This window comes from Numenius arquata, chromosome 8 (assembly GCF_964106895.1).
Source record: "Numenius arquata chromosome 8, bNumArq3.hap1.1, whole genome shotgun sequence".
In the NCBI taxonomy this organism is placed as follows: Eukaryota; Metazoa; Chordata; class Aves; order Charadriiformes; family Scolopacidae; genus Numenius; species Numenius arquata.
Genome location: NC_133583.1, coordinates 16538023 through 16678727, shown reverse-complemented (window position 1 = coordinate 16678727; position 140705 = coordinate 16538023). Strand labels below are relative to the sequence as shown.

Sequence of the window (140705 nt, the reverse complement as noted above, 5' to 3'; positions counted from 1 at the left end):
AGCACCCCGGGGGCTCACTTTGGTGGGTCCTCCGAGGCCAGGTCCCATGGCACAGGGGCTGTTCTCCGCCGTAGGACCCTGGCGTATTGCACGGCTTCAATCCCTATATGAAGTGGGATGTATAATCACATAGGAATAAAAAGCCATACAAGACGGCAGGCTGCGAGTTGCTCCATGCTGGCGGGGCGACAGGCCAGTCCCTCTGCAGCAGCTGCCACAGCCCCCGCAGGGATGGGGCTGGGCCCTGGAGAGCCCCCCCCAGCCCCTTTGTGGGGTCTGTGGGGAGCCCACACAGAGGAGCCTTGCATCAAACAGAAGAGAGGTGATGTTTCAGCCAGGAGAATTCAGCCAGGAGAAAGCGTGGGAGGTCCCAGAGCGCTGGAGAGGGAGCCCTGTGGAGCATCAGCACTTGCTTCCAGCTCTCCCAGCTAATGGGGGCCCCTCACCTCAGGTCTCCCCTTGGAGCTGACATAAGATTCACCCCATGGTACACCCAGACCTCCCCTCTGCCCATTCCCGTCCTGGAGCATCCAGGGGGGCTCCTCCAGCCTGGGGACACTCTGCTTGCACCACTGTCATCCCCAGGGCTTTATCAGCCCCATGAAGGCAACGGATACCACAGCCTCCAGCACCATCGCAAACAACTGGTGGGGGGAGAAAAAGGAGCCAGCCCCCTCCCTGCAGTGGTCAGAGCATCCTCTACCATCTGGCCGAGAAGAGGAAGCCCAGTGGGTGGAGCAAGTGGTTGTGGGGAGCTGCCAGCACCCAAATCCCCTGGCAGCCCGTTAGGAGCAGCTCCTGGCTGCCTGCAGCAGCTCTTGACGGGGGGCCAGGCACCAGCACGAACAAGTGTGGACCCTCCACTGAGAGGGTGGACGTGGGTGGAATGAAACCTGGGAGTCATTGCCCCAGTGAACGCTTACGGAGTGGTGCCAGCACGGCCACCGCAGGCAGCCCCGTTTGCCGGGGTGTGACCAGGGCAGGCTCCCACAGGAGCCCACCCAAGCGATGCTGGGGATAAAGCCAAGTGGTGGCCAGCAGAAAGGGGGTTTTGTGCTGTCTCCTCTCCTCCTGCCTTTCTCTGGAAGCTGCTCACATCCTAGCAGGGATTCTGGCATCCACGAGATGGGAGACCTGGAGCAGGGCCTGCAGCAGGAGGGGACAGGCTCATCCAACGCAGCCCAGACACGCACCGAGAAGGGAAGAGCCTCTTTTAGCTAAAAAAAGAGCAAAGCAGCAATGCACAGGCATGCTCGAGCTTGCTGAGGGCACCGAAAAACCTCTTTTTGCTGCCCAAGAGACCACAGCTGATCACCAGCCTCCAGCTGAGCACCACAACATTGCCTTGGGCAGCGCTGGAGGGGCTGAGTCACCCCAGAGTCATCACCCCAGGCTCCCCTTAACCCATGAGGAGGAACTTCAAGCTCCAGGCTGCCTTTCCAAGCCACGTGGCAGCACTGGGAAGCATCAACACCCTTCAAAACACTCCCACAAACTTTCCTCCATCCCCAGGGTTGGGGTTTCTCCAGGGGCTGGAGCAGCTCAGCAGGTTGGACTCTGCACATCATACCTCACGGGATGCTCCTGCCCAGCCAGGAGCACAATAGATGGGCAGGGGTCACCAGGCGAGGGTCCCCACATGTCCCCTCTCTGGAGCAGTGCAGGCAGGGGGCTGCCAGGCCCTGGGGCAGGGGGACATCCCTCACAGCCACCCTGCTGCAATTTGGAGCAAGGGGCCTTTTTTTGGTGCAAAACCTGGAGGGTTTGGCTTTCCACATAAGTATTTCATGAGCTCTCACCCACCTGCTCCAAGAGCTCTGGAGAGGCGAAGGTCGAGCCAGATTTCTGCCAAGTTTTGGGAGGATGGAGGGGTTGTCCCCACCCCAGAGAGGGGCAGCCCTAGGTCTCTCTCAGCCACGCTGTGCCACAGTGATTGCCAGATAACGCACGACAGCTCTTCAAAAAGCACAAATCCAGCAGCTCAAGGGGCTCAACCCAACCGAAATCCCCAGCAAAACCCACGCAGGAGGTGAGCGGTGACGGCCATCAGTGTGGCTGGGGGGAAACACACATGGGACCACACCACTGGGGGGAACCGGGCACGGTGATGGTGCCACTGGGTCCTCAATCACCCCTTAACCGCCTCCAAACCAAGTCAGCAATTAAGGGATCGTCATTTGATGAATTGTACAAAAAGATGCGTTTGTGAATCACTGTACCCAGGCTGGGTAAGAACACCGCCGGTGCTTTATTTGGGAGTAATTACTCTCCACGAGCATGTGAATCATTAGGTATAATTACCCTAATAAATAAAAGGAAGATAACTCCAGTCTCTAGCCCAATCTAGCACAAGCAATTTTCGGGGTGAGCTGCGTGAAAGAAAACCAGGAGTGCGAGGCAAAGGGAGAGCAGAGAGAGGAGAGCTTCAGAACATGGACATCCCATTAATCCCTCCCACAGCAGTCACAGCCAGTGGCGATGGAGTCTCTCCTGCAGGTCCCCACCAGAGCTTGGTGTCAGAGGATTTGCCGTAGAGGGCTCGGGTTTGGCTGCGATGGGGTTATCCCTTCCCAGGGCAGCATCCCACCGGAGCACCACTTCTCCTGGCTAAAGTCCCCCTGCTGCAAAAACGCCACAGAGTTAAAAAAAGGGATTTATTTTGGGGGTGACAGGATGGGGGGCAACGGTTACTCGAGTCTAATGAAACCATTCCGCTTTTCCCCTGAGGAAATGCTGAAATAAAAAAACCTGAACCCACCCCACTCGAAGTTGACATTTTGAAACGAAGCAGCAATTTTCTTCTCCACTTAAAATGTCATCACAGACTTGTGCTTTAAAAAAAAAAAAAAGCAGCCTTCTCTGAGTGACATTTTAAGGGGAAATGTTGACTTAAAAGCAGAAGGAAACCCCCCAACCCATGCAATGAAACATTTTGAGCTGCAGTTGAGACTTCTTGCAGGGAAATCGATATTTTTGCCGGAAAAAAAAAAATTGCAAGTAACTACAGATCTTTTGCAGATTGAATTTCCCACGGGACAAACACATCCTTAAGGAAGCAAGACATTGGGCTGCTCTTTGCCAGACCTACGTGGAAAAGGCTGGAGCAGCATCACTGCCCCGTCCTGGAGGAAACAGCATCCCAAATTCTGGCCAAATTTTCTCAAAAGCCTTGCAAAGCAAAGTAAAAAATTGGGAGTAGAGGCTGGTTTTGTCCTAGAGGGGTTGTGGGCGAGCAGTGCTGGCTCTGTGCTGTTCCCAGAAGATGCCAGCACAGGACCTGCCCCTGCCCAGCCCCAGGGAAGATGCCGAGGCCAGGGATGCTGGCAGCGGGGTGGGGAGCCCCGGTGAGCAATAACAGGGTTTATCCTGCCTCCTCCAGGGCTCCCTGCAGCTTCCATGGCAGAAACAGCATTTAGCCTGCAACCTGTGGGAATCCCCACTCACTCCCCAGGGAGCACGAGGATTGTGCCTCATCCCTTGTCTGCTTGCAATAGGGGCTGGGCTCCGCCTAGAGATGCTCCATGAGATCTGGCTGTGCCATGCCATGCTGTGCCACCTCCGCCTGCAGCCCTTCTGCTAGGGGCAGGGGGGGTTGACCAGGAGCGATCTGTGCCTGGGCTCTCCCAGGGCTGCAGTTATTGCTGCCTGGGTTTTGGTTTTTTAATAACCCATAATATGAGAAGCCTGCCCAGGGGAACAGAGGGATTATTGGCAAATATCACTTCCCATTTGCCAGGCTTCCAGGGGCTTGAGCCACGTGGATTAGCTGGGAGCGGAGAGAGGGACACAAACCACCAGGCTGGGAGAGCCCAGGAGCCAGATCCTTTTAAGCCAGGGCTGCAGCAAAATCCCACAGACAACAAGTATCCTCCAGCCTGCGAAGGAGCGGGCCGGGTGGGAAGGGCTGTAGAATCCTAATTAGCTCTTCGATATTAATGAACTAGCACTGAAGCAAACAAGCCAGCAACAGCAGCTGGCACAGCTCCTGCCACCACCTCCCAGCCCCAGGCTGCCTGCACAAGGGGGCTTAGTGGCACAGCCTCTGGGGTGGGAGACAGCCAGGGACATGGGGACCCATGGAAACAGGGGTGACACATGCCACTAGGGGAGAGCAGCTGCTTTGGAACGATGGGACAGGGAGGATGCAAAGCATCCAGGACACAAGGGCACATAGGCACCAGGACCACTGCATGCCCCACTATCTCCACAGCTGACACTGGGAGATGCCACCGCTTGCACAGGGACATCCACCTCACCAGGGGCTCTCTGCAAGACCAGGGCTGAGTCACTTCATCTGAGGATGAAGCCAGCAGCCCAGGGACAGGGCACCCTGTCACAGGCTACTCCAACAGATGCCCACTGGCTTGGAAACCTAAAAGCCAGCAGCTGGAGACACAAGGCACATGAATAAATCCTTACACTGGACATCCACACCTCAGTCCATATTTAAGGGCCCCAGAAGCCTATGGGGCACCCAGCTGGCAAGCCAAGAGGGAACCGTGGGGTACAGAGCCAGGGTCCACACTAGTGGTGCTGGGGACATTCTGCAATATTAATTAACAGTATTAGTTATTAAACGCCACTGGGCAGGGAGGAGAAGGAGCCTCCCTCTTGCCTAGGGAGAGCTGGTAACTGACAGCTCCTTTCTTGTCTCCAGGGCTAATGCCTGCTAAGGAGAGGGGGAGAAGGGCTTCCCCCACACCACCCTGGGTGCAAACCCAGGAGCCACCCACCAGCAGCTGCTAGATACACCACCCAGCTAAAGCCCCATCACTGGCAGAGAGCACTCAAAGAACATAAAAGTCCCAGCCCAGCACAGGCTAAAGGGGTAAGCCCTGCAAGAGCCACCCCCAAGTTCAGCATGATGCCAAAACCTAGTAACACGGGCAATTCTGTGCAGAGACACCACCTCAGGCACAGCCCTTGAGCCCAGCTCACCTCCCACCTGCCTTTACCAGCATCTCCAGCAACAAGCCCATCCTAGAAGAACACATGAGGCTCATCCCAGCACCCAGGTAACAGAGCTCTACTTACCAGCACAGCCCCACCAAGCCTGCAGAGTACATCTCACCCCTCCTCAGCTGCTTTAACCTCTTATAAACCCTCCTGGAAAGGCAGGAATCACTGTGTGCTGTGCTGAGCCACCAGAAGTTGATTAAGCCCTAATTAATTGCATTAAGGTCAGCCAATGTACTCTGTTAAGGAAGAAGGCCAATAATTAAACTCCACGTGGGGTGTGCTTCTGCCATTATCTCCCCAGGCTGCAGCAGGAGAGCTGGCCTCGACGGGGTCAGAGCCAGCGCAGCTCGCCAGCACATGGCAGTGGCAATTGGGGGAATAATTAAGTGCCAAGGATAAAACCATCAGCACTTTAGTGGTGGGTTGACAAAACTCATCCAGTGTTGCTGTCGGCAGTGGGGCTGCCTGGGAAGGCTCAGGGTGGAGGGGACAGCAGGGGGACATTGGCTGTGTGGAGAGCATCCTCGGAGGGGAGCCCTGGGGAGGATGCAGCCGAGTCCGGCCAGGCTCAGCCGTTTCCCTGGTGGTGCTGGGGTGAGGAGAGGGGCAGGGGCTGGCATGGGTCCCTGCCAGGGGAGGGGGACCCTGCGGGTGCCGACAATAGGGTTTTGTGTAGCCCAGACGAGAGCACCTGCCCCGGCGCTGGGAGCCGGCCAGGCCCACCATATGGAGGGGACCTGCCCCTCGCCACGGCGATGCTGTCTCGGCACAGGGCCAGCCTGGCTGGGGATGAGGCCCCCGCCATGGAGAGGAGCCTGGGTGCCGAGCCATGGAGGATGGGGCCACGTGAGCCCTGCCTCTGCCCATTGCCGGTCCAGCCTGGAAATACAACTGCCAGGCACGAAGGTGATGGGTACGAGCACTGGGCTGGTCCTGGCCACCCCATCCCTGGGTGCTACATGCCCAGTGAAGGTGCTGCAGGGTGTGCAGGGGAGCCCCAACCCTGAGCCAAAACCTCGCCTGGCCTTGGAGCTTTGTAGTGGAGCAGGAATGGGGTAGCACAAGCTGTTCCTGGGGTGAGGGGCAGGGTCCTGCAGCTTCTGGGGAGAGAAGGAGCCTGGGGTGCTCATCCGTCCCCGGCGGCAAGCTCATTTAAGGGTTTTCTTTGCTCCCAGCTGAAAAAATAACGGCCAAGGTAATCTGCCTGCCTGTCCCTCTTTGTCTCGGGGATAATAGCAGTGTGGAACCCCCCAGGGCTTTGCAGATTACAGCTTTCAGAGATGTCTACGGTGCCTGGACAAAAATGAGAGGTGGTGGAGCAGAGCAGGGCGGCAGGGACGTCACAAGGTCACCAGCTCCCTGCCTGCCTCCCTGCATCTCCCCCTCCTTCCCCCGCCACCGCCCGGGCAGGCGATGGGGCGGTGGGATGGCAGGTGATGGGATGGTGGCTGGGTGATGGGACCAGCTCTGAAGGCTGACCCTTCGCTGCAGGCAGAGTTATGAATATTTCACAGAGGGTTTTTGCTTTATAATTTACACTTCACGGATTCTGATAATTACTCATCTGATCCGAGGAGGGGGAGGAATGGAGACAAAACTGCATAACCCGCTGCAGTAGCCACAACGGTGCGAGCTGCTGCTCCTGTACTCACGCTGACTTGTTTGCAAACCACCTACAGACCCGAAATGACTGGCTGGAGATGCGTGGGAATCGCTGTATGGGGCTGAGCCGCAGCTGCCTTTCCAATAACTCAAAGGGTCGAAAACACTGGAGTAAAAAAATCCCAAACCAATTCCCCCATTTCCCATTAGTTTTGTCTGGTAGGAGGCGTCCCAGCCTCGGCAACGAATATCCGCTCAGGAATGTCTCATGTCTAAAAGCAAAAAAAAAAAAAAGGGAGGTGGGAGGAATCACTACGCCCAGCCTTCTTTCCTCGCGGCCGAGTTCAAACAGCTTCGAGAGGGCAGGCAGGGGCAGGCAGGAGCAGGCAGCACCTTGTGCTGGCGTTCAGCAGCACGGATGCAGGCAGAGGGGCAGAGCAGAAGAAGCCGCCATCCCTCGTGCATCCTTCTCCCCGGCTCCCTGTCCCCGCTGCGGTTGCCCACACCAGCCCCAGGTCGTGGCCGGGCTCTGGCTGCTCCTCGGCCCCTGCTCGCCCTCCCGCCCTCCCTCCCATCACCACACACGTCATTCCTCCAAACACAGCCCACGTAGCTGGCACGGCAGTGCAGACACCGGCGAGCCGGAGGGGACCCGTCCGGCGCACCCCACGGCGCAGGGCTCAGTGCCTTCGTGCTCCGCTCCCACCCAGCCTGGCTCTCGTTTATCAAAACCATCGGCTGACCCAAGCCACGACAGCATCCTCCAACAAAACTTCCCAGGGATGAAGCATCCGTGCAGGCGTTTTGTAGACCCCAGTGTGTACATACCCCCCAAAACACCCCACATGCCCTCCGTGTGCCACCCACCCTGAGCATCACCTCTTTCCTGCCTTTTAGAGCCAGCCCCGGGATGGAGAGGGAACCAGATGGAGCCATGGGGAGACAGAGGCACCAGACAATAAAACCACAGCTAAACCCACAGTTCTCAAGAGCCCTGCTCCGGGCTCAGCAGACCTCGTCACCCCTCTGTCCCACTTGGGGTGCCCACACCTTCCCCCAGTCACCCCATTCCCAGGGGGTAGCACCCACGCCAACTGCCACCCAGGGAGATCTGCAGCATCCTGTTGAAATTCTAGCTCCGGCCTCCGTAGCGGATGGAGATAAGGACAAAACTACTCCCCCGCTTATAAACAAGGGGCCAGATTCCGCCGCCGGCATCCGGCAGGCGATACCCGAGCCAGTGAGGCCAAACCCGGCCACAAAGCAGCTCCATGTGGTGATCACACCCGGGACCCGGCAGCCTGCCCACGGTACGGGGAGCGGGAAGCGCAGGTCGGTCCCGGCTTCTCCTTTTACCTGGGGCCAGCATGAATTCCAGCGGCGCAGGAGGAGCGACGCGAAGCAAAGGCAGCTTGGGGAAATGGGATCCCCTCCTGGGGACAGTATCAAAGACACATGCAAAAGGGAAAATAAAAGACCAACCCCCCCCCCGCCCCGTCCCCCATCTCCATCCCTGCTCCAGACAAAGGCAAACCTGGGCATAGCAGCGCACACATGAAACACAACCCCCCCGAGACCCCAGGCTGGCCGAAGTGTCCCCAGCCCCGCATGACCCCCAGGGACTAGCACCACACACAACCCCAGGGGATGGAGATGCCCAAACCGAGACACAGGGCCCATGATGAAAATCATGCTGGGAGAAAAACCCGTCCTGGGGAGAGCAACGCTGGGGAGGTACCTGTGCGATCCCCAGCCAAACCGCCAGTGCCCCCCGACCGCGGGGCATCCCAACGCCACCCTCCCTGAGAGGTGACAGGTATTTATTGGGGCGAGCAGCTGTCCCCCCATGCTGGGGACAGCGGCTGGAGGGCGGCAGGGACTGCCATTGGCTCCCACGCCACCCGGGCAGCATCGCTCTCCAGGGGCTCACTCTGCCAGGGCCAACTTTACAAGGGAAGCAATTATTTCTTTCTTTTTTTTTTTTTTTTTTTTTTCCGAGCTGAAACAAAGACGAGGGCTAGAGCGAGCGAGAGCACGGATGAGAAAACAGGCAGGGGGGCTGAAGGGGGTGGGGGGGGAGCTGGGGAAAAAACCACACAAGCCCACGGATCTTGAAACGAGAGGGAAGGATAAAAAAGAAACCGGAGGCTGCAGAGGTAGACGTGGAGATGGGAGGGTAAAAAATTGCAGAGGGAAGAGGTGGCAACCAGGAGCTGAGCAGGGAGCTTGGCTGTGTCACACATATCGTACCCCTGGGGAGCCACCGGCCACCCCAATAGCCCTCCGAGGCCACCCAGGGGGATGCTGTGGCCCCACAGGGAGTCAGTCCCTCGTGGGCCAGGGCTCCGTGGGGAGAAGAGGGTACAGAGGGAAGAAGGGGTCACCCCCCTTCCAGGTCACGGCCCCTGCATCCCAAGGGTGCTCTCCACTCGGTTGGGCTCCCATCCAGTCCCCCACGTCCCCACCACAGTGCCAGAGGAGTGACCGCTGAGGACATGGGGGGACACGGCAAGCGGCCAAGGGGTCCCACCAAGCTCTCCCTCGGATCCACCTGCCACCAGGCTGCCAGCACCCCGAGCCCACGCCCATGCCAGCCCCCAGCATCCACGACCCTGCTTTCCATGGGGCACCCGAGAAGCCCCCCATCACCCCGAGGTGTCCCGGGGACCACCAACCCTCCATCCCGGGAGCCTTTTCTCCTCGGCCGGCGAGGCAACCGCCTCCCTCCTCGGTGGCTCCCGGCACCCTCCGGCGGCAGGATCCGTCCCCAGCTCCAGCCCAGCGGCAGCCGGGGGGAGAAAAGAGGGAGCGGGATCGGGGCGATCCCCGCGCCGGGCTCCTCCGCTCCCCATCCCCGGGGATGCTCCCGCCAAGGGCCGGTACCGGCCGGGCAGGATCCGGCCCCGCTCCCCGCCCTCACCCCGCACCCGGCCAGCCGAACCGGGACACACACCCCCGCCGCCCCCTCCTGTCCCCGCAGCGAGCTCCCCATCGCCCGGTGCCGGTGCCGGTGCCGGTGTCGGTCCTACCTGCGCGGCGCCGCCGCCGTCCCCGTCTGCAGCCGCCGCCGAGCCGCGCTGCCGCGGGGGCGGGCAGCGGGAAAGGAGCGGAGGGTGGGCGAGCGCCCCCTCCCCGCCCCCGGCACCACCGGTCCGCCCTGCCCGGCCCCGGCCCCCCAGTCCCGGCTGCGTCCGCCGGGGCTCCCCGCCCCCTCTCCCCAGACTCCCCCCGCACTGCCCTACATCCCCCCGGGACCCCTCCCCACGGGCAAAGGGGGAGCCCAGCCCAGGATGGGGAGCCCAGCCCAGAATGAGGGGCACAGCCCGGGATGGGGGCACAGGGGGAGCACAGCTCAGGATGGAGGGTACAGCCCGGGATGGGGGCACGGCACAGGGGGAGCACAGCCCAGAATGAGGGGCACAGCCCGGGATGGGGGCACAGGGGGAGCACAGCTCAGGATGGAGGGTACAGCCCGGGATGGGGGCACGGCACAGGGGGAGCACAGCCCAGAATGAGGGGCACAGCCCGGGATGGGGGCACAGGGGGAACACAGCTCAGGATGGAGGGTACAGCCTGGGATCGGGGCACAGGGGGAGCACAGCCCAGAATGAGGGGCACAGCCCGGGATGGGGGCACAGGGGGAACACAGCCCAGATGGAGGGCACAGCCTGGGATCGGGGCACAGGGGGAGCACAGCCCAGAATGAGGGGCACAGCCCAGGATGGAGGGTACAGCCCGGGATGGGGGCACAGACCAGGATGAGGGTTACAGGGGGAGCACAGCCGAGGACACGGGGCACAGGGGGAACACAGCCCAGATGGAGGGCACAGCCTGGGATCGGGGCACAGGGGGAGCACAGCCCAGGATGGGGGATACGGGGGAGCACAGGGATGCCCATCCTGGGAGAAAGACCAAAATCATCTCAGCTAGGATGGAGCATCATCACCAGCCTCTTGGCCACTCTCTGCCCACCACTCACTGCTACTTCCCGTGGCAGCTCCAGGGAAGGGGCTGTGACTGTCCCCAGACACACGGCAGTGGGGTGCTGCAGGTGCATCCCACACCACAGCCCTGGGTGCTGGGGAGCACGCAGGTCCCCAAAATGACACACACACGAGCATCCCTCCGTGTCCTCAAGCTGGGTGCCACCATTTCTGCCTGATGTTCCCGGGCAAGGTGGCTGCCACCCCCACCCCCCCCCCGGGCAATGCCAACTCAGACGGGACACTGGGACTGGTGTTGTGTCCCATCCACATACACACCTCCCCCTTTGATGCCTCACAACCAATTTGCCTCCCCCTTCATCTCCGAGGGCTGGGGCCTAGCCGGCGGAAAAATCAAAGGGAAAGCGCAGATGGCACCCAGCCTCGGGGACACCAGCCCAGAGCGCTCCCCTTCATGCCAGGCAGAGAGGGCACGGCGAGAGGGAAATGCCAGGCTGCAGCACGCAGACCCTGGCCGCCCTTTTGCCCATGCCCGTCTAAGGGCAGCGACTTCATCCCAAAACCATGAGGGAAGGTGGGGCCCTTGGGGCTGACACCATGGATGCAGGCAGCTTGGACTGATGTCCCTCCTTGGCCACATCCCAAAAAGCCACTCTTTGCCCTTTTGTGGTGTCCTGCCTGCTCCCAGCACCATGGTACTGCCAGCTAGAGGGTGGCATAGCTGCCGGACTCTGAGCTGCAATGTCAGAGGTGGCCCTGGGGCTGTCCCTGGAGGAGGATGGGGACAGGGAGCGGGTGGGAGCTGTGTCCCCACCAGGGCAGAGCCCCTGGGACAGCCCCGGGCTTCACCTTCCCACCCTAGATTCACCCAAGCTCCCCTGTACCTCGTGCCCACAGCCCCTGGCCACAACCTGTGCCATTCCTCTAGCATTAATAAAGCCATTAATTAATTAATAGATTGGAGAGACAGCTCAGAAATGCCGCTTTGCAAGCGAGCGGGAAGCGCCTCAATTCGGATCACGGCGATAAGCGGGCTCAAGAAGGCAGAAGACATTTTAATGCCAGGGCGGCTGTTTAATACAGGCAAATCCTTCCCAGGTGGCTTCTGAAGCCCCTGCACACCCAGCACAGGCCCGCAAAGGGAAAAAAACAGGGTAGATGAGCTAGGTTTCCCAGGAGAAAAGCCGGAGAGGGGAGCGGAGGAGCCCCGGCCGCCACGCCGCACAGAGCCGCCTTTCATTACAAAGGGCCGGGAAGCGGCTCGGAGCTGCCAGCAACACCGACGCGATGCAAGAGGGGATTTTTCAGGCCGATGCAGCAACAAAGGCAGTTAAATCTAGCCAGGTAAGAGGCTTTCGAGGTTAGCTGGCCGTTCCCACAGCGCAGGCTTTTTTTTTTTTTCTTTTTTCTTTCTTTCTTTTTTTTTTTTTTTCTCTTTCTTTTTTCCCTCCCCTCCTTTTCTAGGGGGAATTATTTTTCGTAATCCGTGCGTTGCTGCTCGTTGGGCGCTGGAGCAGAAGTAAGCAGGTAAGCGGCGCTTTCATCCCCAGCCCGGCTTCCCACCGCGGCTGGGACTCCAGCAAGGGGCTTTGAGCCTCAAAGGGAAGCGGCGCGGCTGGGCCAGGGCAGCTGGAGCCGTGCTGAGCTCGTGGCGGCTGGGAATCACTTATTTATTATTTTTTTTTTAATGGCAGCGGAAAGCTACCTGGAGATGGGCAGCTTTCACACCAAAAGCCCTCTGCACCGGCGGAGGCTGGGTGCCGAAAAGCATCGCTGGGTGGGCACCCAGGGGCAGAGAGTAGGGTGCACCCACCACCTCCTCCTGCCTGGAAAGGTCAGGGGGATGGGGGCATCGCCAGTACTTGGTAGGGGGACAGAGAGGTGACCTTGCTGTGGGAAGCAGGACCTGGGCACTGCTTTGGGTGGCAGCCACTGCCCAGCCCCTCCTGTCAGGGCAGAGGGGTGCTGGGGGTGGGAAAGCCACTCATGACACCCATGTCCATCACCCCCAGGGAGCCCAGCACCCTCGGATGGGGAGAGGCAGGTGCTGTGGTCCTAGGGAAGGAGGATGCTCCCATTGCAGGCTCTGCAGGGAGCCAGCGTGGTTTAGGCATCTCAGTCAGATATTTTGGGGATGAACCAGGATGGAGCCTAGATCTTGATGCCTGCTGGAAGACAGGAGGGTGGTTCCCAAGGGATCTGTGTCCCCAGAGACCTGCATGCCAGACCTAGTCATCCCCAGGGAAACACCCTGGGCCAAGGTGGGCTTCGCCCTGGGCAGCCACCTTCTTGTGCTTCGGCTGGGTGGAGGATGTGCCAGTGGCCCGTGACTCAACACCTTCTCCTGGTGCTTCGCATCAGCAGGTGGATGTGAAATGAACCCGAAGGCTGTAATGAGCTGTGCCGGCAGAGGCGGTGCCAGCCCAGTGACCTGTGCTGCCGGGCAGGGACCCATGGCCCCTCGCCATCCTGGGGTTGTGGCCACAACTCATCTTCCTGATGGAGCTTGTCATCTCATCCTTCTTCTGGTGAAAGCTCCTCAGAATCACCCCACCGAGCCCAGAAGACCCTGTGTTGATCCAGCCCGTGCAATGATGCCATTGCATAGACCCCATCCCTCCTCTGGTGATGCCTTTTTTGTCACCCCAGGCCACGCGCCATGCCGGTGCCACACAGTGCTGGTTGCTTCCTACAGCCACGTGCCTGACCCTGCTCTGGTTAATGGTGCAATGAGAGCACCCCATCACGCCGAGCTGCCCAGTGCCCTGCCCGGGGACCTCACACGCTGCCTTAGCGTGGGGTGAAGGCATTGGAGGATCCCTCTTCCTCCCCATCCTCCTCCTCTCCCCCCGCCCGGCCGGCATCTGCCGCCTGCAACAAGATTAAACCAATTGCACCGTTATTTGTTTCATATTTAATAAGGGCTCGAGGAGCAGATCTCCCAGCAAGCCCCTGCTATCAATCAAACCTGCATAGAGTCCCCCTTCGCGCCTGCCTTTCCAAGAAGAAAGAAAACAAAATTGGACTAATTTATTATTCATTCGTTCATTAAGTCCGTATTAACCAGATATATTATAAAGGAAAACAGGATTGCGCCTTTTGATCAGCAAACTCTCTGCTCATGAATATCCATGAGGCTCCCCCCAGCCCCGGCACCTTTCCCGTGTGCTGAGTGAGCCGACAGCCGGCGCCGACAGCGGGTACCGGTGCTGGGCTGGGACCCGGCACACGGTGGGGCTGGGAAGCTGCTCCTGGGAATCGCACAGCACTGGGCAGCGGCTGTGCCGTCCCGTGGGGCTCCAGAGCTCCGGCCACCCATGGGTGCCCACAGCCAGAAGAGAGAGAGCCCACTGGGGGCAAGGGGCTGATGGAGACATCCTGGGGGGCAGTGGGGCGATGGGCTCCCCTCCCGCCTGCCTGGGGCTGAGCAGGGAGCTGAGCAGGTGTTGTTTCCACGGCGTGAAAAAGCAGCATATGTCCCTGCTTCCCTGGCGCGTGGCAGCGGGTGGCGATGCCTGTGATGCTGCAGGGAGGCAGAGCGGGACCCCAAGGTGCCAGCAATGTCCTGTGGGACCAGCACAGGGGCTGCGTGTCCCCCGGCTTCCTGGGGCACCTTCTGTGAGTTCCTTGGTCTCATGGAAGGGCTGGGGCAGAGTCGGGGCCCCAGGATGCTGTTGTGGGGACCGGCCGGCACCAGGTTGCCAGCTCACAGTGATACATGCCCAAGCGAGCCAGCAGCATCTCGGGCATCGGCAGAACATGGCAGTGCCACATCCCAGCCCAGGGGGGTAAGGCATCCCGGTCATGCCCAGGAGATGCTGTGCCCTCCAGCAGCACCAGGAGCACAGGGAGAGATGCCGGGTGGCACATCCGCATGGATGTCCGTGCACCCATGCAGCCAGACCCAAAAATAGGTGGGTTTAAAAAATGCATCACTTTGAAGTTATGTAAATGAAAGGCAGCAGCAAACAGAGCACACTGGCAAAAGGTTTCCTATTTTATTTTTTTTTTCCTCCTCGCCAGCTTCCTCCGGTTAAAATTGGGTTGCAATTCATTAATAAAGGAACAGTTGTACTGAATAAGCTCCCGTGCTTAAATCAGGACAGAGAAGCGTAATTAACCCAGCTCCAGTCTGATGTGATGGAAGAGGAAAATGCTCTTCTGTTTTGGTCCCTTCTCTTAAAAGCCCGCTGCGTTCCCCTGGCCTCTTGGGAACGGAGTCGAGCTTCTTATTTAAAAATGAAGCTTGCAGCCTGGCGGAGCGGGTTCATGTATATATATAAAAGCTGTCATGATGATATTTTATTCATACCCCTCTTCCCCTTTCCTTTGCTTGGAAAATCCAGGAGCAGCCAGCAGGCAGCTTGGAGAGAGAGAAAGCAAGAATCCCCTTTTAAAAATAAATTACAGATGCAAGTCACATTAGTTGAAGCCCCAGGAGGCAGCGGATTCCCGAGCACCGGGGCTGGCACCAGCGGCTTGGCCAGCCCGGACTGGGCACAGTGGCTTCCCACACCAAATGCCACCCCCAGGGAGCAGGAGGGGACAGGTGGGGTGGCTTTGACACCAGGGTTACAGCCCTGATTTATGCAAGCTGAGGACATGGCCTCGCTTCTCTAATTGGAGCTAGCACCTAAATTACAGCCTAATTACAGAAGGGGCTGTGAAGAGCTACCACCGTCAGGTCCCATGGGCAGGGTTCAGCCCACCATCCCCGGCCCGAGGTGAGGGGGCTCCTTCTTCACTGTTATTTTTGGGACTGAATTTGCCACCTTTCCCTGCAGTGGTTTGTCTGGGCGAGCTAGACGCCGTCCAGCCACCGTCGAGCTGGCACGCCGCTCTGCATGTTGATGCAGCATCCCTGTGGCTCGGCGCTTCTCTGCCCGGCCTCCTCCTCCTCCTCCCTTCCTCTGCCACCGCTTTCTCATCTGCTGTAAAAATAGCCGACTGGTTGTGTGGGAAGGTAAACTGTATTTTGGGTGGTCTCAGGGTGGGGAAGAACTGCCCACAACGAGGGAGTTGGATTTGCAGGGCGGGGGGGGGGTCCTGCAGGCAGAGCTGGACAACGTGGTCCATTGAAACAGGGAGTGCTGCGGGAGGGTCCTGGCATGCTGTGAGAGGTGGGAGCTGCTGCAGTCCCCATGGGACCAGCCATGGCCCCATCAGCATCTCCTCTGCTCCTGCTGGAGCCACGCTGGTCCCCATGTCATCTGGGGTGAGCTGGGGTGGGCGCCTGGAGGGATGCGGCCAGCCAGCACCAGTGCTGTGCAGGAGCATCCCCACGATGGGGATGTGCAGGAGCAGTCCTGAGATGGGGACATGCAGAAACATCTCTGTGACGGGGATGTGCAAGAGCACCCCTCTGACAGGGACGTGCAGGAGCATCCCTGTGACAGGGAGATGCAGGAGCATCCCTGTGACAAGGACATGCAGGAGCTGCCCTGCAATGGGGACATGCAGGAGCACCCCCATGACAGGGACGTGCAGCAGGATCCCTGTGCCATGGGGCTGCCCAGATTCCCACTGCAGCCCCCCTGGAGGGTTCTTCCCTGAGCATGAAGCCGGAGCAGGGGTGGCACTGCCCTGTGGCACTGCTCCATGCCACTGGTGCCCCCACCCCCATCAGGGACTTCCCTGAGGACCCTCTCCATATTTCTTCTGCTTCAGTCCTGGTGTCCTGTGCCCATTTATCCTCCCCTGTAGCCCTGCCCCAGGAGATTTCGAGGCTGCCGTAGTTCTATTATCTGGGTTGATTCCCAGTGCATGGGGGATGCTGGAGCCCACCGTGCCATGAGCCCATCATACACCCTGCAAGCAGCCGGGCTGGCACCGCTGGGTACCGGTATGGAGGAGCAGGAGCATCATTGGGGCTCATCCTCCCCTGCCACGTGCTGGTGAGCCTGGAAACCCTCGGTGGGGCAAGCTGGGACCCTCGGGCTGGAGGAAGCATGAGGCAAAGCTGGCCAGTCCTTTTGTAGCAGAGATGCTTCTGGTGATGAGGAAAAAAAAGAGAAATCAGTGTTTGTTTCTTTTGGAGAAGATTGCTCTGTGCGCGCTCCTTGTATTTAGTTATTATTAAAGGGTTGTTTTGCTGTCAGTGAAAGCCTGCAATTACGGGCTCTCTCTTTTTTTTCTGGCTGTCACTACTATTCCCCATGAATGCTTTGCCCACAATTTTAGCATTTCTGCATTTCAATGTAGAAAAAAAAATAATTTTGAGATTTGGGTTGACACTTTTCATGTGCACATGGCTGGTTTCAAACTCCTCCAGTTGTTTCCCCCCCCAAAAAATCACCATTTTTGGGGCTCAGACCAGAGCAGGACGTAGCTGTGCGCTAGCAGGGGTTCATTGCTCTTTTCCCCTCCGCTTGCTTGACCTGTATCCCTACAGGCAAAAACCTCACAGGAATCCCATCGATGCCAATGCCACAGCCGGGAAGCCAATGTCACTTCATGCCCTGCTCCCATGAGTGCTGCCAGGGAAAAAAATACGCTATTTTCATTGAAGATCCTTGGGATAAATTTCCCTTGGTCAAATAAATAACAGCTGATGGCTGAAAACACACTTCGTGCCCTGCATCTGTCTGTGGCAGCCCCGCATCTTGTCTCTCCTGCCCTACATCCCTTCCCTGGCCCCATGCACCATGGGACATCCCCAGACGGAGCTGGAATCCCCACGGGAAACAGGGATGCAGCAGACAGGGCAGACTCATCTCTGCTGGACCCCGAACCCCCACCAAGCCTGGAGGAATTCCCCCAAAGTTCATGGGGATACGATTCCTCTCTCCGAAACCCTCCTCCCCTGCTCTATCACCACTAATCTAATGTGGCTAATTTTAAACGGAGCTGCCCTCCCTTGACATGCATCTCCCCCTGGCATTGAAATTAAATGTAGGCTGTAATTTGGCATTTGAGAAGCGAAAGGGATGGTGGCCCTAAGGGAAAAGATAACAGCTTGGCTGTTTGTGTTAAATAGCTGTCTGCGAGCTTCAAACTGCAGCCGGAGATTCAGCTCGCCGGCGGGCAGGCTGCCAGCCGCCGGCCTGCTTTTTGGCTACAGCTCCTTTGCAGCAGGAAGCTCGGCGGGGGGGAATCTCAGCCCTGACCCCCCCACACCACATCTCACAGGGCATCTGCTTTCCCCCCCGCACCCTCCACAGCTTCTGCTAAAATCGTCTCACAGGCTCCTTGCTCCGGCAAGGGCGGGCATCCAGGGGGCACGGCCACCAGGCAAGCACCAGGGATGGATCCACAGCCCTGGAGAAGGAGGAGCGCACTCCTCCGGGGCACCCAGAAACCTGGCATGGTGCAACACTGCCTGGCAGGGACATCCCCGTTGGATGTCACACCCTGCATGTAGTACGTTGCATGGTGAGGGCAACCCATCAGGGATGTCCCCATCGCACCTTGCACGTTGCATGGTGGTGGCAGCCCATCGGGGATGTCCCTGTTGCACATTGCATGCTGCGCCTTGCATGGTGGTGGCAGCCCAGCAGGGACATCCCCACTGCATGTTGCACCTTGCACCTTGCATGGAGGCGGCAGCCCATCGGGGATGTCCCCACTGCCCATAGCACGTTGCATGGTGGGTCTCGTGCAGCCGGGGAGGAGGGACACACAGGGTGACAGAGGGTGGGAGCACTTTGGGTGGCACTGTCCCTTGTGCCAGTCCCAGGGACAGCACCAGGCGTAGGTAAAGGCTGATGCACTGAGCAGGGAGGAGCTGCCACCAAGCCAGGTGAGCTCGAACCCTGCTTTCAACAGGAAGCGCAAGCTTGGTCACCACCAAATGCCACACCAGCGTGGACTTGCAGCGGGTGACACCAGGGCTTGGCCTCTGCATGGCACAGAGGTCTCTAGAGTGGCTCCAGCCCCGGCGCTCCTTGCAGGGAAAAGCTGCCTGGCACCTGAGGACTTTGCTTTAAATAAAACTTTGCTTTGCTCAAATCAAATATTCCTCTTGGCCTGAAACAAAAATTAATTCTAATTTCAAGCTCGCTTTTTTTCTTTTATTTTAATGGGTGTTGTTAATAAAAGGGAGACTTTGAGATAGTCGTTTCCAGCAGCAGAACATGCCTGTTTGGGGGGCAGTTTGTTTCAAACGGGAGAAATTGGCCAAGCCGGTGGGAATTTGCCTGCGGTCTCTTTGCAGAAGGTTCCCCTCTGGCTGGGGGGTGCCTGCCTGGGGCAGTCACCTCCACCCCCAACACAGCTTTGCAGGGGACACCGCGGCAGGCAGGGGCTGGCAGTGGATGGGGATGAGGCAGATGTCCCTGCAGCCTGGGGACGAGGCTCCACGGGTGGCCTGACACACCCCCCAGCCCCTCGACTCCCACGGGAGACCCAGCCCACCCACCACCCACCTCCATCCCTCTGCCTTCCTCTTCCTCGCCCGCACCCAGTTGCCATTTCCCAGGAGCTGCTCGTCCCTCCCAGCCCTTTGTACCGCTCGCCTCCATCCTCCCCTTTGTTTAGCATTTTAATTATTTTAATTGCCTTGTTTGCCAGCTTATCGCGGCGCTCAAACCCATCTGCGTGCGCGCAGGCAGACACACAGACTTTTATCTCCAGCGTGCCGTCAGCCCGATTAGCATTTTTTGCTCTGGCGTTTGGTGGAGGAAAGGAGAAATTAGCATTTCTGCCTCAGCCAGTGGGGCAGGCATCGCCACCGTCCCTCGCCTCGCGGGGTCACTTCATTCTTCCCAGAAGAATGGGACTAATTTATCTCTCCCCTCCTTGTATCCATTTCAAATGAGAGATTAAAATAATAGCAAATATAAAGGCCAAAGTGGGGGACAATGTCTGCTCCCTGACGCGGGGGTTTCCCTCCCCAGGGAGGCAGCGGTACCCAGGTGAGATGAGTGCTGACCCCGGGGAGCTCCGTTGGGTCTCCAGGAGCAAGGTGTCTTTGGAAAAAAAGCTTTTAGATGATCTTTCAGGTCCCTTCCAACCCAAACCATTCTACGATTCTATGATTCTATGACTCTTTCTGATTAATTTAGTCACCAAAATGCTCCTTGGTGGGGGAGGTGGAGGTCAAAGGTGGGGATGCTGGACCTGACAGCAAATCAGAGAGGATGGGAATGCAGTCGTTAAAACATCCACGTTGTTACAGCAGCGGGTGCTTTTCAGGTGGGATGCCTGGCTGGAGCCCCTAGCTCTCCTTCAGGGACAAATGACAGATTTCACCCCTGGAAACGCTTTCCAGCATCCTCTTAGCACTACTTAAATGCTTCTCCCAAAGAGACCCGGCCACCAATAAATCTGTATCTCCTCACCTTCAAATGCACTTCAGTGCCCTATTTTCTCTCCACAACAACAAAATAACAGCCCTGGTTTTGGAAATGGCCACCAGACCCCGCCCCTGGGTGACCTGAGACCTCTTTTTCCTGCAGCAAAGCATCGGTATAAGTGCATTGTGAGCTGCCCCTGCAGGACCTGCCCATGGGGAGGAGGTGTAGTGAGGGTGTTGCGGGGGGCACGGCTGGGTGAGCGGCGGCCCCTTGGGTGCCCAGCTGTGCCATGGTGTGAGCACGGTGGAAAACGTTCTGTAGAAAGGGGCTGGGGAGCCAGGAGCCCCATCTCAGACAGGACATCCATGGGGACAGGGTACCTTGTGGGGAGAGGACACCCCATGGGGACAGGATGTTCTGTGGGGACAGAATACCCTTTGGAGAGGACACCCATCTGGGGAAGCATGACCCTTGGGGACATCATGCCCCAGGGTATAGGCCTTTGCTGCCAGAGACCCTCAGAGCCCTCCCTGCTCCCACCACCTGCTTCTAAACCCTCCTTTAAACACTTGACAAACTTTAATGTCAAACAAATGAGCTGGAGGAGCAAAAGCACCCATCAGCCTGGAAAGGCTTGAGGGAGGACAGTGGGGGGTCCCGTGGGACAGGGTGCAGGGACAGTGGCCCCAGCAGCCAGGGACCTGCCATGGCTCCGTACCACAGCCTGCACCGGGAAAGCAGCAGGCAAGTGTTTTGCTGAGGCTTGGGCAGTGATAACTTAACGAGGAAGAAATTAGAAACAGAAACTTTACTAAAATAGGGGAGCGAGGGAAGGTGTAGGGACACAACCAAGGGGAAGATAATATCTGACATGGCCCTGTTCATTGAGTCTGCTGGGGTGAGGAGGAAGGGCTGCCTTGGTGCAGTCTGATGTGACTCGCTGGCGGTGACGGTGGTGGCAGGGCAGGTGAGAGATGAGCACCAGCCCCAGGGTGTCCAGCCCTGCTGTACCATGCCGGGGGGGACAGCCATTCCATCGGCAAACACGTCACGAGCTCGGCTGATCCACTGCTGCTGGAAAGCGCAGCGAATTTGATCTATAATTTACAGAGACGTCCATCTGGGGAGCAGCTCGACGAGCCTGAGAGAGCGGTGCTGCCCTCTTGGCTCTCACTCTTTTAATTTAAAAAAAATCTTTACATCCAAGGATGGTATCAATAAGAGCCAGTGACAGGTGCCATCACCTCCCTACCCTGCCACCACCACCTGCCTTGGCTCACCGCAGCAGGTCCCTGCACCCCACTTAGCCTGCCTGGGGCATCGTTTGGAGGTGCTTGCTCCTGCATCTTTAACTCAGGCTGGTGGGACATGTTTTCTTAGGAAGTCCCCAGAGAGATGCCATGTCCACCAGGGCCAGCCGGATGATGCTTGTTGCTGTGGAAATGGCAGGGCCGGATCCAGGGACCGCAGCATCCTCCCTGCACCCAGGACCAGCTGCTCTCGCCCAGTTTGCAGCTGGAGAGCATAGAACGTGGGAGAGTGATTCTGGTGGCATTGGGCCATCCCTGTCCCCGGCCTGCTCTAGTCCCATCTTCCTCAGGGGCCAGTGAGGTCACCCTGTCCCACCCCGTCTGTGTCGTGAACAGTATGTCTCCTTGCACAGGGCTCCCCAGGATGGGAGACAATGCGCTGGACCTTGGCCACCACATCTCCTCCCAGCCACCTGGGGGAATGGATCCAGCTATTCTGGGGGAATGGCACCTCCAGGCCATCATACACCCAGGAAAGCCTTTGACACCGACACCAAGACTTCACCCAGCTGGTACACCACCACAGCCTCTCCTAAATGTCACCCAGACCTGGGGGAGGTGGGACATGGTGCCAAGCCACACAGGGTCCCCCATGAGTGTAGCCAAGCCCCACCACTTGCCAGGCAGGTGCCTGCCGGGCACCAGGCTTCCACCCATCCCAGGCTCATCCCTGCTCCGCTCACGGGCAGCTCAGCTCATTAGGGATGCCGGGATGATGGAGTATCCTGCCGGAGCAGAGGAAGCCAGGCAAAACCTCTCCATCCATCAGGGCCCCCACTCTCTGCCAAGCACATTAGGGGATAATTAAGTAAAAATAGGCCTTCCGACCAGTGTAGCTCATTAAGGGCTAATTAAGTTAATTAGTGCCAGGTGTGGATTGCAGCGCTTGCGCGTGTGGCTGTTGTTTGCTGTAATTGCATTTTCTCAGCAGCTTCCTCCGCCAGGCTGGAGTGTGGCCAACAAGGAAGGTATTCAGTGCCCGCTGTTGGTGCAACACGGAGCGACTGGTGGACACCCAGCAATGGCACCGCTCCGTGGGCAATTAACCCTTCTCTCCCCCTGACCCCCACCCTCCAGGGTGGGTCTCCCACCCCAAAGCGAAGCGTGCACAGCCCCTGCCCATCCCTCTTGGTGTGGTCCTCCTGACTGCCCGCAGGGGAGGGACGAGAGCGTTTGCCATAGCTGTCCCCAAAAGCAGCCAGGAAGGCGGGGACAGCAGCAGGCAACACATGCCCAGGACCCAGCAGGGCCACTAGGACTGGGATCTCTGAAGGCATCTGAAGGCAAATACAGTCAGGGATGAAGCAGCAGAGATGGCCGAGCACCCTGGATGTATCTGTGCTGGCAAATGAAAGAGGGATGGCAGAGAAAAGGGTGGAGAGGATGAGAGAAAAGTGAGAAGAAAGCATGAGAGGGTGAGGGGAGAGCTGCCAGGCTCTGATCTCCGCTCCCCATACCCGGGAGCAATTAGAGCTAATCCACCTGCGCCCCGTGGAGACACTGGAGGGATGAAGATGTGACAAAGACCAGGCTATTTTTTGCTGAGGTTACTGTCACTAATAAATGGAGACTGTCCCTTGCCATGTGTTCCTGCTCCTTCCACTGTCTGGGCATTTGGCATCCTCTGAGCTCAGCCCCGCTGGTAGCAGCCTTGCTCGGAGCTGACCCCCGCTCCCTCCGGAGAGGCAAGCCTCGGAAACAATCCCATGAAATACAGCTGGCGGCCGGACAGGGGACGGAGAGGCCATGCAGGCACAAGCAGCTCTCCCCCCATCCCTCTCCCCACACCATGAATCAGCCCCGGCCGAGGAAGGAGCCAGGCAGAAAGCCACATCCATAACCCGGGATGGATGGGAGCCCAGCCGGCATCCCAGGGGGCTGCTTGCCTGCGCCCTCCGGCCGATGGAAGGTTACTGGTGCCTGCGCCGCCATGGCACGTGTGATGGGGAAAAGGGGGCTGGAGGGGACACAGGAGGAGAGCTGGGTCCTTGCATCCCCGCCGCGATCTCTCAGCGCCGAGATAATTGCCTGCTCGTGACAGCTGAGGTCAGGCATGACGGATACCTCGGGAAGAGCTCCCGGCTCCGAGACCTCCCTGCAGCAACCCAGTTCAATACTAGGCTGAGAGGAAACTTTCCCGATCCTCCCCCAGCACAGGCTCTCTCAGGGTGGATCAGGGTCCAGGCAGTGATGCTTTGAGCATCCCTGCCTTCAAACCGTATGTAGCCCCATCAAACAGTCCCACACACGGGCCGTGACACCCAGGGAGGAATGGGGAGTAGCAGGGTACCAAGCTCGAAGACCTGGAGTTCCTGTGGGGTGTGGTGAGAGCACCCAGGGAGGAACAGTGCCCACCTGGGGGTCAGTGGGGCACAAATGGACCTTCTCCTGCTCTTTATCACTCCATGACCAAAGGAGGCTTTTCCACCTTCCTCTCCCCACTCCCTGCCACCACATCCTGACACACCAGGGATGTGCGGAGCACCAGGCAGTCCCACTTCACCTGCCATGGGGAAGGGGCTGGGCAGGGGATGTCCTGCAGCCCTCTCAGATGGCTGGAAGGTTGGTGGACATGTCCTGGGGCCGGCTCCGTCCCTCCTGCTGTGCTGGGCTTGCTGCAGCGGGGCTTGGCTCGCCTGTCCTCCTGCTCTGGAGGAGGGAGCGAGGCAGAGCACAGAGGATGGGACAAGACATGGAGAGTGATGCCACCGATGTGGTACTCGTGGGAGCAGGCGTCTGCCCAGGCAGGCAGGAGCAGGCAAGGAGGCAGGCAGGCACTCTGGCTGCCCTCTCCCCGGAGCCAGGCGTGGAGGCTGACAGGATCATTACAGCCGCTATCTGAGCTCGCCGGCTGGTCCCTCTCCCTTTTGCCTTTTGCATAATGGATAGGCTGTGAGTAATGGGAAATGGCAGCCCAGCCGTCCTCGCTGGCAGCCCCTTAATGAAGAATATGGAAATCTCATCAGTCCAATCAGGCCAGCAAATGAAACTGCTTTCCCCCGCCGATGTGAGCAGAAGGCTAACGACCCGCACTCCCCAGCTCCATCCCTCTCCCAGGAAGGCCCCCCCTTCCCCTTTCCATGTTGACAAGTGAGCTGTGAACTTCATTTTTTCTGGCAAGCAGAGCCCCAGCTCATCTTCCTTGCCCCCGCTTTCCCGGGCTTGGGCCAGCAGGTATTCCTGGCCTGAGCCTTCCTCTTGCTCCTGCAAGGGCTTCGCTCCCCACCCATGGTGGTGTCACTGGATGGGTAACACCATCTGCAGATGTCACCCATCCCCAGCTCCCGGTCCTCCTGTGTGTCCTCCTCCTGTGCCTGAGCCTTCCAGCACCAACTTTGCCACATCTGCAGGTGCAAGTCTGTGTCCCGCGGTGATGGGTGTGGGACATGTGTGGTCCCCCAGCTGCAGCCACGTGACACTGCTGTGTCTGTGCAGGCACTGGGGTCTCTGTTGGTCTCATGTCCAATGAGTTGCAGCACAACCAAGCTTCATGGACCTGTGCCTTCTCCTGCAGGGACACCTGCAAAGAGCTACAGCATGGAGAAACTGCTGTTTCCTCTCTCGTCTCCCTTGTCCATCATCCATAGCCTTGAGCCTGGTGTAGAGAGGACAGGTCCATCTCCACTTACCTCCTGCCACGTGCGCCATCTCCAAGCAAGATCTCCAGCCGTGACACCTGCACAGTGACCTCTCACCCTCCAGGCTGAGAAAGCCTGGCCTTGTCCATAGTGGGACACAAGACGTGGTCAGTGCTGGGATCTCAGTCCACCCTGGGATCTTAGAAGGATGGTCACCTTGGGTAAGGACCTGAGGGATGCAGGCTGAGCTCTGCCTTGGACTCCCTGCACAAGCTGTTTGCCCAAAATCTGCACCAAGACTTCTTAGCTGGACTACTGGGTCCAAAACAGGGCTGAAAATAGGTGTTTGCACAGCACCTTGCGGCAGCAGATCCTGACCTCCATGGCAGCATCCTCTGGCTTTTACAATGCTTCAGGCAGCGGAGAACAGTGGCATCCTCCCCTGCATCTGCTCTGTGGGCAAAGGCAGGAGGGTGGCAGGGTGTATTGGGTTTGTGTGGCAAGGCTTTGGTAGCAGGGGAGCTACAGGGGTGGCTTCTCTGAGAACCTGCTAGAAGCTTCCCCCATGTCTGATAAGCCAATGCCAACTGGCTCCAAGATGGACTCACTGCTGGCCAAGGCCGAGCCCATCAGCGATGGTGGTAGCTCCTCTGGGATGACATATTTAAGAAGGGGAAGAAGTTACTGCACAACAGCAGCAGCTGGAGAGAGTATGTGAGAGAAACAACTCTGCAGACACCAAGGTCAGTGAAGAAGGAGGGCGAGGACATGATCCAGGCACCAGAGCAGAGATTCACCTGCAGCCCATGGAGGACCCCACGTCGGAGCAGGTGGATGCCCGAAGGAGGCTGTGACTCTGTGGGAAGCCCATGCTGGAGCAGGATCCTGGCAGGACCCGTGGCCCCATGGAGGGAAGAGCTCACGTTGGAGCAGGTTTCCTGGCAGGACTTGTGACCTTGTGGGGGACTCACGTTGGAGCAGTCTGTTCCTGAAGTACTGTGCCCCGTGGGAAGGACTCACGTTGGAGAAGTTCATGGAGGGCTGTCTCCCATGAGAGGGACCTCACGTTGGAGCAGGGAGAGTGTGAGGAGTCCTCCCCCTGAGGAGGAGGAAGCGGCAGAGGCAAAGTGTGATGAACTGACCGTAACCCCTGTTCCCCATCACCCTGTGCTGCTGCGGGGAGGAGACAGAGAAATCTGGAGTGAAGTTGAGCCCGGGAAGAAAGGCGGGGTGGGGGAAGGTGTTTTAAGATTTAGTTTTTATTTCTCATTTTCCTCCCCTGGTTTCATTGGTAATAAATTAAATTAATTTTCCCCACGTTGAGTCTGTTTTGCCCATGATGGTGGATGCTGAATGACCTCCTCCCTGTCCTTATCTCAACCCATGAGCCCTTTGTTATATTTCCTCTCACCTCTCCAGCTGAGGAGGGGAGTGATGGAGAAGCTTTGGTGGGCACCTGGTCTCCAGCCAGGGTAAACCCACCACACAGGGAAATGGCTGCTTGCTGGTTTGGGGGAATGTTTAATTGCTGGCTTTCACAGCCAGCCTGGAGCTCCTAAACTGCTGGTGTGCTTCAGCTGTGAATTCACCCAGAGGCACCGAGGTGAGTATATGTTCTAATAAAATCCCAAGCTATGTATACATCCAGGGCATTCATCTGTACATAAATACGTCCATAGCATACGATCTTTGTGCGGCAGAGGATGCCGGCTCAAGGCTGGAGGAAACCATTCATTTCCATGAGTTATAAGATCATATCTGGAAACACCTCTAACAAGCCAAGATCAGTGCGGGTGCTGAGCTGGCGCCGGTCCCCAGCGCAAGCTGTTTGCACACACCAGTAATGATGCGAACAGGCTGCCGTTCAACACGCTGATCAACATCAAACCATTGAAATTAAAGGCTGAGGAGAGGCAGAGCCATAAACATTTATTGCAACACTCTGCGTATCATCAGCTGCTGATTTGGAGGCAGCAGAATTGTGCAGCTGAAATAATAGGATTTATCGGAGGCTGAGATGAACTGTCCTTGATGGATGGTTGTAGAAGGGAAACAATGTGCCATCTCCAGCGCAAGGCCATTCTTAAAATAAAGCAAGGGAGGGGTTGGTGGGGGGGGGGAGGAGTGGATTGTTGCCTTTATTAACACTAATTTTTCACGATTTTAAAACCCACACCAGCCGTCAGGACCCAGCCGCGGCTGAATGAGAAAGCCAGCTTGAAGATGATGCGCTGGAATATCCCGGAGGACTGGAAATCAAAGTTGTGGTCTCTAAACGCCGAGTGTGTAATTTGCTGGAAAGTTGACACTGTTTCTGCTTTGTCTTGATGCGTTTTCCATTTGTTTGATCTCCTTTATATTTTTATTGCCATTCTTCAGGCAGAAAATGCAAACATAGGAATTTCTTTAGCTGCTCTCTCTTTCCTTCCCTATTTTTTTTCTGTTGCTGCAGTGACACAACTCAAGTTCATTAATAACGATACCGACAAGTCGCCTTTTAAGCGACTTTAAGCAGACATTTCCTGCCACCCACTGAAGCAATGGATGCCCAGCTTTGCAGGGGGGGACACAGCTGCTGTGCTCCCCACAAACAGCAGCTTAAGTCTTGGAGCTCAGCGCTGCTGTAATCGAATTGTCCTCTGTCACCTCAGAGCACCCTGTGATGCTCCTCCAGCTAACAGGCTGGGAGGAGGAGAGTGCTGAGAAAAGCGGTGTCAGAAGAAAGGAGGAAGAAAATAATTTGATAGATTTTTTTTTTTTTGCATTGATCTGAAAATTGAACATATGGATTTTTTTTTTAAAAGGCAACATCAGATAAAATCTCCCTGTCTTGTCTAGAAGCGATCTCAAGGAAATATTTCCATGCAAAATTCTCTGACTTACAGATCATCCAAGGTATTTTATGCACATCAAAGTATCTAATATTTGAAATGGGAGACAAATCCCATTTGACTTCATCAGATTTACAAAAGGTTTTGCTATGGCTGCATTGAATGTCTGCCCCACACCCCATGGAGAAGGACTGTCCTGTACCTCTGCACCTAAACCTCTCCTGGGGACCCCTGGGCATGGCTGGATGCAGAAAGGCTGCTGCTGTGACAAACTGGCCCTAATTTTCCCTCTAAAGAGGGGGGGTCAGCATTACAGCTGACACCTTGTCAATCCTCTGTGGCGCTGACAGCACAAACCCACATGGACCGAAGCAAGAGGGAATGCAAGAACGTCCCTGTCCCATCGGAGACATTCCTGACAGCCAAAAATTTAGTGCAACGTTCATACCTCATTGATCTCTTTTCTATGCCCTGGACACCAGCATCTCCCCAGGAGCCTCTACTTTATCTCATTTTTCTTGCTCAAATCGGTTGCAGAAGGGACTTGCTTTTGTTTCCACCAACACAAAGCTGAAAAAAACCACCCAAGGCTACATCAGTATGGGACGTGGGTGGTTGGAGAAAAATGGGTTTCCTGCTGCTTTGTATGTCCTAAAGCCTATTAGCTGGTACTCCGTCTCAACCGCTTCTTGTTTTCTCTGACAGGTTAAGCCCTCGTTGGCTTGATGAGACATTAGTGGCAGAACTTCTCTGGTGCCAGCCTGCCACAATTCCCACTCCTACAATGCAGATGTCCAGCGATTCGCCGCTGCTGACGGCAGCGTTTGAAGCTGCTGCACCACATCCCCCTCACTGAGACCTCCAGCAGACCCAGTAGCCCACGTTTCCAAAGAGGAATCCCCTCTCTGGGTGTCTCTAGATGATTACTGGGCAGCCTTTCTGCCGGGGCGTGTGGCACGTGGAGGAAAAAGGGCAGCTGGAGGTCGACATCTTTCTCTCTGTCATTGTCCCGGCCCCTGTGCTATTACTGGGTGAACGGTCAGAGGGAAGCTCGCAGGGCTGCTTACCAGATTGCGTACTCTGACAGTTTTCCCTGTCTCAAAACCATCCCTAACAGAACTGCTCTTTCCCCTTCCTCCTGCGCCTCAAGGATCCCCGTCTCAGCCTTTGCTCTTCCTCCTGAGCTGATCCTGCCTTCTCCCAGTCTTCAAAGAGCCCTGTTCCCATCAGCGGTGAGAACTTCAGTCCTTGTTCCTTCTCCTCATCCAGAAGAGGGTATCTTCTGCTGCACTTTCTACTAGAGATCTGCTTGCGAGTGCACCCGAGCTGCTTCCTCCTGCCTGTCCTGAGCCCTACTCAAGTGCCAGGAGGAGGAAACCTAAGAAACATGCAAGACAAATGGAAGAAAAGGGACCTTTTTAGTGCAGCTTCACATTTCAGGGGTTGCTCAGAAGTAATTTTCAAGCACTTCAAATCACACAATGAAATTTGCAGCTCTGCACCTTTTGAAAAAGAAGCAATGCTCAGGCAATCTGCCCAAAAATGAGGGGTGGGCAGGCTGGTGTGAGGGAGGCGCAGGTGATGGGGGAGCAGGGGGAGAGTGCCTCCAGGTGCCTGATCCCTCGCCGCGGCTGAATCATTAACCCCTGAAACACAACCATCAAACCCAGCTTGGGGATTACGCCTGTGGTGATACTCTGTTTAATCCAGGAGGGCTCACCACCACAGCAGCTCTTGGAAAGACCTTGCCCAGACTGGGCGAAGGGACGGAAGGGCTGCTGTGTGTTTCTGTTTGCATTGACACGTTTGCCCCATTATTCACGGCTGGTGTGCATTTTGCTTCCACTTGGTTCCCAGCCTACTTTATAGCTGGGCTTTCATGCCTTCGAGGCAAGCAGCACTGAAGTGGTGCCAGAGAGATAGTCCTTTGCCAAGAGCCAAGTGGGCATACCCCGGGCTTTGGTTTTTGTTGGAGACAGTCCCAGGAGAAGGTGTCTGTAGTCCTCCATTGTGTTGCCTCTCCTCTCCCCCGCCCAGCTCACTTCTTGAATCTACTAGCCGATATTTTCCAAGTAGACGTGATGGAAGAGTAGGAGTCTTAAAGACAATTGTTATGAAAACAGGTGTCCAGGTATTTTTCCTCCATCTTCTTGCAGCGCCAACTGAAGGGAAAGGATACGATGTATGAGCTCACCTTTAATTAGACACCGGATAATCCAGCTGGGAGAGAGCAATACCATATAAACCCATTCAGGGCTAAAGAATAGCTTCCACCAGCACCTCTCGCTGTCCATAAGACACTCGGTGTCTCTGCCAAGAGTTGCAGGCTCTTCTCTGCCACCAGAGCAGCTGGGGCAGAGTTCGCCAGGATGGCTGAGCACTGGAGGAAAGAGGACAGCTGTGGGACGCTGCCCACAGCAGGAGCCACTCGCTTCTTGATGGGTCCTTGCCCAGTCAAACAACACTGACTTGGGTTTTATTTTCTGTTTATGCCCCCAGAAGAACTGAAGAAAACCCAGCACCCGTCCTGCCCGGCATCCCATCTCTGCCCATGCCTTTTGCTTTGCACAGTTGCCCTCAAAATAGAACAGCGTGGGGCAGGGTCCATCAGAAACAGCACTGCCTTGCCATTAACAGGTCCTCCAAGTCTTCTGCCCAAACCGTGGCCTTATTTGCTTTCTCCTAAGACACTATGAGGTCAGAAGGCCAGGAAGAGAGTAATGCTATGGGGTCCACCTCTGAAACGAGCTACCCAAACCCAGGCACAGGTCGGGTCAAGCCAGGTAAGAGTTTCTCCTGGGGGTTTTGGCTGCTGCTGGAGCTGCTGGGCAGCACGGGGACAAGGCGAAAGACTTCCCTGCCTTTCTTCCACAAAGGCACAACTCGGGCTGCGCCGGCATCACTTCTCCCCTGCAACGCAGTGCCGGGAAGGTGCTGCTGCTCTCCCAGCGACTGGCACGAGGAGAGCAAACTGGCTGTCCTGGCATTTGATATAAGGCTTTCCACAAACACCAGCTAATGGGAATTCCTCACTGGTGTCCCTGGGAGCTTCAATATTGGATGTCAAGGCAGCCTTTTGTCTTCTCAGCAGGCAGCTGGACCTGATGGGCTTAACCCTTTCCAGCCTGAACCAGAGGGTGAGGGATGGAGCGTGGCAGGGTCTCAGAGCAGGCTGGGGGTCCCGCTCCTCCTCTCTGCCCTGCTTGGCTGCTCTGTGTCTTGTCCTCCCCTGCACAGAACTCCTGCTCCTGCAAACTCAGTGCACCTACGGCTTTGTTTTATCGGCACGGTGCCTCAGCGGATAGGGATCCAGGAGGGTTGAACGTCTTGCAGCTTGGAGCTGGCAGACCCATGCTAAAGGGTTTTGTTTGTGCCCGGCGAGAGCAGCTGTAGGCAGGAGCGGGTGAGTGGGGAAGTTACAAAAAGAGAAATAAGGAAACAAAAGGCGCTTTGGGGCAGGGGGGGTATGTTTGCATGGGGGAGGGCAGGAATTTCTTTTCTTTGCCCAAAAGTCTAAAGTGCCTTTCTTTAGTGCCTCGGTCGCTGCATGGGGCCTCGGTCAATAACATTCCTCCCTCGCCCTGCGGAAGGAGACGGGCCAAGCAAGACGCGGCTGAATGAAATTCCTCTCACCTCACCCCGTAAACATCCCGAAAGTCTGGCCCCATTATGGCTGGGTACAAAAGTCTGGGTCCGAGGCCGAACAAAAGGATGGGGAAGAAAGTGCAGGTTGCCAGGGCAACGCTGTCCAGGCCGCCTGGTTTTATCAGCAAGGGGCCTGGGTTTTCTGCCTGAGTTACAGGAATCTGAGGCAATTTATTTCCACCGCAAGACAGAGGCTTTAGAGGGCAGGCGCGGCAAGGGTCCGGTCTCGCTTTTGGTGTTCGCAGCGGGGCAGGTGAGGTGGGAGCAACCGGCATGGTCTCCAGGGAAGCTGGGTACCCAGATCGCCAGCAGCATCCCGGGTGAGGCGGGGAGCAAAGCGATGCCCAGGGCATCTCCTGCAAAGGGTAACACAGAGTGGTGACCCTCCGGGGGCTCCGTCCCACCTGCCCACTACAGGACGTGGGCTCTTCACAACATGTGGGGTCTCTGTTCACTGAGTCCATTCATCTCTGCTCACTGAGGATGGATTTACCTCTGTCTCTCTGCTCGGGGATCCCAGTGCCCTGACAGGTTGGATTAAACTGGGAAAAGCTGTTTTTCAGTGCCTTGACAGAGAGGGTTTTACAATTTAATCAGGACACACTGTTATTTTCCTTCCAGATGAAGGCTGGTGACTCCCAGGTCTAGCGTTGTCCCCACTAGAGAGGATCTGGTCCATCCCCAGAGAGCATCAAAGTTGCCTCTGGCAGGCCTGGATTGCAGTGGGAACAACTGGGACCCAATGCCTGAGGGTCAGAAGAAGCGGCACGACCAAGTCCCCTGACATGGCATTTAGCAAAGCTAATGTAAGACCTTAAAGCTCCCTGAGCCCCAAACTGAGGACTGGATCTGGGATGTGTTGGCCTCACACTGACAAGGAAGAGTTTAACTATGGGAACGCCAGTTCCAGCTGGATCAATGTCCTGCCCAAGTTTTGGTGACAAGACAGACAGTACTCTAGAGACCTGGAAGCAGTAAGGATAACCTGGCAAGTTGAGCTGAAATAAATTTTACCAAAGGTGTCATGACACAGGGGAAAATACCATTCAGGCATCAGTTCAACACAGTAGGTCTAGTGGGTGGCAAAGTTGTTTGTGATGTGGCCTCCAACCAGTCTGAAGGGGATGATAGTGCTGGGTGTAGGATCAACATGCAAGATAGAGAAAGAAGGTATAAAGACTGAATGGTATAACAAAATAAGAGGCAAAATTCAGATACACTGATGCACTGCAGCCAGGGCAAGCGGGTAATTGTGGTTTTCAAACTAACTAATTGCCAAACTGCAGGTTTGGGGGCAAGGTTTCCAGAGGCAGAACCTCTCGCAGAAGAGAAAGCACCACACTGAAGATTGTGAACTAATATCCATTCTTTCTTTGTTTTATTTTTTTTTACTGTGGGGCTTGGGGAGTTTGTGGGACGGGTCAGTAGCACGCAAAGACCTGGAACAAAACTTGCAGACCAGCATGGTTAAACAGCTGGAGGAAAACCAGCTCGGCACACCACGGAAAGCATTCGGCCGAGACAGCCTGCTCGTCTCAATTTTTCTAGACAAATTTCTAGACAAATGCAGCAAGCTGTGCTCAATGGAGTAACAGGGAAATTACTAATTAAACTGAAGATGATGGGATTAGTGAAAGAAATAGAAATCGGGTACAGAGGCTGTACCTCTGGGCAGAGGCAGTAGCAGGCTAGACAGAGTTCACCACTGGAGTTTCTCTGGAATCGATCCTGGGATCGATTTTGTTTATTCCCTCCATGAATGATGTTGCCATAAGAAGTGGAAGCGCTTAGGTTAAGCCAGCTGATGACGCAGGAGAGGGAGGCATTGTGAATGCAGAGGAGACAGGAGATCAAACAGAAAGCAGCAGACAACCTTGAGCGTGGAGACACAGGAACGAGTTGAAATTCAACACCACGAAATGCAAGACTAATCACAGGGGTGGGCTTTTTTGCGCTAGACAGGGAGTGTGTCAGTTGGACATGACTGAGGAGGAGGTGAACTTAGTTGTAGCAGTCACGGGCGATTATGAACCACCAATGAGCTAAAGGCACAAAAAGGCGAACGAGACCCGAGGGGCTTGGGAGATTTCCAGTAGAAGCAGGAAATTATTAATAGCATTTGCAAAGTACTGACAAGACCTCGTCTAGCATCGGGTAGGAGTCCTGGGCAGGTAGGCTGAACTCACGCCAGAAGCAGTGCAGAAAAATTGTCTGAGTATGATCAAGAGACTGGAGATCCTATTTCACAAGTAAAACAAAGGCTGGAAGGAGTTATCTTCTCCCTTGGTTCACTAGCCGGGGTGGTGGAAAGCTCACATGGGAGGAAGAAAAGCTGTATAAAATAACGGGTAAAGTTGGTACAAGAATGGGTGAGATCCAAGCCCACCAGAAAAACTCATTAGTTAGAAAACAGGGATCTTGGCAACCCCAAAGGCCCTGTGTCCCTGTGCCTCCAGCCCACCTGGACCCACCTGTGGTCTCGCCTCCCACAGGATCTCTTTTGCAGAGTGATCACTTGCACCCTCCTCCTTCCCCCTCCCTGTCTTCGTGTCTGGAAACCAATCCCCACTTCAACTTTAAAGAGGGGAAAAAGAAAAGGAAAGCCAGTAGACTGGGCCTTTTGTACAGCAAAGCAGATTAGGGGCCTCCCAGGGACTTGCAGCTTGTGTTAAGAAGAGGGAAGGGCTGGGAGAGGAAGGGGGAGAGGGAGGGAGGGAGGGAGGGAGGGAGGGAGAGAGGGAGAGAGGGAGGGAAGGCTCCGCTCTCTTCCACAGCTGGCGAAATTCAGACCTGCCTTTGGTCTGCTCCTTGCAAACTCTTTTTTGTCCACCTTTCTTCCTTCCCCCTCCCCCCTCCACCCCTGGCTTTAGACTGTGGATCAGCATTTTGGGGACTAGGATCTTTTCAGTTCCTGCAACAGATTTAATTCCTGAAACGTGTCCTGTGTTCCCCCGCTCCCATGCTGAATCAGGAAAGCAGTTGCCCAAACAAAAGCCAAATCCCCCTCCTAGGGGCAATCAGGAAAAGGGGTCCCCGCAGTGGTCTCTGGTCTGATGACAAAAGGCTCCTTGGGCTATAGACAAGCAGGTTAGTGCCGCCATGGATTACAGAAACAGCTGTGGACATCAAGGATTAGCCGCCGCCTGTGTGATGAAGGCTACCTGGCTCCAGTCCCGGGGGCAGACACTTTGTGCTACCTGTCTGCCCAAGCTTGACCCTCGAGGTGTTTATTTTCAGCTCACCCCCCCAAATGCAAAGTGCCTGGGCTGGGATGAGTCAGACGTGTCTAGACCCAGGTCCGGACAGTCTCAGAATTTAATTTGAAATAAGCAATACTTGTTCTGGTTCTGGACTGTAGGAAATGATTTGGCGCCAGGGAGCACGGTTAGGCGGTGCGATGCCTGGGTACGGTGCTAGCACAGACCCCTCTGCTGCCAGCTGGGCACAGAGCTGCTCTTCCAGCAGCAGCTTGGTTAAGCAACTCCTTCCGCACCGGTGTGTGCTTCATTTTCCAGGTGCCTGCCATGGGGCAGCTGGCTTTCAGGAAGACTCCTGTCCTGATGGGAAGCTGTTGCATCTTTCTAAGTGCTCTGTAATGTCCCACCTGAGGTGTGTCCGTGCAGCATCCCAGAAATCCCATCCCTTTAGCCCTTCTGGGCTCAAGTTCTGTCCTCCGTAAAACAGCTGTAGCGCAGACCCATCCTCTGGCAGGGGAGCTGCAAAGCTAAAATCATTAACAGTTTCAAAACATTCAGCTATTTTAGTGAACTCGATTGAAAAGCTTTTTAAGAGACTAATAATCTTACCTCCCTAGAAGAGATTGAATAAATCCTGCCTAAGGCTTCATGCCCTGGACAACACGGTGGAAATTGTGAGAAGTATTGTGAGACTTTTTACTAACCATGCAATGTTTGTCCTGTGTGAGGGATGAACCGGAGTCCTCTGGAAAATAGCTCAGCTGTGTAATTAACGTTAAAATTAAAAAATCTGTGCAATAAAAAAAATATTAAGGTCTTTGTAAATGACTGATGTAGCATTTCTCATGCTGCAACCAGATTGGTCTTGGGCAATTCGCATGTACATATGCATGTATTTTTCGTTCTGTAATAGTCACCTGTACAGTCCTTTTTGCCAAAGGGTTCTTTATTTTGGCCAAAGTTGGATTTATTTCAAAGGGACGGCAAGAGTTGGGAAGAACAAGAACATCTCTTTAAACATTAAACAAAAAACTTTATCGTAAGGGTGATCAAACATTTGCACTGGCTGCCCAGAGAGGCTGTGGGGTCTCCGTCCTTGGAGATATTCAAAACTCGATGAGATGCAGTCAGTCACGATCAACCTGCTTGAGCCGACTCTGCTTTGAGCCAGGTGGTTGGACTACACGGTCTCCAGAGGCTCCTGCTGACCTCAACTATTCTATGACTTTTAAGCAGCTGTAGAAGGTGTCATAGTAAATATATACATATACTTCCCCAACACTTAAGTAGTTGCCATACAGAGAAAACTCAGTGAAAAAAATTGTTTGGCAAAATTCTAAGCAACTGAAAAATTGGTCTTATGGCAGGAAGTGTTGAACAGCCCTAACTGATACTTCTAACTGCTGACAATGGGGTTGTGTCTCCTGTTTTAATTATCTTCTGCAAATTCTAAGGCTACTTTAGGTGTTTGGAGCTGCCATCTGCTATAATAAGATAGGTACAGCAACAGAAGCTTGAATTTTGACAGGGGATGTGAAGAAACTATTTTTTCCAGCCCTTTTTCACAATATTTTAATTGAGTTTATTCATCATATCGGATCAGACTGAAGACTCACTTTCCCTAGCTCTGTTCCTACTGGCAGCCATAGGTGGGAGCTTGGAGGAGAGACAGTGTGTGACCCTTCCCTCAGGCTCCTGACAACCTGCAGTTTAGGATGTCAGCGAGCTGGGAGAAGATGGTTTGGCCTCTAACCTTTGGGACACAAGGTTTGCCATGGAAACTGACCATCCAGATGCGATGGCACTGAGCCTGCGATTCCTTGTGAGCTGAGGCAAGGTGACACCCTGCTACCCACAGAACATGAAAAGCCCCTTCCTTTTGCTTCTTCCATTCAGTCAAGAGAAAAAGACAGTGGTGGTGGCCTGAATTATGGCACTTGTGGCTTTTTCCTGTTGCTGACAATAACAAGGGGCATCATTTGTTTCCAGGCAACTGATTTTGTGGCTTTCCAAGGGCCTCTGGCAATGGGGTTTCTCACTGAGGACCCTATTTTCTTCCCTGCCCTTTGGAAGTGTTACACTTTCACCCAAGTCGCTCAGACTCCACTCTCCTGGTTTCAGATCCTCACATATCTTTATGAAATATTGGCCAACATGGACTCTTCTTACGGAAACCCCAAAGCGGGTAGATCTGCAGGGGCAGCAATACAAAGTGAGGATGGCAGAGATTAAAGAACTGAGTTGGTGAGGTTGGCAGAAGAAGACACAGCAGTAGGGTATAGCCTCACAGAAGGGCATGAAAGCTTGGTGCTTCTGATAGCCTGGAGTGATTAGACTAAAGATGAAAGACAATGAACTGGGATCAGCACACAGCTTTGACAGGCTTTCATACCTACAAACCCTACAAAGCCACTCAAAAGAGATTTGGCTGAACTCAACTGAGTCCTCATCTCAGGTCATGGTGCTACTGCAACAGAACCTATGGAAAGAGACACCCATGGTGCTGCTAACTGCCACAGCATATTCCTTGCTAAAATCAGGGCTATCTCACTGCTGAGACTCCAGCTTCTGAAGAGGAATAAAGCTAAATACCAGTCTTTACCAGATAAAGCTGAATAAAGCTGGGTATTTCCAGGAACAAGGGAAATTAAATTCTTCAGACCACATTGTAGAAGTGGTCCCCAATGTTGTCTGGTTCAAAACCACATAGAAATGTAGATACGCTTCTTTTAGCCATAGAGACTTGACTTTTTAAAATGAGAATGGACATTTTTTTCCTGTAACTATACCTTTTATCTTTAAAAAGTGAAATTCCAGAAAAGAAGGAGAGCTTAAAGGTTTCCAGGAACAGCAAGGATCAACTGTTTCCTAATGGAAGGCAAGCCAGGAGCCTAAGGTGATCCCAGTACAGGCATTGCCCTCGTCAGTCAGGGCACAGTCCCACAGCATCTGAATCTGGCAGGCAGAGCCAAGTGCTGGTAACAAGGTCCACAGACAGCCCCAGACAAGGTAAAATGATCAACAAGCTCCAGGGTCCATCCACGGAGTCCTGCGAAGAGGACAAGGGCCAGAGAGAGGACTGGAGACAAGGCTGGATGGATTTAAAGTCCATCCAGGAGGCAGGGCCAGAGACAGGACTGGAGATGGATACACCTATAACATAGCTCAGGCAAGAACCGCAGGTCCAGGTCTGAGTTTAAATGGTGCTCCTGGAGCAGAGTGGGGAGGGGGAACGCCCTAGGTGAGGCTGGTCAGGGCCACTAAAGCCCATTAGTGCCCTCAGGGCCCTGACAATATGAGCTTCACAGCCTCACTAGAAGCTATAGAAATACCTTAAACCCCTACAAAACCCAATAGGCAGATCCTGCTCCTGCCTCTGCTCATAACCACTTGAAATTTTCCTGGTGCCCTCCTGTGCATCACATGGATCTTGGGAAGGGGCATAACTGGAGCTGGGAATCAGAGCGCTCAGATCAACCCCAGGGACACAGCAAACATACCAGACATGCCCAACATGAAATGGGATCTAACAGGGAAGAGGAGAGGGAAGGTGCAGGGGATCCATTATTCATGAATGCAACAGTAGCACAACACAGCCTCAGCAGATCCACGCGGCATCGGATAAGGTTATGGCAGAAACAAGGGTTTGTAATGGCATGCCAAAGCTCTGCTTCTTGGGTGCAGAAGACAGAGGGGCGTTGGGCCCTTCCATTCCTTTCCCTTCCTCTTCCCTTCCCTTCCTCTTCCCTTCCCTTCCCTTCCCTCTCTCCTGGGGTATATGACAGCAGAAATATGCTTCCTTGGAAAGCTCTACTCTTGGTCCTTTGAGGAAGATTGGGGAAATTGGAAGCCCACACAGCACAGGAAGAGGGAGAAGCACCTCCCCAGAAAGGTGGCAGACAAGCAAGATCAGGGTAGCAGAGGAAATGTGAACGTGAATCAGATGGCCAGAGGCTCCTGGTCGGCCAGACTCAGAGAATGGTGTCCAAGAGCTTTGGTGCAGGCTCCTGGATGGATGTATCAGAGCATCCTCTCTCTCTCTGCCTGTTACCTGCTCTCCTTCTCTGCCTCTCACCAAGGCTGATCCCCACTTCCTCAGGAAACCTATCAGGGCTTGGCGCTTGTCTCAAATGACAGTGTGTGTTTGCTATAGCTCTGCCATTTCACACAAAAGTTTGCTGCTTTCTCCCTTTCTTCCCCTTGCAGCCAGAGGCACTGGCTCCTGGCTGCTCAACATCCCTGGCTGCTCAGGCAGGAGACTAGGCTCTGGCTTTGCACCGCTTGGTGTGGGAACATCCTCAGAGTACGATGGAGCATTTTTGACAAAGAGGGGAAGCCACCAGCTCCTGAGAAGATGGAGGTTAAACAGAGTTCAGATTGACTTGCAGAGAAAGGGCTGTAGCCTTTATAGCTCGTTTGCCCTGGAGTGGTGTCACCTGTGATGGTTTCTTTACCAGGCTACTTAAATGGTGCATGATGAGCTAGGTCTAGCTCCTCTTTCAGGTGGCAAGTGGTGACTCTTATCTGCATCACTGTGGCTGCTAGAGATGGATCAGGTCTGTGGGGTAAGGAGGGGGATTGCTTCCTGGACGCTTGGTGGTGTATATGCATAACACAGGTGTTGGGCAGAACAAGCATGGAGGCGTTTGGCTCAAACTGGTATGTTCCTGCTCATCTTTTGGGTCTGTTTGGTGTGTATGGGAGAGACAAAGGGGGAGAGGGTTATCTGTTAAAAATACAATTTGGATGTTGAATATGAATGTGGACTATCAGCCAGAGGGGGGGAAAAAAAATCCACCACTCACTACAGTGCTTTTGTTTTGCTTTGAACAGAATCAGATCTGAAATCCTGGAGCTGGTGGAAAATGAAGAATTTCCTACCCTGGGCAGCTTGTGCAAGGCAGGAATGTGCTCAGGCAAAGTGAAGGTGACCTCCCAACTTAGTAGGTGAGGAGGCAGCAGTAGATGTAAGCTCACGCTGGCAATGTGGTGGCCCTGGGACTGCAACACATTTGCCAGGAGCCACTGTGATGGAGTAGAGCGCAGGCTGAATTGGGCCCTTGTTTGGAGAGCTCTTACTCAGCCGGGGAAGGCTGAGCAGGATCAGACCCTGTTGGTGCTGCAGGAGGTGCTGATACCAACCCAGTGCATGTCACCGTCGGGCTGTGCCTGGAGGGACATACGGCTGGAGCATGCCAGCTTGGATCATGTCCCAGGGATAGCACTGAGGCTGCCAGGCACTGCAGCCGGGAGTGCTTACTGCTCACCTGGAATATGCTGTACAATGTATTTAGAACCCCCCACTTTTTTTTAAACGTTTTTAATTACATTCAGCTTTTGTGATATTCCTGGAGGTGGTCGGCCACATGGTTTTGCAAAAAAAAAAAAAAAAAACCAAACACAAAACCAAACCTCTGCCACCCAGCAGCATGTGGGCCCTGTGCCTGCCTGTGAGCCAGGTCCCATCTGGCTGTAATTACTAGCTTCACATCAGCAGAAGAGTGTAATATTTAAACACAAATGTTCGGTGTTTGCATAGCAAACCTTGGGATGGAAAACTCTTGATAATCAGCCTGCAGGAGAGGAGGTGGGTCTGCTGCAGGTAAGCACCGAGGTGTACGGGCTGCAGCAAGACTTTGTGGGTTTTCATGGGAATAGAGGGAAGAGTAATGCTGAGTCCAGGAGCCCTGGAGGCCTTCATGCCTTGATCCACGCAGAAGCTCCACACAGCGTTGCAATCCTCATTTCTTGCTTAGACAAAGAGGAGCCACAGGCAGAGGAGCTCCAACTGCAGGCTACAAGCCACGCAGAGGGGTGTAGTATGAGCTGATCCTGGCAGGGGTCTCCCGTCTCCTCCTGTTTAATACTTATGAGATGGTCATCAAGGCTTGCAGGGTGGTAGAAGAGCTACTGAAATCATCCCAGGCTTCTTGCCCAGAGCAGTAGCCATGAGGATGGATAACAATGTCTGGTGTATCTCAGCAGCTCAGTGACCAGCTATCCCCAGAGAGCAGCACAGGTTCTGGTGTGTTTCTGGAGTACCCAAGCTCACCGGAACACAGATGATGCATTGCATTGGCCCCAAAAACTAAGATTGAGGGCACAACAGATGCTAGAACCTTATTTCCCCCAGAGAAGGTGGCTGATGGTGAGCCCAGCCCTCCCAAGCGGCCTTCCCCCACCCGCAGGGGACCCAGTCTGATCTCTCCTGTGTATGAGACTTTGCCTGTCTGCACTTCACTGCTGATCCTTTGGGGAAGGAAAACAACAATCCTGTACTTCACCCTGCTTTGAGTGGGACAACGGGAAAGAAGAAAATCTGTTCCCAGGCGTGTCTGGAAGGTGACAGACACGTGTGCTGTCCGCAGCATCCTCCTTTAATGTTAAGGTCCAAGTACGACCTGGCACACCCAGCCAAAGTCACAGTCCTGGAGCTGCTGGTCTGCGTCCCACCTCCTGTAGGGTAAATGGCACCCTCATTTTGCTCTCCTGATTGAGAAGAAAAGGCCTGGATATGGCTTTCATTCATGATGCCATCGTGTGGCTAGTGGCTGTCTCTTCCTGAGCTTGTCCAGCCAGTGCTCAACCTGTTGCAATTTGTCATTTTATACCAGCAGGAGGCTAGAGCAGATGTAGGGTCACAAATGCCTCCACACTGTCTCAGGGGACTCGAGGGCCTCTTCTCTGCAGCTTGTGCACCCAAGGCGAGCCAGCCGTACTGTCGTCATTGCCTCCGAGAAGCATTGCTCATCTCGACAAGCTTTAAAGCCGCATCCTGACAGACCAAAATAAATCAATCAATAAATAAATTGTCCGTCTCGTCTACTGGATTTTGCAGTTTATTTCCTCGGTGCTGATGAAAAATAGTTGGATGCTTAGTAGCTTCATGAGACTAATTATGATAAACGGCCCCATCGCTGCTAATATCCGGCCATTAATTCCCAGATGGAGCTGCAGAAAATGTCAGGAATGGAAATGTCAGCTCTCTAAAAGGACCTGGCAGGTATTGAAGTGGGGACTGGAGCGTCAGCAGAGGAGGGAGCAGGAGGAGAGCTGGGAATTTGCAAGATAACGATATGCATTTGGAAGCTGTAATTCTTCTGACTTGATTGCACAGTTTCTCCCAGTTACGTCTCTCTCAAGCAATGCCACAGCCATCCCTTCCTTCTGATTTTGCCTACTCTGACCTCTGTTCCCAGCACCGAGGCAAAAGATTTGACACTCGCTAGGTGGGTGGCACTTCCTTTGGGCAGAAGAAGCTCAACCTTAGGCTTCAGGAATCTCTTCCCTGCTGAGATACCCGATAATGTCGCCACGTTCTGCAGGGTGGACACGCCAGTAATTCCCTTTACACCAAGTGCAGGGCAGGCAGGCTGACTTGCAACAAAAGGTCACACCCAAGCTCAGCTTCCATTCTCCTCTGGGTTTCATATTTGTATTCACATTCATATTTACCTTGCTACAATAATCACAGTTGCATACAAAAATCAGACAGAAAGCAGCAAAAAACACTTGTGTGTTTTTGCTTCCCACCAATAGTTTTTAATGGTTTCTCTGTGAGAGAGCTCTTTATGGGAATATTCACTGCGAAGTGAGAAGGTACTCCAAGAGTAGATGAACCAGCCAGACAAATTATATGGATGCCCAGGTATTGACAGTGCTGTGTTGCTGATGGTAGGAAGTCAGGCTGGCACCTGGTGCAATAGATCAGCTGATGAACAAGTGTCGGGAAGCGATATTTTGAAGCCGTTCTAAATCTAAAAGTGTTGGGATTTCCTCTTGTGTGGAGGGATGATGCTCTGACATTGGCATGCTTGAACCTCTGCTTCTGATGGTGTTAGTCTTCCTCTAAGGCCTGGTGCAAAGAAATGCATCGATTTTTGTTGCTTTGTTCAGCCCATCGGCTCAGGCCCTGCTCTGTACAGCTTCTGAAATGGTAATGTTCAGGTGAGGATCTATCCCAGCTTTTGGCACATGCTTTCAAGTGGAAAACATCTGAAGAGGTTGGGGATTCCTTGATCAAATGCCAGTTGGTTTGAAAGAAAGGCTTTTTGCAGGAATATTTTATTGTTTGTCAGTGAAGGATGGAATTTTTGTTCAAACCCACATGATTTCGACGCTTACCTGCTGAGAGTAGATATAACATTGAGCCTGATGGGCTTGGTCCAGACCACAGATTTGAAGCAGAGCTCCCCACACCCCCTAGCAAGTGCCCTTATGGTAGCGAGCCAAGATGTCTCCGTCTCTCTCATAAAAAGCTTTATGTTCCTCTGGGAGCTTCAGGGACAACTTCCAACCCTTCTAAAAGTAGACAAGTAATTTCTTCTGATCTTATTGAAACAAAAGTGTCCCCCTGAACTCCCCTGAGCACTCAAAACTGATCATCTGAGGACCTCGATCCCTGTATGTTGTCTGGGAATGCCTGAGTTGTAAGACTGCTAGTAGTTCTTCAGAAATGGCTTGCAGTTCTTTTAGGATCATTTTCACTGGAGGCGGGTGACAAATTCCCTAGAAGAGAGCAGGCTCTATCTATAGCCTCCTGGGCGCTGTGTTTTGCATGCTTGAAGAGTGTTTATATGTGACTCTGAAATTTCTGAAGAGTGCCAGGAAATGTTACCTCTCAGGCTACATCCTCCCCAGTACAGACTGAGCATGTTGGCTTCCTTGTGAGGCAGACCCTGGTGCTCTTACCTGGGATGACTCTTGTCCCAACTGTCAACGGACCTCTCTGCAAGAGCAAGGCCACAGCTACCTACCTTCATGCTCCTGGGTGCCAGTGGTTACCTTGACAGCTCCATTTTGATGCTTTCTCCTAGGAACATAGGGAGGTGCCTGCACCATATTTGCTGGGGGAGCTACAGAGCTCCAAGCCCCCCATGTCCTGACAAACAACCTGTCTGTACATCATCTTGGGTTGCATGAAATCTGGCTGAGACTTCTGAGGAATTTAAGTGTCTAACCCCAGGGAATTTGGAAGCCGGAGTGTGGGATCTTTGGGAGTATCTATGCCACTAACCCTCTCTGAAATCAAGGTCCTTATAAACTGCACATAGGCTCTTCTTGGAAAAATGTCCCAGCTCACTGGTGGCTGACAGGCTCTTTCTACCTGCAGCCCTACGGAGAAGACAGCAGCATTGTGTTTGAGACAATTGTGGCCAATTCAGCTGAACCAGTTGTGTAAAAAATGCCTTCTGCAAGCTTCTCTGCCCACTGCTGCTGAGATCTCATCATCTGAGGCTTGCTTAGCTTCTCCATCCACCACCACTCCCTGCCTACTCAGGCTTGGCCCTGGCAATCCTCGCTGTCATCTTCCTGCTTCTGGCCAGCCCCCCACTTTCTGCATGCCCTCGAAGCAACCTCTGCCTGCAAATTCCTTGGGAGAGCCTTCTGGCGGGGCTGATGGTGTGATCCTGAATGTGAAAGAACGCACCCTGGGGATGTGATTTACTGCAGCACAGTGGTGGAGACAAGGGAGAAAGCTAACCAACAAAATATGTCACTTTATTGGGGTCTAAATCTCGTTTGTGTTTTGAGGCTGCTGTGAAAACTGTGGTTGGAAAGCGCAGAATTCACAGCTGGCTACTACGAAGTGCTTCTCTGGTCCCAGCCTGCCTGAATTCAAGTTAACAGCTTTGTGCTGAGAGCGCTGTTGAAAGCAGGAGGAATATAAGGTGAATTTGGCTTGATACTGCCTTGCCAGGATCAAACTACCCCTTCAGGAGAAGGGCGCAGGCAACAGGGAGCCAGACCTTGTCCTGACTCCCCCTGTTTTATAAGTATCTCATGGGTTTGTGTTCTGGGGTTTGATCTAAGGAGCTTCTCGTCAAATGTACTGTCGGCATTGTCAACATGTGGTGTTTTACTCCAGATTAATGCTGTATCTTGTGTGTGGGAACGCGTGTAGGTGTGGAGACAGAGAAATCTGGGTCCTTATTCTCCGGTGGCCTTGTGCTGTGGGGATCATTTACACCTTCAGCAAAATGTGTTGGGGGGTGGGTATGGAAACACTGCTAAATCTGAAGGGGCCTGCCACCCACTCTGGGTAAGTGCAAGTGATGAAACAAAACAACATGTGCATCATCTCTGAGGTCCACAGAAGTTGGGGGTTTTGCTATTTTATTATTCATTCCATAACTAGGCTGTTCTCTGAAGAAGCGAGCTTTGGTGCCATACACTCTCCTAGCAATGGTGTTTTCTGAGGTATCGGTTTGGGACAGATGCATGAGAGCCAAGGGGGTGAAAGTGGAGGGGAGGAAAGGTGGCTCCAACAGCTTGCGGACAATACAAGAGAGAAGCTGGGGTCTTCAGCCAGAAAAGAGCCTCAGAGACAGAAGGAACCATTAGCACGTTTCATGTATTTCCCCTTCCCAGTGCCAGCTCATATCCAAACACCTACTGAATACTGTTTTGATTCTGATGTCTGGTAGCTGGGGGAGATGAGAGCTCTCTCCCTCACTGTGGTTCCCCTGCTCATGCTTTAACCATGCCGATGGTCTGGCTGGTTGGATGGGGAGAGTAGTGTTTTCCTTCTCCCAAAACAGCCTTGCACTAGGAAAAATCCTGGGTAAGTCATGGATCAGCCTGCTTCAGCAGGGCCTCAGGAACCTCTTCCTGGAGAACTGTTTTCTTAGGAACTCAGCTTTACCTATAAGTACAGGCAGACCCGTGGCCTTGAAAAGAGCCCATGTCAGAAAAGGAGCAGGAAGAAGAAAACAACGCTGAACCTTTTGTGCTGGCCCAGCTGGGGACAGCATCACAGCTTGGACTGATGCAAGAAGGAGAAAGCACAGATATGCTCAGCTGTGCCAACTGCCACTTTGAACCTGCCTTTTGCAACTGGTTAATTAGGTCTCACACTCCCCTGCCTGGCTATCCTGGGCTAAAGGAGCACCTGTGGAAGCAGGACACAGTGTTGGTGCATCCTGGGAGCAAGTCTCTGGGGAACCAGAAGGGCCTTTTGAAGGCAGTCAGGAAATGAGTCAGTCATGGATGGAGAGCAGGGTGGCTCACACACCTGTCTGCTTTCTGTTCTGGCCTGGTGGGTTTGTGAAGGCCCAGCCAGTCGAAACAGCACAGCTTTCATCTCCTGACTTGCTGGAGCATTTTCTGTTGGACTTTGAAAGCCTGGTCAAAAATGAAGCCCAGCTAACAGCAGGGACAACAAGACCTGCTGTGCATCTCAACCCGTGCGGGGCAGATAAAGCCAGTGTGGAAGGGATAGGTATTTTACCCATGCAAAGTGCAAAGAGGCTCCACCATCGCTTCCTCCTGGCCAGAGGAACCATCTGGGATATGACTCCTGGGAACTCCAGCAAGAGCTGTAATTATACCAAACCTAATCGAGGCAAGCCAGCACATACTCCCTTTTTAAATAAAGCAGTAAGGCTGGCAGTGTGATGGATAAGCTACACCTGGGAGTTTCTCCAGCAGCCTATGCTTTGAGCAGGGGCAGGTTGTTGTGGGGTGTGAATCCACACAGAGACTTTCCTGCTGCACCGGGCTGATCTGGAGAAGACACTGGTGGGAGCAGAGCATGGTTGGGAGAAAGCTTTTTTTTTTTATTGGGAGAAGCTTGTGTTTCTTCCCTGAGACTCTGCCTGCCACAGTCCCTGCCCAAACCTCACATCCTCTTGCTTTGCAAGTTTTCAGATGGCAGAAGTGACTCTTCTACCCTTGACTCCCCGGCCCTTTCCACCCCAGTGCCAACTTGGCTGCTGGAGCTGGTGCTCATCGCCTGGGCTCTGCTGCCTCCCCGTGGCATGCCCCCCCCACCCTGGTGCCACCGTGGCAGCCCCTCTGCACCCATGCAAGGCCAGGCAGGTGTCCCTCAGGCCAGACTGCTGGCTCTTTTGTCCTCAGGAAGCTCCGCAGATCTCTACTCCTCTGGTCGGTCTTTCACCCATACTTCTCAGAGGTGCAGAGCTGTGCAGCAGCAGGACTTGCTCTCAGCTCTCTGCCTGCCTGGCCAGGGCTGGAAGATGTTGGGGGGTGAAGGGGCTATGAAGCAGGCCATGCCCATGCCTCCCCTCCTGCAGGAGCCTCCACTCTGGTCTCCTGCTTCATCCTTTCCTCCTCTGCCCTTTGCTCTCCCTCACACTAGAGCTCTTATAGCTGTTTCTTCTCCTTAAAAGCATTCCTCTGCTTCTTCCACCTCCTCCCTCTCCCCCAAAATAATCCAAACCTGTTCTTCCTCACTCCCCTGTGGGGCTGGCACTGCTTGTCCGTTCCCCACCATCCTCCCTCTGAGGGACCGGCTTGATAGAGACCTTCCAGCAGGACCCAGTGTGACCTTCCCCTCTGATACATTCTCCAGGGTCATAGCACATGGTAGTAGTCACCCATCCCCACCTGACATGACCTCCCAGGTGTGATCACTCAAGACTTTCATGGGTACATAAGCTCGGCTGTAGACAAGCCACCGTGCAGCTTTACATCCCACAAACTGCCCACCTACAATGGTTTTGGAGATGGGATGAAGGAGGGATATGCTGGACCTTCCTGGACAGACACCAGTGGGGTTGGCAGCCAGCTGGCATGGAAGGTTGCACCAGAGCAGCAGGTACCAGCCCCTCACCTCCCTCACTCAGGGAATGGGGGCTGTCCCCAGAGGCACTCCGCAGTGGGGGCCAGTTCCTCAGTGGGGTGTCTGAGCACCCACATCCTGGTCCCAGCACCACTGGGAGGCAGGGGTTGCTGGTGACCCTGCAGTGGTGGTGGCTTGGTGGCAATGGCTTTACAGCAGTGGCCTCTGGTGGTGGTTATGTGGTGGCTCTATTGGCAGTGGTGCCAGGGCAAATGGTGGCCCTGGGATGATGGTGGTGGCTCTGAGGTGGCACTGGGGGCTTTGAGGAGGCTCAGTGGTGGTGTCTCTGAAGTGGCACTGGGGGCCTTGTGGTGTCCCTGTGGTGATGTCTCTGAGGTGGCAGTAGAAGCTCTGTGGTGGTGCCTCTAAGTTGGCAGTAGGGGCTCTGGAGGTTTGTGGCGTCCCTGCAGTGGTGTTTCTGAGGTGACAATAGGGATTCTGTGGTGGTGTCTCTGAGGTGGCAGTGAAGGCTCTGTGGTGGTGTCTTTGAGGTAGCAGTGGGGGGCTCTGTGGTGGCGTTTCTGAGGTGGCAGTGAGGGCTCTGTGGTGTCCCTGGGGTGGTACCACCGAGGTGACTGCACTGACCCCGTGCCGGCCCGGCGGCCCTAGCACCCCTGTCGTCGGGGCTTGGGGCTGCCCGGTGCCTCCCCCGGACCAGCCCAACCGCCCTCGGGGGAGAGGGGGGCGCCGCCCCCGCCATCCGGATGGTTGCGCCCGCCCCCTCCTCCCGTAGCAACGAGGCTGGCGTCGGTCGCCGGCAGCCGGGGCGCGGCGGGCCGGCCGGTGCGTACCGACACCGCGAAGGGCCGGGCACCCGCCGGCAGGCCGCCCCCCGGTGCGGGCAGCGCCGCCGGCAGTGGGCCTGGGGCAAGCCCGGGGCTTGGGGTTTAAGGAGGGGCTTGGGTGGGGGACGGGGCCCCCTTGGGCTGGGCCTAGCAGGGGTGGAAGTGGGGTGTGGAGGGCCGGGGGGGTGGACGGACACGCAGGTGTGGGTGATGAGGGTGCCCCCCTCCTGTGTTTCAAGGCACTGGAAATGTCGGGCAGGGTTTGGCTTCCTCAGACTGTCAGAAGCGGGGTGTCGCTGGTGCGAAGAGGGGGGCGCGGGGAGCCGCGCCGCCTGCCCTCGGGGTGCCTCACTCCCTCCCACCGCCGCAATTAGCACAATTAGGTACGGCCCAGGGGTCGCAGCGGAGGCTGTTGGCGCTTCGTAAGTGAAACAAACATGGTTGGGGTCACGGTCTAAATACTTGGTGTGGTGTCCTGTGGCAGCCACCACGGCTGTAACCTGTAAAGCGGGCGGTGTCACCTGGGCGTTAACGGCGCTCTCTGTGACATCCGTTCTTCGGTTCCCCCCTGCAAATCCTCGGGTTCTCCCGGTGGTTGCGCGGCCTTCGCCCGTGGAGAAAGGAATGCATTTAAAAAACCCGGAGGAAAATCAATTTTAAAACCACGCAAATCGGCAGAGGGAATGGGCTGATACAAAACTGGAAATTACTTTCAACTCCCTTTTTAAAGTAGAAGAGATTTGAAGTAGAGGATAATCTTTAAAGCAGTTCGTTGGGAGTGCATCACCTTGTCTGAGCCTGTATATATGGCTTAAATTATAGGAAGAAGGAATTTTCGCATGTTGGTGTCTGGGTGGTGTAGTAGTTGGGGTTCTGGCTGTCCACAGATTTCAGATAAATGACTACTAGATTTTCAATCTGCAGTTTTGCTTAGGGGTTAGATTATTTTTAAGGTACTTTTCTCTTTTCCTGCTGCAATTCTTAGCTGTTTAGAACCTTATTTGAAAGAAAAGAGGCTTTCTTAGTCCATTTTGTCAAAGCTTTGGATCAAAGAATCGAAGTAGAGGCAACAGATCAAAAAGCTCTTACCAGACATTGAGCAAGACACGTGGGAGTTTGGCTTCTTGGATATGTAAAGCCTGGATTTACTGAGGAAATTGTAATTACAGTTTTGCCACGATGACACACAGATGCTGTAGCTAATATTGTGTCAGCAGTGCCATTAAAATATGCTCTCATTTTGAATAGTTCAATTTAGCATAGTACAATGTACCTGGTATATCTAGGAAACATGCTTTTCAGGTGTGAGAGAGCATGACTGAATTGCTGGAGAGATGGGCGTTTCAGCAGTAGTCACAAGATTTTTTCAAGCTTATTATAGCTAAAGCTGGGACAGCTGGGTGCCAGGCAGCTGTTTGCCATTGACGAGCGGGGAGATGCTCCAGGAGGCAGAGGGGCAGCAGAGAGTGAAGGGTTATAGAGGTGGGCAGAGGATCTGCTTTCAGGAAGACATCTCATCTGCTTGCAATGAGCCAAACTCCTTTTTTCCCCTCACCTTGTCAAAGGGGAGCTCCAACCCTGCGGAAAGTGCTTTGAGTAGGAAAGGAATGAAGGCTGCGAACGTGGTGTGCAGACGGCTTCTTTGCCTGCAGCCGCAGCAGCCAGAGTCTGACACTAACGGGGCTCGGGGCAGTTTCACTGCTTTTCTTCAGGATTCCTCAGGCAACCGAGAAATCCTTGAGCGTGAGCTATTTCACACCATCGGCAGTTGCTCTGCCAGAGCTGCCTGAAACCTCGGGCTGTTGTTGTGTGCTTGCTGCAAGGTGGAAGGTGTTCCCTTCCCCAAGCAGTGACAGCCTCGGCAATCCACACCAAGCTCTGCTGCCCAGGGATTAGGGTCTGGGGTCACCCTCGGAGGGAGGGTGGGGAGGACATCCCTACAAGTCTGCATGGTGCTCATTGTTCTGGAGGGAGTGGGAGGGTGGAAGGTGCTCTTGGCAGAGTTGGAGGCTGGGGAAGAGTGAACTGCTCTGCAGTAAACCTCTTGGCTCAGCAGCTGGGCTGAATAAAAGAGAGACTGTCTCTCTTCTTGTCTTTTAAATCAACCTCAAGACTGTTCCTGAGAACTGGATGGGAGCACCAAACCCACCTGCAAGCTGGAGGCTGGCACCAGAGCGAGCTGCCCACCGTGCTCTGGGAAACCTCCTTGCTGGAAATGCTGGCCACATCCCACCAGCTGGGGTGGCAGGAGAGGAGGGTTCCCTTTGTGCTTAACAGATCTCCCATCTCGATATCAGCTTTAGTGTGCTCTGACCAGCTGTTCTACTTATCTCTCTGGGGAATTGCTGGGGAAGCTTTGGAAGCCTGGTTTTGTTCTTTATTTTGGGTGGTGCGTCAGGGGTTTTTTTCAGTTAAAAACACCAAACCCTCCCTCTGTGCAGCTGGGAGAGCATGACAGATGGATGTTTTTGAGCTGGACACCGAGTAGGGGTTTGTTTTGAGAACTGCTCAGGAAGGACTTTATGGAGGTGTGAGTGAGTACAGAGGGAGCAAAGCAGGGAAGAATTAGGCTTGCTGTGGGCAGGCTTGGTACACACTTCCCCCATCACGGGAACTCGGCTGTCAGCAGCAGCAACCACATTATTTTGGTTCTAGGCAGAGATTGCCAGCCCTACTAAATTGGGAGTGGGTTCAGTTGCTCAGCCTGCTAAAGGTTCAGATGAACCTTGCATCCTGGGGTTAGCTTTTTTTAATTGGGTGGGTTTAGGATTCTGGTCCTAAGAGGTAAAAGTACAGCAGGTCATGTCATCACCTCTGCACTTGCTACCAGGACGAGGGTGCTCAGGTGACACATCAGGAGAGCCACTGCAGGGCCGTTCTGCCTTGCTGCTGTTCTCTGTGCCGGTGCAGCAGACACAAAAGAGTCCAGCAGTGATTCATCAGGAATCCTTGGATCTTGGCTGATACCAATCAATCCTGCTGGGCTGCTAAAATAGATATGGCCAGAGCATAAAATAGCTAATAAAAACAAAATCCTCCATGGAAAATTCATTCTTCAGGGTATGAGGTTCCAGTTGCCGTGCCAAAGAGAAGCTGAGAAGGAAAAGATTTGAGATTTTCTAGCTTGAAGGAGGGGAGGGGGTATTATTGATCTTGTCTCCCAGGTCTCTCCAATCTGTTCGTTTACTCAGTTTCACTTAAAGGATTCGCATCATGGTAACCTTGATTTATTATCTGATTTCTTTTTGATTCAACCTCTCAAAATTGTGCACTGGCTTGAACCTGCAGTAATAAACCAGCACAGCTATTCCCTCTTATCTCCGGCGTGCATGTAATGCTTTCTCTGCTGTGTGTACCTGATTCATTCTTGCAGACAGGCAGCAAGGTGAAATTTAGAAAAAAAAATTGCCCTTTCTGTTCAAGAGTATAAGGATGGGCAGAGTTTTCACTCCGTTCAAGAGCAGAGCGGAGAGGGCATGGCAGGAAAGGATGCTGTATTGTCGTACCCCTGTCAGGATGAGACTCCAGACGGGTTCTGTGCCAGCTGTGGCCTGCAAGACCTGCCAAGGTCTTTCTAACGCTTAGAAAGACTCCCCTGTGGCAGCCTGTTGCAGAGGCTTGGCCTCCAGAAGTAAGCAAGGCAGACGTGTGGGTCCAAGCAGGGGTGGGGGACACAAACCGTTAGTCAGGTAGGGCTGGATGAGGAGTCTGGGTCTAGCCCTGAGTGGGAATTGATGAATAAGCCATATTGCACTCGGAGTAGCCTTGAGAGACACCGCGGAGAGCTTTGACTCATAATTTATAGGAATAAGCTGTGCGGGTATGTGTACATCATTACATCGGCGCATGTGTGTGCAGGCTGGAGGGGCTTGTGTCACTTTAGCTGTACTAATTAGTTACAGTAGTCATCTCTGTGTTTAGACAAGCCTAAAATCAAGGGTTGCATTATCATCGTGCCGGAAGTCCGAGGGCTGCTCTTAATTAGTATCTCAGCGCATGAAGGTTTTTATAAATTGAAGCCATACAGCTGTGATATTTGCCTGGACTCGCGTCTCCCAAGGTGGAAGAGTAGAAATTATTTGTGAGCTGAGATCACCAGCAAAAATATCGCCTGCAGGAGGAGAGAGAGGGGAGCTTCTGGCTATATTTTAATATTCGTTATGTGATGCTTAAACATCTCTCCTGAATTATTTAAATGAAAGAGTCAGACTACACCTGGGAGTAGCTGTGTTGGTATCTAGGCTGTACCCTACTCCCACCGGAGTCAAGTGTGACAGAGTTTTTGAGGGATCTGGGTAGAGCAAAAGTAGCACTTCTCTTGTAGTCCCAGTTTATTCAAATTCTCCTGGCAGCCTTTCAATTGCTGCCACAGATCCGGGAAGCCCCTGCTGCTTCAGGAAAGCAGCTTTTCATGTGCACGCTGCTGGTTTTTCCCCTCCAAAATCCATCTGGAGTAATAAAGCACTCTCTTTCCCCAGGGTTAGTGAGCCATCGAGTCACCCGTGTGAGACCAATGGCTCCCAGGTCATGAAGGCAGCACTTGGTATTGAAGCAGGGGATCGAACCTACCTTGTTACCCACTCATCTTAGCGAGTCAACGCTATCCAGCGCGGTGGGAGGGTGTGGAGGAGTGCCAAAGATAAAGTGTTTAACAGGCTCAATGTCTTTCCACTCCAGCAAACCCAGGGTTGGATCACAGCATTTGTTCTCCCGAGATGGATAAAGCAAAGAAGGATTTGATGAATTCTCTGGGCATGAGCCCCAACCCTCCTGATACCAGCAATGAGGCTTCAGGCTGGGACTGCACTCCAGGAACGAGTTTGTTGCTTCCTGATAGCTGCAACCAGGGGCCAAAAAAATACTCGTCCTTTAGACCAAAGACATCTTATGCTGATGTCCTCACTCCAGGAGCTTCCAGTGTCTCAATGGTGAGTGAAAAGAGCAATTCTTTTTCTTCCACTGTCCTTCTAAAATGGAAAGACCTGTAGTACACCTGGTATGGAGAAATATAGCCTTTCACCGAGGTCCTAACACTTCATTTTGATCAGAGGCCTTTGTGGAAGACCTTGACCCTTACAAAATGAAGCCATAAGGCTCTTCTTGATTGTAATTGTGCTGCCTTCCTCAGTGGCCAGGGCTATCACTGTTGGGATATCACCTGGGTTTAGGATGTCAGCATGGTAGGGCAGGCATGTGGTTTGACTGCAGATGGTATTTGGAAGTAAAATCCTCATGCCTGCCTGCCTAATCAGCCCCCAATCCACATCTTGAGCTGACAAATCCCCTGCCTCCCTGTGCATTGGACTGAAGTTTCCAGGTATTTGTGCCTCTTTGAGCTTTTTCTGACCATTACTCACAGTCTGAATTGTCCCTAAAGCTCTGGTAAAGTTGGTCTTACAGTCTCACTTTATCTCTGGACCTCTGTAACCCACTCTTCCACTGTGCTACAACTGTGCTTTGTTATCTCTGATACTTCCCTTGCTGCATTTCAGGATGTTTGTCCTGGCCCCCAAATGTACCACGCTTTGCTAAAGCAGGCGGACCTCGAGCAGCACACTCCTAAAGGTAATATACTGAGAGGAAACGTGACGTGGCAGGAAATGGGGCCATAACTTTTACGATTGCTTATAGTGAGCGTGCTGGGAACTAGGCTGATGACTCCAGGTTAGTGCTCTGCTTTCATTCTGCTGTCAGTGCCAGGAATGGTGCTGAGCTGCTTGAATGTCCCGTGAAAAGTGAGTTTAGAGTGGAGAAAAGTGATCTGATTGGGTGGTAAAACCATGTGCCCTTTTCTCCTGGGTTTCTACTGCCCCCAGGGTTCAGAATATACTGCATTGCTGCTTATGGGAGTTTGGGCCTACAGGCCATATGCCAGGAGAGCATCATTGCATATGGAGCCAGCAATGCCCCTTTCCTGTGAAAATGGGACCTGCCTGTGAGAGCTGTACTCAGGATCTAGGTACCTATAGCCAAAATTGTGGTTCTCTCTCATTTAACCATTCTGCATCCAGCTGTGCCCCAGAGCGGCTTGTTCTCCCTAGATGCAAGGGGCTCTGGGTATACAGAGCTGCTGGTCCCACCTGCTTACAAGAGCTTGTTGTATTATCATGGATGCTCAAATATAGGAACAGAGCATGGTTGAAAGGTTTGCCAGCCCTCTCCTGGCCCCAGTGCACTCTTGGGGATATGGATCACAGGCTGGCAGTGGGTGAAAGTGTGCATGTGAGAGGATTTTAGTCTTAGAGAAAGATGGTAACTATATATACCACCTTCCCGTGCTTAGAAGTGACATTTATTTTCATGAGCGAGGACAAATGACTGCATCCTCAAGTGAATCTTGACAAGCTAGACTCATCCCTAACAAGTGGAGACAGATCTCTATTTATGATCTGCTGCTTCTTCAAGGGGGAAGAAGCTATCAAGCTGGAAATGTAAATGCAAATGAAACGCTAAGTATTGACATAAATAGTTGATAGTGCACAAAGTGCCATAATGGATGGTGCCATGGATTTTGCAACAATGAAGTGACAAAATTGGAACAGCTGTGCTCCCTGACAACAAATATAAATCAAGGCCATTCTGTAAGGACCCCAAGTAAGAGATATGCATGAGGCTAAAGGAACTGTAGTAAACCTTCTGCATTTTAGGGATTCCTTGAAATTATTGTAATCGTGCATGTTGGTGTGGACAATGCAGATGTTTAGGATGGTATGTATTCCAGGCTAGGTGCCTTTCCTAAGAGAGAGGAGTAGAGAGAGGAGCTAATTCAGCAGCTATTTCCTTCAGTCCCTAAGCAGACAGTGTACAGCTACAAGGGTTGTGTCAGGGACCATTTAAGAAGAGCGAGGGAATGACCTCTGAGAGGACCCTTTTGGTACCTGATCATCCAGAAACGTGCCTGGCTTCAGTGTTATTGACTGCTCTACACAATTGCTTTGAAATCAAGGGGTCACGTCCATGGTGCAAGCACATGGAGCAGGGTGAAGGATTGGTCCAAAGCTTGACATCCAAAATACCCGCTTACGAGCCAGAACCTTAAGTTTCTCCTTGGTGAAGTGTGGAAGTTCATCAAATGAAAAGCTCTTGTTCCACCAAAATCTATTTTTATCTCAATGTTTAGCTCTGTCTAGGGAATAGTGCTTTTTAAAGCTTGCATGCAATTACTTAATTTAGGTTAAGCTTCAAATTCCCAGTTTGCTGCTGTTCTATTATTTGCAGCTTGTTTAGCAATATAAACAATTTGGTTTATTTATGGGCTAAATGACATGGTTTAATTTCAGCCAATTCTTGGAAATGTATACTTTTTGCTTAGTCCAAATTTCTGTTGAAAACATTTGGCCAAATTGTGAGATTGTTAGCTGTTTAACTCTTTTTATTTTTTTTTTTTTTTTTTTTTTTTCCTCACACCGTTGCTGATGTGAGTGGGAGGTTCGCTTGAGAAAAAACTGAGGAGAGGTTTGCCCCAAGTAAGGTGTGAATGGGGACTTCACCACTTAAAGATGACCTGAGCAGCTTGTTCTCTCCTGCAATATTCATAAGCTCTTTATCACCATCTTGACTGAGTTTCTCCCAGCTATGACTGACTCTTGGTCACAGGGCACCCCAGGAAGGCAGGGGAATCCCACCCCTCTCTGAGAGTGAGGGAAGCTGTGCACTAGAGACAGGAACTTGCCCGTGATCATCTAGAGAGTCTGTAGCAAAGCTACAACACAACAGAACTCCTTAGAGCCAGGTCAGTGCCCTACCTCTTAATAAGGTGCATGACAGTAGTTCTGGTGTTCCTTTCTGTTTCCCATTCAATGTCTGCTTGATTTCTTTCACAAATCTAGTGAAGTGACTTCTGCAGACAACCCAGGAGACAGCACAGTCCTCCTGTGTGTGTGAATGCAAAGCAGAGTGACGTCTGGTGGTTTCAGACCTGTGTTTCTCTTTGTCTCTTAGTCACAACCTTCAGGATACCTGAGGACTTTGGAAGCATCCTGGATAAGCAAGTGATTGGACCAACCACCGAGAACCTCATCAAGTCAGATTTCCCAGTACAATCATTTAAGCCCAAAGTGCAAATTGCCTTCCAACAGCTTCCAGGGCAATGCTCTCGGAACATGGAGGTAGAGAAGTAAGTAACCAGAAAGTGCCTAGACATCATTATGGAATGGACACAGCAGATTAGGGTGTTGATTTTTGCTTTCAAGACATAACATGTCAAAAATCTTTAGGAAAATACTATACTGTAGGGCAGTGGTCTCCAAAGTGGAGCGTGTGCATCACAGGGAGTGCACAAGACAATCCACTAGGATGCAGGAAGAATGTATTTTTGTAAAGAGTATTTATTTCATCTTTTTCTCATCTTTTTTTAATTTCTATTTTTGTTTATGCTTTATAATGTGCATAATATATTAGTACAATAGTACATGTATATAATTTATAAATTGTACTAGAATGATCATTGTAGGTCCCTTTCAACAGAACTATTCTACTCTATACATGAAGAAATATACATGTATGTGGTGTGTGCTCAAAAACTTTTTTACTGGTAGGGGTGCATGATCAAAAAGTGGAGTAGTAGGCATGGGAGCCCATGCATCTAGAAAGGTGCATTAAGTGGTTGTTTCCCCATCTGATTCCAAACAGGAGAAGACGGCTATATCTCACCTTCGATATTGCTCAGCTCTTAGCCAACATGGGGATAGACTCCAATCAGCTGATGCCAAGGCACCACAATCTTGACAATATGCCAACTATTGAGGAAAAGAAAGATCCTGTCTTTCCTATCTACCTCCCATTAAAGGTAGAGCGTGTTTGCCACTTGTGATCTATCTCATTGCTTATACCACAGGATGTTTCTGAGAATTGCAGGGCGCTTAGCCACCATTGATACAACAAGTGATAAAACAAGGAAGTGCTTCAGAGCAGGTTTGGGCCCTGAAGGATCTCTACAAGATGCTGAGCATCTTCTGCAGGGTGCCCACAACTTTCAACATAATTGATAGTCCTCAGTGTCATTTGTATGTCCATAGAAAAAGTGTTGTCTCGTGTTTCCTTCTGGATGCAGTAGTCAGCAGTATTATTGTGTGAGACCTCTCCAGGTGGTGATCTTAGCTCCCTAGGAGAGAGCTAGAGGTAGAAATATTGCTGTTTGGGAGAAGATTGTTGAGCAAAGTGTTTGCACCTGGAGTGTTTTCCCTTTTCACAGCCCACCTGGGAACTGCATATTAATTTTCCTCTCGTGAAATTTTGTATCAGGTATTTTCTTCTCTCTGAAACAAGACTTCATTTCACTCATCTCCTGGCTTTCTAGGTATTTGACAATGAAGACTATGACTGTCGAACTCCAGAAGAGTGGATCTCGCTAGGACTGGAGCCAGGATCTCATGATAGAAAGCCAGTGCCTGGAAAAGCACTTTTACCTACAGATGATGTACTAGGACATGGTAAAGCTTGAATGAATGAGGCAATGCTAACAATTACAGTCCCGTTCAGCAGAAGGGAAGATGTAGATTCTGATGAATGCAGTCCTGAATAGCAGAAAAGCAATAGCTCATTCTCCCCAGGCTCGGGCAGACAGAGCAAGAGACCAGGGATCTCAACAGCTGTCAGTGCTGCCCTTGCCTGACTGTTCCCACTTTTTTAGAAGTAGCCTCCGAACATTTAAGAGTTAGATACCCTGGGAATGACCCAAAGAAATAATAGATGGGGGGGAGAAGGCACAGGGTTTTACACCCACTCCCAGTTAGAGGAATGAGGACTCCTGTGGAGGGTGACACAGGGCTGGAGCTGCACAGGGGAAAGGAGAATGAGATCCCTACAGAACCCATGTGGGTAATGAGGGGCCCTGGATCCAGGGGTGAAGGAATTGGGAGGCAGAGGGGTCCCCAGGTACAGGCTGAAAGAGGATGTAGGGGCATACGGGACCCAAATATGAGACTATGGCTGAAAAAGTGAGGGGGAGTGCCTGAAGCAGTTCCAACAGGGAACTCACAGAGGTAAGAGGAGAAAAATGGAGTGCTCTGGTGTGTGCAAACAGTTGGAAATGCTAAACTGTAAGACCTGAGCTCATTATTTAGTTGGTCACAGCAGAAATTACGTGAGATTGACCTCAATTCAAACTAGTAAGTGGATTTAACTGTAGCATCACCAATCTGATCAGGAAAGTCCATTTGCTGTAGCCTCCGGAGAATGGACTAACCCTGTTCTAATCCTTGATTCTCTCAGAGGACCCCAAAAGCCAGAAGTTAATCTACAAGTGGATTGATGTTGGTGTTCTGGATTATGACAAGGAAACAGAGCTCTACTTGGTCCATAAAACAGATGAGAATGGGCTGGTGCGGGATGAAGAGGGGAGACCCATCCTCAATGGAGGAATAACTCCAGAAGGTGTGTTTTGAGTCAGGCCTTTTGGGACCTGTCATATACTCTGAGAGCCAGCACATTACCCATGCTGGTCCTAGGTAGAGATGGGAAGGACATCAAGAAGTCATTTAATTCCTCTCCCTGTTATGACTCTTGACACATGTCTGTTTAACCTGTCTGGAAAAAAACTCCAGCAGAGAGAACTCCACACCTTGATTTGACAACCTATTTGAGGCCTTCCATTTGGAGATGCCTTTCTTTTTTCTGTCTCCCATCTTTCTTGCCTTCAAGAAAAGTTAAATAATGGTCTTTCTGGGACAATGCCATTTTGAGGGGGAATGTGGATAGATTAAGATGAAGTACTCCCCTCTTGAAAGAGTTTGGAGATGCTGCTAATTCCATGCTCCTTGTCTCTTGCTGTCCTTGGCTTTTGTACCTCATTTTAATCTCCAGTAAGACAGCCCAATTATATTGTCCATCAAAAAGCTGCTGTCAGCATTGCAAGCTATTCTGAATTTTGGTTTCGCTGTAGACTCTTGTAAGCTTTACTTTCATTTCCCAGGAAGAGCCCCATTGTTGTCATGCCAGTACTGGGTACCACGAGTTTTCCTGCTGTTTCTGGCTGAAGATCCCCGGGTGTTTGCACAGCGGGTAGTTTCTGCCAACAGCTTACGTAAGAAGACGCAGGCGCTGCTACTGTATCACCTGTACGTGGACTGCATGCCCACAGATGGACTAAATAGCATCAATGAGAAGAGCCTGCAGAAAATGAAGCTGTTGGCTATGCATGCTCCCAAACTGCACACAGAGGAGAGGTAAAGTGTCAAGTACATGTCTGGAGTCTCAGCCTTCATTCAGTCCATTAACATTGTAGGACTTCATAGAGCTACAAAACAAGTGGCAATGGAGGCAGATGTTGAGCATCCAACTCGTAGACTGTGGATCTCATCTTCCTTCCAGCCTTTGGGCATGCACACCACCCTCTTGCCCAGAGTGTCATCAGAAGTAGGTAGGACAAGAGCCCCAGGGACACATATACAGGATGGGTGACCTGTCAGTGTTCCCAGACGAAGGAGATGTACTTTGTATGCAGATCCTCTGAGCCATGCTTACACCTGCAGTTAAGTGGCCTTCAACAGCAGGAAGGTTAGGCAGAAATCATAGAATCATAGAATGGTTAGAGTTGGAAGGGACCTTAAAGATCATCGAGTTCCAACCCCCCTGCCATGGGCAGGGACACCTCCACTAGAGCAGGTTGCTCAAAGCCCCATCCAGCCTGGCCTTAAACGGTTCCAGGGATGGGGCATCCACAACTTCCCTGAGCAACCTGTTCTGGTGTCTCACCACCCTCACAGTAAAGAATTTCTTTCTGGTATCTAATCTAAATCTCCCCTCTTCCAATTTAAAACCGTTACCCCTTGTCCTGTCACTACACTTCCTGACAGAGTCCCTCTCCGGCTCCCCTGTAGGCTCCCTTCAGATATTGGAAGGCTGCTATAAGGTCTCCCCGGAGCCTTCTCTTCTCCAGGCTGAACAACCCCAGCTCTCTCAGGCTGTCTTCATAGGAGAAGGTGCTCCATCCCTCTGATCATCTTTATGGCCCTCAGCTGGACCCGTTCCAACAGGTCCATGTCCTTCCTGTGTTGAGGACTCCAAAGCTGGACACAGTATTCCAGGTGGGGTCTCACGAGCGCAGAATAGAGGGGTAGAATCCCGCAACCTGCTGGTCACTCTTCTTTTGATGCAGCCCGGGATGCGGTTGGCTTTCTGGGCTGCCAGCGCACACTGCTGGCTCATGTTGAGCTTCTCATGCACGAGCACTCCCAAGTCCTTCTCCTCAGGGCTGCTCTCCAGCCATTCTCTGCCCAACTTCTATTTGTGCCTGGGATTGCCACATCCCAGGTGCGGGACCCTGCAGTTGGCTTGGTTGAACTTCACGCGATTTGCACGAGCCCACCTCTCAAGCCTGTCCAGGTCCCTCTGGATGGCATCCCTTCCCTCTAGTGTGTTGACCATGCCACCGAGCTTGGTGTTGTTGGCAAACTTGCTGAGGGTGCACTCTATCCCACTGTCCATGTCTCCGACAAAGATGTTAAATAGCACTGGTCCCAGTACCGACCCCTGAGGAACACCACTTGTCACTGGCTGCCACTTAGACATTGAGCCGTTGACCACAACCCTTTGAGTGCAGCCATCCAGCCAGTTCTTTATCCACCGAGTGGTCCATCCATTGAATCCATGACACTCCAATTTTGAGACCAGGATGTCATGCGGGACAGTGTCAAATGCTTTGCATAAGTCCAGGTAGATGACATCTGTTGCTCTGCCTTTGTCCACCGAGTCTGTGGCAGTATCGTAAAAGGCCACCAAATTTGTCAGGCACGATTTGCCCTGGCAAATGGCATGGTTGACCTTGCTGTCTCCCTGTGCTTTCAGGGAACAGATCAGTCATTGCTGAATTGATCTGCAAACCACCAGCTGTCTCGAGAGGTAGATGTTGTCTGCTAGTGACTCTTCTACCTATTAGCAGCTGCTAAAACAAATCAAAAGAAGATCTACACAGGGTGAAGCAAACAGAACAGGAGATCTCCACCTGGATATAACTGAGTGTCTCTTTGAGATGCAGTTCATATCAGGAAGGTGTTTTAAGAGTCCCTGGGCTGATGAATCATGAGCCATTGGTGGTGTCACTGGGAATCAGCCATGACTGATTGCCCTGCTCAGAGACAGGAAGGTGTGAAGGGCTGCATGGTCTGCCAGCCAAACTAGAGTAGCAGAGTAATTAGTCTCTGTTTGTGAGCAGAAATAGAGGTATAAAGAAAAGTGCTCTGCCTGCTTGAGGTGAAAGATGATGATTTCCCAGGGCAAATAGAGCAGGGTTTCAGCACTTATACACAGAAGTTTTGGCTGAGGAGGCTGATTTCAAGAGGTGTTCAGCAGGAGGCAGTTGAGAGGACAGTTCAAATAGCCCAATGGTTCTCCCCCTGCCCTGGAGATTTTGCTTTGATCTGAAAAGGCACTTGAGAAGGCTGCAGTCCTAGTCCTAGGTCCCCACTTGCCTCTGTCATTAAATCTCCAGTTGAGAGCTTTGCTGGCTTCTTCATTGTCTGCACAGCTCTCCTAATGTGTTCAGTGGTAGCTGAGCTTCTGGGCTAACAAATCCAGGAGGCAGGGAGTGAAGGGTGGGTTTTGCAGTAAAGCTACAGACAGAATTCTGCTCGAACACTGTGGATGACCATTGTTTCCATGTTTTGTAACAGGGTGTTAGACCGTATGTGCTGCCTGGAGAAAGAAGTGAGATTAGACTATGAACGCGCCATGAACAGGCTCAGCTTTGACAGAGTCGTCAGTTCCAAACCTGAGACATTTTCTTATATCACCCTGCCAGACAAAGAGGAGGAGAAAGTACCAGAGAAAGGTACAGGACACAGTGAAGCGGTTTGAACTTGGCATGGTTATAGGACCTCTTGTCTTTGATAGGATTGGTGCTCTGTTGTAGAAACCCTCAGGTTCGTGTTAATGATTGAAGGCTCATAAGGGGCAGCAGCAGGAGATCATATGAGACTTTTGAGTATGTCTGCTGTTTTTTAGGGTATATTTGCATGTTCATGTTACCTCAGTATAACACATTACCATCCATCAGCTAAGCGGCAGTAACTGTGCAAGTGTACCCTTAGTGGCACTAAGTGCATGGCAGTGTAATTAGCTTAACTGCCTCCCATTCAGCGCTGTGCTGGGGCTGGCTGCCTTCCATTTGCTGTGCTCAGCTGTGGCATACCTCAGGTGTGAAACAGGGCTCAGGCTCTTTTACAGTTAGGAGCTGGAGGAAAATGACCACAGTAAAAGGGGGTGGAGGGGTGGGGACGTGTGTGTGTTTTGTGGACTTTGATCTTCCAAATGTTGGAATGCCTTGAGGTGGTTCACAAGTGGCCTCTGACAGATGAGATGACTCAGCTGTGCCTTGAAGCATCAGTGGGAAGATTCCACAAGTCCCATCTTCTTTCTCATGGGAATTTGATGAGCCTAAGAAAGGTCAGGCACCAAGACAGTCCCTCAGCCTGCAGAAAGTCTGCTGCAGAGCAGAGACTCTCTTCTTTCATCTAGTCATCTACTGAAACTGCTACATGGTATGCCCTGTGCTTCAGTGGAGAGTCCTTTTCACAAACACTGTCCTAAAGTGAGCTGTACTCTTCCTCTAAAACAGAGATTAGGATGGCTATTGCAGGCAGTAACATGTTCTTTTTTTTGGTGCCAGGGCTCATCTGTATCCCAGACTATCCATTTGATGAACAACAAGTACATTTCAACTCTTTCTCACTCCTGACCAGGCCAGAAGTCATCCTTCTCCTTACACAGGTGCAAGATGAGTGCAACAAGGCAGCCACCATGTCTCTGTTTAACTCAGCTTTAGCCAGCCATGTCTGCCTGGAAGAGTTTGAACAAATCCAGACCCAGACCTTCACTCAGGTGAGTGGAGGAAGCATGGGGGTGAACACATAGAGCAGCCAGCAGGGCTCTCAGGGTGTATTAGACAGATGCAGCAGCTGCCAATAGATTCCCTGGAAACGGATGAGCTTTCAAAGGAGATGTTGTTGGTGGGACAGGGAGGAATTTGCATGTGCGTGTCAAATTTATTGGGATGTGGGGAGAACGGGCCGAAAGAGCTGTAGCCCCCTGGTTAACATCAGCCAATGTTGACTGTGCTCTTGGTCATGTGTTGAACAAGTGGCCACATAGGGCTACAGCCCCTCTTCCCTTCTCCTGGTCTTCATGCAGATAACAGTCCTGGTTGGCACTCAAAAGTTGCCTTTTTTTTTGTTTTTATTTCCTCATCTCTCCAGCTGCAAGGCACAAGAGCTTTGCTTCTTCCTGAAGCACTCATGGGGATAATGCTTTTCTACACTCTGTGTTCTTTATGTACTTAATTAAATTACTGTGCTTGCAACACCAGCAGACAGACTAGGACAAAAATTTGCAACTCTGTGGTAACTCTCGCCAGAAGATCTTCATGCCCTCTAAATGAGGGCAGCACATTGCACCCTGGATGTGGCCACAGGGAGTACCTTGCAGAGGGTTACACAGTAAATCAGTGGCAGAGGACATGTGCTGGGCCTTCCCAGTCCCACGCTGTTTCAGCTGGGCAGTGCTGTCATCCACTCAGGGACTGAAGCTGTTTTATTGCACACAAACAGCAGCTGCCTGTGGAGCAAAAGTGACACTTGGTGGTATTTTAATAAATTAAAACACTGCAGACTGCTGCTGCCCTTGGCTTCTTCCCCTCTTTCTCCTCACTTGTCAAGAGAAGATAACATTCTGTCCTTTACTTGCTCACCATACTGCCTACAGAACTTTTATGAGGGACCCTGACACCGGCGGCTTTGGTGATACAGTGCTATAGAAAAGAGAACAAAAAGGAAACACTGTGTATAAAAAGAAAGAATAGAGCGCTTCTGCTTTTTAATATCAGGCTTTCTTTTTGTAGGTGTTTTCTCAGTGAAGATGTATGGCCAGGTTCAGATGCCACGTGTGTGTGCATGGGTTTGAGAGCTACTGTTTAGCTGCCACAGCTGAGAGAAGAGTTGCCTTTCACAGCAGAGAAAGGCCCAGAAGTCCTAGCTAAGGCTGACCTTGCCATACTGCTCTCCCACCAGCCCTTGGAGGGCTCCACAGTTTGCCTTTTTTCTTTGCCTTAGGTTCAAATGTTTCTCAAGGGTGCTTGGATCAGTACTCTAACGACTGCAGTAAAGAGCAACCTGAGACATGCAGGCAAGGACTGGTACAACCTGGAACAGAGCCACTGGGAAGTCTACCAGATGTCCAAACTGCGTAAGCTGATGACACGCATCAAATTCATGCTTCAGGACTCTGTGCGGTATCTGGTCCAGAACTCGCTGATCAGCTTCACCCAGCTTTTGCTGGATGCTTGCCATGGTATCCTGAATTGCTCACAGGACATGGAATGGGGAGATGACCTCATCAATAGCCCCTACAGGTAAGGAAGGGAGAGGAAAAAAGGGTGGAAAGAGCAGAAAAGTGTAGTGCCATTATCTTTCTAATTACTGTTTTTGGAAGCAAGCTTTGCACTGCAGCTTTAGGCCAGGCTGTTTCCCCAGTCCTCCACCTGAGACCTTTGCTTGAGTATGGAAGAATGACAGAGAGCTGGCTGCTCTGCTAGTACAGATTTCAAGTTGCTGTTAGTGCTATGAGGCAGCCCATCAGAACCAAGGTCTGCTACTTTGACATGCTCTTCTAAAGATTAGCCACTTCCAGCATTCTCAGGGGAGCAAATAATTACTATGTGCTATTTTTTCTGGAGGCCAGGAGGAAGAATACCAGGAGGCATGGTTGGTTAATTCCATTCTTGGATTAAACCTCAGGAGTAAGTTCTGGCTTAGGATCTCTAAAGAATACAAAATTCAGGTTGTCACAGTGCCTAGAATTTTCTTCTGTTAAGTATTGATTTAAGGATTTCTGTCCTTTGTGGTATTTAAAAAGGAAAGTTTAGAAATTGAAAACAGGAAGAGAATGAAAAAACCCTGCCATTCACGTGAGGCCTTTTGCCTTGAAATCAGTAGAACTCTTGACACTGATTTCAGCTGATCCTGAACCATGCTTGGTAATATACAAGATTGGGAGATACAGCATATAGCTTCTGGAAGGTGCATTTTAAGAGTATATTGGAGATGCTGAATGCCTGGTTTGAAGAGCATCTAGAATTTTTCTGTACAGCAGCTCCAGTTCTCAACATCAGGTTATGGCTTTTGGGGATCCTGGTGTGTCACAATTGACATTTCCTTCGCCTTTGATAGACAAGAGTTCTCAATGTCTTTATGTCATTAGTGGTAAATTCAGAACCCGGTGTTTCGTATCTTCAACTGCATGGGACAGTTCTCCTCTCCTCTGCTTTCCTTCCCTGTCCAGTAGGCATTTTAGTATAGGCATCAGAGCAATATAGTTGTGTGCCATTGTCTCAAAAAGCGTCCCTGTTCCTTATCTCTTCCCGCTGCAGGCCTCAAAGGAATCCACTCTTTCTAACAGACCTTGTGCTAGACAGCAGCGGTGTTCACTTCAGCCCCCCTGTGGAGAGCTTTGAGAAGTCCCTCATTTCTCTGTTTGATAAGGGAATCCTGGTGACTCATACTGTCCCACAGCTGGAGAAGGTGAACTCTTCTGTATCAACAGTGATAAAGCTGTGAAAGTCTCCTCAGTGCATTGCAGCTTGGCATAGATACCCCTGAGCTTGTGCTGAGGAGGAGAGTTGCAGAAGTAGGTAGTTGGGAATCCAGTTAAATTAATTTAGGCACAGCACTGTGCTAATGCAGTTCTATTCTGACAGGATTTCTTTAAACTCCCCAGCACTGTAGCTATTTTATGTGGTTTCTATCTCTGCTCTGGTGCTGCACGTTCTGTGGAGACATGTCCTAAGCAGCCTGGTTTCCCTAAGTGCATGGTAGCTGGTAAAAGCACACTCATAAAGGAAATGGCACTTTTTCCAGTGCTGTCAGTCTGGTGCAGGTCTCTTCTGCGTATGCATCCTTCTGCCTGTTGCTGTCAAAGACCTGTCTCCCTAGATCCTCCTCCTTTGGGGGTGCAGCATAAAACTCATAAAACAGGTCCTCAGACAAGGTAGAAGGATGGACTGCATGACTTCCCAAAGGTGCCACTAGTGATTGTCTCGCCCCTCTCCTGAGGTGGCGTGGTTAAGTCTGCTAGTCCTGAAAGACCCCTCTCCTTCCTCTTCCAGTATGTGTTGGAGAACATACTTATCACAGACACACTCTTGCTGGACTCCGTGGGCTTGCATGAACCAGAAGTGGAAGAACTACGTGAGGCTATGCGATCTGCCATTCAAAAGGCACTGATCCCTCTTCAAGCCTATGGCAAGAGATATGAGAAGTTCTTAGAGCTAAATAACAATGACCTCGAGTTCTTCCTAAGGTAAGTGGCTTCTGACAAAGCCATCTCTAACCCAAATGGCAAGCCTTTTCAGAAGCTGTTGTGTGGATTTGCGAGAGAGCGTGAGACCTGTTCTGAGACCACAAATCTGCAAGTGCCTCAGATCAGGCATCCATCAGAGGCAGCCTTCAGCCGTGGGCAATGGTCCATGCTTTTAGACGACATTGGTGGTGGCAGTGAGAATTTCTTCCTGCCTCTGACAGCAGTCACATTCCTGTCATGTTTGTAAGTGTAATTGGAGATATTAATGGCCCTAAAAATGACTCATCCTGTTTGAAAATCCAGTTAGCATACTTGACTCTGACCTCTTTCAACTAGCATCTGTTCAGGCTGATAACATTCTGTAGAAAGTAATGTTTTCTTTTGTTTCAGCCGCATTGTTTTCACTGCCAGAACTCTTTGCACCTATGCTGTCTTTAGCCTTTGTTGCTTTAATGCTCTTCTTTATAGGTCTCACATTTTCTCCAAAAAGTGGGACTGAAGCCCTTCTTCTCTTTTGTTATTCCAGCTTAATCAATTTACAAATCCCATCTGACAAATTCCTGTGTCTTCCCAGAACACATTGAAGTGCTTGCCCTCCCCCAAGGTGCCTCTGGATCTTGCACTGTTTACACCAGTGCTTTCACTTTGTCTCTCCTTCTCCTCTTGCCTTATTACCTCTTTCATCTCTTTCTTCTGCTCCTTTTCTGCAGCTAAAATATTATGTGCTCTTATTCCACTCCACACCTATTGTGCTCTAAAACCCATCATAGGTTTGAGTCTGTCCCTTCCATTGCTCCCCAATAATGTTCCTCAGCTACATACCAGTTCCATTTCTTCTTCTACAGACATCTTCTGAAACTTGGGGCCTGTCCACACCACTTTGTGGGTGTAACTGCAGCACAGGTAGGCATAGGCAGCCTGTTTTTCTCTGCTTGGTGTTGGTAACCATAGCAGTGAAGACACTTAAGCAGAGCTTTCAGTGCAGGCTAGTCACCCAAATAGATGGACTTTAGGTGGGATGTCTTTGCTGCCATAGCTTCCCATGCTCAGTTAAAGCTAGCACACATGTACTTGACTGTGGTACAAACACTCCTCACTTCCTATGTGGGCATATCTTTGGTTGTAAAGTCTAGAAGGCATTGGTACCCTTTTAGTCTGTGCTTGCAGAAAGTCATATGCATTCAAATCGATGCATGTTTTAATAAAAGTAAACATACTCATTATTAATTTCATGTCTTGATTCTTTGGGCGGACACATCTGGACATCCTGCAAACAGCCTGGATGTTCAAATGATCTTGAAGTCTACGTTACCTTTTTTGTTGGTGTTTTTATTTGCAGAGAGTACAAAGAGCAATGTCCACCTGCCCAGGAGGTGATGAATATAGTAAACATGCACTTGTCTGAAAAGGAGAACCTGGACAGCACTGTACCTAGTTCTATTGTCATTGGTCCCTTCCATGTCAGCATAGAAGGTGTTAAGCAAAATCTGTCCGAAAAATACAAAGCACTTGCCACTTCCATGTTGGACATACTGGCTGAAAACCTCCATTTGCAGGTGGAGGATGTAAGTTACCTGGTTCAACAGATTACCTGTCAGTGTCTTGTGTAGTCCTTCTGCTTTTGAAGTTGCTGTGTTTGTGAAACAGCCAAAAGACAGCAGCTGAGGCTACATTTATAGGGATATTTTAAAGATTGCATTGGAGCAATCAGTTAAAAAAAACTAGAAGGGAGATATGCAGACTCAACCAAATCAAGTATTAAATATATTTAAAAAATTATGTGCCTGAAAGCTGTATCTCTTGAGATTAAAGTCTTCAAGACCTTACCATCTTATAAAAATCTGTTGGTGGATAGAAAAGATCTGCCTGCTAGACAGCTGGAAGGTCCTTCTGCTTGCTCTGAAGATAACGAATATAGACAATTGCATCTGCCAGAGGGTTGTCTGAATCTGTTATTGTCATCATTTCAACCACATACCTGTAGTTCCTCTTCCTCTTTTTTTAGCAGTCTCATTCCATTTGAGCTCAAATGAGGTGGATGGAGAAAGACTGTGGAAAGAAAAAGATGGAACAGGACCATGTGCTCATCACTTTAGACCACCTTCAGAATGGGAAGTGGGTGGATCGCGGCAGGTTTTCCAGTTTGCCTGTTAGCAATTAATAACTTTTTGACGGTCTTTCCTTTGCTGTGTCCTCCTGCAGATCTGTGGTGCATATGAATCCGTCAGCTGCAAAATGCATGAGAAACCAAACACTATTGAGGAGCTGGCTGAGCTGCGGGAGTGGATGAAGGGAGTCCCCGAGCAGCTGGCTGTGCAGGAGGTAGGACAAGCTCCCCTTATGGACACCAAAGGAAGTGAGGAGGAAATGTGTCAATGCAATGTGTGGTGTCTCAGAAGCAGAACTCCAGTTTTTTTGCTTGGATGTCTATGTATGCAAGGCCATAAGATTCCTGGCTTTCTATTTTTGTAATTCTTAAGATTTGTATTTCTAAAGACACATATCATGAATTTAAATATCTATGCAAAACAAAATAGCAGTTACAAGTCTTACCTAAAAGACTTATGTATGCTTTTTCCTACCTTTATCATCCGTTCTGCATTTGTGTACCGAATACCTGTCTCCTAAAAATGAATGTTGTTTTCAAGAAAATATTTCTGCTATCAAATGCTTATATTGCTGTTAACACATTTCTTCTAATAGTACGTTCTAGTGCCGAGTTATTTCAAAGTTATTTGAAGTGTATGTTTTCTCCCGGTGAGCAAATGGGGAACAAAGGCATCAAGCTGTAAACTGACTTGTCCATGCCAAGGAAGGAACCTGGAGGATAACCCCAAACACTCAATTTCTGTCCGGCACTTTATCCACTAGGTCACATTTCTTTTCATTCAGATAGAACAGAGGGTGATGATGGCGTGATCCTTCACAGAACAAGGGGTTGTAAATCCATTCCCACTGTTCACACAGCAGAGAAGCAGCCTACATCGCATTAAGCTTGTGTGACTAACACCCTTCAAAGGCACCTCATGAAAATGAGGTATACACCAGAGAGTTGGAATCAGTATGGTCTAAAGGTGTCTATTTTTTTGTCTCTTTCTCTCGCCCTGTGCAGGAACTGATTCGTGAAGTCACGGAAGATTACAAAGTCATGGAGGAATTCCTTTACAATCTGACCGAAGAAGATTTCAATGACATGTGAGCACAAGACATTTCTCCCACTGCCAAAGTGGGACACTTTGCAGCAATTACCACCCTTGGTGCTTCAGGGGCTATGTGTCTGTCAGGGGCTCCAGCAGAACTTTTAAGTGCCTCTCAGGCTATTTGAGCACTGAATTCTTGAAATGAAGCTTATAGAGAAGAAACGTGGGTTCATGCTGCCTTCTGGCCTGGGGCAAAGCAAACTGGTAGCTATTAACCTGTTTAACGTATTAAAGCTCTTTTCTCTTGTTTTTTTGGAGACATTTGCAAGGTCTCAAAGCGCCCAGTTTAGTCTGTATCTGAAACTGAATGAACACTTCCAAGGTAGGCACACTTAGATTTGCTTAGGACTAGGAAGGAACATGAACCCTGTATTATTGTTACTGCATTTCTTTTCTATGCAGCCTCCTCTTAATTTGATCCTCAGCTATGTTATTCAGATTGGGGCCTGACTATGCCCCAGTAGTAGAGTCAGCTCACAAACAGCTACACAGCTTCCAAAGGCAGCTCAGCCCTGGAAGCACCTCTCATATGACATGGACTTGGTCCAGGGTGTCTGCAACCTGAGTGAGTCTCTGCAGAGAGACTCTTATATCTGCATCATGCTCCCCAGGGTGCTCTGCAGAATCCTCACTATCCAGGACTTCACTGTATCTGGGTTGCCCCAGCCCCTCACTGCCCTCCTTAATAGGAGACTGGCTTTTTCAGTAGCCCTGAAAAACCACAAGCCAAGACTCTGACCCCATTTTTTTCAGTTCCTTGTGAATACATTGAAAGACAGACATTCCCTCTGGATGCCAACTGTTATTTTGCTGTCTCCTAGCTTTTCAGCAATGTGCTGGATTTGTTCCTTTTAAAAAGGCCCTCCACTTCTCCCCAGCCCTCTCCATTTGAATAGCCTAGTCACAAGGACTGCATATCAACAAGAAAAGCTGAAAAAAATGTTTTGTTGAAACCACATGTGTTTCTGTTGTTGTAAAGCTTCCTTGTTTGGTGGGAGTTGGCTTTGTCATTCTGTTATTTTCAGCATTTCAAACATATGCTCAAAAAGCTTCACACTCTCTCTCCTTTTCTCTTCTCTTTTTTTTTTTTTGGTTTTTTTTGGGGTTTTTTTTTGTTTGTTTTGTTTGTTATATCATGTGAGTGCAGGTGGGCTGCAAATTACTGGCCACTGAAAATAACTATGCAAACCGAGGCCATTTGGCTCCAGCACCTGGAGGATGAAGACAAATTTCGCAAAATCCAGGTCATGGATCAGAATGGCTTTCAAGACAAACTGGAAGACATGGAGGTATTAAGCCACTAACAAGAAACTGTCCAGAGAAGGGGCCCTTGAAGCTCTTGTGGTCAGCCAGGGGGGGGAAATTTCAGATGAGATTTTAGTCAGATGAGTTTTTAGGTCAATATATTGTTGGACCAAAAATTATCAACAATCCCCCCCTCATTTTTTTTTATTGGAAGTTGGGCTTTTGATTAAGAGTCATTTTTGTGTGAAAGACAATACTCTGCAGAAATACTGATTTTTTACTGGGAAGGTGTTCATCACGATACGATATTCTGATCCTTGGTGCTCGGGCAACACATGCACCTCCTTTTTCTTTCTTGTGTACTCAGTTCCCTGCACAGCGTCTCCCATGATTGCTGCCATCAAGGGGGAAAATGCAGCATTCAGTCATGGAATTCATCTCACCTGAAAGACCCTGAAACAATAGCAGAGTTTTTGAGCTGAGATATCTCTGGTTTCTGCTGAAATAGTTTGAATTTTATTTTTCACCAGAAACTTTTAAATGCAGGAAAGAAATGCCATCTTGGAAAGGCTGTAATCAGTGACCTAGATTATCTTGGAAATAGCCTCCCAAAGTGGTAATTCCCTAACATTAGATTAAAAAATGAACAAAAACCCCCATACAAACAAATGAAACAGAACCACCAAAACAAACCAGGAAAGTTATTAGAGAAGCTCTAGACATGTTGTTAAACAATTCTTGGAAACAAACTGAATGACCTAGTAGAGCTATCATTTCACTGATTCTGTAACTAATGACAGTATAAATTCAGTAGCAAGAAATTTGGGCACAGACTCACTGATCCTACTCCTTGGGGATTAACTGTCATCACAAAGACAGAAAGCAGGTGGTCATCACATTTGCACTTTCAACCACCCGACCTGTTGCTTCTCCTCACCACTTTCATCGTGGTCTAAATGGAAGTGGAATTGGATTTGGGGGTGGGAGGGTGGATGTGAAATTGTAAGCATAAAAATCCTGCCTTTGAATGCGACAAAGAGCACACTAGGAAGCTGAGATCTCCAGAGGAAGCACTCAGTTTTAGAGCCACACCTCATGCCTGACTTTTCTCTTCCAGCTGACTGTAGGTGGATTTTCTGTCCAGGTGGATGTTAACCAAGCTCACGGGTTGGCTAACAAAGCAAGGGAGGTCAGGAATCAGCTGAAGGAGCTTCAGAATTTGGCGATTCTCTACAACAACAGGGAGAGAATCTTTGGGATGAAAGTTACTAATGTAAGTGTCAGGTCCTGTACCTACAGGACCCTAGTCTTTGTTGGGCCTTCTAGGCTGTAGGTAGAGCAAATAACAAGACACAGTTCCTCAGGAAGGAATCCTTCGTGCTCTTTTGGTTTATCTGATGAACTGCTCCATGGTCTTTAGAGTCCCCACACTGCTCCGTCCCTCCTCTGCGCTGCAGAAGAGCTGATCCCAGGTGAATGTGGCAGGCTGTTCGTGGGCCTGATGTTGCCACTTCTTTGAGAGACTTTGGGTGCTCACGCTCAGATCTCAGTGATGTTAATGAGGAGGAATTTGATGGGAAAGGTCTCTGGAAGCAGCAGTTCAGACACATCAGTTTCTGTAAGGCTGTTACTGCAGTCACATAGGCGTGAATGAGAGCAGTTGCATAGTAGTGTGCGGGCAGCTGGCTGGGCTGGGAGTGTAGCGTGTTCTCCTAAAGCAACCGTATATATAGTTGCAAACATTCATTTTGCCTGTAGCTGTTCAGCTGCCAATGAATCATTGTCATCCATGTCCAGCCTAGTCTGGCTGCAGAGTATGAGTAGTTCACGTGATTCCTTCCTGTCTCTCAGTCTGTGGTTACTTCTCCTTCACTGTGAGGAGCCGAGTTTTGATATGGTGTGCAGTGTGTGCTTTCACTCATTGCGTGTGTACTGCCCATCAAAATCTCCTCATTCTGCAGCCAGAGCTGCTGTGGAGGCAAGTGGAGAGAGTGCTTTCCATGCCCAACACACAGTGCAGGTGCAGCTCCACTGAATGTGTTTCGGCCTGAATGTGTGAAGCCTAGCTCTGCCAGTTGCTCTCCCTGGGAATCTCTATTGTGGTCCCAGAAGTAGTCTGATGCATCCTCTTGAAGTACGTGTTTTCTCATTGCTTGATTGTGATTCAAAAAAGAATTGTACCTTTTTTTGGCCTTTTGACAAGCAAGCAGTTGTCTAGAGGAGAATACACTTGTTGCTTATGCTTGCTTTTTCTCTTTTTCCAAAGTACAGCAAGGTATCCAGGATGGTTAAGGACTTCCAGCCGTACTATGATCTCTGGACTACAGTGTCAGACTGGATGCAGTGGTATGAGAGCTGGATGAATGATCCCCTCATGGAAATTCAGGCTGACCAGCTAGAAAAGAATGTCAGTGACTCTTTTAAGACAATGCAGAGATGCGTGAAGCAGTTCAAGGACTCACCAGGTAGATAAGCAATCTGGGGAAAGGAAGTTGGTGCACATCAGCATTTTGATGTGAGGCATGTCACAGAGTGCTCTGAACAGGGGTTGTCAAGATGTCACATGGATGTGTTGAGTGTATTAGAGCAAGCTGAGAAAATGCTAGCAAAGTTATTTTCCACCTTTTTTCTGGAACTATGATGATTCACATCTAGACGCGTGTGCTGCTTGAAGTACCCGTTTGGTATTGTAACAACCAGGCTGCAAATCCCTTTTATAGCTAATTCCCAAGACAGTACTAAGATAAAAACCACCCTCTTATATTGCAGTTAATATTTACTCATTTATATAAAGTAAAATAATCCAGTCTAGTCATAGAGAATTACTATAGAGGCCAGTGGCTAGACATGTGGGTTTAAGCCCTTACGCAAGTCAGGCAGTAAAGAAACTTGAATCTGGGTTTTCCAGGTGCTGTTTTCTTGGCCAATCTTCTTTCCTCTATTGGCCAATGAATTTAGTGGAAAGCCAGAAGAGATCTTGATTTTGTTATGAAAAAAATGAAATTGCAAAATCTGGATGCTTTCTGTGGAATGTAATAACTGTTTTCCTTCCTGCCTGAATGTGTATGAAGTTTAGATGATCGCATCCAGCCCTTGCAATTCACGTGAAGGTCTTTTCATCGTGGCCCCTAGTGAAGCTAAAATTGAGACTTCAGTCATAGCTTAACTTCCCATTCCATGATTTTCAGAGATGTATTGGTCATTCTTTAAAGCTAGTTCTAAAATCTCCTGCCAGATGGCTTAGATTGAAATATATTTTGCAGTGGGAGATTTTTGATTCATCCTTTTTAGCTTGAACTCGCTCTTAAACAATGCCATGAATCAGCCCCAATGGAGGAGGTGATGAGTGGATGCGTGAGTAACTATGAATCATTATGATAAACAGAAATACTAAGAATACCTGCTCATATTCATTGCAATATTCCCTAGCACCTGGTAAGATATATGCTTTGTCCTTGAGTCTGCCTTGTCTTTGCATGCCACCCAGCAGGGGAGTGTGAGGTGATCACATCCTTGCTGTGAGTGAGACCACACTGGATGCAATAAAAGGAGACACATGGTGTAGCCAGACTTTGGAAAGAAAGCAAGTCCCACATTCTTTGCCTGTCCATTCCTTTACTTGCACTTTGTCATGCTTGAGCCCATATTAAAGAATTAAATTTGTTTGCCTCTCGTCTTCTGGTGAGCTGTAGGCTAAGGCAGACTTCCGCTTAGCATAAACTTGCCTGTAACAGACTTTTGGCTAATAGGCAGGTCTGCTCCTGAGAGTGGGCTTGAATCCTTGCTTAGTAGCATCATAGAGAAAGTCTTTGTGCCCTCATTAGTTCAACGTGCATTTTCCAGTGCTCTCTCCTGATGCTTGCCTACCCCATACCATGTGTCTACAAGCACATCAGGCTTTAGATGACTTCGAGGAAGTTCCTTAAGGCAACTTCCTCACACACTGTTGTTGCTGATGTTCTGTTTCTCTCCCTGAAAGCCTGCCAGGGTGTGGCAATGGAGTTTCGAGGCAAGATTGAAGACTTCAAACTATACGTCCCCTTAATTCAAGGGCTGCACAATCCTGGTATGAGAAGCCGGCACTGGGAGATGCTGTCGGAAGATATTAACATCAATATCAACCTAGAACCCAATCTGACAGTTGGTCGCTGCTTGGAAATGAACCTGCTGGACCATATCGAGAGCATTACTAAAGTAGCTGAGATAGCTGGCAAGGAATACGCCATTGAGAATGTGAGGAGAGAGAGACTTGCTGTGTCTCTGGTTGCTTCTCAAATGTTTCTGTTGAGCAGGCAGTCATTGCCTTGGGTGATGTTCCTGTTGTCCCAGAGCATTAGACACGTTCTGCAACACAAGTAAAAAGGCTGCTGGCCTTAGAGAAGGGAGCAAGGGCCACGCGACTGAGTTCACACACTAGAAGAGCTCATTTCACCTTGCATAGAATTTACACTTGTAAGCATAACAGTGCTGTCTGATAATTATGCTGATCCACTGCTTGGGTCTCACACCTCACTGTGGGATTAGTAATTGTTTAAGTTAAAATAAATAGATTGGATGCATTCTGCCATTCAAACAGTATGTCAGGGAGATTAGCTGTGGCTGGAAGTGGAGGTGGCAAATCCTTTACCACAGTAAACGCGCAGGGAAGACTTGCTGGCTGTGGAGATTCATAGGTTAGATAGTCTTTCAGCTTCAGTTCACCAGTTCGGGTGTGACCTAAGGTGGTCTTGACTGAAAGTCATTACCTTCTGGGAGCTTTTGTTCTTTGAAATCTCAGGTGAGTTCCCAATGGATAGCTGTGCCTTTCACAAAGCCATCCTTAACCATAATCGTTAATAGGCACTTTGCTGGCAGCCTCTGTGGCATAAATGGGGCTGGAGATGAAATTGCCCTTTTTTCCCCTCAAGGTGTTCCTTTCAGGACAGCATTGAGATGTTGAGTCCTTGGGCAATGTAGAGGAAATGTGCTGTTGCTGAGTGTCTCGGCCATTAAATACACAGCTGCAGTTTCCAGTGCAATCCAAGAGAAAAAAATCTGTCACTTGCTAGAGAGGGGCATTGGGAGAGTTGTGGAAGTTGAGATAACCATTGCACAGGTTGTATCTGAAAATTAAATTGCTTGTCCCTCTGTTCCAGGCACTCAACAAGATGGAGAGTGAATGGAACTCCATTTTATTTACTGTGACGCTTTACAAAGACACAGGTACCTTTATTCTGAAAAACACTGATGAAGCGTCTCAGCTCCTAGATGACCACATTGTCATGGTTCAGAGCATGTCCTTCTCACCGTTTAAGAAACCCTTTGAGGAAAGGATGAACACATGGGAAAATAAGCTGAAGATGACACAGGTATTGGTTTCTTACCCGCACACGTGGTGAAGTCAGGCAGCTGGGCTGGGCTGCCATGCTTGAACATGGACACTTGCAGTTGGTGCTAGGGAACTGGGAGGGCGACTATCAAGAGAATATCAGTCTTTAGGAAGGAAGAGGGCCTGTCAAAGCTTCTGACTGGTAAAAGAGTGGATAAACTCAAAGCCTTATTCTGCAAATAGCAATGATGAAATTCCAGCTCTTTTGCTGCCTACTGCAACGCTTCTTGGTGGGGCCAGGACTCTCCCATTGCTGGGAATAGCCCTACTGGTGTCTCTAACCATATTATACTAAGTGGACTTTACAGATTCTTACAGGCCTTGTAAAATCTATGCTAATCATTCACATCTCAGTGTAGGAAAGCATGTGGAAGACTGCTGTTTAAAGCAGGACCTGGCAGACTGTGCCAGCACTTCTTCATCAGACCAGAGCCTGAATGCTCAGCACCCAGCAGGACTCAGCCAGCAGAATAGCATTTTGCTGCAGGAGAAAAATTCCAATACAAGTATCTAGCCGGAGAACTCCGTGTAAATGCTGGTGTTTGATGCACAGCGGCATTGTTATCTCTTATTCATAAATGCCTTATTCTGTTTATTGGTGCTTAATATCTGGGTGTGCCTAGGCCATGGGCTGCCAGAGTGCCAGCCTTGTCTCCTGAGGATACAGAAATGCTATTCTAAGCCCTAAGGCAATAGGTGACAAGAGCAAATGCAGTTATTTACTATGTGGTTTTGGCTGTGATGTTGTCCCATGTTTTCACCCTGTCTTTCCTACCCCTTCTTTTGATTGCATTCATTCCTGTCACTAAAGGCCCACGAATCCACTTCCGGGAAGTGGCTTATCAGAGTTAGCTGATGGAGTGTGGCAAACACCGTTGTCTGCATTACTGGAAACCCCACCTCTTGCCAGGTTGAGTGGCTGCCTGTGCTCAGGGAACTGTAGATAGCACCATGTGACTAAGGCAGTCTGAAAGGGAGTCAAACGCTTGATCTGCTCTGCAATGTTGGGCCAGTTCCTCATACCTTCCAGTCTCCCATGCCTGAAAATGGAAGAGGAGGATGTTCTTCCAACCTAATTCTCCTCCTCCTTTGAATGTCTGACAAACAGGGTTTCCTGTCTGGTGTCTAACTTAAACGTTTAGCTTTTCATTCATTCTCATAATTCAGAGTGTTGTTGGAAGATCTTTCCATGGATTATTCAGGCAAGGCTGGGGCTGAGGTACATCAAGCAGGAGAGAGGAAAAGACAGAATTGGAGGGTCTGGCATATTTTATTTGTCATTCTTCTTCCCCAGAAAAGCTCTTTTCACAAAACAAAATCCCCACTTTACAGTGTGCTGACATTGTGCTGTCTTCTCTAAAATACAGAAACGCTAGCCACAGAAATTTGACGTAGTACCACGAAGTCCCTTTGAGCTTTAGTATTGGCTTACATATATTTCTAAACTACCCCCATTAAACTGGTGGGTGTTGATTCTGATGCCTGACAACAGTTAGTAAAGGGGATTGCTAGGAAATTGTTAATTATTTGGGAAGGAAACTCCAGCTCCTGATGCTGCCGGTAGATTTTAGAATTGTGGAAGGTTTAAGTGCAGCATCGCCTCTTTTTTATTATTATTATTTTCTTTATTTTTCCTCTTTTCTTTAAACCCATTCTGGTACACAGTTTGAATGGTTTAGTTGAACAGGTTCATAGCATGATGTCCTTATATGTTCTTCTTGCTTCCCACTAGGATGTTCTAGATGAATGGCTGAACTGCCAGCGCTCTTGGCTCTACTTGGAGCCCATCTTTAGCTCAGAGGACATCAAAAGACAGCTCCCATTGGAAAGCCAGCGCTACCAGGCCATGGATAAGGACTGGAGGAACATCATGAAGAATGCTAATGAAAACCCTGAGGTGTGTGCCTTGATGAAAGTCAGTGTAGGTACCCCAAACTCTTTGAAGCTGTGCTCACACAAGGACCACCTTTGAGTTGTTGTTTTCGTAACAGTGTGGGCATGAGCAGTGCTGTATAAACCATACAACCGTGCCCAGGGCGGTGTGCTACGTCTCTTCTCTTGGAACTTGGCCTTTCGTTCTGGTATTCAAACAGTCATTCCTGTGATGCCTTGCACCAATCTGTCCACCCCACCAGATACCTTCAGCACACAGACTCCTTTCCTCCTACAACTCTTGTAACCGGTCCTGCTATAATTCCAATCCATAAAATAACTCCTTTGATTCCTTCTCAAGACTGACTTTTAAAATTGTTTAGAGCCATTGTTTTTGCCTGTTTCTGTGTCCTGGTAGCACTGCTCTGCACGCTTCTGTTCTCCAGTCTGCACTTCCCAGGACTCCATCACCAATTGTATTCCATATTACAAATGTTGGTATTTAGGGGAACCCAGAAATGTGTTTGTCACATCCGTAAGTGCTGTTTCTCCTCCTTACCCACAAAGCTCACACCTCTCCAGATCCCTGTGAAAATACTCATATGAATGAGTCATTTAAATCCTATCAGTAACATCACTGGGCAACCCAATTATCTCCACTGCCTTGTCTCCCACATGCTCAGAATACTGATGTTCTCCATTCTGTTTATAGGTGATTTCTTTGTGCCCTGATCCTACGCTACTAGAGAACCTGCGAGAATGTAACAAACTACTCGAACTTGTGCAGAAAGGGCTGAGTGAATATCTGGAGACGAAAAGAGGTGCTTTTCCCAGGTAACTGCGAATTTCAGTGGGCTGGATCACACTCCCTGGTTCAGAAAATAGGAAAGGAGAGGCTCATTCCAGTTCACTCTGCCAAGAAAGAGCAAAACAATCTAAGCTTAGGATATTGTCATGAGACTGCAAACATAAGCAAGGCTGCGCCTTTCAATGCTGCCCTCTGATGGGGACAAAACAGGCAGACACAAATGTTGTGAGTTAAGCCAGTCTGGTAGCATCGTTGCATGTGTGTGCCTCATGATTTGTTTGGAAAGGGTGGGGTAAAATGAAAACTTCAAGGTAACTTCGTTCCTTATTCCTGAAGGAATAATTCTATTCTTTGGTACTCATTTAAACCCACTTTGCATGAGAATAACTGACTTCTGCAGATGGAGAAGTCTTTCTCTACAGAAAGGTGGATGGCTGGAGTGTGGCTGCTACTCTTCTGCACAAATACAAAGAGATCAGTGAGCAGTCAGAAACAGTGTCTCTAGCAATAGGCTTGTTCCTCATCTTGCCAGGACTTAGCCCCTGGTGCTACACTGGAGAAGACTCGCCTCATGCCTTGCTCCATGTTTCTAGGTTCTACTTCCTTTCAGACGATGAGCTGCTGGAAATACTGTCTCAGACAAAAGACCCCACTGCTGTGCAACCTCACCTCCGCAAGTGCTTTGAGAACATTGCACAGGTAGGCAAAGCGAGCACCCTACTGGCTTGGCCCACCTTTGGGAAGCTGGTGTCACGTAGAACTCAGAGGCTTGCTGACATCTGGAGGAGCGTTCACATTCTGCTGTGTGGAAATGTATCTCCTGGGAACCTGTAACTGCACCTAGGCACAGCAAGGTGCTGCCTGCCCTGGAGTGGGATTCAAGCAACCTCACTTTAGATGTTTCAAAGCCACATGTCTGCCTAGGAACTGGGGACCCTTAATTGCTTTATAGACAATGAGGAGAAAATAGGTCTCTGCAAAGGGCAACTTACAGAAATTGACTTAGATGCCCATCTTAGGAGGAAAGGACACTCCCTCTGGAGATGTCTGTCCATCCCACCATGGAGGCCAAGAGAAATAGCTCAGATTTAGCTGTCTACTCACAGGCACCCAGTTAGGATGGAATCCCACTCTTGCTGACAGTCTCAGGAGGCACAAGGAGTGAACAAGCCTGAACTGATTAAGTTTCTGCCTTCATCCGTACTTAGGAGCTGGGGTTAACCCGGCTATTTTTCCTCTTTATTATTCCTAATAGACTTCAGACTCCATGGCTAGTCACAGCCTGCACCACCACAATACTCAGACACTAAAACCAATCTCCTAGTCATTAGCTTGGGAAAATAGAAAGGAAATTGAACTGGAAACCTGGTGCAAAGCCATTGGAATAAATAAGGGGGCTTTCAGTGATATGGTGGGGCACTGGAGAAGCTGTTAAAATTTTACTCTTAAAACCGGACACTCTGACCTCAAGGGAAATTATTTGAATCTACAGAATTGAACAGGAATCAAGGGTTTGAATCCTAGACAGGCAATGAGAAATGTTCATTCTACCTATAATGTGATTTGCTTCACTCAAGTTAAACCAGTGATGTGGATCTCTTGTTCTCATGCAATGATCCTCCATTTTTTAGAGGGGTCATTTTACACATCTGTCACACACTTTATTACTATTGACAACCAAGTTTGGCCAGATTTATAATGAGCATATACCACTGCAGCCTGGCTCTCCCATAGTGGCAGGAAGACAGGGATAGAAAGGAAATCCTCCATTCACATCTCCTGTTGCACTAGCTGCTGTTCCAGGAGGACCTACAGATCACACACATGTACTCTGCTGAAGGAGAAGAGGTGAAGCTGTTTCTTCCCATCTATCCCACTGACAATGTGGAGGACTGGCTGCTGGAAGTGGAGAAATCCATGAAGGCCACTGTAAGGGACAACATAGAAAGATCAATTGGTGTTTATCCAGAGGTAAGAATTGTATCACAGACTGATGGGTCTCTGATGTCTTGGCTCCAGGCCTACCATAGAGGTCACCAGTGATGGGGCTGAAGGATTTGCGATATTCTACTAGCTTTAAAGTACAAACTTTAATCCAACTGTGTATGTGTGTCAAGTGTAGCATGTGCAGTTGAGCAAGTAGCTAATGGTCTAGGAGAATGCAAACGCTGCATGCTCACTTAACAGCCACAGAACACTTTCCAGTATGATAGAAAAACTCTGTGTGAATCCATTTCTATTCCTCTCTCCAGGCAACTGCCTCTTTGTAAAGATCTGCCCTCTTTTGTCATCCTCAGCTCTCATGTCTCTCACAGTATGCTGGCAAAGGCAACCAAGGCACTGTGAACTATTGGTTTCAGTCAATGCATCAGGGGATGCATCTTGGCTCTGGTTTCTGTGTAAAAGCTATGCTGGTAGAAAATTTAAATTTTTATTTGTTTTGGGTCTAGGGAGGGAGAAAGGTTGAAAAGGAAGATATTTCTGTTACTGTTTTCTAATCAGTCTGAAAATTTGAAACTAAGAAAGTTAGAACAGACCAGAGGAGGGGAAACATTATTTTGGGTCTCACAGATTCCTATTCTTCACCTGCTGCTGGCCACTTGTAACAGGTGAGTAACCTGCAGGTGACAGTGGAGAGAAAGTACCTGCTGTATCCAGTGTCCAGAGAGCCTGTGCCTGGAGAAGATTTCTTCACAGCAACTAGAGGAAAAAAAGGAAAGTCTCTTAAACAAGAACTCAGTTCTTACTTGTTAATTGTGCATTTCAGAGCAGGGAGACATAGAAATAAATTAAAAAAAAAAATTTCTTACCACCTTTTTTTTTTTCCTTTTTTAAGACTCCACGTACTACATGGGTCTTGGAATGGCCTGGCCAAGTGGTCATTGCTGGCTGCCAGATTTTCTGGACAAAGGAAGTGTCTGAAGCTCTGGAAGCTGGAGATTTGTCCAGCAGGCTTTTCCCACAGCTGTGTACTCAGGTATGAAAATGAACGTAAGGTGAGATTGTGCCAGATGGAGACTTTTCAATCATCAGACCTTAGATAACTTACAAATACAGCCAGGACAATACTGTAGAAGAAACAGAGTCCTGCATAGCACAGCTTAAAAACAGGTAGAAAGAGAGGTCCTTATCATCTTAATCATTAGGATATTTGTCATCATAAACCTCAAATAATGTACAGTACTGATAATATGGTCATTACCTGTAGACAGAAAGAAGGTGAAAGATAGCTTATCCAGGGTCACCCAAGAATTCAAAGGTGGGGGAGAACTGAAGTAATGGACAGTAGAAATCAAAGTTAAATCGCATCCTTCATATCTGTTCCATGCATCTAATCACACCTAATACCTGGGAGATATGGTGTCCTCAGCTCAGGGCCTCATGGTGGCTCTAACTCTTTATTTTCACCTAAACATGGTAATGTTTAAAAAGTCAGCTCTGAGCCAGCCCTGAGTAGTATTTGCTTTCTGAGCAGTCATTTTTATCTCTGACAAGAGAAGAGGCAGAAGTTGCCTGGACACAGCCTGTGATCTGCATGCCATAAGTTTGACTGCATTGTGCTAGCACAGCCTGGCTCTTCAGGATGTGGATTGCTTCAGAGTACTTTCTGTTCCTTACCCAGCTGGGCGATTTGGTTGCCCTGGTCCGTGGAAAATTGTCTAAGATGCAGCGAGCAGTGTTGTCAGCTCTTATTGTGATTGAGGTCCATGCCAAGGATGTTGCAGCAAAGCTGATTGAGGAGAATGTGACAAGCATGAATGATTTCGAGTGGATCTCCCAGCTCAGGTAGAGAGCATAGCTGTTGAACCTCACCTGGCCCACCTGGCCAGTCTTCATTCTCCTTACCCATCAGCCGTGTCCGTGACAAACAGAAACCAGACTTTGCACAGTCTGTAAGCACTATTCCTGCGTCACCTCTAACATCCCTATGAGGAGTGGGATTGAAGTGTGCTAAGGAGGCCAGTTCTAAGGGATCTGAGGCAGACCCAGCTTCAATGGCATCCACTTTGGCAATACAGACTAAGCCATACCATGGTGTTTGACAGCCTTACTTGTCAGAGGGCACGCCTACTGCCAAAGAAGGAGTGCGACGCTTGATATAATGCCTAATTCCAGGTCCTGTGAGAACTCCTGTCCACCCTATTGTGTTACCTTCTCCTTTATTCTCTCGAGAGGGAAATCCCATGACATGCAGGTCTCCAGACCTGCAGGCTGTAGTCTTATGAGCTGATGTGTTGGCTGCCAGCCAGTTTATCTTTCTGATGTCACGTTCATTCATCATTAGATACTACTGGACAAGGGGAGACCTGTACGTCAGAGCTGTCAATGCTGAATTTATCTACGGCTATGAATATCTAGGGAACAGCGGCCGTCTGGTTATCACGCCCCTCACTGACAGGTAAGGAGATTGTTTTCTGGGTAATAAGTGGTGGGGTTTTTTTCCAGATGAACAAGCCTCAGGGATTTAAACCGAGGATCTGACCATGCTGGTCTCACTGCTTAATGTATGTAAATAGAAACCATTTGTACAGTAAAGGACTACCTGAGACGAGGGCATAGGAGCACCCTGGCATCGGTTCTACTGTATTCCTGGTGATCAGTGCTCAGACTGATTGCTTTCACTCTCCTGATTCTTAATGTAGTGCTCTCACTCATATAAAATGCCCACCTGGTAGCTAAGAAGCTCTTCTACAAACCACTAGATAGGGGCATCTAATACTCCAGAGTATGTAGCAGCAATAATAGTTATACCCTTTTGTAAGTGTCCTTTTTCTGGAGAGTGAATTTGTAGCCAGTGGCAGAAGGATTTATCCATGCAGGCCCCCATGAATACTAATCAAGGCCACATAGCTAACTCCTTTGCAGAGTGCTGCGTATCTAAGCAGTTCCGTAGAATAGTAAATGATGGATTCCTACTTGTCTCCAGCTGGAAAGATCATACGTCTCCCTTGCTGAAATCAGTGATAGAAATGCTTTTCATCATCTAGTCTCTTCTTTGTTGTAGGTGTTATCTGACGCTTACAGGGGCTCTGCACCTGAAATTTGGAGGAGCACCCGCAGGACCAGCAGGAACAGGAAAAACAGAAACAACCAAAGACCTGGGGAAAGCACTTGCCATCCAAACTGTAGTGTTCAACTGCTCTGACCAGCTTGACTTTATGGCAATGGGAAAGTTTTTCAAGGGACTAGCCAGGTACGATGAAATGCTGTATGTCATTTTAAAGGAGTGGGTATGATACAGGGATGCTGGCCACTGGGAATTGGTGAGTAGTTATCATAGCAGCCCAGAGGAGCAAGCAAAACCCTAGTAAGTGGTTTACTGTGTTCCAGAATGAGCAAAGTTATAAAATTCCTGCCAGAAGGGAGTGCCAGTTGAGCCAATTAAAAAAAAAAAAAAAAAAAAAGGATAAAAAGAGATCCTGTTCATTTAAGGCAAAATTAAAATGCTTTGCACCAATCCACTATTAGAAACCTGTGCAAATGTTTGCAGCTCTGGCCTTTGTTTTAGTATCATACACATTGGACTGAGATTCAGCCCACAAGCTGCTTAATCTTAAGAAGGAGAGAATCTGCTGATTGTATCCAAAATTGAGCAGCCAAGAGAGACTGCTCTAAGCCCTGAGGGATCCTCTAAGAGACGATTCTCTCTACATTTCAAACAGAGCTGGTCCAATTAGTCTGTTGCATGCTGGTGAATCTGAATTAGTTACTCCAACAAAAGCTGATACTCTTCTCAGATGTTTCCTTTGTAAGTAATTCCACTTCTTTCTTAAACCATGCCTTGTGGGAAGATCACCTTCCTCATATACATGCTTCCAGCTTTATACATAGTCTTCCAAGCACTGAAAAATGGACTTAAGAGAAGTCTAAATTTTATCTGCTACACTTATAGCTCAGGTACAAAACAGGAATTCCACTTGACACCTCTTTCAAGCCCAAATCTTTAACATGCAGAATTTGTCCCAGGCTTTAGGGTCAGACATTGCCATGGTCTTGCAGGGACCATGCACCTTCTCTCTTATCACGTGGCCTGGGGTGCATGGTTGGGGTGAGGGGCTAAAGCACCTTCCACTATACCAGTACACTGGGGCTGCATCACTACCTGCTGTGGGATGTTAAGTGCCTTTTAGATTCACTGCTTGTCTCTGTGCTGCCTCCCCAGGATTTGGATTTATAATTTCTAGATCTAGCTGAGCTTGTGACTGCAAGTTTGCTTCTGTATGATGTTCCTGCTTCTCCCCATTTTTCCTTCCTTTCTCAGTGCTGGTGCATGGGCTTGCTTTGATGAGTTCAACCGCATTGATATCGAGGTGCTGTCTGTGGTGGCCCAGCAGATCACAACCATTCAGAAAGCACAGCAGCAGAGGGTACGTAATTAACATGGGGATGCAAAGGCAGCAAAAAAATCTCCACGTGAGCTAGTCTAGGCAAGTCCTTGTCTTTGCACGCATCTTCACAGAGGACCCACTTCACTGCTCGGGGGCAACTCAGACAGATATACTTGAGCTTGGAGAGGCATGAGTAATGCCCTGGCTGTGGCCCATCGTATCAGGCCATTACATAGTCAGCATCCTGGCTGGGTTTTGTAACCTCACCCTAGTCTGTGCTGCCACAGTTGCCCACACTCTCGCAGACTGAAGTACTTCTCAGCCTGAGCTGCAGTGCCAGCAGGCTTTGGTGTGAGAGACACTCCGGTACAGATCCACTGAGCTGGTACAAATTGGAACTGTGATAACAGCAGCCAGTGTTCTGCCATGAGTTGTTCAGCACTGCGTTTGTCTAAATGTGTTATCCAAGCTTTAGTGGGTTCACAAAACCCAGTAAGTGCAGAAAAATGCATACTCATGCATACACGGAGTTGCAATGTAAAGTGCATTGTTGGCTTTATGTGGAGACTCAGCTGCTGGCCAGTCTAGCAGCCGGCCTCTGCTTTGTCTTCTCTAGACTCAGAGAGGTTAAGACCTGAATCTCCTTGACTTTGGCTTGGAATTAGAAACTTGCACTCTGTGAATTCTTCTGCATTCCTTTATCCCCCATCTGAAATTACTACCTACACAACTTTAAAAAGGATTTAGGTTTCTCTTTACCTTCTCTGCCATGAATTAATTCAGGTCCAAACTCTACTGCAGAATAAATGGAAAGATGTTTGTTTACAGCTGGAGGGATATAAATCTGTTCAAGAGCCAAAAAAATAAATTGTATCCTATCAGTAAATCTACCGTGAGCCCAGTTTCTTAAACAAGGAAAAATATTGCTGGTAATACTGGATTCCTGCAATGGGACCAGATTAAATCACTACAGTTGTGGACAGCTGTGTGTGTCCATGCTTGATAATTTAACTACTGAAAACCATTGTTTTCCTCTTGAAAGATTCTGCTGCATTATTAAATTTGCAGGTCAGACTCTGTTCTTTGAGGATGATCATATTTTTAATTTTCTAGGTGGATCGCTTCATGTTTGAAGGCACAGAGATCCCCCTGGTCCCATCCTGTGCAGTCTTCATCACAATGAACCCAGGGTACGCTGGGCGTACTGAACTGCCCGATAACCTGAAGGTGAGGAGGGCAGGCTGCATAGACGGAAAGAAGAGGGGTGGTACAGGTGCTGGATGCTACCCAGACCACCAGTGTGTCCGTGACAAGGACTGGGATGTGATGCTTTTGGAAAGTTTCTAGGATCATTTTGAGATTTGAATCACATCTGTAAGCAAATGGCACTCCTCAGATTGCAGTCTGCAGGGATGCTATCCTGACAGGTGCCAGGCACACTCATGCTGTGTCCTCTAAACAGTCTGGGATACATACTCAGCCTTTTCAATTTGCTGGAAAAAGCAAGAAACAACAGTGGTTTGATCTTGTGTTGGAACTGTATGTTTCAGGCTCTCTTTCGTCCTGTGGCTATGATGGTCCCGGATTACTCCATGATTGCTGAGATCTCACTCTACTCCTTTGGGTTTAATGAAGCCAAAGTTCTTGCAAAGAAGATTACCACAACATTCAAACTATTGTCAGAGCAGCTCAGCAGCCAGGTAGATGCCTGAGTGTTCATGACTTTTTTAAAAGTGAGGCTTTCTCAGCCTTGGCACAAAGTACCTGGATGGTTCTCTTGGTTCCTTGTGATAGCACATCACAAACAGGTCACAATACCCTTTCCTCAACTACCCCCCTCCTTTCTAATTCTCATTTCTCCTCTTGTGGCTGAACGTGCATTCACCTTCAGTCCTAGTTAGGATTACAGTGGCAGGAGAGTTGAGCCAAGCAGCTCTACCTACTTCTCCCCCATCAATGATTTTTCATCATCCAGTTATTCTCATCTTCCTCACCCATAGTCTGTACAGCTGAGGACTAGTTAGTTGTTTGAAGGATCCTGAGAGCAGACTTGGATGAAGGAGCAGTTGTTCTGAAGGCATAACTCTCTCTTTCTTTTTTTCCTTTTTTTTTTTCCTTACCTGCTAACTGAGTGCCTGCATAGGTTCACTCTTTTTTAGGTGATGTTCCTGTATCTGATGACATTATTTCCTCTATGCCTTTTCCAGGACCACTATGACTTTGGGATGAGAGCTGTGAAGACGGTCATCTCAACAGCTGGCAACCTCAAAAGAGAGAATCCTACTATGAATGAGGTAAATGTGCTTATACTTCACACTGTCATAGACTTGTGTGGCCTTTTCTGCAGCCACATAAGAGGCAGGATCTTTGAAGTTCTGGTTTCTTAAATCTGTGCAGGAGCTGATCTGCCTGCGGGCTATCAGGGATGCCAACGTACCCAAATTCCTGCAGGATGATCTCAAGCTCTTCAGTGGTATTGTCTCAGATTTATTTCCCAAGATCAGAGAAGAGCCTGTTGATTATGGCATCCTGGAAGAAGCCATTCGCAAATCCTGCATCAAAGGGAATCTGAAGGATGTTGATGGTAAGGGGAAAGGCTCTCCACTAGCTCCCTCTGGGCCTGGGCTTTTAGTCCAGTCCTCTGCCCTAGGAAAGAGAGCTGGTCCCAGACCCCCTCTGCATCATCTTCCTCTGCAGGTTTTGTGGCTAAATGCATCCAGCTCTATGAAACCACTGTGGTTCGTCATGGCCTTATGCTAGTGGGGCCAACAGGCTCTGGGAAGACAAAGGTATGGTGCTAGACCCAGCAAACTGTCACCCACCTAGTGATGCAGAGGGTCACGCTTCACAGAGGACTCTCACTCCGACAGTTCCAGCTTCTCTCATGTAGAAGTGAGGGGACCGAGATGCTGTCTTTTAGTATTGATTTTTAGCCATGGGGAAGTATATTAGTAGCTCACTCTTTCTAGTTGAGAGATTAGACTGAAGTTTATTAGCTCTGCTGCCAGTTTCTAAGGTTGAGACATACTTTGACATCTTGAGATGCTTCAGGCCTCTTGCACGGGTGACCTAACTTCCTCTGCCTACATCTGAAATGCTTTATTTCTGTGAACACCGACAGGCATCTCCTTACTATGATATTATCCTTCACTCCGTCTCCTTTCTCACTGCATTTTGAATGCAGTTGCTGAGAGAGCAAGTGGCTTTGTCATTATGGAGCCATGGCAGTTAACTCTCTTGCTCTCCTGCTTTTGCAGAGTTACGAAGTCCTGGCAGCTGCAATGACGTCACTGAAAGGTCAGCCTGCAGCCAGTGGTGGGAATTATGAAGCAGTCAGCTACTTTGTTCTGAATCCCAAATCCATCACAATGGGCCAGCTTTATGGAGAGTTCAACTTGCTAACGCATGAGTGGTAAAGTACAAAACCTGCTTTCCTTCCTTCCAGATGGGAAACGTTTTTCTTCTTGAGTGTCTTCTCTTCAAGGCTGAGAACTATTTAGGGTAGTGGCATAAAACCAGAAGCAATCAAGTCCTTATCCTCACCAAACTACAATAGCCAGTCATGGCGATTTAAGCTGACATCTTTTATTGTGCGCTTGGCCCAGCTGCCAACACATGCCCAGACAGTGACTGCAGCTGAGCTGGCAGCATTAACTGCGTAACAAGGAATAATTCAATTGCTTTGGAGCACATGCCCCTGCTTTAAGATACAGCAGCTTAAAAACATTTGCTTTGCTTCTAAAGAAAAGTGATCTCTGCACTGTGCTCTTGAATTATTCTGTATAAATACACTGGTGGCCTTGAATGATGAAGGATGACTTTCAGGCATAAAGGGGCATTTCTTTCCCATTACCAGGGCTCCTGCTTGCTTACATGGTTTGGAAGTGAGAACCAATAGCCCATTTGCCCTCTTGGCAGCCAGGTCCTACTGCTTATGTTTCCATATGTGACCTGAGGTTGACTTTGCAGCTCACTTTATTTGGAAGCTAAGGTGTGAGAAGCAGTGTGAATCTCCCTTTGGCCCTGTCACCCATCGCTTGCTTAGGGGCAGAGCTAAAGACTGTGTTCTGTAAAACCAGGGAAACTAAATAAACATGAAACTAACTGCCTCTAGGAAAAGTGCAAGCGAGTAAACATTACCAATGCTGAGACCCAGAGCTTCCCAGCCTGGGCTCTGGTGCATCTTTACTGAAGGACATTTTATAGGATATTCCAGTTAAGCTTGACAGTTTATTTATGATGTGACCCTACCCAAGGGCAGCACACAGACACATCAACATGACAAAAAGAAAAATAAAGCAGCCATGTAAAATGTATTTACAGACAAATCCATCTGTTTTAATCAGCTGAGCTTTAGAACAGACTGTTTTTCCTTGATCTCAGTAACAATACCCTGGAATTCACTAGCACTATAAAAATAACAAATAATTATTTAATAACAGGAGTAGAGTCCAGGGCCTGAACAGAAATTGCAGTCCAGGTTTCCATGTACAGATTAAGTTCTTGCTGTCAACAGCCAGCATTCCTTGTGTGTCTGTTCTCCTGTTCACCAGCTCCAGCGTCACTGGCATTCACAGGCAGCTGAGGATGGGGAACTTCAGTTATAAAGACGGTAGGGTCATGCTCTTTAGCCTGGATTAATCCTCCTAACCTATAGTTACCCAAATGAAGCATCTGACTCAGCAGAGTAGCTGCCCTGAGTCTCCCTTTACACTTGACAGAGACAAAGAGGCACCTCCAGAGCAGATAACCCACCTATGACTTGAACTGGATGCTAGCAGGGCCTCTTTGTTTTTCACTGAGGACAGAGAGGTTAAAGGGAAGCTTGGCATTTTATATTTAGATAACATGAAGTCCAGGTCCTAATGCCCAAAGAAATTGTTTCATGGTGCTGCTCCATCTGAGAGGTATGTCTCAGTCCTCATCAAGAAGTGAGGTGCAGGTATCCTTGGGCACATGAACACCAGGGTAAGATCTGTTGCCTTATATGGTGGAAACTTTGCCATTTATTTCAGAAAAAGCAGAATTGTCCAAGCTCTGCCTTCCTCCCACTTTTCAGGACAGATGGGATCCTTTCCTCACTCATCCGTCGGGGAGCTGCGGCCACTGACACCAGCAAGAAGTGGTACATGTTTGATGGGCCAGTTGATGCTTTGTGGATTGAGAACATGAACACAGTGCTAGATGACAATAAGAAGCTGTGTCTCAGCTCAGGGGAAATCATCAAGCTGACAGAGGTAACTCATCCCTTCTGCTTTTGCTGCCTGTCGTCTGTTTTCCTTCCTCCCTCTTGGAACAGACTTGCCTTTTACTTTGTACTTGATGTCTGTCATGGACTTGTATGGAAGTTGGTGTCTCAGTAGCAACCCTGTGTTCACCAGACCTCTGCTGTGCTGCACAAACAACACAAGAAGAGGGCTACTGCAGCAAAGGGAAATATTTCAGCTTCACCAAGTTATTCTGAAAGACATATCAGAAGTGATCAAGTCCTGATCCGTCTTTCTGTCCTTTTGTGATTTCCAGAGCATGACCATGATGTTTGAAGTCCAGGATCTGGCTGTTGCTTCCCCTGCCACAGTCTCCCGCTGTGGCATGGTTTACCTGGAACCGAGCATCTTGGGGCTGGAGCCCTTCATCGAGTGCTGGCTGCAAAAAATCCCAGGCATCATGCAGCCCTTCTCACAGCAGCTGGCATCTCTCTTCAAGAGATTCCTCAAGGTGAGCTACCATGTTGTTTCTGCCCCTCCGTGGCTTGGAGCATATCAGCTCAGATATCAACCAGCCCAGACTTGTCAAGGCCTGGATTTAAATGCCACTGTGGGAACACTTCAGACTAATGGTGTACAAACTGCTCTGTGAATTTCCTGGGTTTAATAGAGGTTATTCACCCATCCCTACAGATGTTTCTTGGTCTTATTGGTGATTATTGTTTGTTTTATTTCCTTTTAAAATTATCTTCTGGACAAAATCATCCATTGCTTACAGTGGAGTTACTCCAGGGAGAAAGTCGTAAGAACAAGTCTTGTTATTTCTGATCTTCTCCTGGGCCTCTATTTTAATGAATAACCCAGAGATGCAAAGGAAAGGTCTGAAGGGAGCAAACTATTTAACGGCAGTGATGGCACAAGATGCACATCACTGTTGCACAGAAACAGAAGGCAGGCCCAGAGGCTTCTTGTGGCTAAGACTGAAGCAAGCAGTTTGATTTACTTTTCTCCAGTCAAAATGGTGGTACTCAGGACACAGCAGGAAAAGGCAGCATTCTCAGTCATACCCTCCCTGCTAAATGTAGTCTGCAGGGAGGCAAGGAGAAACCAGAACCCTAGAAGGTAAAAGCAAAGTCAGGTGTGTTGGATGGTGACACCGAGCTGTCCTGCCTCTCCTTACAGGAGGCCATCACTTTTGTCCGGAGTTTTGTGAAGGAGATAATTCCCTCAATGGACAGTAACCTCACAAGGAGCCTCCTCATGCTCTTGGAATGTTTGTTTCAACCTTTCATTCCCATTGAGGTACGATTTTGCTTCTATCATTTGTGTGCATCTGTAACAATTAAGGGCACTAAGTCATGCAGAAGGTGAGTCACCGGAAAACAAAGTGTTGATACAGAAAGGTCATGCTGTAGCTCATCTACGTGGCAGAAGGCAATACAACATCCTGCAAAGCACAGGTAAACCTGGAAGGATTATGCTTTGCCCACTGAAAGAGCGAAAGATAAACTCCATGCCTTCTGGGCATGGAGGGAAGAGGTTCACTTTTATTTACAGCAGAGGGAATTGGAGAATGAGTGGAAAGCAGAGATCAGAGCTGAGCAGTGATGCACTTCAGATTGCAGGTCCTTTGAGAATTAGTATTGAAGAAAGCTGGACAATTTTCAAATTAAAAACCAAAGACTGAATTCTTCTCCCAGCTCCTGTTGAGTGACATTAGTTCAGCAAGGGGAGTCTCTCAAGTACACCAGTGAAACAGGAAGTTTTAATCCCCAGAATACATTGACAAGGCCCCTGAAAAACTAGCTAGAAAAAGATACATAGGAGCTGAGTAGAATTTTGAGGACGTTAAGAAGAGTTGTGCGTTGTGTACCTTAACCATGCCTGAGAATTTTACATCTGCTCTTCTGTGGTTCTCAGGGAATTAAGAAGATTCCCCAGGAGAAGGCAGTGCGTATCAGGGAGCTGATTGAACCCTGGTTTATATTTGCCTTGATCTGGAGTGTGGGCGCTACGGGAGATGCCCAAGGTCGCATGGCCTTCAGCTCATGGCTGAGGGAGAAGATGGTGAAGGAAAAGGTGAGTAAAGGAAAAGCAAATCCTCTCTCATCGTAGAGGAATGGGGTAATGTGAGGTAATGAGGAATGGGGGTCAGAGCTTCTTGAAAGCCTGGAGGCTTTGGATGAGCTTCATCATGGGATCTGGTATACCACAGCTCCCTCAAACTTCAAGGGACCCCTGGAGCTGGAAGATCTGGGGAGAAGATCTGGGAGATGCCTGAGCAGCATCCCATTAGTAGTCTTCCTTGCAATAGTGCAGATCCTCCTGTGAATTCAGCTGAGTGGCAGCCAAGTTTACCCCAGCTTTATTCCCGCAGATCCAGTTACTTTTCCCAGAAGAAGGGCTGGTTTATGACTATAAACTGAACGATGCGGGACTTAGCAGTGCTGAAGATGATCTGGATGAGGACATCATTAGGGAGGTAAAATATTTCACTTTCTACTCCAAGCTGGGCAATTTGCAGGGAGGGACCAGGAAGCAATGCAGTCCTGCCAGATGTGATAGGATTTTCTCATCAAGGGCAAATAAGAAAGGCCTATAGGAACCAGGTTAGAATGTTTAAAGTGAAATGAAGCTTGTCATTAAAGGAAGAAGGCAGTTTCTTGCCCTCAGGGTTGTGAAGCAGATCTTTTGAATCTGAGCCAAGGACTGGTCAATTCAGACCTGCGTGCCTCTGCCAGTGCTCAGGAAAGTGAGGGATCTCTACAAGTGTGGCTGCTGGAGGAGGACAGGGAGAAGCTCAGATGGAAAGGTCTGTCTGTGTTAGAAAGGAGCGCACAACAGCAGAAGAGCTGTGTGCAGCAGAGTCTGGAGGGAGGAGCAATGCAGACAAATATACCATGTTTTTCACAGGAGACAGCAGGGCATAGAAGGCCCATCTGACTGACAGTCACCAGCCCCTAGGCTGGAAAAAAAAGGAAAAATGCTTCCCCTTCCTGAAATCAGAGCAAAGTCTGATGCCCATGAAGGGCTCTTTATGCTCAGCAGAAGCTGCCAGCTTTGTTTCTTTGGGAAGGCCACACAAGGTGCTGTGATGGGGAAAACACAGCCGAAATAGTTTTCCTATTCCTGTAGGGCATAGATGCAACTGCCCCCTCTAAACACAGCCATACCTTTCAGGCATGCTGGGAGAAGTGGCTGGACTCTTCAGCAAAGTTCACCATGGTTCCTGATACCAACTTCTGTGACATTATTGTGCCCACGATGAACACAGTCCGAATGGCCCATCTGCTGGAGCTGTTGCTCACCAACCGTAAGCCAGTACGTGCCCAGCCTTGTCTTTGATTTTTTGACTCAACCTTGTTCTCATCAAGGCAGGCACCTTTTCCTCTCCCAGTGCAGTCAGAACCAAACAGCTACCTGGTACTTTGAGATTATTTCCCACTGTCATGGATTTGCATTTCTCTGCTCAACAAGAGTTCTCCATTCAGTCCCCAGGGACCATGCAAGGGCCCCAAAGGAATATCAACACTCAGTTGTTCAATCAAAACACAGCAATTGCTAGATAGCCCATCGCCATCCCACTTTACCTGTTTCCTGCGGTTCCATTTCATACTCCTCTGGTTGCATTCCTTCCACACCAAGAGATCTGTTGAACAGCTGTCCTTACTGAGGAAGCGAGCCTTCTGTCCTCTCCCAGCCTTTGAATGCCTAAGTGAGCAGGAACATGCCTTTCCTCCAGCCAGTGTCAGAGAGCTGGGAAGCACAGACCGCATGCCTACGGTTACACTGCGTTGCCCATTGTGCTTCTAGGTTCTCTGCATTGGTCCCACTGGCACCGGGAAGACTCTCACCATTACAGACAAGCTTTTGAAGAACTTGCCTCTCAGATACGTCACCCACTTCCTGATGTTTTCAGCACGCACCTCTGCTAACCAAACCCAGGACCTCATTGACAGCAAACTGGATAAGAGGCAAGATTCGTTTCTGTGTTTGCAAAGGCAGCATCCCTGAGCTCAGTGTTTCTATCAACTTGGCCGCTTAGTTTCGTCCCAAGACCCGAAGGGGCCCCAAGCACGTACGGCTGTGGGATAACAAATAGGACACACAGCAAATCCGAGCTGGGATTGTGAGAGCCACTAATAACTTGATACAATGGCAGGATTAGGATTAATGAGGGTCTGTAAAAATTGCTCCAGTTCTAGTTATTCCAGAAATACTACATTTCACAGCATGGGTGTTTGCAAACCCAGGTGTGGGATCTTACTAGAAACTGATGAGGGGAGAAAACATGGCTGCTGACCCCCCATCCCACTCCCCATGGTTAACAGCTTCCCTTTTGCCTCCCTGGTCAGCCACTGGTTTGAAGTTTCCAACAGATTCGCGGGCTAAAGCTTTGCTTTTATTTGCACCCATTTATTCATTGTTATTGTGCATAAGTAGACAAAATTCCACTTGTGTTTAAAATGAAGCCGGTGCCTCAAACATCGCTCCAGATCTTTTCTGTGCAAAGGCCCATATAAATATATATGGAGTGTAAGTGTAAAGGATAGCTGAAACTGCTGATCCAGGAAACCTCTGGGGAAAAAACTGCTTTTGGATCAAGTTAGGAGAACCTTTGCAATAGGAGTTGTCCTGTGTCCTTACACGGCTTCTGTCCTTACAGGCGGAAGGGTGTGTTCGGGCCTCCGGTTGGGCGGTACTTCATATTTTTTATCGATGATTTGAACATGCCCATGCTGGAAACATACGGTGCTCAGCCACCCATTGAGCTGTTGCGGCAGTGGATGGACCACCAGGGCTGGTACGACAGGAAGCAGATCGGTACGACCCAGGTCCTTTGCCCAGTACTCCTGGCAAAAGTTGGCCTGTTGATAGATATAGCTGCGGTGGAGATTTGTGGTGAGGGTTTTTGGCTGCAACGTAGCATTCATTCATGATTTTTCACTCTTCAAGGTACTTTTAAGAAGCTGGTAGATATTAATTTTGTCTGTGCCATGGGACCTCCTGGAGGGGGAAGGAACGTTGTCACTCCACGCCTCACCCGCCATTTCAACTACCTCTCCTTCACAGAGGTGGAGGAGAGCAGCAAGAAGGCCATCTTCTCCACCATCCTTGGCAGCTGGATGGGTAAGTTCTGCAGACAGCTGCCACCTTCTCCTCATGTTGCCAGTCAACTCAGTGATAATAGAGGTAGAAAGGGGAGGAACATCTGATCAAAGCATTGGAAGCTGGAACTTGCATTAGTTGCTTGGAGATGCTTTTGGGAAAGCGTTGTTTAAATTGTAGCAGATAGAGAGCTCATACACTGTTTAGTCTCAGGGCCAAACTCTGGTGGTGTAGATCAGCAAACTTCAACTTTGGCTCTCTCAGTTTCTTAAGGTATCCCATAGCCTGGGCCTTTCAAACAGGATTTTGTTTGTGATAGATGGTGCAGTTATCCTTCACCTCAGCAAGTAAAGTCATGACTCAGACTTTCTGTCTTTTTCTAGCTGGACTCCTCGGAGAAAAAAGTTACAGAGATCCAGTGCGTAAGTAAGAGCAGAAAGACGAGAGACAGAGAGAGACTGAACAGAACAAGCTGATGGGCATAGCATGGCACAGCTTACCTGTGCTTTCAGCAGACAGACACTTGCCCAGACAACAGCCTTCTGTGGAAGCAGAGCCTTCTGTTGCTCTCCATCTGCTGCAGCCTGTGGACAGCTGAGCAGGGAGGATCTAAGCATGGTGCTACAGCCACCCAGAAAAAAAGGGTTCATTTGGAGTTAAATGAGTCTTCTTGTATTTGACAGGGTGGGAATTTAGGATCATCTTTGCAAATGTGCCCTCATCTGCAAATCTGCAAGTAGGAAGGAGTGAGAATAGTGGGCTATGAGAAAAGCAAAGCAGAGCTTTCTTCTGAGTGCTTGCAATGTTCACAAGCGTCAGTACCTGACTATGAGCCCAGAGGCACACTGAAGTATCTAGCTGTGACTTAAAAAGAAATTGAAGAGTTTTGGAAATAATGGAAAAAAAAGTGCAAAATGCTTGGGTGTCACAGGGCTCTACTTCCCCAGGAGTGTTTGTAATGAACTTGGTTGGGACTGAAAAAAAAAAAGTATTTTTTGCTCTAAAACTAGCAGCTGTGTTTAAATCTTGCCAGACTATTGCATAAGAAATTATTCCTCAGTGGCTTTGCATTTGCTGAGCTCAATGAATTGCAAAGGCGGTTTAGCGAAGAGCTCACACCTTCTAGCTTAAAAGTAGCTGAGACTCCACTGGGGGAGTACAAGGAGGAAGAAGGAAAACCTGGGTGAGAGAATTTCAGGTAGCCACCAATTACCTGTCTGGCAGTGTCTCCTCTCTCCCTGCGGTGCATGAACTCTTAATACCACAGAATTGTTGCCATGCATCCTTCCCTCCCCAAATCCGATTCCCTTTGGTTGGGAAGCTCATTGGCAAACTGTCCACTGCAGTGAGCAGGCGTTTGGTCAGGTCCCCACACAGTGTCTGCATAAGAAAGCAGAAGAAAGGTGTGTTCCTGGCCAAGTCCTATGTCGTGGTTTAACCGCAGACAATAACAAGAAATCAGGTGGTCTTTTGCTCACTCCTGCGGTGTGATGGGGGGAAAATTGGAAGAAAGAGGCAAAACTCATGGGTTGAGATAAAGGCAGTTTAACGTAACAGCAAGGGAAAGAGGAATACAACAACAATAATACTGATAGAGGAATATACAAAACACGGTTAATGTACCACTGCTCACCGACCAAACCCCGGAAAAGCCCCAGCCCGCTCCCAAGTGACTATTCCTGTCCCACACCCTGGCCAGCTCCCCCAGCTGTATGCTGAGCATGGCTGACCTTGCTGTGTCCCATCCCAGCTCCTTGCAAAAATTAACCCTATTCCCACCAGAACCAGGACATCCTAGCAACACCTCTGCCACTCAGTGCCACCTCTGTGCACTGCCAGGACCTCCAGGTATTCGTGGAGCAACCCAGAGTTGCCACCTCACCATCCCTCTCCACCTTCCTCTGTCTCTACAGCAGGAGCACTTGCAGTCAAAGACTTGAATGAGCCCTTGGTTGATGCCACTATCCGCGTGTATTCGACCATCACATCTGAGCTGCTGCCCACACCAGCAAAGTCACATTACACCTTCAACCTGAGGGACCTCTCCAAGGTGTTCCAGGGCATGCTCATGGCTGAGCCCAGCAAGGTGGAGGTGAGTCCTCCCATCAACACACCAACACCACTCAAGGGAAGACCAGAAACGTTCCAGTTAAGATCTCATTGACAGGCCTGCAAACAGGCCTCAGTTTCTTATTGAAGCTGCATTTTGGTACTGTTCAATGAAGGTGGTGACCTTCCCTTTGGCTGTATTGTCTAGTACCAGTAGTAAACAGAGCCCCACTGCCACTCCAGCCCTTCCTTGGTGTGGAAGCAAGTGAGTGGCCACAGCCCAACCATTCAGGGCTGGATGGAGTCACGCAGGGGACCATGCAGGGGCAGAGGTGTTGTCCTGTTACTGGCTTGTAGCAATGGAGGCTTCTGCCCCTTCAGCTCTCTTGAGGACCTTGCTCTGGGTCCAGCCTAGCCAGTAGAGATCGATTTATCACAGCAAGTACTTGGGACCCTGGTTCCATGCTACACCTGAATAAAAGGATCTTTCCAAAAAAACACAGGAACTTCTGAAAACAGTAAAAATTAAATCAAACTGGGGTAAAGATAAGGACAAACAACATGAAATTAAAATCTCTCAAAGAAAGCCAGACATATGGACAAATAAAGGGGGGATTAGCTGAAGCTGTAATAAGCTCCCTGCAAAGCAGCTGTTTTGACAAGAGTTGTTTTTGAGAGGAGAAGGGAATGCAACTTCCTCCGCCCAGTTCTTTCTCCACTCCAGCTGCCTTCTAGCAGAAGTGGGGCTGGCCACATGCTGGGCAGGAACCAGCTTTCCTGACAGCAAGGCTCTTAATGTTTCTCTCATGGGGGTGTTTTGCTGGGACTTCCTACCAGGACAAACTGGACCTGCTGAAACTGTGGTACCATGAGAGCTGCCGAGTCTTCTGTGATCGCCTGGTCAGCAAGGAGGACCGGACCTGGTTTGACAATCTGATGAAGCGTATGATGGAGGAGTTAGGCACCACTTTTGAAGAGGTCATCCCCTCCCAACCAGTTCTATTTGGGGACTTCATGGAGCCAAGTGCCAATATCAAACTGTACCAAGCAATCGACAGTCAGGAAAGGGTAAGAACCCTGGGAATCATGATGATGTGAACTATGTTCACACCTTCCAAGTCTTCTGCAAACAAAAGAAAACATTTAATAGTAACCATGGGACTGCTTGAATTGAAGGTGTCTGGATTCACAAACCCTCCCAAGGCTCTCATGTGAAATCCTACCCCAGGTACGGATAGTGGCTGCCTTTGGTGTGATGGGAAGTTGAGTTGTAACAAGTTGTCGCTGCATCCCCCATCCTGGAGGCAGCCTGCTATGCCAAATCTCCCAAATGGGCTGTACTTGGGACTGGAAAGTGAAATTTGCTGGAAAGAAATGGCACATTACTCCCAAACAATAATACTTTTGCCATTAAAGACTTTACAATTGACCTTCGCAAGTAATTAATGCTAGTGCCAGATTCTCTGTTGGAGAATATACTGCAAGTACTTTGGTAGTGATAATTAAGCAAAGGCAATGAGCAGTACTTTTTGCGCTCATTACCAGAAACAGATGATTATCCTGTTGTCTCTCCTCTTGTGATAGCTGTATGGCAAGGACTGGTAATTAACTGAGCTTTCCAATCTCTTTTGCAAAGTAGGTAGGCCTGTCCCCCACCGAGGTGAGCACAGCTGAGACAGCCAGACTTACCAAGCTGCAGCACAGCCCACTGATGCACGCAGAACTTGAGCATCTAGGCAGGGATCTCTATTCTGTATAAATTCCAGCTGATTTTACTTGTCCAGGTTCACAGTGAAATTGCTGAGGGGGTGGGACCCAATCCCAGATGTCTTCATGCTTCATCTTCTGCTCTGGCCTGAGGGTGCTGTTGAAGAGAGTTCTGGAAAGGGCAGGACAGACTGCTCCTGCAGCTATTCACTGTGATGGCTGTACCAGGAGAGGAGTGCGCTTCTCTAATCATCTACGGCCAGCGGGGTTTTTTTCCACCACCTGACCTTTCCAGCCAGGATCCTAACCATGGGATGCAGCAGCAGGCAGTGGTCAGCTGTAGAGTGAGGCAGCTCTCCCAGAGGGAGGCCCTAGAACAGCATGGGTCAAGCAGCCATAAGCTATTTTACTTTGAACTGCTGTTTCTCCAGCAAAACAGCACCATTGGGAACAGCAGACCTTAGTCACTTGCCTGAGTTGGTTTAAGGTCACCATTCAGCAGCTGCTGCCACCACCACTGGCTAAATTCAGCCCAGTCCAATGGCAGTTCCTATAGGAGCATGGAGCAAAGAGAGCCATCACCTCCCCACAAGGGGCTCCCAGGGAGCAACTGAGAGAGGCAGCTGCTCCCAGCCCCTGCTGAGCACTGGGCTCTGCCCTCCCGGGATCCTGGCTGTGCTTCAGACAGCCACCCACACCCTCACGTTTGCTTTTATCTGGTAGTGACATTTGGCTGTTTTGCCCACAGCTGAAGGTTGTGATTGAGGATTACCTGGAGGAATACAATCAAACCAACACCCCAGAGCTGAAGCTTGTGCTTTTCATGGATGCAATACAGCATATCTGCCGAATCAGCCGGATCCTGCGGCAGGCTCCAGGGAATGCTCTTCTCCTGGGTGTTGGGGGAAGTGGGAGACAGTCTCTCACCAGACTGGCATCTCACATGTAAGTAATGCACTTCTATGCACATAATGTGGAGCAGCTCCATTGGGGCTGCCTCCAAGAGAATCTCTTTTCCTGCCCTTCCTGCTAATGGTTACACATTTTTCTGGTTGCTGACTTCAGATTTAACACTCAAGAGCTAAGGTTCAGTCAAAATGCACATTTACAGTAAGAAAATTGGACTCTCTTGCCTGCTTGTAGCTTGGGTTACTGCTGCAGGCATGCAGCGAGTGAGCAAATGCAACATGGTCCATGGCAGCTCACTGGCCTGTGCAATGCTCAGTATGGAAGGGGGAGAGATAGGGGCTTCTTCCCGGGAGCTGAGCACCTGAAAGACAAAGACAGGAGCTACTAGTGACAAGTGATCAAGTGCCACTGGCAGCCTGGCAAGCAGGACTGGTGAGTCTTGGGAGCCAGGAGGCCTCAAGGGGGAAACTTGAAGAGCCAGGGAACTAGGATGAGGAAGACAATTCTTACAGCTCTGACTACGGGGTGTGATCCTGGAGAAATGCATCCACTGTTCCCAGGTGCACCAGCCTCTGAGGGCAGCATCACAAAAAAATCCACATTGAGTTGCTCCCTCTGCACTCCGAGGCGCTGGGCCCAAGAAGCAGCGTGACTGTTAGCTCATGGAGCTGTACTTCTCCCAGTTTCTAGCTAGCTCAGGTATCTCTGCTTTGAGTAAAACATGCTCTTAGGTTGGTGGTTGAACATGCACAAGGACAGGCATGTGCTCAGGACTCATTGCAGGAAAACAACTTGCTTGAGTCCTCTCCCCCTGAGACCACAACACATACTCAGGATTGACAAAAAAGGGGATTTTAATTCGATATAACTCCACAGGCTTCTCTTTCCTTTAGGGCAGATTATGAGTGTTTCCAGATTGAACTGTCCAAAAACTATGGCATGACTGAATGGCGAGATGACGTGAGGAAGATCATGATGAAGGCAGGCCTTCAAAGTCTACCCAAGACGTTCCTATTCGTAGACACACAGGTATAGGAGTATTAGTATGGTGGACTCCATCTCAAAAGGAGTCAGAAACACATCTCTAAGCTCAATAAATCCCCCTAAAGAGGATTGAGGAGCTTGATACAAACCAGGTACAACTTGTATTTCTTAAGTAGTCTACCTTCATTGTCTTATAAAAAAGCCCCAGGAAAACTGAAGGTGGTGCATTTGTTGCTAGAGGGACCATAGAGCTGTGTGTGAGTGGGCTGACTGTTCTGTTGCTTGAAGCCTTTTTCAGCTCCATCCAAGGGTTTGGTGGGATCAAAGATTTTAGACCCAGCTGCCTGGAGCTAAGCACTAGGCTGACTGCTGATACTAGAAGTCCTAAGTAACACTGTTCTCTTTCTTTTCAGAGATACCAGTAGATTTAGGGCCGCATGCCTGCTGGTTCCACAGGATAATGTTGGCCTGTTACTGTAAACTGTAACTTGCTAAGGACTAAGCCAACTTCTGGAATTCATGGTTATGTTCCTAATAGACTTTTTTACTGCCTTCGTTATCACAGGAACCAAGTCCTTTCTGGCAGTGCCCTAAGCAGTGAGATGACCATCTGTCAAACACTGCTTGTTCTTCCTTCCTTTTCCCTGCAGCGAGAAGCACATGTGGGAGGAGAGGGGCACGGGAGGGTGCATTTAGTCAAGTAGATGGATGCTATGCGTTTCTGATTTAGCAAAGGTGGAGAGGTGAGTATCGCTCTGGAGGGAGATCATCCCACAGACTGTGACACATCCCTGCAATTACTCTGTCTCCCACATCGATGAGCTTTATCCTAATAGAGAAGTGTTCTGTGCTGGACGAACGAAGACACAGAGCAACTTGTTCTCTAGGGTCTGGTTGTAGAATCACTGCAAGGCAGGGAGCAAGGCCCTGAGCTCAGTTTCTCTGTAAGGAGAGAGTAAATGGGCAGAAGGAGGCTTGTTTTCAGACACACACCCGCACCCTGGAATGGCTGGATATGGCTGTTCAGTTGTAAATGTTGGACAAGGGTCAGAGTATGCTTTACTGGAGCCGAGTGACACAGAAATAATTTCTTACAACAGGGGCTGATGGCTGTATTTATGCAGATGTGTTCTCCATGACACGTGGAGACATGGCTGCCTTATAATTTAGGAAACTGCCTTTTTTTTTTTTCCTTCCCCCATCATCTACTTAGATTAAAAATGAATCCTTCCTTGAGGATATCAACAACCTGCTCAACTCGGGTGACGTTCCCAACATTTACAACCCTGATGATCAAGAACAGATCATGACAGCTATGAAGCCTGTTGTTCGAGATCTAGGGCAGCAGCCCACCAAGGCCAGTTTGATGGCTGCGTACACAGGACGGGTTCGCAGCAATATCCACATGGTCCTGTGCATGAGGTACACTTCAAGGATAGGACTCTATGCTGTAAATGTTAATTACTCCCTCCTTGTCCTTTGCCTCACATTACTTTGTCGTGGGATCTTAGTTTCCAAGCCTCTGGCTCTGGAGGAGTGAGGTTTGCATACCACTTTCCCATAGGACTGGATACTTTTTTTTTTTTTCACACTCTGCTGGTTTCAAGATGAAGTTTGACAAGTTTAAGAATATGACTGTAAGTGATCCAGATTAAATACAAGCTTCCTCCTCCTTCATTCACCATTGAGCTGTTTGTTATGAAAATATCTTGCTTGAATTTGGGGTTCAGTTGCACCATGTTTAGTCGTGAATCTAGTGTGTAGTCTATGAGCGGCTTGCTTTGTTGCAGGAGGGCTGCCAGAAGGTAGAAGACATTCTCAGTGCAAGTACCAGCACTCACCTGATTGAAATAGACTTCAGATCACACTTATTTCTTACCCCTGAAGTGTTCTCCCTAGGGAGGGACCCAGAAAACATCACCCCTCTACCATCTTATGACTTCCAGAATAAACCCAGGACTTGCAAGGAGTGAGCTGTGATGTGCACCTTAGGACCTGCGGCTCACTGCCTGAACTTTCATTCCCTCTTTCCCTCCCTCCTCCTTAGGTATATTCCCTTCCTTCTTACTCTGTAAGAGCTCAGGATGGTTCTAGGGAAGGAAGAAAGCTATTTTGTCCTTGTAGCTGTAGCTAGTTGTAACATCTCTTTTCTGCACATCTTTCCCTCAGCCCTATTGGAGAAGTCTTCCGCGCACGCCTGAGACAGTTCCCCTCTCTTGTGAACTGCTGTACCATTGACTGGTTTAATAAGTGGCCAGCTGAAGCCCTGCAGTGCGTTGCCTCCTTCTTCTTGCATGAGATTCCACATCTTGGGGCCAGTGCTGAAGATGTCAATGGGATGGTAGGTGCCACAGTCAACACAGCTCCTGTACAGCTGTAAGCTCTGCTGTGACAGTACATTAGGCTCTTCATAAGGCCCTTGTGCTCTCTGTGCACATTTCATAGACTTGCCTACTACACATTCAGTACTGAATAAGGTTGTTTCTTTCCTTTCTCCTTGTAGATTCAAGTGTGTGTAAAAATCCATCAGAGCGTGGCAAAGCAGTGCCAAGTGTATCTGGCAGAGCTGGGCAGGCACAATTATGTCACTCCCAAGAGCTATCTCGAGTTCCTCAGCATCTTCAGTTCCCTGATTGGAAAGAAGAAACAGGAACTCACGGCAGCCAAGAAAAGGATGAGAAGTGGCCTGGACAAGGTTTGTCCCTCACACCCAGGAGAGCTTTGGGCCCCCCTTGCCTGCTCTGAGCAGTGCATTTACAGGTGCAGAGATGCCCTACACATCTCCTGTGTAACAGGAGAAAACTCATGCTAAAGCAAATCAGAACTATGCCTTCTACCAGTCTTTCTGAAGGTCTGAGTCCCTAGTATTTGGGGACCACAGACCTCTCTGTAGCTCACCATCTCTCCGGATGTTCCTTATTAACCTTTTCCCTTTTCAATGAAAGTCCTATAACAGCAACATTGTTCTGCTGACTGATTGTGATGAAGTAACACCCATCGTGTGCAGTCACCATCAGGCACTACTGTGTATAAGCACACCACACTGTCACACAGTGTCAGATTGTTGCTTAAGTGGACACCAAAGCAGGACCTGCTTTGTAGAGCCTGACACTGGGCACCCACCAGGGTCCCGAGGCTTTCTGTGGCTGCTGCCTCACTCTGCTCTGCTCCCACAGCTCCTGCAAACAGCAGAGGATGTAGCGAGGATGCAGGAGGAGCTGGAGTCTGCCCGCCCTCTCCTGGCACAGGCAGCCAAGGATACAGTGGCAACCATGGAGCAACTGCAGGTACCGTTGCTGAACAGCCCTGCACTTTCCAAGTCTGGCTGCTCAGACTGGACACAGGGCTTGGGGACGCCTTGCAGGGATTGCACAAAGTCCTGCTTGATCAGACAGTGAAAAGGTTTCCGATTAGCACAGCAGGTATCTAGGCAGAGCAGCGCTGCCAGCGAGAGTGATCTTCTGCTGGGGTCCCTGCTCTGGTGTTGGTCGGGGCCAGTCATAACCTACCAGCCAGTTGCCAGCAGAAGCAGCGCCCCTGTCTGAAACCACAATCCAGGGGTCAGCCAGCCAAGCTACCTGCTCTCTCTCCTCAGTGGCTGAGACCCTTGCAAGCACAGACTAGTGACACTACTAACACAATCCTCACGTGGCCCAGACTGTTGCTGCTGAAAGGGATCGGTCCCCCACATCCCAGCCCCAGGGAGATAATCCAGCTGCAGCCTGCCCCTGCTAACCCTGACCTCAAGGATCATCACACACCATCACTCATGCCACTCCAGAAGAGGGAACTGTCCTCTGTTGGCTGTCACTACCTTCCCTCCTCTTTGTGTTCCTCCCTGCCTGTCTCCTGCTGTGGGATGGCCAGACTGAGACAGAGGGAACAGAGACACAAACATCTTACAGCTCTATATGCAAACGGGAGAGAGTCTGTAATCTCCGATGTTCCCACATAAGCAGATAAAGATTTGGCTGTATTCCACGTTCCCTTTACACCTCCTGCTAGTGTTTTAACCCTGAGGGTAGGCAGAAGTGACAGTTTTAGAAACAAAACCCTCAGTATATCTTCTTGTTCCTCCATCTCCCTACACGTTTGCATCTCCATGCATCCTCTCCCTGTGCCGACAGCAAGAGTGGGTAGAGCAACTAATTCCTGCAGGACTAACAGCCAGAGCTGGAGCTTGTGGATGGTCTCTAGAGGCTGACAAAAGCCTCCTGCTGGTATGATACCGGGGCGGGGGGGGCGGATCCGCTCCAGCAGTTAGGCCCCAGCATGTGTCTGCTGGAAGACGACACATGACCTGCCAGGACAGCTGTGATCCTTACCTAGCAGTGCTGAGCCATCCCAAAGGGGTGCTCTGGCTCCAGCATGCTCCTGAGGCTGTCTCTGGTGGTGCAGGTGGACACAGCTGTCGCTGAAGAGACAAGAAGCGCTGTGCAGGCTGAGGAGATGAAGGCCAATGCAAAAGCTCAGACAGCCCAAGCCATTGCAGATGATGCTCAGAAGGACTTGGCTGAAGCCCTCCCAGCCCTGGACGCTGCTCTTGCCAGCCTGAGAAACCTTAACAAAAATGATGTTACAGAGGTAACTGGGTTGAGGGGAAGGGTGGCAGAGCTGGGTCTGGTCCTCTCACTTTGTAGCAATTCCCCTTCTATAGGGAGCAGAATTCCTCTTCTATTGCAGCATCCCCAGCCCTCCCCCTGGGCTCACAGTCTGGGCAGCTGTCCATGCAGCTTCTCAGCTTCACTCTTTCAGAAGCAAAGAGTTTTGAAGGGAAGAGGGGAACCCCTGAGTTGTTCCTACATGTTTTTTCCAACTTGTGCCAGAGAGGGTGTTATGGAGGGCTCATCCCATGGTGCCTGTCCTTGGGGGCAGGTAGCAGGCAACCCCTGGTATTGACTGCCTAGCACAGGGACATATCTAGCAGCAGACTGTCTGAACCAGCAGGCACTTCTGAAAGGGCATCCACCACAGGCAGAGAAGAGGAAGAGGCAGTGGCTGGTGGGCTGACTTCAAGGAATAGTGGCTTGAAATAGGATAGTCAGAGAAAGGAGGGTGATTCTGAGCCTGGCAAGCATCACAGCGCACAGACAGGAGAGCAAACTCAGCAAGTACAAGGTTTCACCGCACAGTGTGACAGCTGTGGAGGGGAGGAAAGGGCTTATTGCTCTGCAATTGTAAATAACAGACCTTCTTATTCCCCACAAAGAATGCAAAACTCCTTTCCCCAGAAGGTGGGGAAAGAGAGACAGTGTCAGTCCACTTGCCCCCAGCACCCATCCTCTTGTTGAGCTGGCATTAAAAGTCTCCTCTATACAAGGCTTCCAGTGCCAACTCACAAGATACATCAATTTCTTACATATCATCTAACCCAGCCACCAGCTTCAGGAAAATCTTCGTTTAATGAATAACCTCCCTGCTGCTTCTAAGCCCAGCTGCTGAGCCATGACCCAAGTAACCTGTTACTGGAGCCAGGACCCACTAGAGTTCTTTCCCAGTCCAAGACTAATGACACAGCCCAACCAAAAGAGGGTACCACTTCTATGGCAGGGAGAGAGCATCCCTTTGAACTATTCCTTTGCATGGGGCAGCTCCATCAGTGGTCCCTTGGAGGAAGCCGACACCTGCTTCTCCAGCTCCTCCACCACCTCTCTCAGCCGATCCTCATCACAGTAAAAATACACATAAAGGTTGCGCTCTGTCTGCAGGATAGGGCTCTCCAGACATCTACGCTTGATCTTCAAGTCACTCAGGAGGTCTGTCAGCATTTGTAGGAGGTTGTCCTGCATGGTGTCAAGTTGCTGCATCAGCTTGGTGATCTGAGGGGCAGAGCCGAAACACATGTGAATGTGCACAAAGAGGGGGATTTTCTTCCACTCACGGAACAGCTCAACCCATCAGAAACAAACTACCCATGTGGCTCTGGCCTCCAGACACATCCAGTCCAAGCAACAGACGTGGCTTACTGGGCCGCCTTGGCTAAAGCGGCCCAAGCTCTATAGTTAACAGTGAGAATCACCTTTGTCCCTCAGCCCGCCACTGCCTGACTGGATAGCTTTTGGGACAAGGCAAGGATCAGGCCAACCTCCTCTCCCTCTGCGGGCTGAGAAGCAGAAAGCTCTCCCCCAGCACCCAGGGCAGATGGCACAGAGGGCTCCGACTTGCAGCCCTGTGCCCCCCAGCAAGGCCTGGTGGAGCAGGAGTGCTTGCTTACCGGAGAGGAGAGCTGCAGCTGGTTGGAGCTGTTGTACAGCAGCCGGTACATCACCTCTGTGGAGGACTTCAGGGCAGGGAGCTGGGACATAGGAGCTGCCAGCTGTGCTTCCAGCACCCTCTTTTCCTGAACCAACTGGGAGCACTGGGCTGCTAGGGCCTTATAGCTGTGGAAGAGCTGCTCCTTCTGATCTTGCCCCACCAGCATGTCCCAGAGCCTGCAAGAGGGAACAACCAGACAGAGGTGTGAGCAGCACAGCAGCACTGAGGAAGAGCAGGGCTGAGGGGACATTGTGTGCTGTGGGACTGGGATGCAAGCAGCTGTGGGGCAACAATGAGAGGACAGCCACTCCTGGTGAGCTGGAGCTCACGTCCTGGAGGTATGAGAAAAGCACTATGGGGGACCAGGCTGGCTCAAGAGCCAGTCAGGGACTCCTTGCTGGCAGACACCAGCACCAGCTACTCCAGACCTGTGCAGGGAGGACTGAGAAGCCCCTGTCAGTGCAGGACAGCGAACTAGAGAAAGCTCTTGCCCCAAGCAACTTGTGCTTCCTTCTAGCCCAGCTCTCCTTCTGAAGGTGAAAACTTGCTGCTACACTCTCCACCTTTGTATCTTGGGAAAACCTCTCTTCTCCATACTCATTCGCTTCTCCAAGGGCACGCTTTGCTGCATCAGCCCTAGCCAGCCAGGAAGAAGCAGATCCTTCTAGGGAATTGCTCACCACTGTAGAGTCAGGGTGGCTCTGCAGTGGCAGAAGGGCACTACTGGACTGCCTGGTAGCTTGGGTCTACAGCATGCCACTCCTGTTCCCATGCTGCCTCCTCCACATCTAGTTTGTCTCTCATGCGCACACACACACAGGCCCTTACCGTAGAGCATAGAGGTCTTTGGGGTCTGTCCATGCACATGGACAAACTTTCTGGGAGGAGCTGGCATGTTTGAAGTAGTCTTGCTGCTCCTGCAGCCTGGTCTGGGCTTCCCTCATGGCAGTTTCCATCTCCCTCATCCAAGCAGCCTTCTGGTCCAGCTCCTTTCTCTCCCATTCCAGATGGAGCTCCAGCAGATCCAGGCGGCTGTGCTGTTTCGCCAGCCAGACAGCTGCCTCCTTCTGCCTCCCAGCAACGTACTGCAGATGGGCAGCTTCCAGGCTGAACTGCCTCTGCAGGATGGGCAGGCAGGAGAGACTGGCCTCTGCCTTAAGCAGGGGCAGCAGCTGGTGGGTCAGGGTATACGTGATGTCGCAACGCAGGGCGTGAAGCTTCTCCTGAAGCATGGCAGCCTGACCCTGGAGCTCTGTCTCAACTCCATGCTGTGCAGGCGGGAGACAAGACAGGCTGGTGTTAGGGCACACTTCTAGTTCTGCCTGGCTCTGCCACCCCGTCCTGGAGCCAGCTGTGCTCCAGCATTCAACAGGAAGGACTGCCCACAGCACAGGCTGACCCTGCCACAAAGGATGATGGAGGAAAGGGAGCACTGGCCCTACCTGGTTCTCCTCAAGAGCTTCCAGAGTCCTCTGGGCCCACTCCAGCGCAGCACAGTTGCCTTCCGCTTTTGCTGTCAGGACTATAACCTCCCTCTGGGCACAGATACGTGCTTTCTCCATGTGGCACACCTCCTTCCAGTAGCTGTCTTGGTCCCCCAGTACCTCATCTCCATCAGTCCCAAGGCTTTTTGGCATTGCTGTTTGCATTCTCTCTGTGGCTTCCTGGATGATGTCTCTCTCCTCCTCGTCCCCCATACTTAACACCTCTCTCCCATTCCCCCCCTCAGCTAGCAGCAACTTTGCCTTTGAACCTTGGACCAATATCCCCTGACTTGCTGATGCCACCCCACGTGGTGTCTTTGCACACACTTGATAAGGAGCTCCTTTTCTTCCTTCCAGTGTTTCCGAGTCTGAGTCCATCTGTGTCCCAGCCTCCAACCTTTCCTTCAGGCTGCTCTCTCCCTGTGCACTTGCTCCCCGAGCACCTGGATCCTGGATGCTCCCTGGTAGGACTTGCTGGATGAACCTCTCAGACGCATCAGTGGCTTCTTGTTCCAGCTCCATGTAAGGGCCGAGATCCATCTCACACAGCAGTGCTGGCGGCCGGCCTTTCCCCACATCCCCATGCCACTCTGCCAGCTGCTTTGCATCCTTGCTGATCTGGCTCAGGACAGCACTGGTTTGGAAGATGTCCACTTCCAGGTCCATCTCAGCCTTCCTCAAGTCTCGCTTCACCACTTTCTCCTCCTCCTCCAAATACCTCAGCTCCTGCTGCAAGTTGGCTGTCAAAACCTGCAGCTTTCTGTACCGCCAGAGCTGAAGGTCACGATAGTCCTGAAGCTCCTGAAGCTCCTGCTGCAGGGCCTCCAGAGAGGGACCCTGATCATCCTGTGTCAAGCTTATGAGCTGCGGGTCCTGACAGCATGTCTGCAACACCTGCTCGAGGGCATCACCTTCCAGGATGGGCTTACCTGCAGCCAGCAGGGCATCGTAGGCCTCCACCTCAGCCGGGGTCAGCACATTCTCCTCACTCACCATGCTGCAGAAACACTCAAGGAACTGCTTTGTCTGAGGGCAGTCAAAGAGCCAGTCAAAGTCCCTCTCACAGAAGGTGTCTGCATAGGGATAGATCAGCCTCAGTGTCGCCACAAACTCTGCCCCTCTGCCGACTGTGCTCAGTGGGAAGGCCTGGGATTGTCTCCGGCTGAACATGGCAAGGATTGTCAGCACTAGGAGGAAAAAAGCAGGAGTCATCCTTAAGGGTCCTGACATCCCACAGTCATCTCAAGGGTGCCGCAGTAGCGCTCCTAGCTGCCTGCTTGAAGAGGGACTCGAGCAGCCCCTCCACAAGTGCTAGAGACCAGCTCATGGGCTGCAGCATTGCTCTGGTGGAGTACAAGACAAATGAGAGCTCACAGAGCAAGGGAGAAAGCCTGCTCATGCCCCATTTCCATATGGCCTCTTCACCAGGGCCATACAGATCTAGCTCCTATGCCAAGATATCTCCAGCCTGTAAGATACACCTATCAGAGCATCAGGGCAGGCTTTTTCAGCCTACCAGTAGTTTGCTCCATGCCCTTTCTGATAACCAGCTTTCCCTTCAGATACCTCTGCTCTTCTTGCCTGTGCATTGCATCCTCTAGATGTCCTACCTCTGGTCCCACTCTCCCCTGGACCAGCTGAGGGACAAGCACCCCCTCTCACTGATAGCCAAGCCAACCCACTGTCTCCATTTGGATTTTGAAGGTACGAGCAATGCAGCGACCTCCCGTTGGTGTGAAGATGGTGATTGAAGCTGTCTGCATTATGAAAGGAGTCAAGCCCAAAAGGGTACCAGGAGAAAAGCTAGGCTCCAAGGTGGATGACTACTGGGAGCCAGGCAGGGGCCTTCTCCAGGACCCAGGGAAGTTCCTGGACAGCCTGTTTAAGTACGATAAGGTAAGTGGTGGCAGAGGGAGGCTGGGATCAGGTATTGCCTCACAGGGATCTGTCTCACAGTAATGAAGCTTAGAGCTCTTTGTGAGCAATACCTTTCAGCAGCACAGAGGATGAGGACGTATTTGGCCTGGAAGCCCTCATGTCAGCTGGCAGCACTTCATTGCCTTGGGCAATGGGACCCAGACACATGGGTCTTCCCCTTCTGCTCTTTCTATGTGGAGCTAGATGGAAGCAGTATGGGAAGGGACTTACCCAATCCCACAGCCATGCCTCCCAAGCCTCAACTTGATTCCTCTTTCTCCAGTGTGATGCCTTAACCACCCTGCCGGGTCCTGGTGCAGGCTGCAGCCACTGGGGGAAGCCCTTTGAGACCCTCCTCAGTGAGATCTCTAGCACCCTCATCACCAATTTCCTTTCTCTCCCACCATTCCTTGCAGGACAATATTGCAGACTCTGTGATCAAGGCCATCCAGCCCTACATTGACAGTGAGGAGTTTCAGCCAGCTGCCATCGCCAAGGTCTCCAAAGCCTGCACCTCCATCTGCCAGTGGGTGCGTGCCATGCACAAGTACCACTTTGTGGCCAAGGTCGTGGAGCCCAAGCGGGTAAGAGGCAGCGTGACTCAGTTACTCTTGGTGTTAGGGAACACAGTACTAGCAGCAGCCCCCTTCTGCAGGAGATGCTGAGGGTCACCATGTTCTGCAGGTCAGGATGTCATGTTCAGACCAAGCCTTAGCAAAGCCAAAGCGCCAAAACTCGTTAGCATAATAAAGTGGAAGAAATCAGCCTAGAATATTCTGGGACAGAAGTGATACCTTGTTCTTAGTGCTGAGTTCCTGGCTTAGCAGAAACTGTACTTACAGAAGCATTCCCACATCTCACTAATGTTTCAGTCTAAATCCTTTCCAGGCCTAGCTATTTCTTTATTATTATTATTTTGGGGCAAGCAGAAGAACCTTTCTTTGTCTTCACCACTGGGCCACATCCTGAACTTGTGTAAGTTTGGCACAGGCTCTTGGCTTTTTGGAGCTATGCAGAAATGTCCTCCTCACCCCTACCTTTATTCTTGGCCTTGAAGGACATTCCCCTGGAGTTACGCTGGTCAGCCTTTGTCATACAGGGAAGTATCTCAGTATCACATAGTGCTTTTGTGGAAAACCAACTCTTGCTCCAAGGTCTCTGGCTTTTAGGGGAATAACCTGGCCACATGCTCACCATTTCCTTGTGCATATCCCCAGAAAGCCTGGCGGGAGGCAGAAGAGGACCTGCGTGCCACTCAGCAGGTCCTTGAGGAAGCTAAGGAACGCCTAAGAGAGGTTGAAGGTGGCATCGCCATGCTACAAGACAAGTACAAGGTGTGCATAGCCAAGAAGGAAGAGTTGGAGATGAAGTGTGAGCAGTGTCAGCAGAGACTGGGCCGTGCCGATATGGTAAGGACAGAGCTGGGTTCTGCCTGCTGATATGGGACATCCTGATCTCAGCAGCACTACAGGACTGGGAAAGCTAAGCTAGCCAGGCACTGGTGTTAAAAGCTGTTGTCCTCCTGTGCACAGCTTCTTCAGCTGTCTCTAGAACAGCTGAGAGCAGCCCAGTAATCCCACGATGAAGTGCTCAAAGCTGGGGACAGAATTCAGGATATGGCAGAGGTCACCCTGCAACCTCTAGTCACCATCACCTGCAGCATTACCCAGAGAGCAGCAGGTCCAGGACACGAGGTTAGACTACACAGCAGCTCTCACGTGTGCAACTTATCCCACAGCTCATAAACAGCCTGGCTGATGAGAAGGTGCGCTGGCAGGACACTGTGGAGAGCCTGGATTACAAGATCAACAACATCACTGGGGACGTGCTGGTTGCAGCTGGCTTTGTGGCTTACCTGGGTCCTTTTACGGTAGGTGTAGAATGTTCCCCATGAGGGGCTCAGTTACCTGCTCTGCTCTCCTGGCACCTTGCTGTTGCTGGCCAGATCTGCTGGGAGAAAGGATCCCTCCTGGATCTCTCTCCGTTTGTGCCAGAGGCTGTGCAGGGTCCCATTTGAACGTAAATGGGAGGGTTTAGATGATCCCAGCAGACTGGCTGCAACTAAACCAAAGGCTATGATGGTGCTTCTCGTGGCAGGGTCACTACCGTGTAGCACTGTGCAATGAGTGGCTGAGGGAGCTGTCAGAAAACAACATTCCTCACACCGAGGAGCCCAACCTGATCAGCACCCTTGGAGACCCTGTGGAAATCCGCTCCTGGCAGGCAAGTTGCAGAAAAACCCGATGCTTCAAGCTGAAGGTGCCACAGGCAAAGGCTAAAACACTCAGCTCACCACTCGCTAAGATCACCTGTACCAAAGGAGAGACCCCAAACCAAACAGCTCAATAACAACCAAATGCCTCCACACTGCAGAGCTGGAGTTGCTGCCAGGGCTCCTTGCACAATGAGCAGGAGAGGACCTGGCAGCATCTAGGGCAGCAGCAGCTCTGAGGGCATCAGGCTTAACCCATAAGACTCCCCTTTGCAAGCCCCAGGCTTAGAGCAAAGCCCTGGCCATAGCCTGCCCAAGCCTCACCCTGCCAGCAGAGCTCTGTGTCATGGCTCAGCCCCTTCAGGCAGAGCTGCAGCTCTGGACTGAGCTGCTGTTAGAGACACCCTTCCTATTATCCCTCACCCACCACACTGGGACCACGTGTGGGTTAGGGCAGCAAGGGCTTCTCTCTAGTCAGCTGTCTTGTGCTACCCAACAGCTTCTTTTTCCCCCATTAGATTGCCGGCTTACCCAACGACACCCTGTCTGTGGAGAATGGGGTCATAACACAGTTCTCCCAGCGCTGGACTCACTACATAGACCCCCAAGGACAAGCAAACAAGTGGATCAAGAATCTGGTAAGACCTGTGAGGAGGAAAGCCAGGTCTGCCAGGATAGGGGAAGCAGCTCACTGTTAGGAGATGCCCAGAGCAGCCTCAGGCTTTGGGCTCCAGAGCTGCAAGACCACCCCCACTGTCCTAGCCCAGCATCCTCAGCACCAGACAAGCTCCACATCCGTCTTCATCCCAGGTGGACTTTTCTGCTTGGTGAAATGGGCACAGGGTGGGAGCAGGGCCACTATAAGCAAGTGAGGCATTAGATTCCCATTCAGGTTCCCCAGTAGCATTTTGGGGGCCTTACATCCTTCACCACACCCTAAAACACACAAAACACCACTAGCATTTCCCATAACAGCCTTTAATGTCCTTAGGACAGAAGAGATCAGGGTAGCCTTACCTGGCTAGCGAGAACAGTCCCTGCTGCTACAGCACTGGAGACACAAACCACCACCTTGTCTTTCCCAGAAGAGGGCCACCCACTGCCCTTTTGAAGGGTCAGGCAGGAGGCTCAGGCAGCTGCTCCTGTTTTACACCCTGAAGGCTTTTCCCACCCACCTGCTCTTACTTTGCAAGCAAACAAGCTCTGAGTTACCCATGTGGGGCTCTGTAGGGACACGGCCCTTTGAAGGGGTTCTCCCTATTCCCTCCCTTCCTGCTGATTTGTTGAGATGTCTCTAGAACCTGGTAACATGGGCTAAGCTTGCCAAAATAGCCAAAAACTAGCTGAGCAAGAAAAGATATTATTTCTGCTGCTCTGGGGAGCTAAATCAGCCCAGTGAGATGTGTACCATGCACTAGAGCTGGACGTGAAGGTGGGAAAGACACCCCAGGGACCCTGCCCTTCCCTGCTGCCTTTCAGGAGAGGGTGAATGGCCTGGAGGTGTCCAAACTGAGTGACCGGGACTTCCTCAGCAGTCTGGAAAATGCCATTACCTTTGGGAAACCCTTCCTGCTGGAGAATGTCGGCGAAGAGCTGGATCCGGCTCTGGAGCCTGTCCTGCTGAAACAGGTTCTGTGCCTCACCTTGGCAAGGGGGGTAGTGGGTGCCTGGCTGGGCTGGAAGGGGGTATCTGGCTGGGGTATGGTGGGACTTGGTGGGTTTGCATGTCTCTCTGGGCAGGCAGCACTCACGTGGATGCTGCCTCTTCTGTATTCATTTGTCTTGGCCAGGGCTCTGTGTCGGCAGCCTCCTGCACAGCCTGGTCTCCTGCCAGCAGGCATTTTGTCTTGGCCTGGGCAGGGGCTGCGTTCAGGTTCAGGCCTTCAGGTCTGCCAGGCAGCTTTGAGGTCCTCTGTCCAGAGAGTCTTCAGACTCTCTCCTCACTACAGAGAGCAGGGCACCTTCCTTCACAAGAGGTGACCATCCCAGTCTTCCTCCATTTGTCCCTCTCTGTTACAGACCTACAAACAGCAGGGCAGCACAGTGCTGAAGATGGGGGATGCGGTGATCCCCTACCATGAGAGTTTCAAGATGTACATCACCACCAATATGCCCAACCCTCACTACAGCCCTGAGGTCTCCACGAAGCTCACTCTCATCAACTTCACCCTCTCACCCAGGTACCAGCTTACCCCGTTAGCTGCCCATGATGCTCAGCCTCATTCATCACAGCCCTCAGGCCTTTGGGCCTATTGCCCCCACCCTCACTTTCATGGCTTTTGTTGCAGTGGCTTGGAGGACCAACTGCTGGGACAAGTGGTGGCTGCGGAGCGGCCTGACTTAGAAGAAGCTAGAAACCAGCTAATTGTTAGCAATGCTGAGATGCGTCAGGAGCTGAAGAAGATAGAAGACCAGATCCTGTATCGGCTCAGCACTTCTGAAGGAAACCCTGTAGATGACTTAGAGCTCATCAAAGTGCTGGGGGCATCCAAGCTGAAGGCAGGGGAGATCCAGGTAAGAGGTGGAGGTGCTCTCTCCCTGCATCTGTACATCCCCTGCCAGCACTGCACTAACTATGACATCTCCTCTGTCCCCCAGGCCAAGGTAATGGTCGCAGAGCAGACAGAGAAGGACATCAACATGACCCGCCTGCAGTATGTGCCCGTTGCCATCCGCTCGCAGATCCTCTACTTCTGTGTCTCAGACCTGTCCAACGTGGACCCCATGTACCAGTACTCACTTGAGTGGTTCCTCAACATCTTCCAAATGGGGATCAGTAACTCTGAGAAAGCAGGTGCCTGCTCAGGACAGCCCCCTCCCATCCCTTCCTTATTCCACGTTCCTTGCTTAGTGGCAGCAGAAGTGGGGATACCCACAGCATCGAAGCAAACGTCCCTGCTTGCATTGGCTCTCAGCGTGGGCCAGAGCTGCCCCTACTTGTGCCCACACAAGGGAAGGGAAGATCTGGTTGCAGCTGTCCCTCTGTTCTCTTCCCCACTTCTCTGCTGCCCTGTCTGACCAGGTGGGAGGGACGTTAGTGCCAGGGCACAGGCAAGGTACATGTGCCATCCTGGCAGTGGTGTGGCTCTGCTTGTCACGGAGTCACCTCCAGGCACAGGTCCTGGCTGCTGCTGCTGGGCTGAGGCAGCTCTCCCCACCCAGCAGCACATGTTAACCAGGATGGTGGTGGCTTGGCCCGTGTAGGCAGCCATGGTGCAGAGTGGGCTCCCTCCCAGTGCTGGGGCAGTGTTCTCTGCTGTGTGCCAAGACCCACAGCCTTGTGCTTCCACAGGGGTTTCTGTGCCTCATCTATATTGAGAGCAGCGTCTGCTCTTCCTGGGCAGGGTGCGGGTGTGCCCCCCTGACCAGGCACCACCATCTGACACGGAGAGCACCCTCCACACCCCCCCGCAGTACCACCCTTGTCTTGTTGTTGCCTTTTTTCCAGACAATGTGAACGACCGGATCGTGAACATCAACAGCTACATCACCTTCAGTCTCTACATCAATGTGTGCCGTAGCCTCTTTGAGAAGCACAAGCTCATGTTTGCCTTCCTGGTTTGCGTCCGGATTCTGATGAATGATGGGCAGATTGATACGGTGAGGAAGTCACCTTGGTCCTTTGATGGGATCCCCTCAGAGCAACTCAAACCCAGCCCATTCAGTCCCCTTGAACAGTGTGCCAGGGTGGAAGAGGAGCATGTTCCCTGGGGCTGGGGGAAGGATTGCAAGCAAATCTCTCTTCATTCAGATCTCAAACCTTTCCCCGTGTCTATATGCAGAGCTGCCTAGCCTGAATCACCTGCAGCTTTTGCGAGTTTGCTGCCAGACTGCTGCAAAAGGTAGCAAGTTCAGAGGGAGCAGGCAGGGATTAGAAGACAGAGAAAAGCTAGTAGCAGCTGAACAGTGGTGTTGAACTCACCAGACCCTACAGTTCATTTACTCCTCTACACACACACCTGGCAAGAGAGGCAGCTAGAAAGTTACTGCAGGATTTTACTTGGATGTGGGGCAAATCTCCGTGCCTCAGGCCCAGGGAGGTGGACTATAATCCATCACCATGTCCTGTCCTGTTCCAGGATGAGTGGCAGTACCTGTTGTCAGGAGGGACCATAACAGAGATGTGGGAGAACCCAGCTCCGGCCTGGCTGTATGAGAGAGCGTGGGGAGACATCCTGGCCTTGAGCAACCTGAAGAACTTCTCTGGCTTTGCCAATGATTTTGTAGCCAACCTTGAGGCATTCAGGACCATTTTTGACAGCCCTAAGCCTCACAGGCAAGTGCCCCCTGCTTTGTCGGCTTAGCTGTGCTGCACCCGGCAGGTAATAGCATCTCTGGGAGGGCACAAGGAGCCGACACAGCCAGTGCCGGCTCTGCTCACAGCCAGTGCCGTGCCACACAAGGCATCACCTTGTCTCCTCAAGGGTGGCCCTTGCCTCTGCATGTTGGCATGAGCCACACGACCTCTTAGGCTCAGCAATACTTGGCACTTCCCCAGTAGAAGCAGCTCTGGTTTGCCTGCTGTTGGTTTCAAAGCTATGGACAACAACCTCAGCCAAGTGACTGGAAGGTCCTTGTCCCTTCTGAAACCCCAGTGGCTGCCTGCGTGCTTCTTGGGGAGCTGCAGGTTCTGGCACATCCCCCCAAAATGCACCCGATTGCTTTGCAGAGAGCCCCTGCCTGGGAAGTGGGAGGCTGCTCTTGATGCATTCCAGAAGCTGCTGGTACTTCGATGTCTGCGGGGAGATAAGATCACCAACGCCATGCAGGACTTCGTGGCGCTGAAGCTGGATCGGCACTTCATTGAGCCACAGGTAACCAGCCCAAAGGAAGCGCTGGTGGGGCCAGGAGTGGATCAGGAGGCCTCAAGCGGGCTGTAAATGGGCTGTCAGCATTTTCCAGTTGCAGTGAGAGTGTTCATGCCTCTCTCCAGCTGCAGGGAAGGGCTGTACAGTGTCCCCACAGCTGGGGAAATAGTTGTGTCTTAGATAAGGGTGTTACAGTTTGAGAAACTCACAACGATTTATTGCCATGTAGACAATTATTCTTTCACCCGATGACCTTTCCCCACCCGGGAAGAGGAATGGGGAAAAAATAAAGAAACCTGAGGGTTGAAATATACAGATTTAATAGAATAAGACTAAATAATTAATGTTAATAATACTAAAGAACCAATATTGATCGCAATACCAATATGAAATATACCAGCACTATACCCAGCCCGTTCTCTCAGCAGGAAGCTGTGCACTCCCAGCAGGGGACAGCAAATGTGGGACACTGCGAGCGCTGCAGCTTTGGGAAGAAGGGAAGGGCTCAGGGGTCCAGCACTGGCAGGAAGTTCTCTGGGTCACAACCGTTAAGGGAGAGAGAACTTTGCAGAAAACTTTCTAATTTGTATTGAACGTGACGTTCCTGGTCTGAAATAATCCCGTTGGCCAGTTTGGGTCAAGCGCCCAGGTCTCATTTCTCCTCATCCCCACACCTGGCAAGGCTTGAAAACACTGAGACCTTGAAACCCACACACCAGAGCTGCCTTTAAAGTAAATATTTTTACAAATTCAGACACTAGAGTCTTCTAAAAGTGCAGTTTTCCCAAGCATTAGAAAACAAATTAGTCCTGTGTCACTCAAACCAGGACAGAGGGATATCCTACCTAATGTCCACCAGTTAAACCACACTGGGAGGGAGCAGATAGCGCAGGCATACAAGGGAAGAGTTTGACTGACGAAGGGAAAAGGGTCACTGTCCTGATCCTAGTCCCATGGGAGAATAGCTCTACTAGGCCTTTATTGAAGCTGTTTCTGGCCTCAGCACCCAAGAGCACACTTGGAGAGGAGTTGGAGGCCAGGCAGGGTGAGGAGGTGCTGCAGGTGGTGCTGTGATGGCCCCCCCGCTCTGACCAACTTTCTGTGTTGCAGACTACTGACCTCTCGGTCGTCTTCAGGGACTCCACTGCCACCACCCCCCTGGTGTTCGTTCTGTCCCCAGGCACTGACCCAGCTGTCGACCTCTACAAGTTTGCTGAAGAAATGAAGTTCTCCGAAAAGCTCTCTGCCATTTCTCTGGGCCAAGGCCAGGTAAGCTGCTGGTGCTAACCTGGGGCAGCACTGTCCTCTTGGCACTCCCAGTGATCCCACCAAGCTCCAAGGAGGTTGAACACCCTTGCAGCACAGTGAAAACACCCTCTTGCCTCAGAACCCTCTCCCAAATCCATCCCTACTTATCCCATCCCTTTGGCCCACAGGCCTGCAAAAGCTGCAAAAGAGCCCTCGCTGTGCCATCAGACAGCGAAGATCTTGCTGAGCGGTGGGGACAAAGCCAGGCTGGAGCTCTGGAAAGGGGTGCTTCACCCCAGTAGCTGTCTCCTTGTCCAGCTCAGCAGGGCACAACACACGGTGGACCAGGGTCTCTGAGCTCTTCTTGTCTGCCTCCTCAGGGCCCCTGTGCTGAAGCCATGATGCGCAGTGCCATGGAGCAGGGCAACTGGGTCTTCTTCCAGAACTGCCACCTGGCCCCCAGTTGGATGCCTTCACTGGAGAGACTGGTTGAGGGCATTGACCCCAACAAGGTGAGCTGTTTTACTGAGCACCTGCCTGCTCAGAGGATGACAGGCAGGAGGCTGGAGACCTGGGAGGAGCCCAGATCTAGTTCCATCCCATCCACAGGCTCCCTGTAAACCAGAGAGTCGGTGCAGGAGCAGCTGCAGTAGCTGTGCCTGCACCCTCTGAGAACTTGCTGCCTTCTGGATTTCCAGGTGCATCAGGACTTTCGCCTCTGGCTCACCAGTCTCCCGAGCAACGACTTCCCTGTATCCATCCTCCAAAATGGCTCCAAGATGACCATTGAGCCCCCCCGCGGGGTCAAGGCCAACCTGCTCAAGTCCTATGTTAATTTCAGTGATGAGTTCTTGAATTCTTGTGCCAAGGTAAGACCCAGGTCATGCTTTGGTTTGCTGTCCCCAGCCTGCGCCTGCTCCAATGTGTGCTCTCCACCTGCGTGTTAATTCTCTCTGAGCGTAGATCTTCCTCTCCACTAGAGATCTCACGTGCTAGAGGTGGACTAGGGGTATTTCTCATAAGGCTACATCTACTCTGGCATGAACCAGTTAGAAGTTTCACCTTGAGAAACAGAAGCAACAGGATTGCAGGGGCCTGGTGTAAGGCACTTGCAGCTCCCTCTAAGCAAGGGAGCAGGTCACAGCCTTCCCCCATGCAGCAGCCTGGCTGAGGTCTCCACCTCTCCAGCTGGCACTGCATAATTAGAATCATAGAATGGGTTGGGTTGGAAGGAACCTTAAAGATCATCTAGTTCCAACTCCACTGCTGTGGGCAGGGACACCAACCACTAGACCAGGTTGCTTGAAGCTCCATCCAGCTTGGTCTTAAACACCTCCAGGGGTGAGGCATCCACAGCTTCTCTGGGCAACCTGTTCCAGTGTCTCACCACCCTCACAGTAGAGAAGTTCTTCCTAGTAACTAATCTATATCTACCCTCTGTCAGTTTAAAATCGTTACCCTTCATCCAGGAAATTGGCACATCTTCTCTGCTGGGTCCCAGCAGGAACTTCCCCCATCCAAGGGTGCCTTCTGCCAAACTGAGCACCTCTTCCCCTGCCCACAGGTCACAGAGTTTAAATCCTTGTTGCTGTCACTTTGCTTCTTCCATGGGACCATGCTGGAAAGGAGAAAGTTTGGGCCTCTGGGGTTCAACATCCCCTATGAGTTCACAGATGGAGACCTCCGCATCTGCGTCAGTCAGCTACAGATGTTCTTGAGCGAATACGCAGACATCCCGTACAAGGTGAGGGCGTGAGCTGGGCCCTCCTGTGAGGGAACGGGCTCATGATACACATGCGGGTCAGAAATCCATGGTGGGCTCCCTCGCAGGTTCTGAAATACACGGCTGGGGAGATCAACTACGGAGGCCGTGTGACAGATGACTGGGACAGGCGCTGCATCATGAATATTCTGGAAGATTTCTACAAGCCTGAGGTGCTGATTCCTGAGTTTGCTTATTCCGAATCGGGGATCTACAAGCAGATCAGTACCTCTTCTGACCTTGACGTAAGTACTCAAGTAACAAACTGCAGCTCAGGGGTGCAGGTCCAGGGGGGATCATCACAGCGCAAAGGGGACCTGCTCCTCCCTGAAACCTGCTGCATTTCCAGTTCCCTGGGGGAATATAAGTTTATAAGAACCTGGGGATCTTCAGCTGCTTTCAGGAAGCTGCGTCTGTTTCAGGCAACAGGAGGAAAATCTTGTCTGTGTGCACAGGAGGTGGTAGCAGCTATCACCAGGGTTCCCAGCTGAAAGCTTTTGTCCTCTGAATCATTTTGATGCCACACGCCAAGGAGCTCTGCAGGAGACACGGCAGGAAGCTCACTGACAAGCTGCCTGTTCTTGTAGCATGTGTTTGCTTCCACACAGACACGGTTTAACTCCCCAGCCAGACCACAAACGATGGCCTCCGCTCAGCCACCAAACGAGGCTCAGAGGAGCTACCACCCCCTCACCCCCCCCAGCAGCCCGAGTCCTGTGTCAGCCAGCATTGCCCAGGCCACACAGAAGCTGTCCCTAAGTCAGTTTAGTTTCCTGGCTGGGACAGGAGACAAGGAGCTGTGTAAAAGTAAGAATTTCACTGAATTTTACTGAATTTTTAGAGTTGGAAGGGACCATAAAGATCATCTAGTCCAACTCCCCTGCTGAAGCAGGATTGCCCAGAGCATGTTAGAGCATGTTACTCAGGATTGCTTGAGAAGAATGAATCTCTAACACCAAGACAAGGAATATCTGTGATCTCCTGGATTTAGCTTATCCAGTACCCCTGGCTTAGTCATTTCTTTTGGGCCAGGCCCATAGCAGCCCAATGGGGCACCTGGGCTAGTGGCCTCACAACCCACATGGATTCCTCTCCAGGGCTACCTCCAGTACATCAAGAGCCTGCCCCTCAACGACAGCCCAGAGCTCTTTGGTTTGCACGACAACGCCGACATCACCTTCGCACAGAACGAGACCTTTTCTCTGCTGGGGGCCATTACGCAGCTGCAGCCCAAGACCTTCACAGTGGGAGGACGCAGCAGGGAAGAGGTGGGTGCCCCAGTCCCACCGGTGCGCTGGCAGCCAGTGCCCAGCAAGCACAAACACCAGCTCTCAGCAGGTGCCACCAATGCTAGTGCCACCTCACCTGCTGAGTGCCAGCAACGCCACTGCCAACCAGGTGTTAGCTCAGCAGCCATGGCCAGGAAGATGCTCACCCACTTGCTGTCTTCCTTCCAGCTTGTGGAGGAGACCTCCAAGGCCATCCTGGCAAAGCTGCCTGCCCCCATGAACCTGCAGGAGGTGATCCACAAATACCCACTGCTCTACGAAGAGTCCATGAACACAGTGCTGGTGCAGGAGGTGATCAGGTAAAGCCCCTGTGGGGTCATGTCCTGGGCCAGCGACCGGGTGGTCCCTTGGGGCACAGCCGAGACATGTAGGCCCCTCGAGGAACCTCATTGCAGCACCAGTAACAACTGTTTTGTCCCAACTGGAGCCTTCAGCTGATCGCTGTCTTGCAGGGACAGATCAGTGCCTCCATCTGCTACTGTCAGCAGTTTGGGGATGGGGGGCAGCTATGAGACCTGGTAAAGAGGAACGGGGCTGGGGGTTACATGGAGGAGCTTCACTCATTGTGAAGAGATCCAGACCCTCTCTGGACAGAGGTGGACAACAAAGCACTGCCCCGAGTTGCTCTGATCCCTCTGCTTTCTCTGTAGGTACAACAAGCTCCTGGAGGTGATTGCTCAGACACTGAAGGATTTGCTGAAAGCTCTGAAGGGCCTGGTGGTGATGTCCTCTCAGCTGGAGCTGATGGCCAGCAGCCTGTACCACAACACTGTCCCCGAGATGTGGAATGCCAAGGTACGTGTCCCGGCCAGCCCAGCTGCCCACAGGAGCTCACAAGGGGGACAGGTCATCAGCCACCACATCTGACCTGGGCTGTCTCACATGGAGCTGGCTCTTGCTCCCCTGGCATGGAGACGTCTCTTGCCTAGTTCAGCTTGTAGTTGTTCCCGGTCCCAGGCTGGATGAATCCCTGGGCTCTGCGCAGCTGACAGCAACTGGGGCATGAGGTTTAGGGTGTCCTTGCATGCCTTCCGTACTTTCTTCTGTGGGTCCCCCGCAGGCCTACCCGTCGCTGAAGCCCTTGGCATCCTGGGTGAATGACTTGGTGCAGCGGATTGAATTCCTGCAGAAATGGATTAGCCATGGGATCCCCTCCGTGTTCTGGATCAGTGGGTTCTTCTTCCCCCAGGCCTTCCTCACTGGGACACTGCAGAACTTCGCCAGGAAGTCAGTCATCTCCATTGACACCATCTCGTTTAGCTTCCAGGTCAGTAAGTCAGCCAGAGGCTCTAGATTTTTCTGGATTTTTTTTAAAAATCTGCTGCTAGGAGGCCACAAAGGCAGCAGTTCTAGTCCTGACCTACCCATGAGCTAAAGCCACCAGCTGCACGTGGATCCCATCATCTCCTTCGTGCTTAGATACACCTACCCACCTGCCAGACACCTCCACAAGGCGAGACCTCTGTGCCTCTGCAGACCTGCTCGCGTCCCTCTCCACAGGCTCTGCCACAGGCTGCCCCGCAGCCTCATGATGCCAGGTGCCAGAAAACCCAGCCCAGCCCATCTGAGAGCTGGGAGAGGCTCCCCTCTGGCAGCGCTGGCGTAGCTAAGAGCAGCTTGGGGGAGTCCTTGGGCTCCTGAGCCTCCAGGGACAGGCCTCGATGGGGGCCTGGGGCCCGCTCTGCTCTGCAGGTGATGAAGGAGGCGGTGGGTGATCTCACCCGCCCTCCCGACGAAGGCTGCTATATCCATGGCTTGTTCCTGGAAGGCGCCCGCTGGGACCCTGCTGCGTTTCAGTTAGCAGAGTCACACCCCAAGGAGTTGTACACGGAGATGGCCGTCATCTGGCTGCTTCCTGTCCCCAATCGCAAGCCCCCAGCCACCGGCGTCTACCTCTGCCCAATCTACAAGACTCTGACTCGCGCAGGTAGGTACCCTAAAGACAGATCTCCAGAAGCAAGGGAGAGTGCAGAAGCAGCAGGAGTTCCTCCTGCCACACACTGTTACAGAGAAAGGCACTGATGGCAGAGTCCAGCCAGGGAGAAAAAGATTTCTCCTGCTGTGGTTGTGGAGATGGAGCCACCAGGCACCCTGGCTGTGCAGCGGTGCCTCTGGCCAGGCTCTCCGCAAGCCCACACCCCAAAATACACAAGCCTGTTTGCCCCAGCCCTGCTCTGCCTGTCACCTAGCACAGGAATGGGATGGTATCTCACCTGGGGTCACCTCTATAGGACTCCCTGGTCAGTGTGCAGCAGCCGGGGCTCCAGTACCCCTTCTTGCCATTGCTTCCCCCCTTACAGGCACCCTGTCAACCACGGGCCACTCCACCAACTACGTCATTGCTGTGGAGATCCCTACGGACAAGCCGCAGAAGCATTGGATCAAACGGGGCACGGCCTTGATCTGCGCCCTGGACTTCTAGCCAGAAAACGCACCCAAGCCCAGGAGACCATCGCGGCCAAGGACCTGAGCCGGGTCCTCCACCGTCCTGCGCAGAGGTAAGCAGCACGGGAGGCAGCAGGAGCCTGCACAGCTGCTCACCCCCTCCTCCTGCCCCCCGACTTGTGTCAATAAATTGAGCTCAACTCCACCAACATCATACTCACCTGGTGTTACTGCAATCCTCACGATTGCCTCAGGTTTTTAGCACCACAGAAGAGCTGCCAGTGGGGACAACACGGCCCAGAGCAGGCACTTGGGCCCCTCTCCCTTCCCTCACACACCTCTGCCTTGGCTGGCTGTTACAGGATAGCTTTATTCCTTCAGACAGATCCATTACTTACAGAACTTGATATCAGACACAGCAAGAAGGATTTTCTTCCCTTCAACAGATACCAAAAGAACGGTTTCATTCCATAGTCAAGATCTGTACAAATTTGCACATTTGCAAAATCCAGTCCTCTCTTGCGGCAGCTCCCCTTGGCCCAGCTATGCCTCAGGACACCTCGGGAGTGAGCTGCTGACCTCTGGCTGCTGGGGACAGGCAGGAGAAGCCCATGTGCCGGAGCGTGGCAGGGCTGGCAGGAGGCGGCAGGCAAGCTCTGAGTTGGCAGCCAGCGAACGGCTTGAGCAGGAGGAGCAGCTTTGGGCTCCCTCCACTGCTTCCACCCGCCACTGCAGTCCCCATCCTGCCTTGAGAGTTACAGCAAACTCTGTCACCTCTCCCCACGCTGAAAGGCTTCACCAAGAGACTCCATGTCTAGTGTCCGTCCCGGCACCATGCCCAGCAGCACCAAGGCCACCCTGTGAACTTGGCCTGTTCATAATTCACAGGGGTTTCTCTGGGGGGACTGGGTCTGGAGCAACTCCGTGTGACCCACAGGCACTGCCAGGGTCACAGAGCGGGTCCCCGGGGGAGCAGCCATGGCAGCAGAGCCATGCGCTGCCCCCCAGCACCGCCACGGAGGGCTGGGCACAAGGCCCAGCTCCAGGGAAGAGCCCACTCGTCCTCACCCAGAAACAGAGCTGCCAAGGGCCACCGGGGAGCCTGGCAGGGGGTGCTGGCACCCCCAGAGCAGTGAGGGCACAGCAACACAGGACTCCTTGGCCACCCACTGGCCAGCTCTGGGGACTGGATGCAGGAGAACGGGCTCTGTCCAGGAGCTGCCCAGGCCAAAGCCTGGGTCAGAACTAAAAATAAGTTTGGGGAAGGGAGGGAGAGGGATAGAAAACAGACAAAAAAATGTCCTGGGGAAGCACAGAGCTGAAGGCCTGGATGCAGGAGGACACAAGCCACAGCCAGCTGTGGCCAGCACAGCCTCGTGTGGGCATCACCAGCATTCCCATAAACACCAGCCCCGCCACCAGCCAGTGGGCTCTTCCCCTCCTGCCTCAGTCCTCAGCCACGGCACTAAGACACAGGCCCACGGCATCCGGGAGCTGCTGTGGCACCGTCGGGCAGCTGGGCATTCTGGTGCCTTCTGCTGCAGCTGCAGGGACTCCCCTCCAGGCAACACATTTCCACCTTTCACAAGTCAGGCTCAGAGGAAAACCTGGTTTCTCTTTGTCCCCAGGCTCCACTTCTTCAGCCAAGGGTTTGTTGCTGTGGTCCCTCTTCCCTGGGCAAAGGGTAACGTAGATCCAAGTGCCACTGCCCAAAGCCACAAAGCCCAGATGCTGCTTCTCACAGTCTCGACTCCCCGGCTACTGGCGCTTGGCTTTATAGGGGCGGGAGCGTTTCCGACGGTCCGGCTTCCTCTGCTTGTGCAGGCGGCCAATGCTGACCCCCTGCCGCCTGCGCACAGAGATGTTCTGCTCCACGAGGCTTGCCAGCATCCCTGCAGGGACAGACAGACAGACATGCCTCGCGCTGGAGTGCTGGTACTGCCCATGCCAGGGTGCAGCCCTCCCTTCCTCCCTCACCCAAAACCCACCACTGAGCTCCTCCCGGGAATATAAAATCAGAAAGACACAGTAAAGACGTGTGGCTGCTCAGACTGAGAGCTACCTCCTGCCCTAGGTCTGGCAGAAATGGACCAGGGCTCACCTTCCTGTGCCAGCATGGAGATGAAGGTACAGATGAACTCGTCGTAGTTGTGAGTTCTCCTCTGGTCATCGATCTACAAAGAGATGGCAAATCCACAAATAATCACAAATGGGTGGCAGGGAGAAAGGAGAGCTCAAGGCTAAGAGGGGGCAAAGAACCAGCATGCCTGGCCCAATCCACAGGCCAAAGAGACCACACCAGCAAGGGACCCGCCTCCCAGCCCAGCTCAGGCTGGTGCACAACTGGGACTGTCTCCATCCCAGTTCATATGCCTGCAGAAAGGGCAGCCGGGAAGAGGCAAGGGTGGGCAGGGCAGGAATCCTGCCAGGCCTTGGAGCAGAGAACTCCCCGCTTCCTCCTGTCAGTGCTGACGTTCAGCTGTGGCCCAGCTGCAGCGCTCCACCATCCTCCTCAAGCTCATTAGCGCTGCCCAGGGGCCTCAGTCTGTCCTGGCACGAGCTCTGCCCTGTAGGGCTGTTTAGTAACGGGAAAGGGACCCCAAATGCGTCACTCTTCTCGGCTGAACCACTCTCCCTCCACTTTGACATAAAGACACCCCAGACAGAAGCCTTCAGTGAGCTAAATCAGCAACACAAACACGCCACCAACAAAACACACCTTGAATTTCTTCCTCTTCTCCACCTCTTCCTTCAGGCAGGCCTCGTAGTTTGCAATCTCTGCCTCCACGCACTTCAGCAGCGCCAGCAGCTCCTGCCATGACCAAGCAGAGCAAACGTGAGCAGACAGAGATCAGTTCATTGTAGGGAATTTCTGAGTCAGAGGGTGATCAATCAGCCAGCCAGCACCAGTCAGCCCAGGGGAGCTGGTTCTGCCCAAGCCTGGCCCAGCCCCATGTTCCTGGTTCTGTGGGACAGGGGGGAGGGCTGTGTGCATGCCTGAGAAACACCCCAGGGCCTGGTTCTTCTCAGTAACAAAATTTGAAGAGTTCCCTTTTGAGTAAAAACAGTTTCTAGCCAGCTCTCCTCCAGGGAGCCCTTGATGTGCTTGTGCTGCCCGAGCCTGGTCCTGTCCCTGGCTGGAGGATGGGATTTGGGGATCCAGGTCTCACCAGCCTCTGGCCCAAAGGAGAGCACAGCACGCCCAGCGTCTCAGCTGCGGGAAACCGTGGCTCTGCCCACTGCCACAGCAAATGTCCCTGAGATGACGCAAGGCACAGAACCTGCACTGCCCTGTGCCTGAAGGCACGGCTGCGGCGACATGCGAGTGGGACAGCGTGCACATGCGGTTCGGTCACTGCCAGCGCTGCTGCCTCTCTGGGTGAGCACAGGGAGCTCCACCTTCCCAGGGCTGTCGCAGCACAAAACTCACCTTGGGAGAATACTTTTCCCCCCCAGGGTGATCACTGGTCCTGCCAAGTCCCACCTTCTCTTTGCTGTCACCGGCCTCACTGCCCTCCTTCTCGTCCAGTTTGATTGCCACCGGGGCCTCTTCACCGGGTTTGATGGAAGGGGGGGAGCTTTTACCCCCATCTGCACACAGAGGAAGGAAATATTAAGAGCCATCGCAAAGGACCGGTATCTGCTCCTTAAGTCAAAGGACACTGTCCCGTCGCCGCAGGGGAGATGCCACCCCCCCAAAAGCTGGCAGGCACCTACCTGCAACAGCCAGTGGGCAGAACACGCCATCCTCAGTGAGGTGCAGCAGGCCAGTGCTGATGACGGGCCCCAGGTCCCTGACAGCCCGGTTGTAGCGCATGCAGTCGACACGCAGCAGGCCGTCCTCCTCGCCAAAGAGCACCTTGGAGATGTGGGAGGTGACGGGGCTGGAAGGACGGGTGGGGTTGGCCGAGCGGATGGGAGAGCGCAGCGGGGAGTTGAAGGCGCTGCCGATCTCAGAGGCCGTGTCTGTGCTCTCGTTGCTGGGGGTGGGAGAGGGCTGGGAGTGGGTAACCATGGCCACGGCGGTGCCCCCGCCACTCGTCTTGATGGACAGGGGAATAGAAAGATCCTTTTGGGATTCCTTCAGCTTCTCAGCCAGGACGTTGATGGTGTTGGGCTGGAGGACAGAGAGCTGGCCATCTGCGGCGCCTGCCACGTGCTCTTGCTTTACCTGCCCTTTCCTTTTGTACCTGCCCAGGAACAAAGCAGGGAAGGTGAGTAGCTGGTGGAAGGAGGTGGGGGCCCAGCGCAGGCACTGCCAGCTCCCCACTGAGCACTCCAGGCTGTCTTCTGGGATGGAGCAAGGCCTGAGACACTTCTAGGTCACCCCCACTGCCACCAGCTTCTCTGGCAGCACCCCACCCCACCAAACTGCTCAGCTGCAGGTACCCCTATGTAGCCAGGGGGCACAGGGTGCTGTGTACCCCCCTGCTCTTCTTCCAAAGCCCCAAAAGCAGCCTCACTGTGACCCCACCTTTCTGACCTTCACAGCAGCCCCAGCACAACCAACACCATCACCAGGAGCTGCTCTTGGCAATCGGCACCAAGGAACTGAGGTTCCTCAAAGCCTGCTGCCAACACGGTTATACTCAGGGTAGACAACATTCAGGGGTGATCATGAAGAGCTACCGAAGAGCTTTACAAAATCCATTGAGCGAGCAGTAAAAGAGCAGGCGAAGAGGAGAAGAGCCCTAACTGCACACAGAGATGCAGGCTCTAACACAGCTAACAGTGCTCAGGAAAGAGATCTAGGAGCCACTGCTGGTGGTTCTACAAATGTCAGCTCCCCCAACCCTCGCTTCAAGCTGTCACCTGATGGCCGAGTTGGTGTTACGAACTTCCTCCTCATCATCATCGTCGTAATCATCCTCATCGTCCGAGTACTGCTGGTGCTGTCGGACTGGGACCCGGCTGCGACCCACTCCTGCTGCAAGGTCTTCCTCCTCCTGCAAAACACTGTTGCTGATGGCCTGCAGAGGGGCAAGAAGGAAGCGCCCAGCGGACACGTCCTTGGTCCAGCCCAGCACCGGGGCTTGTCCCTTTCGAGAGGAGGCAGGGGACTCTTCCTGATACTGGCTCAGTTGACCCACATTAACACTAACTGCTTTTGCCAGGTCAATCTTCACCCTCCCACCTTCCAGCCCTGGTCAGCGCAAGTGTGGGTGGGCTACAAGGCAGGGGAAGGGCTTAGACAGGCTGACAGACAGAGCCCTGTGGAGGTGAGGGACTGGACATGAAAAGCTCAGCTCAAGGCAGGCGTGCTGATGGCCTGGAGCTCCAACCTACCTGCATGGGGGACTTGGCGTAGTTGTGATTGTCCAGGAAGGCTGGCAACCTCTGCACGATGGGGTTGGGGTTTGCTGGAGGTGCCCCGTTGATGCTGCTCGCTGATGTCTTTGCTACCGGTTTGGATTTGTTGGGTGGGCTCTGCGTGGCCACAGGGTGACCCTGGCTGGCGGGCTCATCGGTGCCATCTGCCATACAAGCACAGCACAGCCCATCATGACCAGCACCATCACGTTTTACTCAATGTCCTCTGTCACCCCTTGCCCACCCCAGGTAGCAGAGGAGCTCTTACACTCCACCAGACCATCACACCCACTTCCCATTCCACCTCCAGCTGTAACCAGCGTCCCCAAGCTTAAGCCCTCCCATTTTCGAGCTCTGCATCCCCCCTCCCAGGCACGGAGGCATCTACCACACCCCAGCACAGCGTGCACGGAGCTGGGCTTGGAGAAAAGAAAGCAAAGCTGACCAAAAAGCTGCCTAAAAAGCTGCCTCAAGCTCCAGGTGAGCCAGCTGGTGTCACCAGCTGTGCTCGCTCCACAGCGGGCCAGGCTGGCTGGCTGGCAACACCACTGGTACGGGGGTCTACCTGGATGGGCACTCTCTGGAGTCACAGTCTTGCTGCTGGCTGGCTTTGCCTCTTCTGGAGGCTGAGTCTCCTGAGACTTCTGGGTCTGGATCAGCTCAGGCTGAGTCACTCGGATAAGCTTGAAGGCAAATGACAGAGGGAAACTGAGTGCTGGACTAGAGTGACCAAACCACATCTCTCCCATTCAAGCTCTGCAGAACAACTCGTGAGGGTGAGCCAACCACCAAACACCCACACATACAATCAACTGACAATGCCATGGATGACCTCCCAGGTGAGCAGTAAAAGGCCAAGCAGTGAGGCTGGTTTTCTCCTTTTCCCAGAAGACATTTCCCAAGGCAAAAAAAGCACCAAAATCCAAGGCCCATACAGCACAGGGAGATGTCCTGAAAACAGAGCCTATTCCCACCCCAGGCTCGCACTCCCTCAGGCTTGGGCTGTCCTACCTGCTGCAAGGCCTCTAGCACCGTCTGGCGGTTCATCTTCAGGATGTGCAGTTTGGACTCGTACTTCATCCTCCGATCAGGCACCACTGCCATCAGGTTGAATCGGATGTCGTGGTACGGCTCTCTGCGGGAGGGGACAGCAGATGTCAGCTGCGAGCTGCTGGTGGAAAGCCCATGTACCAGCAAAGGGGGGTCAGCAGGCTGCCAGCCGTACCCTAAACACCTCCTGCGGGCTTTCCAGGCAGCGCGTCCCCTGCCCTGGCATTTAACACCAACACACAGGTGGCTTTTCCCCCAAAACCAAGTCAACCTCACACTGGCTGAGGAAGCAGAGCTAAACATCCTTCAGAGTCACAGGTTGGTTGAGGTGGGAAGGGACCTGTGGAAGTCATGAGCTCCAAGCCCCTGCTCCAGCAGGGTCACCTAGAGCTGGTTGCCCAGGACCGTGTCCAGATGGCTTTTGCGATCTCCAAGGATGGAGACTCCACAACCTCTCTGGGCAACCTCTGCCAGTGCTTGGTCACCCTCATGCCCAAGCACCCAGGAGGCCCAGCTCAGGACCAGAAGCACCATTCCCTCTCCCATGGACTCGAGCTAACAGGGACCTAATCTGTCCACTCTCATTCTGCGTGGCCATCTGCCAGGACTCTGCATCGCACAGAGAGTGTAGCTCCTCAGCATGCTCCAAAGGCAGGCAAATTGTAGGCAAAAGGCGGGAAGGAGGCAGCACACCTGCACCCCTCCCAAGCAACATTCTCCACCCACACTCCCGCACCTTCTCAGACAGAGACCACAGCAGAAATAATCCAGGGAGAAATGGCAAGGGGGCAGGGTCAATGTGCCATGGCCTGTGACATTACCCTGCAGTGGCCAGGCCAATGCGCTCCATGATTACTCTCCTGGCTTTGTCTGTCCATTCCTCGTCATCAGCCCACGGCCCTGTGATAATGAGACAGAGCTGGAATTAGCAAAGCAGGCCAAAGCTCAAGCTTCAGACTCACAGAGCGGATCCTGTTGTCCCCATGAAAGGCAATCTCATGGTGTAGAGCAAGTCAAGGGGCCCAGGAGGCAGAAGGACCACACTGTCAGCCCATACAGTGGAAACCCTCTGCCTCCACCTTCCGAATGGAAACCCTGAGTTATCTGCAGGGCAGAAAGGTGAGTTTTGAACCCTACAGACCACAAGCAATTCACAGGCTCCAGGCTCACAAAGTCCAAGGAAATCCTGGGTCTTGCTGGGATCCACCTGCCACTGGATCTGGTGCCATGGTTAAGAAACCCAAGTATGTGAAGGGGGTACCTTATCAAAGGGCCTGACAGACAGGAGCAAAGTCCTAGTGGGGATAGATAAATAAATAAATGTCTAAAAGACAGAACTAGTGGTCAAGTTGTAAGAGAAGGGAGTAATCTCAGCAGCCTGTTGGGATCTGCGTTGGGACCCTGTGCCTCAACACACAGCAGTTATTTGGCATAAGGAGAGGGTAAGGAGGAAACAAATTCTGCTTGTGAGACTGAGTTATTTCAGAGCCGCAGAAGGACCTCATGATCCTGAGCAACTGGGGAGGAAAATGGCAACGCTGGAAAAAGCAATACAATGCATTTAGAAATGATTGCCTTCTAGACACAGTCCCCAGCACACAGGCTCCAAAATGAGCTATCAAAAGTCAGGACAAATCTGGGAGCCATTGAGCAATTCCCCGCAAACATTAGGCAGCACTTAGTGGCAATGAAAAATAATACATACATTGGACATACCAGGGTGTCTATTTGACTGTGTCAATGAGTAGGGAGAGGTGGACTCTTACCGTGGTCAATGGGATAGACCTTGAGTCCATCCAGCTCAAACAGCCGTCCCTTGATGGGGACATAACTGACAAAATGAAAAGCCTCCATGGTTCGCACAGCGCTGATACCGTTCTGCTTTTCCGGCAAGTGCCGTGGCTCTGGCCTGCGAGGGCAAGAGAGGCGAGAGGTCAGCAGAGAGCCTGCCTCCACCAGCGAAAATGAGCTGCGAGAGATGCCCTTCACTCACCTGGCATGGCTGTTATGGGCCTTGGCCAGCTCTGGGGCGTTGCCGATGGCATAGCCTTTACTCTGCAGCCAACAGCAGGAGAGGAAACAATTGAGAAGTGACAGGAAACAAACAAAGTGCTTCACCCACCGGCTCCCCACTCCCTCCGTCCATAGGCAGGACCGGGAGAGCAACTTTGAGGCACATCCTCTGCTCTGCTGAGTTACAGGGAAAACCCAAGATGAAGGTAACAGGGAAAACCCAAGATGAAGGTAACACACAATTTCTGCTGCAGAAATTACAGTTAGAGAGAAACACAGACTTCAAGATAGTCTCCTACCTTTCTAAAGGTAGGAGAGGACTTCTGATCACAGACTTAAACAATGCACCTGGACTAGGGAATCACACAACAGAAGGCTCAGAGCTGTGCCCAGCATAAGGGGACCAAGGCTCTGAGCAAGGCAAGGTAGGAAGATGAGAAAGAGGCAACACTGATTGCCCCCACAGAGGGCTGGAAAGGAGCCAGCTCGTTACAGCATCATCCCGAGAGGGGAGAGAGGGGCAGATTCACATGCGCCACCCATGCACAGCCCTGCACACCCCCGCCCCTACCTCAGGGCTGAATCCTTTGGTGAAATCCTTCATGCGGCTCAGCGTGGGGCCCAGGTCGACATTGTTGCAGTTCAGGAGGACACTCAGCAGAGCATGCGTGGCACAGGAGTTGGGGATCAGCTGGAGGGTGACACAAGGACCATCTTAACCAGCAGGAACAAGGCAACCCGTCAACAACCCCTCAGCGTTGACCATAATCAACTGAAAAGTACTGACGCAAGAACCACTTCTGAGAGCAGCAACTTGACCTCGGCTCTCCAAGAAAGGAAGGAGGTCAGTCTTGTTTAGTGAGCCCCACTATGCCCCCATGAGCATCTGCCCACAGACAGGCTCACAGACCCCACTGGATTCCCTCCAACCTTGGAACTCAGGGCTGAGACTCCCAGGAAAGAGGGAGCGTCTCTGCAAGAGCAGTGCAGCCTCTCAGTACGTTGCTTCCCTGAGGTGTCACATGAGACACCCCCCCCCACACACACACACACTTTCTTCTTGCCTCCAGCCTACCTGGTGAGCAAAGAACATGTTATTAACGATGTCATCGTCGATCACCGACGTCTCATCCACCAAGGTAGAAACCTTCCGGCGTGATCTGCGCTCCTCAATCCACTTGAACAGGAAGATGAACCCATACACAGGGCTGTGGAGAGAAGTCAGCAGCTGAACCATTTTGGACGGACAACACCATTGGAGCTGCTCTGCCCAGCACCAGAAACCTTCTGTTTCAAACCACAGGCAGAGCAAAGACAGAGAGTAAAAGCAGAACCACCAGCCCCATCTTTCTGGAAGTGACCATCCCTGCCACAGGTTCCTGCAGCCCCTCATTACCAAGGACACTCTCCTGTGCTGATGCTCCAGGCTCAGACAATAATCAAGCTTGAAAACTTTGGGGTTTGACAGGTCTTAAGAGACTCAAGACAAGGAAATGGGAAGTGAAATTCACCTCTAGATACTGACCAACATGCAGCATGGTGCCTGACTACCAAATGACCTCTCCTCTTAAATATATGTTGTATTCATTTTCAAGAGGAGTTCAGACAATGGCTTTTAAGAAAGCGACATCCTCAAAGCCATTTCAAAGCACTGAGACAGGGAGAAAGCCCACACTGCAGGCACGCTGGTTGGCACCGCACCTCTCCATGCGGAAAGGGAGATGAATCCCTTGAAGATGTCCCCCACCTGCTCCACAAGGTCTTCCTCAAGGCACAAGATTGCCCAGCTGCCCCAAACCTGATGAAGCACTCCTGGTTCATCACTTAACAACACTGACCTCCATGAATGACATATTTTCATGCCTGTGACTTACCCTTGGCATTTGCTCTGCAGATCATAAATCTCTTCAACCTGCACTCCCTTGACCCCTGCAAACAAAGGGCAGAAGCTGGTGTAAAGCCCACCAGAAAGGAATAGGGGTAATGTCAAGCACAAAACCAACCTCCCAGGAGCTTTCTTGCACTCACCAAAATCTTCTACCAGGAGTGTGAAGAGACCTGGAAAGGAACAAAACCAACAAATTACTTCTAGGTGAAAAGCACAGAGAGGAAACCTGGCCACCAGCCCCCGAAGGTCCCACATGGTCCCAGGACAAGGCGCAGCCAGAAAAAACGCAGCAGAGCAGCACTGGGATCACACTGAATCCTCAGCGGCAGAGCTGTTGAGCCCTGGCTCACTACAGGGGTGCTCTGGCTTCCTTCATCCCCATTCATCATCCTCTTCCTCTAGAGGACCTGAACCAGCCTTCTCCTGCCAGAGCCCAATGAAGCTGGACCCACCGCAGATGACCTGCTAAGAAGTAAATCCCCACCGTGAACAGCAAAAGGGAGCACCTAAATGACATGTACTCTTCTAACTGGAGGGAAACACAGCTGAATAGATCACAGGACATTTTAAAAGAAGATAATTTGTGTTCTTGTTAGTGAAAGACAGCCAGTGAAGGGAAAGCCAGCTCAGAGCAACAGGGCTGCGGGGAAGTCTGAGGGCCAAAAGGCTCGTCTTCATCTCCCTCTCTCCTGGGGGACCAAATCCAAAAGCCTGTCTCCAGTGAAAACAAAATTCCCATTAGAGAAGGACATAACTACGGATACAGACACAATGGCAAAGAGACTGAAGGATTATTGGACATCAGCAACTGAGCAGCAGCTTCCACTATGATGCCGTAGCAAAGGCAGTCGGCCCAGTTTTCAGGCAGTCCCCCTGCACACACAGTTAGCGAGCTCGAGACTGGAATAATAATCTGCTTCTTTCGCTCCCATATAAAGGCTGCTGAAAGCCTGGGAGGAAGGCCAGGGAATATCAATAAGAAGGATTCCATCCTGAGAAACATCCCTGTAAGCAAACGACTTAAGGAACCTGATATAAGTGGCTCAGTCAAGAAGGAAAGAGCCCAAGGGGCTTGCACACCAAAGTTAAAATGACCAAAAACAGGGAGGGAACTTCGGGCACCAAAGAGTCTTCATTAATTTAGCGGAAGTTTCTTACAAAGTTGTCAGTGGGAAGAAACACGCTATGGAAACAACACGCTTGAACCAGTGACAGTCTCCTTGCCATGCAACGCTGTTACACCAAACCCCAGCACCTTTCTGACAGAGATGTTTTTGCTCAAAATCACAGAGGGCTGTGTCGTACAGGTGACATCTACAGAGACTTCAGGGAGTGCCACAGCCTCACTGTCTTCTTTGCAGCAACCCCTGTAGGGCAAGGGGTCCTTGCAGACCATAAGTATCTTCAGATGCTCATTAAAGTCACGGTTCTTGTTCCCTCCTAAGATGACATCCATTAGGGAAAAGGGAGTTGCAGCTGTTTACAGGTAGAGTCTCTCAACTGTAAAAAACTTCCGCAAAGGTCAAAAGCCTCACTCACTCTCCAATTTCAACAGTTACAGTCTACTGATCACAGCAAAACATGGGCGATGCCAGATGTGAACCGTATCACAAGCTCTGCCTCGCAGCCAGTGAAGATTTGCATCAGAGCAAGGCCTTGCAAACACAAACAACCGTAAATGCCAAAAGCAGCGCTGCTCCCACGGGTACCACCAGAAGAAGACCAAGCAGGACTTCCAATTCACTGTGGCTCAGCCCCGAGTACTCCCACATCTCTGCAGCAGTCCTCCAGGACCGTGCATCAAACCGGCAGCGCTGCACCAAAGGAGATGGGAAGTCAGAGGTCGCGTGTTTTCCTCCCCCCGATCAACATCATCAGGGAGTCAGAGAGAGGATGAAGCCAAACTTCTCTGAGTGCACCGTGAAAAGACAAGAAGTGATGGGAACAAGCCGCAGCAACAGAAATTCTGACTATGCACCCGGAAAAAAAATTCTTCATTACCAGTGCAGTCAGCCCTGGGATCGGGGTGCAGAAATCTCCTTCTTGGGCATATTCAACCAGCCATGGCCACAAGTGATCTGAACTACCTTTGAAGTGAGCTCTGCTTTGGGCCAAAGACTTCCAGGGGTCCCTTCCAAATATGGGTTTTCTCCGATTCATTGCAATATTTCATGTTTCCTCAGCATCCATGAAAGGCACGGTCCTGCTGCTGTGATCACTCCTGGAACACCCAAAATCTCCATTCCAAATCATTTGAGTTGGCTGGAGGAAACATTCTGGTGTCTGCAAGTACACTCAACACTCAACAGCAGTGGCAGACAGCCCAAATCTGGATCTACTCACTCTTTCTGACCAGTAAAGCACCACGAGCTTTCAATCCCAAGCCCCGTAGCGAGGGCTGGGCAGCTTATGGGATGTGCTGAAGGCCAAGAGCAGAGCATGGGTCATTCTTAACTTCTATCCCAACTGCTACCTCTGCATCCAAACCTCTACACATCCAAAGGAGTGCAGCTGCAGTGTACCGAGAGCCCACCTCTGCCCAGACAGATTATCTTCCAAGCAGATAATGTTCCCTCCCTGGTGTGAGAATCCAAACTATGTCCCGTCTTCAGCATGGTCTTCATGATGAAGAAGGGGGAAGACTGGAACAATTTTGGCAATTCCTGAGTACCAGTAGAAAGATAAAAAGCAGCAAAATCTGGGGTGACAGAGACCGACGGCAGACAGAATCCTTCACTGAATGCAGGAAGATGAGTATAATGCCAGGGGTCCAATTTCCACAACCACAGCCTCAAAAATGCACCACCACATCCTAAAGACCAGCTCTCAGTGGGCAACCCCACATCACACTATGGCAATTCAGGGAAGTTAAAACTATGCTCAGCCAGTGCTCATGCCAGCTTTGGCCCTCAAATCCTAACCCACAAAACAAACTCTGGGATTCCACCAGAGAAACCACTTTCTCCAGTGCAGTGGAAAAGGAATGCCTGTGACCATTCTGCTCCCAGCAGCTCTTCAGCACCTTTCCTGGACTACCTGGGTGAGAGGGTTTGATCCACCCGTTCCGCTGCAAAGCGATGACAGGATCTGACACACAGGGGATGGAGACACCACCCTCGTGCTCCCAAGTGATATAAGTTGTCCTCAAGCGCCCACGATGCTCTGGGAAGATCACCAGTCAGAGCTGCTGCTGTAGCAAGGGGCATCCCATACGCACACCTCTCGCTGTATTTCAGTATACACTTTGGGGTGTATTTGCAAACAGGAATGCTTCATACGACAGCCTTAGAGCATTTCAGATGTTTTCCAGAGGTCTCTGGGTTTATCAGATCACACCACACACACAGAGGTTTCCAGTGCACCTCGGATCCCATGTACAAGTGCTACCAGAGCCCAGGCCCCACTCTGAGCCTTCACAATGCTCCTGCAGCCCTGTTCACCCCATCCTGCACCTGCACCTCTGTACCCAGCCTCCTGACATCCCCTTTTCTGCCTGCCCTATACCCCCCACCTTTTCCTAAGCCCTCCATAAACCCCAGTGGGCTATGTCACACACACTGTGACCCCGCACAGCCCCATTTCCCCCCAGGACCCACACTACTCCTACCCCACACACTCCTACACCCTAGCTTGCCCTCCTAACCTTCTGCCTGCACCCCCAGGCATCCTCTCACCCACCTTTGTACCTCTCCCTCCCCAGGCCCTCCTCTCCCCAGCCCCTCTTTCCACCCCACGCGCTCCCACAACCCATGTCCCCCCGCACTCCCACTCTAAGCCTGCACCCTGGAACCCTGCCTACGCACCCCATGCTTCAGCTGGGCACCCCACATTCCTAGCGTGCCCCTCAAGAGACTCCCCAGGCTACCCCTCTGAGTCCTCCAGACCCCAGCCTACCCCTCACAGCCCCGCCACGGCCCAGGCCCCGGCGCCCAGCCTGTTCCTCAAAAAACCCCCGTCCCAGCGGCCGGCCCCAGCCCCAGCCTCCGGTCCCGTCCCTCACCGGCCTCCGGCCCTGGCCCCCACCCACGGCCCCGTCCCGTCCTGTCCGTCACAGACCCCCGGCCCAGGCCCCAGCCCCCGGCCTGTCCCTCACAGCGCCCCTGGCGTAGGCCGCAGGCCCCGTCCGGTTCCTCACAGGCTCCCCCCCGCCCCGGCGCCGTCCCCGCCGCTCACCGGGGTCGCTCTCCAACTCCAGCCAGCCCTTATTCATCTTCCCGCGGGCCGAGCCGCGTCGCCATGTCCGGCCCCGCCACCCGCCCCGACTCCGGGCCCCGCCGCCGTCGGACCGCCCCTGCGCGTCATCGCTGCGCGACGTCGCGTCGCGTTACGTCACGTCACGTCAGCGCGTGCCGCCACACATCCGTTCCAAGGGGCCTGGCGGAGCCACAAATGTCTCCGCGGTGGCGGGGGAGGTCCTGGGAGGGCCCTGGGGGCCGAGGCCTCTCCCTGCCCCGCCCCGGGGCTTCGCCTGGGAGTTGGACTCGAGAGCCTGGGCCGCCCCGTGCGACCTGTCGTGAGGGGCCTGGTCCTGTCGGGAGGGTTCAGGGCCTGGAACCGGGCCTGGTCCTGTCGCGAGGGACCTGGGACTGTCTTGAGGGGCCTGGGTATGGAACTGGGCCGGGGCCTGTCGTGAGAAACCCGGGCCTGGAACTGGGCTCCACTGTGTTGAGGTGTGAGGGCTCCCGCTGAGGCTGAGGCCAACCGTCACATCCCTCACCCTGCCAACAGCTCCACGTACGCTGCCTCGGAGGCCGGAAGGCTCCCAGGGGGAGTGGGCGCCCCTGTGCTGTGCTTCCTTAGGAAGTGGGCTAAAAATAGGAGCCGGATCCATGGCTGCGCCCATTTACCCCCCCCACCGTGGCTTTGTTCTGCGGCTGTTCCCACGCACGCCCCGTCCTCCAGCTGCCCCCTCACCCTACTCTTGCTCCTGGGACAGGGCTTGGCCAGCAGCACCAAGACCCAGGTAGGACTTGTTCCCCTTATGCAGAGGAGACAAGCTGGGGCAACAGCGCTGTACCTGCCCACCAGATTTGTCTCCTTCCACCCCGTGGGGTTAGCGAAGATGTGTTCATGTTCATTCAGCCCCTGGAAATTTCTGGGGACTGAGGTTGCCTCTGTTGGCTGGTTATCATGAGAGACAAGGCTGGAACATGATCCCTGTTCGCACCCCTGACAAAAGCCCCCCTAGCCTTACTGATGTAAGCCTACCCAGAAGGGCCAGGCTCAACCACTGCAGAGATTTAGGGAGATTTACCGGGAGGGGGAGACCCTTTCAGGAACCGGTTTCTTCTGGTCTTTGTTCGTGCTCAGTTTGAAACACCACTGGCCCCGGTGTCACCTCCAGCCTCTGCCACAGCTCACGTTGGGCCAGGTTCCATACGCAGCTGAGGTCCCAGGACCCCTCTCGCTGCCTCCCCCGGGCTGGGCAGCTGAGCCCCAGCTCTGCCGAGCGCCAGGGGTTTCTTGGAGGCAACAAGGTGCGGGTGTTTCCGCAGCATGGTTCATTGCAAATGCTTCAGAGCCATTAAATCCAAGCCCCGAGGAATCAGACTTCTGTCTCTCATTTCTGGCCTTACACCCATGTCCCTCCTTGTCTCTACTTGTTGCTTATCGTTCCGTGCCCCCCAGGCCTGCGATTAACCAAATCCACGTGCTTGGGTCCAGTCTGGCCTGTAAATCAGTGCTACCAGCTCCGCTCCCCTCCCTGCAGGACGTGTCCCAGCCCGCCAGCCCCACCACAGCCCTCCCACCCCTGGAGACACGCCATGCAGGCACCAGGAGTTTGCAGGAGAGGTGGGATGGGGAGTGGTAGGAGAGGGTTGGGACCCACAGCTCATCTCCACGGGTGCGCCATGGGACAGGGCAGCGCTGGTGGGGGACTTTGCCCCCATCAAAGGCTCCGTGGCGAGTCGTGGTGCTCTGCTGCTGCAGCACAAACACACACACTGAGGGAGGAGTGATGATATCATGAGCTGGCTTTGTGCGAGCTATTTAGGGGGCTTTAATTATTATTATTATTATTTTTCTTTCCCGTTCCTCTGCCTCTGAACAATGCCCGTGCCGGCAGGGCTGCGGTTCACACCATTGTGTGGGGCAGCCCTGCCTCAGGAAGGGGGAGATCCTTATCACCCCAGGCTGACCCGGCGAGTGAGCTCATGTCGCAGGAGGAAAGCAAGCGAGCACCTTGCCGGCAGCCAGGGACGGTGCCGGCAGCCTGCGGGTCCTCTCCACGCACCCACCCCCCCAATCCCTGCGTCTGGGGGAGGCCCTGGGGGGCTGGTTCAGCTCCACCAGCTCGGCATCAAGCCTCCCCCAACCAGCCTTGTCCCACGCAGCCCCGCA

At 51.4% G+C, this 140705-nt stretch overlaps 3 protein-coding genes across 5 annotated transcripts; 1 reads left to right on the top strand and 2 right to left on the bottom strand.

Moving 5' to 3' along the window:
- Positions 1-52382: 52382 nt before the first annotated feature.
- Positions 52383-124139, top strand: DNAH1 (dynein axonemal heavy chain 1). The gene is given in 78 exon segments (XM_074152506.1): positions 52383-52595; positions 53160-53232; positions 55609-55783; positions 56299-56455; positions 56966-57098; positions 57880-58041; positions 58580-58832; positions 61278-61435; positions 62273-62484; positions 63711-64009; positions 65027-65177; positions 65762-65955; positions 67295-67520; positions 68158-68277; positions 69068-69150; positions 70303-70444; positions 71518-71673; positions 72667-72865; positions 74380-74633; positions 75536-75748; positions 77501-77665; positions 78353-78474; positions 79042-79147; positions 80240-80419; positions 81285-81425; positions 82071-82234; positions 82734-82847; positions 83454-83642; positions 84711-84816; positions 85891-86004; positions 86328-86477; positions 86985-87071; positions 87175-87361; positions 87475-87566; positions 88035-88189; positions 89837-90014; positions 90301-90495; positions 91167-91286; positions 91905-92063; positions 92362-92466; positions 93165-93305; positions 93798-93958; positions 94651-94808; positions 94941-95114; positions 95477-95515; positions 97007-97185; positions 97980-98210; positions 99598-99794; positions 100652-100787; positions 101956-102164; positions 102912-103083; positions 103246-103437; positions 103919-104029; positions 105141-105326; positions 110186-110377; positions 110815-110982; positions 111616-111807; positions 112137-112268; positions 112496-112621; positions 113129-113248; positions 114090-114239; positions 114630-114790; positions 114899-115124; positions 115209-115404; positions 116059-116210; positions 116690-116890; positions 117284-117424; positions 118529-118687; positions 119047-119185; positions 119276-119535; positions 120231-120410; positions 120497-120673; positions 121526-121696; positions 121886-122016; positions 122368-122512; positions 122778-122984; positions 123410-123644; positions 124018-124139. Coding segments are annotated over 78 exon segments (12771 nt in total).
- LOC141467209 (HAUS augmin-like complex subunit 3) lies at positions 106313-109651 on the bottom strand. Its single transcript, XM_074151652.1, has 5 exons — positions 108440-109651; positions 107826-108265; positions 106957-107173; positions 106828-106830; positions 106313-106561 (listed from the first exon to the last, which is right to left on the bottom strand). Exons 1-5 carry the CDS (start codon positions 109649-109651, stop codon positions 106313-106315), a joined length of 2121 nt encoding a protein of 706 aa, XP_074007753.1.
- A 314-nt stretch (positions 124140-124453) lies between the features above and the next one.
- On the bottom strand, positions 124454-138573 carry BAP1 (BRCA1 associated deubiquitinase 1). Of its 3 annotated transcripts, none has more exons than XM_074152224.1 (17): positions 138537-138573; positions 134504-134533; positions 134350-134404; positions 133551-133683; positions 133047-133166; positions 132456-132517; positions 132229-132371; positions 131284-131362; positions 130424-130547; positions 129978-130095; positions 129389-129576; positions 128915-129048; positions 127820-128292; positions 127533-127693; positions 126822-126914; positions 126204-126276; positions 124454-125994 (listed from the first exon to the last, which is right to left on the bottom strand). In XM_074152224.1, exons 1-17 carry the CDS (start codon positions 138571-138573, stop codon positions 125861-125863), a joined length of 2157 nt encoding a protein of 718 aa, XP_074008325.1. In that variant the 3' UTR covers positions 124454-125860. The 3 variants fall into 3 exon arrangements, with proteins under 3 accessions (XP_074008325.1, XP_074008326.1, XP_074008327.1); XM_074152225.1 differs by having other exon boundaries at positions 127587-127693; XM_074152226.1 differs by having other exon boundaries at positions 130424-130493.
- Positions 138574-140705: the final 2132 nt, after the last annotated feature.

Coding starts and splice junctions, on each gene's coding strand:
- BAP1 (XM_074152224.1), bottom strand. CDS start 138,573: ATGAATAAGGGCTGGCTGGAGTTGGAGAGCGACCCCG. Junction 134,405..134,503: donor ACTCCTGGTAGAAGATTTTG/GTGAGTGCAAGA, acceptor CTTTGTTTGCAG/GGGTCAAGGGAGTGCAGGTT. Junction 130,096..130,423: donor TGCTAGAGGCCTTGCAGCAG/GTAGGACAGCCC, acceptor TTTGCCTTCAAG/CTTATCCGAGTGACTCAGCC.
- LOC141467209 (XM_074151652.1), bottom strand. CDS start 109,651: ATGTTCAGCCGGAGACAATCCCAGGCCTTCCCACTGAGCACAGTCGGC. Junction 108,266..108,439: donor AAGCTCTTGAGGAGAACCAG/GTAGGGCCAGTG, acceptor CCGCCTGCACAG/CATGGAGTTGAGACAGAGCT. Junction 107,174..107,825: donor AAAGACCTCTATGCTCTACG/GTAAGGGCCTGT, acceptor TCCCTCTTGCAG/GCTCTGGGACATGCTGGTGG.